This window comes from Xenopus laevis, chromosome 8L (genome assembly GCF_017654675.1).
Source record: "Xenopus laevis strain J_2021 chromosome 8L, Xenopus_laevis_v10.1, whole genome shotgun sequence".
NCBI lineage: Eukaryota > Metazoa > Chordata > Amphibia > Anura > Pipidae > Xenopus > Xenopus laevis.
The window spans coordinates 131,959,295-132,094,806 of NC_054385.1; the positions used below are offsets into that span (position 1 = coordinate 131,959,295).

General features: G+C 45.0%; 7 protein-coding genes and 1 long non-coding RNA gene across 13 annotated transcripts; 3 read left to right on the forward strand and 5 right to left on the reverse strand.

The window, feature by feature from the left end:
• The first annotated feature begins 7,996 nt into the window (after nucleotides 1-7,996).
• Nucleotides 7,997-26,271, forward strand: adamts4.L (ADAM metallopeptidase with thrombospondin type 1 motif 4 L homeolog). Its single transcript, XM_018231697.2, has 9 exons — nucleotides 7,997-9,057; nucleotides 19,768-20,106; nucleotides 20,261-20,393; nucleotides 20,505-20,672; nucleotides 20,753-21,039; nucleotides 21,385-21,571; nucleotides 21,828-22,003; nucleotides 22,174-22,349; nucleotides 22,774-26,271. The coding sequence occupies exons 1-9, from the start codon at nucleotides 8,413-8,415 to the stop codon at nucleotides 23,210-23,212; spliced, it is 2,550 nt and encodes an 849-aa protein (XP_018087186.1). The 5' UTR covers nucleotides 7,997-8,412; the 3' UTR covers nucleotides 23,213-26,271.
• A 3,503-nt stretch (nucleotides 26,272-29,774) lies between these two features.
• On the reverse strand, nucleotides 29,775-35,707 carry dnz1.L (DNZDHHC/NEW1 zinc finger protein 11 L homeolog). Its single transcript, XM_018231709.2, has 9 exons — nucleotides 35,472-35,707; nucleotides 33,422-33,510; nucleotides 33,104-33,177; nucleotides 32,425-32,537; nucleotides 31,889-31,950; nucleotides 31,688-31,802; nucleotides 31,440-31,512; nucleotides 31,242-31,371; nucleotides 29,775-30,576 (listed from the first exon to the last, which is right to left on the reverse strand). Exons 1-9 carry the CDS (start codon nucleotides 35,588-35,590, stop codon nucleotides 30,488-30,490), a joined length of 864 nt encoding a protein of 287 aa, XP_018087198.1. The 5' UTR covers nucleotides 35,591-35,707; the 3' UTR covers nucleotides 29,775-30,487.
• ppox.L (protoporphyrinogen oxidase L homeolog) lies at nucleotides 35,515-50,221 on the forward strand. Of its 2 annotated transcripts, none has more exons than XM_018228992.2 (13): nucleotides 35,515-35,536; nucleotides 37,460-37,563; nucleotides 37,639-37,773; nucleotides 37,847-37,962; nucleotides 38,060-38,192; nucleotides 40,033-40,177; nucleotides 41,903-42,093; nucleotides 43,616-43,676; nucleotides 44,722-44,840; nucleotides 46,503-46,616; nucleotides 46,896-47,045; nucleotides 48,656-48,698; nucleotides 48,925-50,221. In XM_018228992.2, exons 2-13 carry the CDS (start codon nucleotides 37,477-37,479, stop codon nucleotides 49,053-49,055), a joined length of 1,425 nt encoding a protein of 474 aa, XP_018084481.1. In that variant the 5' UTR covers nucleotides 35,515-35,536; nucleotides 37,460-37,476; the 3' UTR covers nucleotides 49,056-50,221. The 2 variants fall into 2 exon arrangements, with proteins under 2 accessions (XP_018084481.1, XP_018084480.1); XM_018228991.2 differs by lacking the exon at nucleotides 35,515-35,536 and adding an exon at nucleotides 36,089-36,266.
• On the reverse strand, nucleotides 49,617-65,202 carry b4galt3.L (beta-1,4-galactosyltransferase 3 L homeolog). Its single transcript, NM_001085950.1, is given in 7 exon segments — nucleotides 49,617-51,225; nucleotides 51,438-51,542; nucleotides 53,634-53,756; nucleotides 54,477-54,667; nucleotides 54,765-55,000; nucleotides 55,433-55,694; nucleotides 65,117-65,202. Coding segments are annotated over 6 exon segments (1,500 nt in total). The 5' UTR covers nucleotides 55,689-55,694; nucleotides 65,117-65,202; the 3' UTR covers nucleotides 49,617-50,636.
• A 4,120-nt stretch (nucleotides 65,203-69,322) lies between these two features.
• LOC108699609 (ubiquitin carboxyl-terminal hydrolase 21) lies at nucleotides 69,323-94,692 on the reverse strand. 3 transcript variants are annotated; one of them, XM_041573745.1, is made up of 14 exons: nucleotides 94,546-94,685; nucleotides 90,657-90,717; nucleotides 86,992-87,787; nucleotides 80,876-80,935; nucleotides 79,767-79,890; nucleotides 78,954-79,065; nucleotides 77,900-78,037; nucleotides 77,338-77,402; nucleotides 75,686-75,789; nucleotides 75,429-75,515; nucleotides 74,893-74,971; nucleotides 72,198-72,305; nucleotides 70,621-70,735; nucleotides 69,323-70,300 (listed from the first exon to the last, which is right to left on the reverse strand). In XM_041573745.1, exons 2-14 carry the CDS (start codon nucleotides 90,659-90,661, stop codon nucleotides 70,213-70,215), a joined length of 1,881 nt encoding a protein of 626 aa, XP_041429679.1. In that variant the 5' UTR covers nucleotides 90,662-90,717; nucleotides 94,546-94,685; the 3' UTR covers nucleotides 69,323-70,212. The 3 variants fall into 3 exon arrangements, with proteins under 3 accessions (XP_041429679.1, XP_041429680.1, XP_018087189.1); XM_041573746.1 differs by having other exon boundaries at nucleotides 90,657-90,694; nucleotides 94,546-94,678; XM_018231700.2 differs by lacking the exon at nucleotides 90,657-90,717 and having other exon boundaries at nucleotides 94,546-94,692.
• A 1,024-nt stretch (nucleotides 94,693-95,716) lies between these two features.
• Nucleotides 95,717-101,391, reverse strand: LOC108699617 (ubiquitin-fold modifier-conjugating enzyme 1). Its single transcript, XM_018231711.2, has 6 exons — nucleotides 101,209-101,391; nucleotides 98,655-98,722; nucleotides 98,485-98,548; nucleotides 97,188-97,264; nucleotides 96,460-96,550; nucleotides 95,717-96,026 (listed from the first exon to the last, which is right to left on the reverse strand). Exons 1-6 carry the CDS (start codon nucleotides 101,329-101,331, stop codon nucleotides 95,955-95,957), a joined length of 495 nt encoding a protein of 164 aa, XP_018087200.1. The 5' UTR covers nucleotides 101,332-101,391; the 3' UTR covers nucleotides 95,717-95,954.
• A 3,045-nt stretch (nucleotides 101,392-104,436) lies between these two features.
• On the reverse strand, nucleotides 104,437-107,294 carry LOC108699620. Of its 2 annotated transcripts, XR_005963611.1 has the most exons (4): nucleotides 107,207-107,294; nucleotides 105,705-105,785; nucleotides 105,360-105,495; nucleotides 104,437-104,616 (listed from the first exon to the last, which is right to left on the reverse strand). It is a non-coding gene; the product is annotated as an uncharacterized LOC108699620 (long non-coding RNA). The 2 variants fall into 2 exon arrangements; XR_001932829.2 differs by lacking the exon at nucleotides 107,207-107,294 and having other exon boundaries at nucleotides 105,705-105,797.
• An 18,038-nt stretch (nucleotides 107,295-125,332) lies between these two features.
• On the forward strand, nucleotides 125,333-134,178 carry gnrhr.L (gonadotropin releasing hormone receptor L homeolog). Of its 2 annotated transcripts, XM_041571886.1 has the most exons (4): nucleotides 125,333-125,551; nucleotides 127,948-129,584; nucleotides 130,774-130,978; nucleotides 133,618-134,178. In XM_041571886.1, the coding sequence occupies exons 2-4, from the start codon at nucleotides 129,027-129,029 to the stop codon at nucleotides 134,109-134,111; spliced, it is 1,257 nt and encodes a 418-aa protein (XP_041427820.1). In that variant the 5' UTR covers nucleotides 125,333-125,551; nucleotides 127,948-129,026; the 3' UTR covers nucleotides 134,112-134,178.
• The last annotated feature ends 1,334 nt before the right edge of the window (nucleotides 134,179-135,512 follow it).

Here is a 135,512-nt window from a genome sequence, read left to right on the forward strand (position 1 = left end):
CAGTATGAGGGTATAGCTTATTGTGTGCCCAGAACATTCCTTCTCTGTATATTTGTATTTATACATATGGGAGGAGGGAGGTGCCATATTGATTCCCTTAGACAGTACAGTATGAGGGTATAGCTTATTGTGTGCCCAGAACATTCCTTCTCTGTATATTTGTATTTATACATATGGGAGGAGGAGGTGCCATATTGATTCCCTTAGACAGTAATGAAGGTACAGTTTAGTAAATCCATACAAATGCTGCAGCAAGGACTGACCATGAGACCATTTGATGCTGAGCAGGAAAACTTGGCAATTACTCAACACACAGCTTTGTACTGATGATGCTGGGAAGGTCCAAGGATTCCGGTTAACCTACAGGAACATTTTAAAGCACCAAATTCTATTTTCCTCTTTTTTCAGACACTAACTCTATTAATAGGATCCCCCCATTAAGCGACATAAGTGGTACAGTCATATGGAAATTGCAACTTCCGTTGAGTTGGCAAACTGGCAGTTAGACAGGGGGAATTGCTAAACTGCCCCTGAACAATGAATGGACAGTTATGAGCCATGGTATGTGCCAGTGGGACAAACAACTAAACTCTTTATTCCCAAAAACAAGGGCAAGAGACACAATTGTATAAAATGCAGCCACAAATACCATAGTCTGACTATTCAACTCACCCCTCATCCTAATCAGCCATAGCAACTAATAGATCATCCCCTGAGACTGGGGGCAAGGAGATTTCACCAGCAGCATAGGGTCCTCATATTTATATTTATATGTAACTGATAGCAGGGGGACACCCCAATGTTTCTATATATCTGTAACCTTGTTATGAGCTAAGGGGGCCCAGTCTGAAGGTCAGTTAGGGGGAGATTTGGGGTGAGTGTTTATTTGTGCCCTGGGTACCCCTGGAACTATAGCAGGGTGACACCCCAATGTTTCTATATATCTGTAACCTTGTTATGAGCTAAGGGGGCCCAGTCTGAAGGTCAGTTAGGGGGAGATTTGGGGTGAGTGTTTATTTGTACCCTGGGTACCCCTGGAACTATAGCAGGGTGACTGTTACCCCAATGTTTTTATATATCTGTAACCTTGTTATGAGCTAAGGGGGCCCAGTCTGAAGGTCAGTTAGGTGGAGATTTGGGGTGAGTGTTTATTTGTGCCCTGGGTACCCCTGGAACTATAGCAGGGTGACTGTTACCCCAATGTTTCTATATATCTGTAACCTTGTTATGAGCTAAGGGGGCCCAGTCTGAAGGTCAGTTAGGAGGAGATTTGGGGTGAGTGTTTATTTGTACCCTGGGTACCCCTGGAACTATAGCAGGGTGACACCCCAATGTTTCTATATATCTGTAACCTTGTTATGAGCTAAGGGGGCCCAGTCTGAAGGTCAGTTAGGGGGAGATTTAGAGTCACTATCAGTCTGTTTTTTGGTTGCCAGGTTCAATAGTTGTAGCCTCCTAGTAACATTTAGGGGTCATATGCTATAGTTAGGGGTACAAATGGGGGGAGTACAAAGGGGTACACTAGTTCTGCTCAGCAAGTACAGCTCTGTACAAACAGTGTAGCTGCAGAGCACCATGTCTCTTTAATGTTCTTGCTGTGTGTTTATTGTCTGGGCCCAGTGCAGTTTTATGCCGTATTTATGTGTCCAGCAGAATGCGGTTTCATCCCAAATTGCAGCGTGGCAGCTGTGACACACCCAGTTATATCTGGGGTACATTTCCCAGCCAGCTCACACTCACATGGACACATCCAGGAAAGCTCAGTAGATGGAAGATTGTCCAGAACTGTAATCTGCCTGAAAAGAAACCGGAGACTGGTGCTTATTGTCAGGGTGGGATCATCTGGCTTCTCCCACCTTACAGAACGCTCTCATTATACACTAGACTTTCATCTCTTTGGGACAGATTCTCACATTATGTTACTAGTTTGAGAAAACCATTTTACTCCCAAATGTAAGCTTTTAGTGCTAGAGTGTAAGCTCCTGGGTGCAGGGTCTCCCATTATACCAGTAGAGTGTAAGCTCCTTGGAACAGGGTCTCCCATTATACCAGTAGAAGGTAAGCTCCTTGAGACAGGGTCTCCCATTATAGCAGTAGACTGTAAGCTCATTGGGACAGGGTATTCCATTATACCAGTAGAGTGTAAGCTCCTTATGACAGGTTCTCTCATTATACCACTAGAGTGTAAGCTCCTTGGGACAGGGTCTCCCATTATACCACTAGAGTGTAAGCTCCTTGGGACAGGGTCTCCCATTATACCAGTAGAAGGTAAGCTCCTCGAGACAAGACATCCCATTATACGGGTAGACTGTAAGCTCCTTGGGACAGGGTCTCCCATTATACCAGTAGAATGTAAGTTCCTTATGACAGGGTCTCCCATTATACCACTAGAGTGTAAGCTCCGTGAGACAGGGTCTCCCATTATACCACTAGAGAGTAAGCTCCTTGGGACAGGGTCTCCCATTATACCAGTAGAATGTAAGTTCCTTATGACAGGGTCTCCCATTATACGAACTAGAGAGTAAGCTCCTTGGGACAGGGTCTCCCATTATACCACTAGAGTGTAAGTTCCTTGGGACAGGGTCTCCCATTATACCAGTAGAAGGTAAGCTCCTTGAGACAAGATATCCCATTTTACCAGTAGAGTGTAAGCTCCTTGGGACAGGGTCTGCCATTATGCCAGTAGAAGGTAAGCTCCTTGAGATAGGGTATCCCATTATACCAGTAGAGTGTAAGTTCCTGTGGGCAGGGTCTCCCATTATACCAGTAGAGTGTAAGCTCCTTCGAACAGGGTCTCCCATTATACCAGTAGAAGGTAAGCTCCTTGAGACAGGGTCTCCCATTATAGCAGTAGACTGTAAGCTCATTGGGACAGGGTATTCCATTATACCAGTAGAGTTTAAGCTCCTTATGACAGGTTCTCTCATTATACCACTAGAGTGTAAGCTCCTTGGGACAGGGTCTCCCATTATACCACTAGAGTGTAAGCTCCTTGGGACAGGGTCTCCCATTATACCACTAGAGTGTAAGCTCCTTGGGACAGGGTCTCCCATTATACCAGTAGAAGGTAAGCTCCTCGAGACAAGACATCCCATTATACGGGTAGACTGTAAGCTCCTTGGGACAGGGTCTCCCATTATACCAGTAGAATGTAAGTTCCTTATGACAGGGTCTCCCATTATACCACTAGAGAGTAAGCTCCTTGGGACAGGGTCTCCCATTATACCAGTAGAATGTAAGTTCCTTATGACAGGGTCTCCCATTATACGAACTAGAGAGTAAGCTCCTTGGGACAGGGTCTCCCATTATACCACTAGAGTGTAAGTTCCTTGGGACAGGGTCTCCCATTATACCAGTAGAAGGTAAGCTCCTTGAGACAAGATATCCCATTTTACCAGTAGAGTGTAAGCTCCTTGGGACAGGGTCTGCCATTATGCCAGTAGAAGGTAAGCTCCTTGAGATAGGGTATCCCATTATACCAGTAGAGTGTAAGTTCCTGTGGGCAGGGTCTCCCATTATACCAGTAGAGTGTAAGCTCCTTCGAACAGGGTCTCCCATTATACCAGTAGAAGGTAAGCTCCTTGAGACAGGGTCTCCCATTATAGCAGTAGACTGTAAGCTCATTGGGACAGGGTATTCCATTATACCAGTAGAGTTTAAGCTCCTTATGACAGGTTCTCTCATTATACCACTAGAGTGTAAGCTCCTTGGGACAGGGTCTCCCATTATACCACTAGAGTGTAAGCTCCTTGGGACAGGGTCTCCCATTATACCACTAGAGTGTAAGCTCCTTGGGACAGGGTCTCCCATTATACCAGTAGAAGGTAAGCTCCTCGAGACAAGACATCCCATTATACGGGTAGACTGTAAGCTCCTTGGGACAGGGTCTCCCATTATACCAGTAGAATGTAAGTTCCTTATGACAGGGTCTCCCATTATACCACTAGAGAGTAAGCTCCTTGGGACAGGGTCTCCCATTATACCAGTAGAATGTAAGTTCCTTATGACAGGGTCTCCCATTATACGAACTAGAGAGTAAGCTCCTTGGGACAGGGTCTCCCATTATACCACTAGAGTGTAAGTTCCTTGGGACAGGGTCTCCCATTATACCAGTAGAAGGTAAGCTCCTTGAGACAAGATATCCCATTTTACCAGTAGAGTGTAAGCTCCTTGGGACAGGGTCTGCCATTATGCCAGTAGAAGGTAAGCTCCTTGAGATAGGGTATCCCATTATACCAGTAGAGTGTAAGTTCCTGTGGGCAGGGTCTCCCATTATACCAGTAGAGTGTAAGCTCCTTCGAACAGGGTCTCCCATTATACCAGTAGAAGGTAAGCTCCTTGAGACAGGGTCTCCCATTATAGCAGTAGACTGTAAGCTCATTGGGACAGGGTATTCCATTATACCAGTAGAGTTTAAGCTCCTTATGACAGGTTCTCTCATTATACCACTAGAGTGTAAGCTCCTTGGGACAGGGTCTCCCATTATACCACTAGAGTGTAAGCTCCTTGGGACAGGGTCTCCCATTATACCAGTAGAAGGTAAGCTCCTCGAGACAAGACATCCCATTATACGGGTAGACTGTAAGCTCCTTGGGACAGGGTCTCCCATTATACCAGTAGAATGTAAGTTCCTTATGACAGGGTCTCCCATTATACCACTAGAGAGTAAGCTCCTTGGGACAGGGTCTCCCATTATACCAGTAGAATGTAAGTTCCTTATGACAGGGTCTCCCATTATACGAACTAGAGAGTAAGCTCCTTGGGACAGGGTCTCCCATTATACCACTAGAGTGTAAGTTCCTTGGGACAGGGTCTCCCATTATACCAGTAGAAGGTAAGCTCCTTGAGACAAGATATCCCATTTTACCAGTAGAGTGTAAGCTCCTTGGGACAGGGTCTGCCATTATGCCAGTAGAAGGTAAGCTCCTTGAGATAGGGTATCCCATTATACCAGTAGAGTGTAAGTTCCTGTGGGCAGGGAATCTCCCATTATACCACTAGAGTGTAAGCTCCTTCATGCAGGGACTCCTATTATACCACTAGAGTGTAAGATCCTTGGGATAGGTTCTCCCATTAAACCAGTAAAGTATAACCTCCTTGGGGCAGAGACTCCTATATACCACTAGAGTGTAAGCTTCTTGAGACAGGATCTCCCATAATGCCAGTAGACTGTAAGCTCCTGGGCACAGGGTCTCCCATCACATCACGGCCGGGAGCTGGAGTGTATGTTTCCTGCATTAAAGAGACAGTACAGCAATTCTGGCTGCCTATAGACTCTCTGCAGCACTTCCTCAGTCTCATGGAACCATTTCATCACCTTGTCCAAACATCTGTTTTTCTGTCATTCCTACAGGAATTCCCAGCCAGATGTTTGTATCCCAAGAAGCCCGAGGGGCACGGGGCACAGGCTTGCTGGGAGTATGCAGCCTGCACTGGTTTCAATTAAGGGAATAATATAATTAGATTTAAATCACAAGATAACGAGGCAAAAACTAACAATGAAACAGCAATGACTTGAAGTATCTGGGAGACAAGACATTCAAACTCCACATATAGGATCAGATCTCCAGCCTTTACCTAAATCACTGATGGGTTCATACTGGTGTCAGTCCATTTGGGACCTCAAGTCCCAGCATCCTTTGCTAGCCCTGCTGGTTATTATAATACAGAACAGCTGATCCTCTGACATCCAGTCCTTATCTCATCCATCTTCCCAAATATAAAAAAGCCATTTCATTTGCAATTTCTTTTTACTACCTGACTCCATTCTAGTGAAATTGTTTCCGTATGAGAACCATGAACCCAAACCTACCCTGTCCTACAAAATGTGATGCTGATTCCTCTTCTTTTATTGTTAGATTTACAAGGCGGCCGGTACAAGAATGGAGACACGGCAAAACTAGCCTTAACGACCAGTTACTTGCCCTGGACTAACATCTACTGACACAATTTCTGGTCCAATTATGTACATGACTTTACAGTAATCATGCCCTGCTTTATGGCAGCTGAGATTCTAGCTATCTGTATAACAGAACATTCTGTCCCAGTGGCTGCACAGATCCTATCTGATCCCCATTGTAAACAGCAGTCCTGTCCTGCTTTATGGCAGCTGAGATTCTAGCTATCTGTATAACATTCTATCCCAGTGGCTGCACAGATCCTATCTGATCCCCATTGTAAGCAGCAGTCCTGTCCTGCTTTATGGCAGCTGAGATTCTAGCTATCTGTATAACAGAACATTCTGTCCCAGTGGTTGCACAGATCCTATCTGATCCCCATTGTAAGCAGCAGTCCTGTCCTGCTTTATGGCAGCTGAGATTCTAGCTATCTGTATAACAGAACATTCTGTCCCAGTGGCTGCACAGATCCTATCTGATCCCCATTGTAAGCAACAGTCCTGTCCTGCTTTATGGCAGCTGAGATTCTAGCTATCTGTATAACAGAACATTCTGTCCCAGTGGCTGCACAGATCCTATCTGATCCCCATTGTAAGCAGCAGTCCTGTCCTGCTTTATGGCAGCTGAGATTCTAGCTATCTGTATAACAGAACATTCTGTCCCAGTGGCTGCACAGATCCTATCTGATCCCCATTGTAAGCAGCAGTCCTGTCCTGCTTTATGGCAGCTGAGATTCTAGCTATCTGTATAACAGAACATTCTGTCCCAGTGGCTGCACAGATCCTATCTGATCCCCATTGTAAGCAGCAGTCCTGTCCTGCTTTATGGCAGCTGAGATTCTAGCTATCTGTATAACAGAACATTCTGTCCCAGTGGCTGCACAGATCCTATCTGATCCCCATTGTAAGCAACAGTCCTGTCCTGCTTTATGACAGCTGAGATTCTAGCTATCTGTATAACAGAACATTCTGTCCCAGTGGCTGCACAGATCCTATCTGATCCCCATTGTAAGCAGCAGTCCTGTCCTGCTTTATGGCAGCTGAGATTCTAGCTATCTGTATAACAGAACATTCTGTCCCAGTGGCTGCACAGATCCTATCTGATCCCCATTGTAAGCAGCATTCCTGCCCTGCTTTATGGCAGCTGAGATTCTAGCTATCTGTATAACAGAACATTCTGTCCCAGTGGCTGCACAGATCCTATCTGATCCCCATTGTAAGCAGCAGTCCTGTCCTGCTTTATGGCAGCTGAGATTCTAGCTATCTGTATAACAGAACATTCTGTCCCAGTGGCTGCACAGATCCTATCTGATCCCCATTGTAAGCAGCAGTCCTGTCCTGCTTTATGGCAGCTGAGATTCTAGCTATCTGTATAACAGAACATTGTGTCCCAGTGGCTGCACAGATCCTGTCTGATCCCCATTGTAAGCAGCAGTCTGGCAGTGAAAGAGTTAATGAAGACTGACTCTATTTAATCATAAAATACTGATTAGAGGTGGAAAGAAAATATAAAACGTATCTGAAAACAGAAAATGTGGATGAATCTTGAGTTTAGTTCATTTTGCTCAGTACAAACGTGGCTTTAGAGGAATACACCCCAAAAAAACCCTCCGTTTGCCTGCTGAGAGTAGATGCCTAATAAAACAAAAGAACGGGGGGGGGGGGCAGTCGAATAAATCTTCAAGAAATCTGGGAAAATGAACCAGGGAGCAATGCACGGACATTGAAAGCGCTGTGTCAGATTTGGCTCCGAGCCTCCGCTCTAATATCCCAGGAAAAATGCCAATTAACCCCAGAAACCCTGGGAGTGCAGCTAAATGTGACTTTTTTAATACATAGCTGGAAAATGGGTAATTAACCTGAAAATAATGTGTGGGTGACCGTTTCACTGATTTCCCCCCTTACTGGCTGGAATATTTTATTTATTTACTTTTTGTAGAGGGAGGGGTGGGAGAGGATGTTTATCATAATTTATGTAGGAAAGAAAAGCAAAAAAAAACCCTGATGTTTCATGTGAAGGAGCTGAGTGATTACAGGAAAAATGAGGAGAGATTCCAGCCAATAGGAGCTGAGCTGGGGCAGCTGTTAAATAGGAGAGTGGGCTGAGGGATCAGTCAGTTTGGAGCAGAAGAGGAGAAGGGAGACACTGGGAGAAGTGCACAGCAGAACGAAGCTGAAAGACAAATTATTTTCCAAGGAATCTTTCAAACTTCAAGAAACTGGAAACATAAAATTAGACGAGGTCTGGACAATTCTGAGAATCTTTCCTTTGCTCTGGTTACTATTCAGTCCCGGGAATCACAGAGACCAAAACTCAGGGAAAAGAAAGAAAAACGTTTTGCCTTTAAACCTTCCAGTTTCTTGGATTTCAGTAGGTGGAGATTTTTCTACTTTAACTTTTTGTTATTATTTCATAAGTTCTCCCCTGAGCTCTGATCCTTTTTTTTATTCTTTAAAAGACCCATTTCTGTTTTGTTTTTTTTAATTTAATTTGGGAATTGGACTTTTTTGGAACCATGACTTTCTCCATGAAGCCGGTGCCTCCTGTGAAGGTGTCGTGGATGTTTGTTTTTGCTGTTGCCTCGGTACACGTGGTAGTTGCTCTCGGAGACAGTTCTCAAGCCGGCTACAAGGAGGAAATTGTGTTTCCGGAAAGACTCAACTCGAGCTTCCGTCAGGAGCAACTACTCTGGCCAGGGAATGAGGTGCCCTCTGAGAACCACCTGGTTTTCCAATTCCGGGCATTTGGAGAAGAATTGATTTTGAATATGGAGAGGGACCCCAGTTTTCTCTCCGAAGACCTGACAGTGCAATACTTGGGCAAAAACAGACAATCCGATGCCAATGGCCTTTCCGAAAACGGCAGCTATTTCACAGGATCTGTCAATTCCGACCCAGAATCTATCGCCGCTATCAACTACAATGAAGCCTCTCTAGTGGGAGTTCTACAGTATCGGGGTGCTGAATTTCACATCCAACCCTTGGAAGGTGGAGGACTCAACAGCGTTGAAGGAATTGGGGCACATGTCATCCGCAAGAAAGTTCCAAATAGGTCCAAAGGGCCCATGTGCAATGTAGGACCTCAAGCTGCGACAACAGTTTCCAATCTTGAACCCAAAGATAACACTGTAAAGGCCAGAGCTGCCTCAACTAGATCCAAGGTAGGACTACACCTGTTTCTAGGGGTGCTAATATGGATGGATTGTCCAGAGCTTTGCATAAATTAGGGCCACTCAAAGCAGCAGTAGGCATAAAGAGTTGGGGAAAGAAGATGCCATATGGCAAGATGGAGACAGTAGGAAAGATAATGACAGTTGGGCAAGATGGTGACAGTAAGGAAAGATGGAGAAAGTAGGGCAAGATGGAGACAGTTGGGCAAGATTGTGACAGTGGGGCAATATGGAGACAATTGGGCTAGATGGAGACAGTAGGACAAGATAATGACAGTAGGGCAAGATGAAGACAGTAAGGCAAGATGGAGATAGTAGGACAAGATGGAGACAGTAGGACAAGATGGAGATAGTAGGACAAAATGGAGACAGTAAGAGACAGTAATACAAGATGGAGACAGTAGGACGAGATGGAGACAGTAGGACTAGATAATGACAGTAGGGCAAGATAGAGACAGTAGAACAAGATGGAGACAGAAGGGCAAGATGGGAAGAGTATTGCAAGAGGGTGACAGTGGGGCAAGGAGGAGACAGTAGGGCAAGATGGAGACAGTAGAACAAGATGTAGACAGTAGGGCAAGATGGAGACAGTAGGACAAGATGGAGACAGTAGGACAAGATGGAGACAGTAGGACAAGATGCAGACAGTAGGGCAAGATGGGAAGAGTAGGGCAAGATTGTGACAGTGGGGCAAGATGGAGACAGTAGGACAAGATTGTGACAGTAGGACAAGATGGAGACAGTAGGACAAGATGTTGACAGTAGGGCAAGATGGAGACAGTAGGACAAGATGGGAAGAGTAGGGCAAGATGGTGACAGTGGGGCAATATGGAGACAGTAGGGCAAGATGGTGACAATGGGGCAATATGGAGACAGTAGGGCAAGATGGTGACAGTGGGGCAATATGGAGACAGTAGGGCAAGATGGTGACAGTGGGGCAATATGGAGACAGTAAGGCAAGATGGTGACAGTGGGGCAATATGGAGACCGTAGGGCAAGATGGTGACAGTGGGGCAATATGGAGACAGTAAGGCCAGATGGTGACAGTATGGCAAGATAATGACAGTTGGGCAAGATGGAGACAGTAGAACAAGATGGAGACAGTAAGGCAAGATGGAGACAGTAGAACAATATGGAGACAGTAGAACAAGATGGAGACAGTAGGGCAAGATGGAGACAGTAGGTCAAGATGGAGACAGTAGGACAAGATGGAGACAGTAGAACAATATGGAGACAGTAGAACAAGATGGAGACAGTAGGGCAAGATGGAGACAGTAGGGCAAGATGGAGACAGTAGGGCAAGATGGAGACAGTAGGGCAAGATGGAGACAGTAGGGCAAGATGGAGATAGTAGGGCAAGATAGAGACAGTAAATCAGTTTTGCCCACACTTAAGTCCTTCATTCACCCCAGTCTCCTGTAACAACCAAACATGGGGCTGTGGTGTAACATGAAAGGGTTAGAGCAAGGGGCTACTGGTTACTTGTATAGACAGAAATTGGGTAAATTCTGTCTGTACAATATCCCGGGATGGGGTTTCCCAGGTAAGATCAAAAAGCAACATCCCCCCAGAGCCTCTGAGAAAACTGTAATGGTTCCCTTGTTGTGTTTGGATAAGTTTCTTAATTAGCCGTCTCTGGTTCCCTTCCTGCACCAGACACAAGACTCTCATTACTCCTATAGTTTCAAAGTGTCTCATTGACCTCTCCAGCAGATACAAGGCAACAGCAGCCTGTGTATATGTCTAATCTACACCAGACCCCCTGGGGGTCTCCTATATTTTTACCCTGTGTCTTAGCAGTAGCTGTGATTTTATATATATATATATTTATAGGAGCTGCCATAATGTTTCCCATAGCCAGTACAGGATAAGAGTATCGTGTGCCCAGAGCATTGTACATATGAAGGAGGGAGGTGCCATATTGATTCCCTTAGACAGTACAGTATGAGGGTATAGTTTATTGTGTGCCCAGAACATTCCTTCTCTGTATATTTGTATTTATACATATGGGAGGAAGAGCTGCCATATTGATTCCCTTAGACAGTACAGTATGAGGGTATAGCTTATTGTGTGCCCAGAACATTCCTTCTCTGTATATTTGTATTTATACATATGGGAGGAGGAGGTGCCATATTGATTCCCTTAGACAGTACAGTATGAGGGTATAGCTTATTGTGTGCCCAGAACATTCCTTCTCTGTATATTTGTATTTATACATATGGGAGGAGGAGGTGCCATATTGATTCCCTTAGACAGTACAGTATGAGGGTATAGCTTATTGTGTGCCCAGAACATTCCTTCTCTGTATATTTGTATTTATACATATGGGAGGAGGTGCCATATTGATTCCCTTAGACAGTACAGTATGAGGGTATAGCTAATTGTGTGCCCAGAACATTCCTTCTCTGTATATTTGTATTTATACATATGGGAGGAGGAGGTGCCATATTGATTCCCTTAGACAGTACAGTATGAGGGTATAGCTTGTGTGCCCAGAACATTCCTTCTCTGTATATTTGTATTTATACATATGGGAGGAGGAGGTGCCATATTGATTCCCTTAGACAGTACAGTATGAGGGTATAGCTTATTGTGTGCCCAGAACATTCCTTCTCTGTATATTTGTATTTATACATATGGGAGGAGGGAGGAGCCATATTGATTCCCTTAGACAGTACAGTATGAGGGTATAGCTTATTGTGTGCCCAGAACACTCCTTCTCTGTATATTTGTATTTATACATATGGGAGGAGGGAGGTGCCATATTGATTCCCTTAGACAGTACAGTATGAGGGTATAGCTTATTGTGTGCCCAGAACACTCCTTCTCTGTATATTTGTATTTATACATATGGGAGGAGGAGGTGCCATATTGATTCCCTTAGACAGTACAGTATGAGGTATAGCTTAATGTGTGCCCAGAACATTCCTTCTCTGTATATTTGTATTTATACATATGGGAGGAGGAGGTGCCATATTGATTACCTTAGACAGTACAGTATGAGGGTATAGCTTATTGTGTGCCCAGAACATTCCTTCTCTGTATATTTGTATTTATACATATGGGAGGAGGTGCCATATTGATTCCCTTAGACAGTACAGTATGAGGGTATAGCTTATTGTGTGCCCAGAACATTCCTTCTCTGTATATTTGTATATAATACATATAAGTACAACATGTTGTCAATGAGAGAACATTACAGGTCATGCAGTAAGTAGGATTCTCTAATTGCCTGGGGGGAAATATTTAGGCTCTCAGATGGGCCTTTGTTGATGTAGTGAAGGAAAGGGTAATATATATATAAATGAACTGTAACTCTCACATGTTCTTCCTTTGTATAAACACAGAGATAACTAGATCCAGTCACCAGGTAGGACTATGGGTGTGTGTTTCCCTCAGTAAAAACATCCCAAGAGATGGAGAACATTAAGTGGGTCCCTTTCCTCGTGGGTGACCCCAAACCACTTCTCCCTGGGGAAGCCCAGAACTGCTCTTAGTGACTATCGCTGATAGAGAGTGTGATAACTCCTCACTATCCTTATTAATGGGCTCACTGCACAACATAATTCTCCAACACTAAGGCCTCACTTTACTGCAGGCCCTCTCCCTGTTGCCCCAGGTAGACTCCAAAGAGGAAGAAATATGGGTTTCACCCCCTTTATAGATGAAGGAACTAGGGAATACCCATAATGCACCTGGGTTAGGGAGAAGAACTTCCATATACAGGACATAACCCGACTATAGGACTTCCTGTACAAGTGTCACGTCCTCGTTCTGTTTCTTGTAGTTGTACAATGAGTCCATAGAAGGATTGAGAGTCAGTGCCAGGGATCGAGCAGGGGCACAAGATGCCATTACAGGGCACTGCCAGGATGTACATTCTTTTTATAGATAATTATCGTTCATAATTAGACAAGGTGGGGGGAGCTGAGAGCTTTGGACTATCAATGGGACCCTTGTGTAGCGCTGGGCACACCGGAAACATCTGAAGTTGCTTCACCCTTGAGAGAACCTCTTAGTGTCGGATCCATTTACCTGCCCTGGCAGTTTAACTCATTCCTTTTCATTGGCTACACAAGGCGGCCATATTTATCTGCTCAGCCAGTGCTTTGTCTATAGTTTCGTTTTGCCTTCACTCGTTCAGTTGTACCATGTAACAAATACAATGGAATGATGGGCAAGTGGTGGAGACAGTTATCAGTCCGTTGGGTTGATTTGGAGACTACAGATCCCATAATGCAGCAGGTGGAGAGGTCATGTGATGCAGACATGTGGGGCCCATAGCTGTAGGGATGGGGCTGTTGTGGATATTAGAGGGAAATTGGAGCAAAATAATCCTGTAATGGGCACCACCTTGTCTGAACACGTTCCCTGCATTCCACACAGGAGATGTCTCACAGATCCACAGCCATAAAGTGAAGTGTAGGAATAAAGACTGGGGTGGGACTGATGGGCAATTCCCCCGAGTCTCAGAACCAAAGAGACAGGACCCATCTCTGGGGGCTTCTTAGTGGTCTCCTTGGCTGCTGACTGGCCCTTGTACCATCAGACATCAGAGTGTTTATCTGATATCTTTATAAGCAACATGGTACTTCCCAAATGTACAGGTTTAGTTCCCCTTTATAATAATGTGTCTGTGCTGCAAGGAACATGCTCTGGGCTTGTACGTGAGTTGTGGCAATGAATGGGTTTGCCAATATCGGGGGGCTAGAGTGTAGAGTTACAGTAATAAATGGGTTTGCCAATATCGGGGGGCTAGAGTGTAGAGTTACAGTAATGAATGGGTTTGCCAATATCGGGGGGCTAGAGTGTAAAGTTACAGTAATAAATGGGCTTGCCAATATTGGGGGGCTGGTACATGAGTTGTAACAATCAATGGATTTGCCAATATCTGGCGGGTTGAGTGTAGAGTTACAGTAATAATGGGATTTGCAAATATTGGGGGGCTAGAGTGTAAAGTTACAGTAATAAATGGATTTGCCAATATCTGGGGGGTTGAGTGTAGAGTTACAGTAATAAATGCATTTGCCAATATCGGGGGGCTAGAGTGTAGTTACAGTAAGGAATGGGTTTGCCAATATCGGGGGGCTAGAGTGTAGACTTACAGTAATAAATGGGTTTGCCAATATCGGGGGGCTAGAGTGTAGTTACAGTAAGGAATGGGTTTGCCAATATCGGGGGGCTAGAGTGTAGAGTTACAGTAATGAATGGGTTTGCCAATATCGGGGGGGCTAGAGTGTAGAGTTACAGTAATGAATGGGTTTGCCAATATCGGGGGGCTAGAGTGTAGAGTTACAGTAATGAATGGGTTTGCCAGTATCGGGGGGCTAGAGTGTAGAGTTACAGTAATTAATGGATTTGCCAGTATCGGGGGGCTGGAGCACAGAGTTGCTGGTGACCCACTCGAGGGCAGGAAGGAATCTTTATGTCTCCCAGTTCCTCTGCCTCCCACTGTCTGTCTGTCTGTCTGTCTGTCTGTCTGTTTGTCTGTCTGTTTGTCTGTTTGTCTGTTTGTCTGGACTGGTCTGTGGGCGCTGGATGGAAAACTGACATCCCTTCTGGTCTCCCGGAGACTTGCCTGGGCCAGTGCCACGGAGTTCAGGGGGTTAATTTGGCTAATGACTTTACCACAAGCAGCTCCCTAATCAAACTCCTTCCTTTTTCCACCTCGTCTCAGATACACACGGAAATATGGAAAATATTCATTCATCTCAGCCGCTCTTTCCCAGTAAGTCCCTCTCTGTGAGGCTTTAGCCCGGGACCACTACTAGCCGGGGGCATTGTGGGTAATGAACAAGACCAGTGCAGGATTATGTGTCACATAGTAATTATGTCCCAATATACATAGAACAGAATATACATTGCTGCAGGACCTTATAAATAAATACATACACCAATTCAACTCACAGAAATAGATAACATAACAAATAAAATAAAAGGAACAATAAGAAACCAAAATCCAAACAAAACCTCACTTAGAGGATTTACAGATTTAAGTGAAGAGAACTATTAACTAACAGCAACTAACGGAACAACGATTTGTAATTAGCGGTTGGTCGAATAAATTCGCCAGGCATGGATTCGCTTTCGTGCCTCGCCGCCGGCGAATGTTTTAGCGAAACTGTGTCAAAAATTCACCGGCGAAAAATTTGTTGCGGGAAAAAAAAATTGTAACACGTCAAAATTATTCAGACACCCACTGACCTCAATGCGTTTCGCGAATTTTCGCCATTTTGCAAATTATTCGGCCAAACGGGACAGATTCGCCCATCGCTATTTGTAATATCTCTAAGATTTCGATTTTGTGACAAGGATCAATTTGTTCGAAAAAAAGGAGACCAATTATTTAGAAATCTGCGCATTAAATGGGGGTTAGTTGTTAAAGGGGAACTATTGAGAAAACGAAAATTTAATATAAGCTTCATCATATTGAAATAAGAAATTTTCTAAATACAATCAATTAAATATTCTGTATTGTTTCTGAAATAATCCAGTTTATGTTCACTATTCCTCTCTCAGCATCTGTTTCTCTTCATTCTCTCTTCATGCAGCAGTTGGGTGTCAGATATTCACTGACAGTTAGATCCAATATATCTTATAGGGGGGCTCCTTTTGCCTAGAAGATGTATTAGAGGTCACTCTATTAAACTCACCAGACATCATGTCTCTCTACATGCAGGATTTTGTTAGATTTTGTTTGTATTGGAATCAGTTATTTGAGTGAGCTCTAATTCATCTGCTAGGAAAGGAGCCCCCCTATAAGATATATTGGATCTAACTGTCAGTGAATATCTGACACCCAACTGCTGCATGAAGAGAGAATGAAGAGAAACAGATGCTGAGAGAGGAATAGTGAACATAAACTTGATTATTTCAGAAACAATGCAGAATTTTTGATTGTATTTAGAAAGTTTCTTATTTCAGTATGATGAAGCTGATATTAAATTTTCATTTTCGCGATAGTTCCCCTTTAAGTGCAGGATTCGTACTATAAATGGTGGGCCTCAGAGCTGACAGCTTCCCACAGCAAACAATTTAACATTTACTGGAAACACACAGCGGATTGGTTGCTATGGGTTACTAGACCTTCTTACATTCATATCCATCTATCTCTAATCCTGGGAGTAGATTGCACATTGCTCCCTCTAACCTAATGTCCCCAGCGAGATCCTCACTTTATGGCTGTCACACAAACTGCCCAGGCCAAGGAGATTCCGTCTCCGTTTTCACACACGTTATAAATAACGTGGGGTCGTTCCCACGCACTGGACTTGGGAAAGCTCCGTAGGGGGTGTGTGTAGCCTTGGCAGGTAGAACTCACACAAGAATCCGTAAGACTTGTGCCAGGCTCATGGTGCCAGCGTGTGGGTTGGCAGAATCACTTGGCAGGAGGAAGAGGAGGAGCAGTAAAGCAAGTGGGCCAGAAGATCGCTCAGGAGGTCCAAATGTGAGGCTCCAGCTTTGTCTCTCCTTCCACACGATAACTGAATGAATGTGGGTCTTTGTGTCCCTCTTGACTTGGGATGGAGCACAATGATCAATAGGGGAAGGCTTTCCAGGTCGCTCAAGCATAAAATCCTGGTGCTGACGGACAATGGACAGGACAGGGATACTTTAGGAAATGAAAGAGGAAATCAGAGCTGATACAGTCTCCTCCCCTGTTTCAGCATTAACTTCTAGTATCTTATAGAATGGCTAATTCTAAGCAACCTTTCAATTGCTCTTCATTATTTATTTGTAATAGTTGATTTAAAAGTATCTGCCTTCTTCTTCTGACTCTTTCCAGCTGTATAATGGGGGTCACTGACCCCATCTAAAAGCAAATGCTCTGTAAGGCTACACATGTATTGTTATTGCATCACATCAATGCACGGTCGCTAGGGTAATTTGGACCCTAGCAACCAGATGGCTGAAACTGGAGAGCGGCTGAATAAAAAGCTAAATAATGCAAAAACCAGAGATGATAAAAAATGAAAACCAATTGTCTCAGAATATCCCTCTCTACATCATACTAACAGTTCATTTAAAGGTATACAACCCCTTTAAAGGGCAAGTTCAATGTACGATTCACCGTTTGCTAAGTTGTTCAGCAGCAGCTCTGGCTGTCATTTGTCGGTGATAAGTGACACTTATACATTGAAATAAATCTAGCCGAGCCATCAGTCAGAGTGGAAGACCCCTAGTTTGAAAACCACTTTCCAAGGACAATAAATAAAATATGCCCTTGGTTATTTGCAGCTTTGCTGACGTCCATGCAAACATTTCATGAGTCAGAACCTCTCTAAACATCCCGTCGCTCTATATTTGCTGAGTAATGACGCGCCTCTTTATCAGGGTTGCCAGTTTGGGGGGTTACCAGCCAAATTGGGCTACTAATGTAAAGCCCAGGCGGGATTTGAAAGTACAAACTAGCCATGGTACAGATTTGGGCTACTGGATTTGGGCTACTTTTTGGGGCTGTTTTATACCTTGGAAACCAGCCAAAGTTTTTCTTGCCCTAATGTGCCCAGCCTGCGTCTCATAATGCATGTTGGGTAATGTCGTTTTTGTATAACAATTTGCCAACTGCCAAGTTGAATGTAAGACTACAATACCCAGCATGCAATGGGACTGACTAGTGTTGAAGTCGGGAGTTACCAGATTTTGGCTTCTGTACCCCAGTCTCCCGTCACGCTCAATTTCCTCAATTTCAGACAATTTTGGGGCAAATAATCTACTGGCCACCAAAATGTCTAGAGGTTGAGCTGTTTTACCAATATCTATTGAAATTGTATCTGTATTAGGGACTTGTGGGGCCCCCTTCTGTAGTTACGCCCCCTGGTGACGGGCAAATCAATTTGCTTCGTGGAAAAATTTGCAAAAATTAAAAAAAGGCTGTAATTTCACATATATGTATTTATTTTTTGGACTTTCTTTTTCACTGCACATTTTGTGTTATTTTTGGGCTACTTTTGAAGTGCCTCTTGGTCAGTTTTGGGCTGGTTTTGTCGCCGACTTTGGCTGGTTTTGACATTTAGACCTGGTAACCTTGCGCTTTATTCAAACAGTCGCCTTGTACGGCTCACCCCGACACTCACACTCTAATGTGAGGTCCGTCCCAATGACCGTCCCCCGTCCCACCTACATGTTATTGGCTGACGGTGCCGTGTTTATGCAGTAAGTCTGGATGTCCCATTATTGGAGCGTTTGCGCAAGGCCTCGAGTCAACAACAAACAGACGAAGATGAGACTCCATCCAAAAAGCTGTCACCATAAAGCTCTGGGATTCACTGATACAAGGGGTCTGGGAAGGGAGGGGGGCAGATCTGCTATTTACGTTCACGTGTATCCGGAGTGAGTAACACTAATAAACGCCAACGTCGAGGCGCCGCGTCATCTCGTGTCGATGATGTTAAAAATCACTGCACTCCCCACCCCCTAATTCTTAGGATTAAGAAACCTCGTCAGGGTCATAAATCACCCGGACAGAATTGCAAAACTTTGTTCTACTCTCTGTCTTTCCATAAAAACTCGCTCCGCTTCCAAGAACTTTCCGGTGACTGTCTCTGATGCAACACGCCACCTGCGCTGACCCCATTACAAAAGTCAGCCCTAAAAATGTCTTGTGAATATTATTTTATTATATGAGATGACTTTGTTACATTCTTCCAAAGTGCTACAACATCTCATTTATTTACGGTTAAAGACTTCCCTTCATGTAAGCGGCCATCAATGTTCTAGTCCAGCCCACTGCTTGTGTCAGACTTGCTGCCCCGACCCATAAGTTTCCATCAGATGTTCTAGTTCCACCCACTGCTGGATTTATAAACTCCCTGCTCCTCCTTCTTAAAGAGTTTGAGTCCCACCTAAATAGTGTCAGACTGAGTCTCTTAAGGTCCATCAGAGAACCTGGTATGAAGGGCCCACTCTAGAACAGTCACTAGGTGTAATAAAGACCTATGGTTCAAATGAAAAAAGCATGATGGGAATTGTTCTTGGCAGGGGCCCACCAGGAGAAGTTCTGGTACTCTGATAGCTCAGTCCAACACAGGTTACAGACTCCCTGACCCTCATTCTTGTAAGCTGCCCGTACAATTCCTACACCCTTTTAGCTTCCATCAGTGTTCTAGTCCAGCCCACTGATTGGGTGAAAGCAGGTTAATTAGGGCAATGGGGCAACTGTAAATCTCTATAAAGCTGTTGATGAACTGTAAACCTCAATGTGTTGTTCCCCCAACACTCACACACAGGCAATGACAATTGGGGGGTGTTGGAACAACTGTTGAAGAACTAAATCTTAGGCATCTCCAGAAGATGGCCCTGTTATTTTGTTGCTTTGACTGGGTCTGGGGATTGACTGGTTGGGACTGACTAGTGGGTGCCTGGTGGAGCCTAATTCAGGAGCGTAGGGAGCCCTGGGCATAATCAGGACAGTAATATGGCTTTGAGGGGCCTCTTCCCAAGGAGAAGGCACAAACCAAGGGCTTTATCTTGAAATACAATTAAGGACAAGCTGGTTGTCATGTGGTTTTGAAGTTACCTCAACCAGGTCTAAACAATGACATCCCCACATTGGCGAGAGATGAGGCAGCACAGAGATGTTTATTGAGGCAAAGAGCATTGCTTTTATGTTCAGGGATGTGTGCTGCCGATGATTGATTGTAGGAAAAAAGTGATTTTCCCTGATGTTTTACCTAAGCCTCTTCCTTTCTTCTCCACCAGAGATTCGCATCTGTCCCTCGCTATGTGGAGACGCTGGTTGTAGCAGATGAGACCATGGCAGACTTCCACGGCGCCGACCTCAAGCGATATCTGCTCACCGTCATGGCAGCCTCAGCCAAATTCTTCCGCCACCCTAGCCTGAAGAATCCGGTTAATGTGGTGGTGACTCGGCTTGTTGTGATTGGAAAGGCGGACAAGTCCCAGAAGTATGGCGGCCTTAAGATGACCACCAATGCTGCTGAGATGCTGAGAAACTTCTGCGAGTGGCAGAAAGGACTGAACAAGCCAAATGACTCTGATTCTGAGCATTTTGATACGGCGATACTCTTCACCAGGCAGGTTAGTAGCTCAGCTTGAGTCCTGGTCAGTGAAGCTCCAGTTAAGCTGAGGATCACAAAACCTTAGGTGAAGTGCTTTCCATGGGTGGAACTGGCACTGTGGTGAAGGTCGGTCTACTTTCTTTTAACAACTTGACACCTTGTTCTATCTACAGAACCTTTGTGGTGTATCCACGTGTGACACTCTGGGCATGGCTGATGTTGGCACTGTGTGCGACCCTTCCCGAAGCTGTTCCATAGTTGAAGACGATGGTTTGCAGTCGGCTTTTACAGCTGCGCACGAGCTCGGTAAGGATAATATAAATGGTCAGAAAAGAAAGGGAACTGGTTAAAAGTGCTCAGACTTTGTCACGTGACTCCACGGATGATTCCATTGTTCTACTTTTGGTCTCCTTTTAGGCCACGTCTTTAACATGCTCCATGATAATTCCAAGCCCTGTGTGGAACTGAACCGCCCCAGCAACATGAAGCACATGATGGCTCCGGTGATGTCCTTTGTTGACCCAGAAGAACTGTGGTCTCCCTGCAGTGCCAAGTTCATTACAGACTTCTTAGATAATGGAAATGGTAAGTGTCGTGGAGTAACAGTGCTGAAGTCCTGTAGCTTCAAAGGAGAAGCAGCCTAACCCCTATTTCTCTCTGTCCAGGTCACTGCCTTTTGGATAAGCCTCGTACTCCTCTCCGATTACCAGTGCCTTTCCCGGGCAACGACTATGACGCTGATCGCCAGTGCCAACTGACTTTTGGCCCAGACTCTCGTCATTGCCCAAACCTCCACATACCTTGCTCTTCTCTCTGGTGCACGGGCAAAATCGATGGGCACTTCATGTGCCAAACCAAACACTTCCCCTGGGCTGATGGCACCAGCTGTGGTGTGGGCAAGACCTGCATGAGTGGCCGATGCATCAGCAAAGTGGAGATGAAAGCCTTCAACGTAAGCACATTTTGGCTTTTCCCCTCTGGAAACAATTTCATTTAAGGGTCTTCTACATTGTGTTGCCTTCATCGTTTTGTTTAAGGGACCGGTAGGCCTAAAATCGAGTAACCATTCATCGTTGGCCAAAATATGCAGGTTTTTTTTATAAAATATTCCGTTGGTGGCCGGATGCCAAGACATGAGATTCCTCCAAGAGAGAGGAATGTGTCGGAAGAAAATTTCCATTGTGAATTTCTTTCCAGAGAAAGTGGTTGATGCTTGAGCCAGAATATCCCCTCAGCTGTTGTGTTCCTGCTTTTGTCAGGGGGCAGTCAGGTAATTCTTCCCCGTATTTCTTTGCAGACACCGGTTAATGGTGGTTGGGGTCCCTGGGGATCATATGGAGAATGTTCGAGGACGTGCGGAGGTGGTGTGCAGTTCTCCCACCGTGAATGCAACAAACCAGTTCCACGCAATGGTGGAAAGTACTGTGAGGGCAAAAGGACCCAGTATCGCTCCTGTAACACCCAGATATGCGCTGTGGGCAATGGTGAGTTGAAAGTTAATCTAGTTCTGGTTGGAATGGGTAAATGATTCTTCTGGTTCTGGGATGAGCCAAGTTCAGCTGCTCTGAACAAGAAGAGTAAGGGCTCCACCTACTGGTTGGCATAGATAAGATAGTGGCTCTCATATGGTGCTGCAGGTAAAAGATAACCTTAGCATTATGGCAGCTTCCATTATGTATTACCATTGCCGGTCAATTGTCCAAGAAATAAAACACCCCAAATTTTATTGTCCAATTGCAGCTCTGACCTACAGAGAACAGCAGTGTGCTGCATTCAACCACAGGACAGATATGTTCAAGACCTTCCCATCGCCTATAGACTGGGTGCCAAGATATAACGGCATTGTGGAGAAGGACCGATGTAAACTTTTCTGCCAGTCTCGTCCTCTGGGATTCTACTATATGTTGGAGCCAAGGGTAAGTGACACAGGACACAACTTGATTTTTCAAGCAACATTCCCTAAGTAAAGAAAAAAAAAAATAGATCCAATAGTAATATCAGTCTACAAGTCTTTCTTAGGGTAAGTCCTAATTGTGTTCTTTGACTAAAGTCTAAGCATCTTCCTGACCATCTTCTCTTCATCCAGGTGGCAGACGGGACACCATGCTCCCCTGACTCAACCTCCGTGTGTGTTCAAGGGCGATGTGTCCATGCAGGGTGTGACCGAATAATTGGGTCCAAGAAGAAATTTGACAAGTGCATGGTGTGCGGAGGGAACGGATCTACCTGTACCAAGACCTACGGATCCTTCACAAAGCCCAGGTAACCATCTCCAAGATAACTCTAATTCCGATGGAATCTTCCCCCCAGCCCCTTGGAACCTGATGGCTCCAGTAGTGACATAGATGTTCAGATCCTACTTGACCCCAAGACGAATTGTCCCTTTTCCTGCTGAAGCTTACCCATATTCAGCACAAACTTTTAATACAAATATACTACTTAGTAGTTCTGGTGCCCAACAATATACTATTTGGCCTGGTGCCCTGCCTCTTTTCCCCTCACCCGCACTCAATTCACACACCACCACCGGTAGTTTCCCCTGCCATTCTCTACTCTCTTCAGCTCAATGTGACCCCCCCCCACCACAGTTGAGGTTATGGTCATGGTACATAGAGGGGAAGAAGGGAAATAAGAATTTTTTTTAAGGATGAACATTATAAAACATCTCTTTGTTTCCTGTTGACAGATACGGCTACAACAATGTGGTTACAATTCCAGCTGGTGCCACCAATATTCTGATACGTCAAAACAGTGGTTCATCTTCCACCACCGATGGAGTCTACCTGGCACTGAAGAGGCAAGATGGCTCCTATGCCCTTAACGGCAATTACATCTTGGTGCCCTCAGAACTGGACATCAGTGTCGGGGGAGGTGCATCCGTCAAGTACAGCGGAGCTACAAAGGCAGTGGAGACCATTGTTGCCCGTGGTCCTCTGAAAGAGCCGTTGACCCTTCAAGCTTTAGTGGTCAATGACCAGCGAGTGCCGCGCCTCAAATACACATTTTTTGTTCCCAAGCCCACGGTTCGTTCTAGCCCACCAAAAAAGACCACAGTCTTTGAAACGTTGAAACGAAGAGCCGAGATCATGGAAATTCTTAGGAGGACAAGGAACAACCACAAATAATGAAAACAATGAGTAGACTGTCTTCATTCACCAAGGCTAAGCCACACAAGTTCTCAGTATTTTAGTGAAGGGAAAGAAATGTTTGGGAGACAATGGACCTTCAAACAGGCCTATCAGACAGCACTGTGCTAAGCTGATTAAAGGAAAGCAAGGCTGGCAGATATATTAGATGGTTTTAAGAAAGGGTTGGTGAATTTTTAGCAAGTGAGAAAAAACAAGGTTACTGCGTTCTCTTAAAGGATCACCACTATTTTGGGTACCAACGGGATAGTTGACTCCAGGTCCACCATGCACAAACGACAAACCTTTGTAACCAAAGACAAAGAAGATAATGAAAGACACTTTGGTTGGTGGAACATAAACTATAAGCAGGGATATTCTTTGGCATAACCTAGAAGAAGTTCCATGGATGAGAACTAGACATATTTGTCGTTGCTGAGTCGAAGAAAAAAAAAGCCGCAGATGTTGGCAGGTCCACCGCTCGTGGCTTCTCTCCAGACTTCTTTCCACATTAACTCTTGTTCTGTTCCCTCAGCATTTTACTTCTGCTGGGCAATTCATGTCAAGAGCACTATAGGGGGGTGCATATTAGAAGGTCTTGTCCAGTAGGATGTAGAGCTTCTTCTACCACTATGGGATGGGGGGGAGGTCTTCTTCAGTAGGACACTGAGCTTTTTCTACCACTATGGGATGGGAGAAGGTCTTCTCCAGTAGGATGCTGAGTTTATTCTACCACCACTTTATTCTACCACTATGGGATGGGGAGAAGGTCTTCTCCAATAGAATGCTGAGCTTCTTCTACCAGATGGGACTATGTCAGTGTCTCTCAGTTACGACTCCAAGAAGCTGCACCCCCAGCAGCAAGCTACGTTGGACACATCTCCTTGGACTGAAAGTAGGGTCTGGAAACCCTAACTTATTAATACGCCTTATTTAATATAAACATACAGTACAAAGACATAGAACAATGAACTCAACGGGGAACAGCCTGAAATGGCTGGCAGATGTCCTCCTTGGCACCTCATATTTCTGCACATGGTGTTAGCCAAAGAGGAATGTTAGCTTGGTTATTATAAGTATCTCCCACGCAAAACAGAAATTAATTTGGGCTTTCAGAGGTTAGAATTAATGGATCTGCTGGCCCCATTACAGGGTCTACAGCAATGTTAAACCAGACCAGAACTGGCTGTGTGTGTTCCTGGGGCTCTGCCCAAGAACAAGTTGCTGCTGTGATATAATAGGGACTCGTTAGAGCCGTCGCCTCGTTATGAGGAAACAAAGGTGCTATCATGACGATCCCTAGAGGTCTAAGCCATGGTCTCGTTGAAGAGATACCACAGATAGTCCTGTTACAGGAATGCCCTGGAGGTGGCACTGACTCACTACTGGCTGCAATACGGCCTACGGGGTAAATATCATAACAGGCACAAAGTTAGTTGCAACAAAGTAACAGCTTTCACTGATCTGTTTCAAATCAAGAACACTGGCACCCGTTATTACTTTACCTCCGTTTCCAAATACGGCAACGACACAACCCCACGAAATAACCCACAGTGTTGACCCCCTTATCATTGTGTACAACCTCCCATTCCTTTTATTATTTGCGGTTGCCTATTTATTAACTATTTATGAATGCGTAGATTGGTTGGACATGTCTCAAGGCGGCAAAACCGCTCGGTGTGGGATGATGTCATAACGTGGTTCTTGCGCAATGATGTCACAAAAATAATTGCGCATCATTCAAACTAATAGACGAGGTGCTGTTACTCCTGCTCTCCACTAGGGGTGCAGCTATTGGTTTGCAGGGCTCTTGTCTTCCACCAATTACAATGCTACTCTATAAGGTACACTATGTACTGGGATTGTACCCCATGGTAAGACGTTGGGTATGGAGAACAGGTGGTGCAGTAGCATCGTGCCCCAGATCATGTCATTATGGGATGTATCATATGAATAATGCACAGAATGCAGGGGCTGGACATAAAACCAGGCCCTTCAGATGTTGCCCTTTTTTACTATAATGTAAATGCTGGGGGCCATGTTACCCTAATACCGGCCCTTGTGGGGCGCAGGACCTGGTAGCCACCCCAGAGGCCCCCAGCCTTGATACAGACACCCCCAGAATATGCAGAGGTCACAAATAAATCCCTGTGTTGGTTTTGATGCTAGTTTTGTTTTAATAATTATTTTTTGTATTGTAAAGAAGCAACATGCACAAGATTATTTAAATATATTTATATGGAACGACTCCCGTGTTTGTATTTCTTCTGTCATGGGCCCGCCCTGTCTGAGCCGTCCAATCAGCTCCTGGGGTACTGGCAAATATGTGGGATAAGAGGGTGCATTGGCCCATTCACAAGATATTGGAGAAAAACTCGGGGTACAGAGGGAAACAGCCCAAATACTGGGTACATGAGGGATGATGCCAATACTCGGGGTACAGAGGGAACCAGCCCAAATACTGGGTACATGAGGGATGATGCCAATACTCGGGGTACAGAGGGAAACAGCCCAAATACCGGGTACATGAGGGATGATGCCAATACTCGGGGTACAGAGGGAAACAGCCCAAATACTGGGTACATGAGGGATGATGCCAATACTCGGGGTACAGAGGGAAACAGCCCAAATACTGGGTACATGAGGGATGATGCCAATACTCGGGGTGAGTCAGTAAATAAAGTACAGGGGTGCATACAAAAAAGGTAAAGGGGCTGCAGTGGTACGGAGGGGACTAAATTTGGGGTTCAGGTGCAGCAAGGCAATATGTCAGGTACAGGTGAAGGAATGTATTTATACATTGGGGGGGGGGAGAATCAGATCCATAGTGTTATCTCTGTGCTGAACACAAGCCCCCAATGCCCCAGTCACACACACAGTTAATTGGGGCGAGAGCCTTCCCTGTGCCTCGGGGGGGGGGGAGTACAACACGCTCTGTACTGAGATAAATCTGTTCCTTTACAGCCGTTCCAGCGATATTGATGTAAATGTGTTGGGAGAGTCTCGCCAAAAAGCTTCATGAAAAATAGACCCCATTTTATTATCCAAATTGAACAGAAGTTCAGCTGGAACTGACACGTGGCACAGCCTTCAGTACAGCCGTGGAACTGCCTCCCAGCAGAGGTGGCCACAGAGACTGTGAGCAGCAGAGAGTCTTCTACAGAATCTTCCCCTTTAATGAGCTTCTAGCACTAGAGTGTAAGCTTTTTGGACAGGGTCTCCCATTATACCACTAGAGTGTAAGCTTTTTGGACAGGGTCTCCCATTATACCATTAGAGTGTAAGCTATTTGGAACAGGGACTCTCATTATGCCACTAGTGTAAGTTCAATGGGACAGTGTCTCCCATTATACCACTAGAGTGTAAGCTCCTTGGGAAAGGGTCTTCCATCACATCACTAGAGTATAAGTTCCATGGGGCAGGGTCTCCCATTATACCACTTGAGTGTAAGCCCCTTGGGAAAGGTTCTCCCATTATACCACTAGAATGTAAGCTCCTTGGGAAAGGGTCTCCCATCACATCACTAGAGTGTAAGTTCCATGGGCAGGGTCTCCCATTATACCACTTGAGTGTAAGCCCCTTGGGAAAGGTTCTCCCATTATACCACTAGAATGTAAGCTCCTTGGGAAAGGGTCTCCCATCACATCACTAGAGTGTAAGTTCCATGGGCAGGGTCTCCCATTATACCATTAGAGTGTAAGCTATTTGGAACAGGGACTCTCATTATGCCACTAGTGTAAGTTCAATGGGACAGTGTCTCCCATTATACCACTAGAGTGTAAGCTCCTTGGGGCAGGCTCTCCCATTATACTACTAGACTATAAGCTCCTTGGGAAAGGGTCTTCCATTATACCACTAGAATGTAAGCTCCTTGGGACAGAGTCTCCCATTATACCTCTAGAGTGGAAGCTCCTTGGGACAGAGTCTCCCATTATACCTCTAGAGTGTAAGCTCCTTGGGAAAGGGTCCCCATTATACCACTAGAGTGTAAGCTCCTTGGGAAAGGGTCCCCATTATGGCAGTACTAAAGGATAAGTGACTCCTAAAAAGAAACAATAAGCAGTCACACAATAACTAAGCAGCGCAACAGTCGTCTCCATGTTTATTTACCAATATCCAGGAATTGTACATTACTTTGTAGAGTTAAAAACCAAATGAAAGGCAATAAATATTGAGTTGCTGGGCCAGCATGCAGGGAGTGATGTGCAGCAGCAGCTGGGTGTCCGCTCCCTATTTATCCCTATTTATGGATCTGCATAGGAAAAGTGAAGAAAGAGATATGAGCTGTAAGTCCCGGGCAGGGAAGGGTTACCTGTAGCCCCGCCTCCCACTGGGAATGTATTTAATAAGCACAGGGGTTAATGAAGTCTTCAGCTTAATAAGGGGAAGAGGAAAGGGCTCGTGTCTCGACTGATAGGGGGGTTTGTAACGTGGCTCCTCTCTATTTCTCTCTCTCTGTCTCTCTATTTCTCTCTCTCTGATTCTCTGTCTCTTTCTCTCTCTATACTTCTCTCTCTGTGTGTAACAGATTAAAGGCAGAGACTGGAAGAGAACTCGAGTCCAATGAGCCAAGAGCAATAGTCAGGAGAGCAATGCTGCCCCCTGCTGCTCACGACTAGTATCAGCCCCTATTGTCTGAATCCTAAATATCCTTCTAGTGTCTAGAGCCTCCCATAGACACAAAGATCTCCCGACCTGCCACTAACCTTTCAGATCAAATAAAGTAGTAAAAAAAATTCTTTTAACCTGTCCCATCGACTAAACGACCGATCTCCACCGAACGAAAAATGTCGGGACTCTCCACACACGGTCCGAAAATCATATGAATCCTCGATTCGTACAATCGGATCTTTGTGTCTATGGCCAGTTTAACTGGGGAGCCTCGCTGTTACTGGGGTACTAGTGTGTCACTAGCTGGAATCACAATAAAGCTGGACTGCTAAACTCATGACTAATGAATGGAGGCATGGGACACCTGCCTGGATATGTACTGGTTAAAGGGGGTGTTCACCTTTAAATTAACTGTTAGTATGATGTAGAGAGGGATATTCTGAGACAATTTGCAATTGGTTTTCATTTTTTATTATTTGTGGTTTTTGGCTTTTTATTCAGCAGCTCTCCAGTTTATAATTTCAGCTATCTGGTTACTATGGTCCAAATTGCCCTAGCAACCATGCATTGATTTGAATAAGAGACTGGAATATGAATAGGAGAGGCCTGAATAGAAAGAGGAGTAATAAACGGTAACAATAACAACACATTTGTAGCCTTACAGAGTATTTGTAAAGCTGGAAAGAGTCCGAAGAAAAAGGCAAATCATAAAAAAAAAAAAAACTATAAAAAATAATGAAGACCAATTGAAAAGTTGCTTAGAATGAGCCATTCTGAAACATAACAAAGGTGAACCACCCTTGTAAAGGGAATATAAATAGGAAGCACCAATCCATATGGGAAGTCATTGGTTGCCATAGGATACGTTAATACATTGCCACAAAGGCAGATCAATTAAAGGAACCTCCCAATAATTAATATTTTGTATATAAAGAATTTTATTTCACTCAATCCACAGCCCCACGTGCCCCATATAAGGGTGAGGCTGGGAATAACTGCACCCAAGACGTTTAATACTTTAAGGGCACAAATGCTGATTGGAAGTGGAACAAAGTGGGCAACTGGGGTAGTACATACAGGGAGCCAGACCCCTGCTTAGACCTTTGGGTTAAAGGTCAGTAATGGAAGCCCAGACCTCTGCTGGTGGAACTGGGGTAATGCAGCTACGGCCACTCATTCAAGGGGTTGTTCACCTTTAAATTAACTGTTAGTATGCTGTAGAGAGTGATATTCTGAGACAATTTGTAATTGGTTTTCATTTTTTATTATTTGTGGTTTTTGACTTATTTAGCTTTTTATTCAGCAGCTCTCCAGTTCAGCAATCTTGTTGCTAGGGTCCACATTACCCTAGCAACCATACATTGATTAGAATAAGAGACTGGAATATGAATAGGAGAGGCCTGAATAGAAAGAGGAGTAATAAAATGTAGCAATAACACTAAGGGGCAGATTCATCGAAGGTCGAATTTCTAATTCATGCAATTTTTTTTTTACTCTAATAAATTAGAATATACTCAAAATTCGAAATGGGAGGTTATTTAAGAAAAAATTCGAACGTATAAAACTCGAACAAATATCACTGACTTGAAAACTCGAATCGAATGCGACTAAACTCGGCTTGAATTAAAAGCTTCAAATGGGTCGCCGGACCTCTGCCATTGACTTCTACATGATCTCGGCAAATCGAATTCAATTCGTTAAGGTTAAGGTTTGATACATCTCGAAATTCAAATTTGAATTCTGATTATTCCCAATTCAAATTTGTGAGATTTGACCAAAAATACTATGTGAAAATTCGAATTTACTATTCGACCATTAATAAATTTGCCCCAACATGTGTAGCTTTACAGAATATCTATTTTTAGATGGGGTCAGTGACCCCCATTTGAAAGCTGGAGAGAGTTAGAAGAAGAAAGTAAATAATTCAAAAACTATAAAAAAAAAAAAAAATAATATATAATTTATCATAATAAATAATAAAAACCAATTGAAAAGTTGCTGAGAAATGTCCATTCTATAATATACTGAAGACTAAGAGTTAACTGAAAGGTGATCCCCCCCTTTATACAGGAGACTGTCAGGCCCTACAGTTCCCAAAGATTTATTCCTCGTTTTCCCTCATTTATTCCTGGTGGAAAATATCAGGACACGAGAAACGCTCACAACGACCAGTAACAATATCCACCAGGGACAGATCATGTAAAGGACAAGTTTACCAGAACAAAGCTCTCTGGCGCATAAAAACAAACTGCAAAAATACACAAAAAAACAAAAACGACAACGGGACTCGGCACGAATAAGGTGACCTCTCGGGATCTCTCAGCCAATCAGCAGACAGCAAAATGCTGGAGGAGGCGGGATTTTGACAATGACTGTAACGGCGTCCGGGAGATGCGCTGGTAGTGGTTGGACAGAGAAGGCGGAGTCAGATCCTGTCCGTCCTGCAGAAGGACCGCCCTCCCTTACAAAAAGACTCAGTACATTATAAATAAGCAGTAGTCTGTGCAGAGAAGGATCCAGTGTAAAAGGCTGGGAATATCCCCGTGATCATAGTAACTCACCAACACTCAAGGGTTAAACCAGGGACACGCAGAACTAACACAGGACTCGGGGTGCAACGCAGGAGGGCCCCCTCGTGTTTAGAGTCTAGAGCTTCGGCCATGGTCACACATCGTAGTCAGGTAGGTGGCTGTAAGCCGGGCCCCCAGCAGCAGGGGCGCAGTTACACGGGAACATCCAGCAGATCATGTGACCTGAGGAAGGAAGAGTGTTTTAGGGGAACCCCAGTAGTGAGACCCTATCACTGAGCCCATAGGGTTGCCACCTGGCCGGTATTTTATCGGTCTGGCCAGTAAAAATTATGGTTGATCTCAATGTTATTAATAGGGAATAAAGATAAATATATAGGAAGGTCAGTGATCCCAATGTTATTAATAGGGAATAAAGATAAATATATAGGAAGGTCAGTGATCCCAATGTTATTAATAGGGAATAAAGAAATATATAGGAAGGTCAGTGATCCCAATGTTATTAATAGGGAATAAAGATAAATATATAGGAAGGTCAGTGATCCCAATGTTATTAATAGGGAATAAAGATAAATATATAGGAAGGTCAGTGATCCCAATGTTATTAATAGGGAATAAAGATAAATATATAGGAAGGCCAGTGATCCCAATGTTATTAATAGGGAATAAAGAGAAATATATAGGAAGGTCTGTGATCCCAATGTTATTAATAGGGAATAAAGATAAATATATAGGAAGGTCAGTGATCCCAATGTTATTAATAGGGAATAAAGATAAATATATAGGTGGCAACCCTACCCCCCACCCAACACACACAACATACTAGAGCCCCAGCATGAGGAAGGGGGGGGTGCTAAATAAATGAATGGGGTACTAGGGGGTTCACTCACCTCTGCCGAATACCTCCCTGAGCAGCGCCATCTTGGGCTTGCGAGTGTGCGCGACCTCCCGGCGGGATTCCTTCAGCAATCGCTTCCTTAACTGCTCAATGGGCGTTTCGTCATTGATGATGGAGACAATCTGAGGAGGCAAAGGAGGGGTTAAAATGAAATTGTCTCCCAGGTACATTTAGTAGAGAGTGAACTCACCTGATCGTAGAATATAACTGTAACAAAGAGCCCGAACAGAAGCGACTCCACCAGCAGTAGGATATAGTGAGCTCTGCAGGGGAGGGACAACAAAACCCTGTGTCAATAGCTCCGCCCAGCTGACAAACAAAACGGGAGGGGTGGGGTCTGTGCCAAATCGGCATGTGACCCAGTTTATCCCACCAGACTGGCCTGAACCACAGGTAAAGTTATAAAAGTCATAATTAGGGCCCCCGGGGCTTTCTTACATCTGCACGTTGCTGTGGGCGGGGAGTCCTTTGTCTGGATCATCCACAGAGAATTTCTTGGGGGGCCAAAACCAGGAGGTGACTACAAGAACCATGGCGTAAAGGCTGGTGAGAGCTGCAATAAACAATGGGGAGTTATCAAGCTCAGGGTTAACTTCCCCTTTAAACAGCGCACTTGCATGTGATTAGTGAGCGACTCACCAGTGTAAAAGAGGAACTGGATGAAGTATTTCTGGTTCATTTCCCCCACGCAGTTGTTTATCCTGTGGCAGAACAGGGGGGTAATAAAGTAATAAAGGTTAGATATCAGGGTAAATAAAGAGTCTATAGCAGAGGGGCCGGGGGTAATAAAGTAATAAAGGTTAGATATCAGGGGAAATAAAGAGTCTCCAGCAGAGGGGCCAGGGGTAATAAAGTAATAAAGGTTAGATATCAGGGGAAATAAAGAGTCTCCAGCACAGGGGCCGGGGGTAATAAAGTAATAAAGGTTAGATATCAGGGGAAATAAAGAGTCTATAACACAGGGGCCGGGGGTAATAAAGTAATAAAGGTTAGATATCAGGGGAAATAAAGAGTCTATAACACAGGGGCCGGGGGTAATAAAGTAATAAAGGTTAGATATCAGGGGAAATAAAGAGTCTCCAGCAGAGGGGCCAGGGGGTAATAAAGTAATAAAGGTTAGATATCAGGGGAAATAAAGAGTCTCCAGCACAGGGGCTGGGGGGGTAAGTAAGTACCAGGGGCAATGGTGGTCCATACGTCTGATGCACCGGTGGCAGATACGACAGTGATGGGCTCTTGGGGGGCGGTACGTTTCACATCGATTACACACCGTCCAATCCTCGTTGCCCTGCTCCAAAACAAACACTGATTGGTGGACAGTTTGCCTATACAAGTGCCAAATATATCTATATATAGTTCTTGGATGCGGGAGTGCACATCAGGAGCCTATAGACAAAAGGCTCCTGATGTGCACTCACGCATCCAAGAACTGCATATACAATTCAGAATGGACCAACACTCCAGTAGTTTAATCAAACAGATTTATTGACACATCACTCGTGTATTTCAACTTTTGGCCCTTCGTTGGGGCCTTTACCAAGGCCCCAAATCCTTGATAAAGGCCCCGACGAGGGCCGAAACGTTGAAATACACGAGTGATGTGTCAATAAATCTGTTTGATTAAACTACTGGAGTCCAGCGAAAGCACTCACGGCATTGACTCCTCAAATATACAGTATATCAAAGGGTTTTTATTAGTGCATGGTGCATCAACGCGTTTGACTCACATGGAGCCTTGTCAGTGCTTTCGCTGGACTGATATTTACGAATTTGATTAGCACCCGGCCCTTAAATATATGAATGGTGAGTGCTGATTTACTAGAAGTGGAAAACTCCCTACGGGGAGGGCCATACCATGTCGTTCTTGCGGGGGGTGCCGGAGCGTAGGTCGGAGAAGTCTATGGCGGTTTCTGGTAGGGGCACGGTGCCTGTAAAACACAAGGTACTGACGTTAGATGTGCAAGGTTGCCCGGCTGGAACAGGATTTAAAGAGACACTGCCCTTTCTTTAGAAAATGTGAAGCAGAGTCAGGGGTTAGTGGACCCCACAGGAAGTGCCCCTATAGGGGACAGGGTGCCCCACGCACTACCACTTCCCTTTGGGCAAACTCAGCCATCAGGGGGTGTTACGTTGGGTTCAGAGCTCACTAGCAGCACATGACAAGGTTGTTACCTGGGTCAGAGAAGAGCGCCCTCGTGTGGCAGAGCAGCAGCATAAACACCACCAGGTTGAAACCAACAGCGTGAAGTGGACACCAGATGCTGAATGAAGGGGGACAAGGAAGCAAAGAGTTACAGTTATACATTAACTAGAGGCTTCATCTGCCTGACACCCTCCTTTATACCCACCTTCAACTCTATCCCTCCCCCCATTAACTGCCCCAACTCTATCCCACCCCCCATTAACTGCCCCAACTCTATCCCTCCCCATAACTGCCCCAACTCTATCCCTCCCCCCATTAACTGCCCCAACTCTATCCCTCCCCCCATTAACTGCCCGACTCTATCCCTCCCCCCATTAACTGCCCCAACTGTATCCCTCCCCCCATTAACTGCCCCAACTGTATCCCTCCCCCCATTAACTGCCCCAACTCTATCCCTCCCCATAACTGCCCCAACTCTATCCCTCCGCATAACTGCCCCGACTCTATCCCTCCCCCCATTAACTGCCCCAACTCTATCCCTCCCCCCATTAACTGCCCCAACTCTATCCCTCCCCATAACTGCCCCAACTCTATCCCTCCCCATAACTGCCCCAACTCTATCCCTCCCCCCCATTAACTGCCCCGACTCTATCCCTCCCCCCATTAACTGCCCCGACTCTATCCCTCCCCCCATTAACTGCCCCAACTCTATCCCACCCCCCATTAACTGCCCCAACTCTATCCCTCCCCCCATTAACTGCCCCAACTCTATCCCTCCCCATAACTGCCCCAACTCTATCCCTCCCCATAACTGCCCCAACTCTATCCCTCCCCCCATTAACTGCCCCAACTCTATCCCTCCCCATAACTGCCCCAACTCTATCCCTCCCCATAACTGCCCCAACTCTATCCCTCCCCCCATTAACTGCCCGACTCTATCCCTCCCCCCATTAACTGCCCCAACTGTATCCCTCCCCATAACTGCCCCAACTCTATCCCTCCCCCCATTAACTGCCCGACTCTATCCCTCCCCCCATTAACTGCCCCAACTCTATCCCTCCCCATAACTGCCCCAACTCTATCCCTCCCCCCATTAACTGCCCCAACTGTATCCCTCCCCCCATTAACTGCCCCAACTCTATCCCTCCCCATAACTGCCCCAACTCTATCCCTCCCCATAACTGCCCCAACTCTATCCCTCCCCCCATTAACTGCCCCAACTCTATCCCTCCCCCCATAACTGCCCCAACTCTATCCCTCCCCCCATTAACTGCCCCAACTGTATCCCTCCCCCATTAACTGCCCCAACTCTATCCCTCCCCATAACTGCCCCAACTCTATCCCTCCCCATAACTGCCCCAACTCTATCCCTCCCCCCATTAACTGCCCCAACTCTATCCCTCCCCCCATAACTGCCCCAACTCTATCCCTCCCCATAACTGCCCTCTGCCCCTTCAAATTCCCCTTTTCCACTTCAGCCCCCAGTCTCCCCCCAAACACCGACAGTATTTCCTGCTCCGTCTCCTCATTATTCCCCAGTTTGTCGGCCAGTAGGTCAGTCAGAGGCTCATTGGGCCCAGGAAGCCCCGTATCCCCCAGGATGTGTCTGTCCCATTGAATAAAAACAAACGTGTGGAGGTCACAGGGTCCTGTATGTGTCACACACAATGTGCAGCCAATAGAGAAGGCCGGCGCCATAACCAGCTCGTACTCCTCCAGCACATTAACCCTCCCTGAGCCGCAGCTCACCCAGGCAAGTAACAGAGTAAAAGTAAACAAGAACCACAAGTCTCAATTCCTTTACTGTACATCCCCTTAAATACCCTTCCAGACCAGCACTCCGCCCCAACTCGCCCCTCTTTCTCCCTCCATTGCTCTAGGCCAGACTACAGCTCTAAACAGGCTTCATTCCTCCTTATCAACACTGAGCAGACTTGCCCATGAGCAGTTTCCTACAGCAACCAATCAGTGAGCAGCTTGTTAAAGCCAGTCGCAAGTAGAACAATGAATGCAGCAATCTGATTGGTTGCCATGGGTTACTGGCCAGTGTTGATAAAAGACCCCAGTAGTGTCTCTCACCTCTCATAGTAGTTATGCATCAGGACGTGTCGGATAATGACATAGTCGGCGTATCCGAGGCTCAGGTAGGTGAGCAGCACACACAGCACCCCGCACGGATCCCTCACACAGACCGCCATGGCCAGCACGGCTACTTCCGGGTTCTACAACACAAACACACCCGCCCAGGCACCAATCAGCAGCGCCGCCGCCGCGCATACTGTCAAACTACGTCACTTCCTCTTCGACACGGGCTCGCTGTCCGGAAGCCATAGCCTTCTTCCGCTTTAAGCTGTTGCTATGGAAATGGCTCGATTTAAACCCTTTGTCTCTTGTACTGTGGGACTCTGAGGATCCAGGGCTGGGACAGGGGGAGCTCAGTTGCTCATAGTGATGGAGGAAGGTGTCACTCACAGGGACAGGAGTTTTCTACTGACCCCGAAATGTCTGACAGACAAAGGGAGACACAGTAGCAACTATTGCTTCATAAAATAGCATTGTCCTGACACAAAGTCATGTAACTTTCTGTTCTAGCGTAACGTGTTTATTTATTTTAATAAATACATTAATGTTGTTACTTTATGTTGTTACTTTGCCTTTAAGGGGCGGGGCGGCCTTTAACCTTGTTCTGTCAGCTCTGCAGCGAGCCACTTCCGCCTTTGCCTGTCACTCTTCCTCTGTCAGCTCTGGGATTGGCTGTGGTCTGCGAGACCCCGCCTCCTCTTTGCTGTACGTTCCCTTGCCATGTGAGTGGGAGGGAGATTCATCCGTGGGTGCCTGAGAGAGAGAGAGAGAGAACTGCTTTCTCCCTACTGGGTAAGGCTCAACAGTTTATATCGTGTTTCCTAAAGTTCTACCAATGTTCTACATCCCTGCTGCTCATTCCTGGATTTATGCTCAGTGGCCCTTTAATACTTTGTGGCCCATTAGACTGTGAGTTTTACAGGTTCCTCCTCCCTCTTCAGTCTCTTAATATAAATAATAATTGGTAAAATGTATTTGTATATATATTAATGCAGGCTGTGTTTATAGTCCAGATGTGGCCCTCCGAGGGATTTATATACGGCCCTCCTAGGGATTTCTGTACGGCCCTCCGAGGGATTTCTGTACGGCCCTCCTAGGGTTTTATGTACGGCCCTCCTAGGGTTTTATGTACGGCCCTCCAAGGGAATTTATATACGGCCCTCCAAGGGAATTTATATACGGCCCTCCAAGGGATTTATGTACGGCCCTCCAAGGGATTTCTGTACGGCCCTCCTAGGGATTTCTGTACGGCCCTCCTAGGGATTTCTGTACGGCCCTCCTAGGGATTTATGTACGGCCCTCCAAGGGATTTCTGTACGGCCCTCCAAGGGTTTTATGTACGGCCCTCCAAGGGAATTTATATACGGCCCTCCAAGGGATTTATGTACGGCCCTCCAAGGGATTTCTGTACGGCCCTCCTAGGGATTTATGTACGGCCCTCCAAGGGATTTCTGTACGGCCCTCCAAGGGAATTTATATACGGCCCTCCAAGGGATTTATGTACGGCCCTCCAAGGGATTTCTGTACGGCCCTCCTAGGGATTTATGTACGGCCCTCCAAGGGATTTCTGTACGGCCCTCCAAGGGTTTTATGTACGGCCCTCCAAGGGAATTTATATACGGCCCTCAAAGGGATTTATGTACGGCCCTCCAAGGGAATTTATATACGGCCCTTCAAGGGATTTCTGTACGGCCCTCCTAGGGATTTATGTATGGCCCTCCAAGGGATTTCTGTACGGCCCTCCAATGGATTATATATGGCCCTCAAACTGCCCATGGGGTGTTGTTTCCCTTTGGACATGTCTTCCATGAGATAAAGGGCCCACAGCACGGCAGTGGTTGGACAGCACAGTATTAAGGTTGAAATTAATAAAATTATTTGTGCAACAGCAGGAGGGCCATGTTAGGATATTGTCACATTTAAAGGAATTATTCCTTGATCTGGGGGCCCGGCTAAAGTCTGAAATGGTTCCATGTTGCCTCTAGGGGCTGCCAGTGTGACGATGCAGAGGACGGTGGTGGTCGCAGGAGGGGGGATCAGTGGACTAACGGCTTGTTATCATCTGGCCAAAGATGCCCGTGTGTCCAAGGTAAGGAATATCCTAATGATTTGCCTATGAGGGAATACGTGGAATTGGAGGGCCCCATGCTTGTTATCTTCACAGGTGATATTGCTGGAGGGGAGCAGCAGGCTTGGGGGGTGGATGCACTCCACTCGGACTGAAGATGGCGCTGTCTTTGAACATGGGCCCAGAGGGATCCGTCCCGGAGGAGTGGTGGGGAGGAATACTCTGTGCATGGTAAGTGGGCAGCCCCTGGGGTGGGGGGTCGGGAGATAAGGGTATTTAAAGAGATATACAATTCTTATTGCAGGTATCAGAGCTCGGCTTACAACAAGAGATCCTTCCGGTCCCCCGAAGTCACCCTGCGGCCAAGGATCGATACCTCTACGTCAACAAGTCTCTGCACAAACTCCCATCCAGTGTAGGGTGAGTGCGGCCTCACTTGGGGACACTGATGTAAAGGGACAATATATTGAGGAAAAGATTAAAGGATTTCTTTTCACCTTTTTCACTTTTCCCATAGTGGGGTGTTGCGGACCATCCCCCCCTTTACCAGGCCGTTATTCCTCTGCGGCCTCCGGGATCTGGCTGCGCCGAGAGGCTCTAAGGAGGACGAGAGTATCTACGACTTTGTCGCCAGGCGTTTTGGGAAAGAGGTAAGCTATTAATGGGTTTCTATGGAAACGACTTGTTACAGGTCCCTCCCAGTAACCCATCATGCTGTTGTTCTGTATCGCATGGTACAACTGAATTAGTGAAGGCAAAACATACTGATATATAAGGAACATGTGTAACTGCTTCTGGGTTCTTTGGGGGGATAAAAACAAAAATGTAGGTTTCAGCTGTAGAAAGTGATAGAGAAGCAACTCCCAACCCACAGGCTTGAGCCAGTCCTTATCTGCTGCCATCCAGAGGTGGGTGTGCCGGCTGATTCTGTGATGGGTGCGGGGTCAAGACTTGTCTGGGAGAGGGCGGAGCAACCTTTATGTTTCATAGGAGGCAGCAGTTCTACTTCCGTCATGTGACCGGACCTTTAATTGCTGGACATTTAATTCCTCATTGTCGATCATTCTTACGACTTTCTGATTATAGGGGAACTATCTTGAAAATGAAAATTTAATATAAGCTTCATCACACTGAAATAAGAAACTTTCTAAACACAATCAATTAAATATTCTGCACTGTTTCTGAAATAATCAAGTTTATCTTCACTATCCCTCTCTCAGCATCTGTTTCTCTTCATTCTCTCTTCATGCAGCAGTTGGGTGTCAGATATTCACTGACAGTTAGATCCAATATATCTTATAGGGGGGCTCCTTTCCTAGCAGATGTATTAGAGCTCACTCAAATAACTGATTCCAGTACAAACAAAATGTAACAAAATAACTGCCTTTTGCACAAATCCTGCATGTAGAGAGACATGATGTCTGGTGAGTTTAATAGAGTGACCTCTAATACATCTTCTAGGCAAAAGGAGCCCCCCTATAAGATATATTGGATCTAACTGTCAGTGAATATCTGACACCCAACTGCTGCATGAAGAGAGAATGAAGAGAAACAGATGTTGAGAGAGGAATAGTGAAGATAAACTTGATTATTTCAAAAACATTACAGAATATTTAATTGTGTTTAGAAAGTTTCTTATTTCAGTATGATGAAGCTTATTTTATATTTTCATTTTCGCAATAGTTCCCCTTTAAAGTAGAAACGCTCTGGTTGTTTTGTGCAATATTAATTAGATTTCCTTTACTTAGAGTATTGGGGATCCCTCCCGGTTCCCACCCCAAGCTGTGGCTGAACTACACCTTATAGGCATTAGCTCTCTGTGGGATGCTGGGAGCTGTAGTTTAAAGGATTAGTTAACCTTTAAGACAAGTGAATGTAAAACTGATGAGAAAACTATTCTAAGCACTTTTCTCATTTACATTCATTATTTATTTTCTTTTTATTCCAAGATATTAAGGGATACATGTACTGTTAATATGAATGAATTTTGTTACAACAGCGCCACCTGCTGGTCAGTTTCCCACCAGTCTGACCAGCAAGTAGTCAAGGAAGTTGTCAGGAGAAAGAAAGAGGCTGATGTTCTTCTGCTTAGGAAAGATGTGAGAAAGATTTCTAATTTTATTCCTAAGCAGAAGAACATCAGCCTCTTTCTTTCTCCTGACAACTTCCTTGACTACTTGCTGGTCAGACTGGTGGGAAACTGACCAGCAGGTGGCGCTGTTGTAACACAATTCATTCCTATTAACCGCACATGTATCCCTTAATATCTTGGAATAAAAACAAAATAAATAATGAATGTAAATGACAAAAGTGCTTAGAATAGTCCCCTCATCCGTTTTAGATTCACGTATTTTAAAGGTTTACTGATCCTTCAATAAGAGACAAAAGGTTGCACACTTTGATACCCCTGTCCTCTTATAAGGGAACTTGCCCTGATTCCTTAGCACCAGTGCTCCCAGTTTGGCTCCCAGTCTCCCCCTCTCTCCTCAGCTGGCAGACATTGTCATCGACAGCTTGTGCCGCGGAGTGTTTGCCGGAGACTGCCGAAGCCTCAGCGTGCGCTCCTGTTTCCCCTTCCTTTATGAAGCAGAAGTCAAGAGGAGATCAGTCATTCTGGGGATGGCAACAGCCGGGGGTAAGGAACATGTGACATTTGCCCCCCTAGCTGTTTCATAGGCGCCGTGCTTTATAATGCCTGGCAGTACAGTGTCTCCCTAAATGTGTATATTCTATATACAGTGCTTTATAAAGTGAAAAAAGTACCCCCTATATATGGATATTTTAAGTTACTGAGGAGTTCCATGATTATGCTTTTATACAGGACATGGAACTCCGAGGTGACCTCTAATATCCTCATATTTTGCAACAGGGGAAACTTTATTATAATACATAAGTCGTGACAAAAATGACATCACTAAGCTCCAATTTTAACTGATGACATCACTAAGCTCCAATTATAACTGATGACATCACTAAACTCCGATTATATAGTGAATAAAGTAGCCCCTCTTGTAAAATATAAGGATATTATAAGTTACCGAGGAGTTTCATGACCATATAAAAGTACGAGGCCGAAGGCCGAGTTATACAGGTCATGGAACTCCGAGGTAACTTCTAATATCCTCATATTTTACAACTGGGGGTACTTTATTATAATACACAAGTTTCAGTGAGTCATGTGACAGAAATGACATCACTACTCACTGTTTATAACTGATGACATCAGAACTCGCCGTTTATAAGGAAATAATTTACAGGATATTCATGGCTCTTGTGTATTATCAGCTATTACACTACTAGTAGATCATTTATTCTAGATTCTCAGTTAGTAAGTGAATGCAGTGCCCCCACAGCACTAAATGCAGAGCTCTAGTTCTTTGTACGCTATGCCCCTAGGCTGTTCTCTTTCCTATGGTCAGACATGAACCTCTCCCTGGGCAAGTGAATCCAATACCACCCAGTACCTCCTAGATATAAAGCTCTGAAGGCATTGCTGCCTTGCAGCTGAAGGTCCTCAAGTTTGATTCCAGCCAGGGCATTAAAGTCTGCAAAGAGTGTGTGTGTTCTTCCCATGTCTGTATGAGCTTCCTTTGGGTTTATTCCCACAAAACATAAATTCTAGGGATGCACCAAATCCACTATTTTGGATTCGGTCGAACCCAGAATCCTTCGCTAAAGATTCGGCCAAATACCAAACCGAATCCTAATTTGCATATGCACATTTGGGGTGAAAAGGGGAAAACATTTTTTACTTCCTTGTTTTGTGACAAAGTCATTTGCATATGCAAATTTGGATTTGGTTCGGCCTGTCAGAAGGATTCGGCTAAATCCTGCTGAAAAAGGTTGAATCCTGGCCAAATCCTGAACCGAATCCTGGGTTTGGTGTATCCCTAATAAAGTCATTCTATTTTTTGGTCCTAGTGTGTGTGTATGATTAGAGGCCTTAGATTGTAAGCTTCCCTGGGGCAGGGACTGAAGGGAAAGTTGTATAATCTCAGTAAAGCTTTGTAAAAGATGTCTGCAGAAATTTCGAGCTGCAGGTAAGGTCTGCATTCTCTACTCAAGCCACAAGAGGGAGCTATTGAACCATCAGGCACGTGTAGTTTTATTTTCCAAATTATGATGCTATATGAAGTAGTATGACAGCTCCCTCTCATATTATCATTACTATATTAACACTAGCATGCTGATAGCGAAGGCTTGCTGTGTAGAATATACAGTACCAGTGTGACTTGCTGGTCATGTATAGGAAATGCAGGCAAGCTCAGGTGCTATAGTGTTAATCTCTCATAGGGATTTAGTTATCAGAGGTATCTCAACTCTCTCGCTCTCTCTCTGTATTTCTTTTGCCTTTTATCAGAGAAAGGCCCCCCTGTGGACTCTGAACTGATCCGAAGATCCAAACAGGAGCGCTGGAGTCAGTGGTCCCTGCAGGGTGGGATGCAGACCCTCTCCGAAGCACTGGAGGACTTCCTGAGGAATAGAGGGGTTGAAATTCACAAGGACACGCCCATACGGCAGTTGGAAAGGACGGCAGGCAATGGATGGAAGGTACTCATGGGAAAGGGGCAGAGAGCAGGGGAAATCCATTATTTACATCTCATCTAAGACACTTTCACGCAAGTGGTGATACTGAGACAAAAATTTTTTATATTCAATTTTGAAATCTGACATGGCGTTGGACATATTGTCAGTTTCCCAGCTGCCCCCAGTCATGTGACTTGTGCTCTGATTAACTTCAGTCACTCTTTACTGCTGTACTGCAAGTTGGAGTGATATCACCCCCTCCCTTTCCCCCCCCAGCAGCCTAACAACAGAACAATGGGAAGGTAACCAGATAACAGCTCCCTAACACAAGATAACAGCTGCCTGGTAGATCTAAGAACAGCACTCAATAGTAAAATCCAGGTCCCACTGAGACACATTCAGTTACATTGAGTAGGAGAAACAACAGGCTGCCAGAAAGCAGTTTCATCCTAAAGTGCTGGCTCTTTCTGAAAGCACATGACCAGGCAAAATGACCTGAGATGCACCTACACACCAATATTACAACTAAATACACTTGCTGGTTCAGGAATGGCATTTTATATTGTACAGTGAATTATTTGCAGTGTAATTTAGAAATAAAAACTACATCATAAACATCATGACAGAATCCCTTTCAATAAAGACATACTTAAAAAAAAAAGTGGGGTGAAAGGAGACTGAAAGAAACAATGATGAGTGGAGGACTGAAATATCGTTAAAAATATAGTTTTTCTTCTCTGTTTTTGTCATTTTAACAACATATTCACAAAAGTTTCTGTAAACTGTTGTATCTTTCACCAGAATGTGAAAAGTGGCAGTTGCATCGGCATTTTGGTGGATTTCTGTTTGTGAATATTTACACCAGTTTTAACACCACTTTTTACACCAAAAAAAAAGCTTTCTCCACTTCCTCCTATGCCTTATTTTTGCATTTCTCGCCTTTCTACTCTGCCTCTGTTGATCCTGGAACAATGTAGACATCCTCCTTTTGCTAGGGTCAGCGACCTCGCAGAACTAGAAAATAGATTATGAATTGTATCTTTATGATAAACCCATCCCCTGCCTATATTCTAACCTGTCATGCTGCTTTCTTCCTGGTTGCTGGGTCAAGTGACTCCCTCAGCAACCACATTTAGAAACAATTGTTCATTCCAGTTTCTGTATTCCCAGGACTTTACCTTTTTAGCCTAAAGCTGCCCATAGATGTTGAGATTTTTAAAATTCGTACGAATTGACCATCAACTAAAAAGACCAATTTGCCAGGAAAACAAAGGGGAGCTGCCTGCTTGGCCCTGCAGACATAGATACATTGCACTGGGACCGACAAAGATTTTTTGACCTGGCCGATCAATTTCCTGACAGATGTCGGCCAAAAAATCGTAAGATGTACGATCGTTCGAATCCCACTAACCGCACGATAATTTCGAAGGATTGGTCGGACTTCCCTAAAATCGGTCGTTCAGCAAGAAGAATTGTCGCGTCTATGGGGAGCTTTACAGTGAGCAAGAATATTTAACTGTTTTTTAATTATTATTGTTTTCATTAGATCAAGCTTCCAGACGGCAGCATCTCCGCTGATTATATATTCAGTGCTCTTCCTGCAAAAGGTAATTGTAAATAAAGAGATGACCTTCCTATATATTTATCTTTATTCCCTATTAATAACATTGGGATCACTGACTCCTTTATTCCCTATTAATAACATTGAGATCACTGACCTCCTATATATTTTTATCTTTATTCCTATTAATAACATTGGGAATCACTGACCTTCCTATTATATATTTATCTTTATTCCTATTAATAACATTGAGATCACTGACCTTCCTATATATTTATCGTTATTCCCTATTAATAACATTGAGATCACTGACCTTCCTATATATTTATCGTTATTCCCTATTAATAACATTGAGCTCACTGACCTTCCTATATATTTGTTATTCCCTATTAATAACATTGGGATCACTGACCTTCCTATATTATTATCTTTATTCCTATTAATAACATTGGGATCACTGGACCTTCCTATATATTTATCTTTATTCCCTATTAATAACTATTGGGATCACTGACCTTCCTATATATTTATCTTTATTCCCTATTAATAACATTGGGATCACTGACCTTCCTATATATTTATCTTTATTCCCTATTAATAACATTGGGATCACTGACCTTCCTATATATTTATCTTTATTCCCTATTAATAACATTGGGATCACTGACCTCCTATATATTTATCTTTATTCCCTATTAATAACATTGGGATCACTGACCTTCCTATATATTTTATCTTTATTCCCCTATTAATAACATTGGGATCACTGACCTTCCTATATATTTATCTTTATTTCCTATAATAACATTGGGATCACTGACCTTCCTATATATTTATCTTTATTCCCTATTAATAACATTGGGATCAACCGTCATTTTTACCAGCCAGGTGGCAACCCTACCTATGGCCAATCAGCTGTTCATACCCCCCAACAAACACTAAAGCCCCATGTACAGTCTCCTTCTTGCCCGACTATCCCCCAGTATCTGCATCTGTACAGCCCCTCCCCATTTGTCCAAAAGAATAATAAATGAGTAATAGGAATAAACCCCCTGCTGATGTCTAACTGTAATTTTGGTTATTATTCCCAGATCTGAGCTCCCTGCTCCCCCAAGACTTGGAACCTTTAGTAAAAGAGCTGCAGCAGATGAGTTCAGCCACTGTGGCTGTAGTGAATCTACAATATGAGGGGGACGTTCTTCCCATTTCGGTAAGTGGCCTGTGCTCTGTTTCTCTGCAAAATCCCCCAACTTCCTCATTGTTTCCTGCTCAGACGTTACGTTTGATTGTGCGTGGGACAGACTTTGTACTATTCAGGAAGTGTCATGTGTATCTATGTATATGTATTATATATGTATTATATATGTATTATATATGTATTATATATATATATATATATATATATGTATTATATATATATATATATATATATATATATATATATATATATACACCAGTTCCAAAGGTGCACTCCGTTTACTTAGTGAAGACCTGGGTGCCGGCCGTAGAAAAACAGATATTTGCACAAAGAGCGACACTCACGGGATCATTTTGGATGCAAACAAACTGTGTTTATTTTGTGCAAACACAAAACATGTTTTTTTTAAATTTAATTTACAAACTTGTAAATTAAATATAAAAATGTGTAAATTAAATTTGTAAATTCAATTTAAAAAAACAAACAAACCTTATTTTTGTTTGCACAAGACCTGTTGAGTGCTGTACTTCACTGCACTGTTAATTATTTGTTAGCAGCACCCAGGCAGATATTTGTGTGTGTGTGATTGCCAGCAGTTTGTAGCAATGCGCATGAATATTATAAGGCCTTGTGTAGAATTACAACTGCTCTATGTCACTCGCTGGGGGCTGCTTGGAGTTTGCAAGCTTATAGATTATTTATGGACCCTGATAACGGTTCCCGAGGGAACGCAAAGATACAGTGATTTTACAGCCGTGTCATAAAGCTGATATTGAGCAGCATGAGACAAGGAGTGAGCAAAGGACACATGTAGCATTATAGCTCCTCACTACTTGGCAGCACCAATCAAAAGCCAGTTCCTTCCCAACAGGCATAAAACATTCAACAGTTGCCCCCGTGTGTAACATAGTCTGACTCCTACAGCTGCCTCTGGCCATAGAAACAGCAGAAGGGGAGTGCTAAAGAGAGAAGAGAGCAAAGGTTATACTAGGAGAAATAGGAGAAAAGGTAATGGGAGTGGACGCATAAATATAAGTGTAAATAAAGGGTAAATCACTATAGCCCTGATACTTTGTGTATATCTGGAAGCACTGCCATAAAGCAAGACTGGGCTGTTGTTCTTTCCATGAAGAAAGCAAAGAGGGTTAAAACAAGGAAATAGACTTCCCCAGGGGATCAGGAGTTGTTAGAGGTTCAACATAATGGACACGTATCCTTATTCAGCCCCTGTGTGATTACGTTACTGTGTATTTTACTGCTTAAGGTGGCCATAGACTCAAAGATTCGCTCGTTTGGTGATGTCGTCAAACGAGCGGATCTTTCCCCGATATGCCACTAACGGCATGGCTATATTGGGGGTAATTCGAACGTTCGGCCGTATGGACGATCGAATTACGATACGCCAAGGGTCTCCGACGGGCCGGTCGGGTAAAAATCCAACCTTCCCGATCGATATCATGGCCAGATATCGATCGGGAAGACCCGTAGGAAGCCCCCATACACGGGCAGATAAGCTGTCAAATTGGTCGAAACGACTGATATCGGCAGCTTTATCTGCCCGTGTATGGCCACCTTAACACTGTACAAGAGCACCACTGTACCCCTGACTTGTGCACATATTGCTCCTAATGGGAACTTGTTTTTGGGTCCTGTTAACTGTCTCCTGTTCCCCAGGGCTTTGGGCACCTGATACCATCATCGGAGGACAGAGCTCTGCTGGGGATAGTGTATGATTCCATTGCCTTCCCACAGCACAACAAGCGCGGCTCCAGCTCCACCCGACTTACGGTAACCACCTGAGTGGTCTTATTGGTGTGTTATTTCATGCAGCAACATGGCAGCTCCCACGCAGTAGCTGACAACTGTACTGTCAGTATACAGCTCCCTCCCATATCTATAAGGTATACAGAGAAGGCATGTTCTGGGCACACAAAAACAGGAATTATATCCCAGGGTAAAAATGTAGCATACAGATCCACTGGGGGATGTTTCCTTTCCCTTTAATACTGTATATTTTACTTTTGTGGCTTGATGTTGATCTGACTGCTTTCCCTTTCCTCCCACAAGGTGATGTTGGGGGGCGCGTGGTTCCAAAGCAGCATAGGAGACCCCGACACCGTTTCTTCCGAGAAGGTTCTAGAGCTGGCAACGACTGCGGCGGCTGAGCAGCTGGGAGTGCGAGAGAAGCCAAGTCGGAGTATAGTGAACATTAATAAGGTGACAAATCCATCCCACCCCCTTCACTAGCCTTCAGGACCCCTTCACTAGCCTTCAGGACCCCTTCACTAGCCTTCAGGACCAACGCACTGGTTGACTCTGGGTCCTAGCTCCATAGTTTTAATCGATTCAGTGCACAGAATATAAACAAATATGGGGACATGTTCTTTTCAGCTGTAATAATAATAATAATAACAGCACTGATGTAAAGTGTTATTATCTTTTCCTGCCCACAATCCCACCGATTTTGGACCAAAGTGACTAAAAGCCTGGAAACAACTAATTAACAATGTGATCTCGTTGTTTAAATGAACATATGAAAATAGGGGATCTCACATCAAATTCGATAATGTCTGTGGGGCCCCTGGTGTGATTGTGATTAGGCAACGAGAGAGTGGAAAGACCAGATGAGATACCGAGTTATTTAAAATAGGGCACAGCTACTCCCAATACAAAACACCCCAATAGCATCTCCCACTACCGGAAAAAAACAAACAGGTGACTCGATACTCTTAAAAATAAGAGGTATAAACAGAGTCGGGTAATTTGCTTACTTGTACATGTGACCTAGGAACTACATTTTCTCCTTCGATAATTGTTTAGAGTTTTGTCTAATTTTGTTTTCTTTTGTTATTAAAGAGGTGGTTCACCTTTAGGGTCAAGGCACACAAGCTGATTCGGGGAGATAAGTCGCCCGGGGACAAATCTCCTCCTCTTTGGGGCGACTATTCTCCCGAACTGCCTCCCTGCCGGCTAGAATTTAAATCGCTGGCAAGATGGCACTCGAAGTGCTTAGTTTTCCGAAGTCACCCACAGTTTCCTAGTGAGGCAACTTCGGGCGACTTCGGAAAACGAATCACTTTGAACTGCCTTCCCGCCGGCTAAAATGTAAATTGCCGGCGGGGAGGCAGTTCGGGGAGATTAGTCGCCCCAAAGAGGAGGAGATTTGTCCCCGGGCGACATATCTCCCTGAATCTGCCTGTGTGTCCTGACCCTCAAGTTAACTTTTAGTATGTTATAGAATGTTTAATTCTAAGCAACTTTTCAATAGGCCTTCATCTTTTCTTTTTTTTTTATAGTTTTTGAATGATTTACCAACTTCTTTATCTTTCATCATCTAAAAAACAAATGCTCTGTAAGGCTACAAATGTATTGTTATTGCTGCTTTTTATTCTTGATCTTTCTATTCAGGCCTCTCCTATTCATATTCCAGTCTCTTATTCAAATTAATGCATGGTTGCTAGGGGAATTTGGACCCTAGCAACCAGATGGCTGAAATTACAAACTGGAGAGCTGCTGGATAAAAAGCTAAATAACCCAAAACCCATAAATAATAAAAAATGAAAACCAATTGCAATTTGTCTCAGAATATCCCTCTCTACATCATACTAACAGTTAATTTAAAGGCGAACAACCCCTTTAATGTAATTTTGTTTGTTTTGAAAATAAATAAAAATCCACCTTTAAAAATGAAAGTATTACCATCTTGCCCCACTGTTCCAGCCGATACCCTGACTTTTCCTACCCCACTGAGTTCAGGGCCCTATGATAGTGAGTATGTTACCATAGTGATACCAGGTGTAAGTCTTACTCATCTGATCCCATTTCAGGACTGCATCCCTCAATACACCCTGGGACACTGGAGTCGCACAGGTAAGTGCTACTTATGTTCCGCTCGGCTCTTTGTAAACATTCACTGCTAGTTACGAACAATAGTTAGTATAGATATGGGTATATAGAATTTATTTAAAAGTAGGGAGGGGTGTGTGTATGGGCCTGGGTTTTCATTTGGAGGGGTTGAACTTGATGGACTTTGTCTTTTTTCAACCCAATTTAACTATGTAACTGCTGGTTCTGACTGTCTCCCTTCTGCCTGCAGGAAACCTCTCCACCTATATCCGCCAGGTTAACTTGCCTCTGAGCCTGGTCGGCGCCTCATACCACGGAGTCTCTGTAAATGACTGTATCTATAACGCTAAGCAAGCTGTGCACAACCTTTTGGGGCATTAGAATCTCCAGACCCCGTTGCTAACACCATGGAATGACTCAATTGGGGTGCAAGATGAAAGCATTGCGAGGGGCACAATTCAAGGGCTAAGAGAACACGGATATACATTTGCACTGGCATTTCAGGTACTCGTATCCAAGCCTTCTCAGAACCGTATTCACACTGGATTTAATCTGTATTTATACCATGTGACGTGTTTTCCAAGTGCCAATTAAAACTGGCAGCAAAAGAAAAGCCTGTTGTACCCAGCAGGGGGAATGACCGCTCGTTTGCTTGTCATACAACCTACAGTGACCGATTAAATCCCAGAAACAGTCATTGGCCAACCCATCGGATCAGATCAGAAACCTCTAAACAAAATTGTATGTTTAAAAAAAAAAAAAAGCATTTTTACTTTTTATTTACTTTAATCTGAATGAAATCACTTCAAGCACAGTTCATGGTGAATGACACTGAGAAGGGTCAGTGCGTAGTCATATATACATACACACACATATATATATATATAGATTTCTGTCAAATAAATTACCCATAAAACCTGTTAAATAAAGATCAGAGGCAGATTTGTGGTTGGACATAATTTAAGTGAATACATCATGGCCCCTTCCCCCTCCAGAGGGTCCAGCCGAGTTCTACTCACAAGGGCCGCCCTGAAGGGGTCCGGATTAAAACACTTTTTTTTTCTTCTAAATTCCGGTAAATAAATACTGGCGCACTCGTACGCGTCGAAACGTTTCCTGCAAGAACAACACCAAAATGTTTGGTGTGGGACAGACTATTATTTCCCCTGGGTGGGGGGGAGGGAATAATCGTTCTGCAATAGTGGTCAGTGCACAGCACTGAACGTTAACTTACCCTTTAAAAAATATAACCATAATTTCTATGCACAACCTTGTCTTCTCCAGACAGTTGGCTGCTGTCTGTACAGGCTTTTGTGAGGCAGTGCTGCACTTTACCAAGAAACAGAGTGTGAAGGACAAGGCAGCGGAGCTTATGAATGGTCAGTTCTAAATTCACAGTGGATCCTGTACCCCCCATTCCCACCCCCACCCCATCACTGAGGCACCTGTTATTTAGGGAACAGCACAGTTGTGACATTGGTTTGGGTAAAGGGAGGTTCCTTCCATTCCCAGTACAGCTTCTCATTAAAATCTTCTACATTAGTTCATACTTTTTGCATTATTGTTGCCTTGGAGATCCCCAACTGTCAGCCGTCGGCCATTGTTGGACCCCCAGCAGCTAAGGGCTTTATATTGGAGATTCCTTATGTTTAAGGTCATATCCTTCATAAATTTCCTGGGGTCTCGCACATAAGCAGTCTCTGTGGGGAATCAATATCTGGGAGAAGGTCATGAAACCTGTTCATTCCCCCGGAAATACAAATCCAAGAGGCTGTCGGAATCTGCTCGGCCATATCCAACAGCAACGAGTCCATAACAAAAATATAATCCCCCAAATCTCCAGAACACATTCAGGTCTCACTGCTGCAACAAAACAAAAGACAGCACACGCAGGTAGAAGCATTGGACTCCCGCCCAGCAGTAACCAATCAGAAGCATTACGAGGGGCCCCATGCGCTTCCTTTAGAGGGGAGCTCTGCTAAGATGTGGCAAAGACCTTCCTACGTCCTGAGGTTTCTCTCTCTCTGCTCCAAACAGTTCCACTTGCCTCTCCAGCTTGCTGCTGCGCTGAACCCTACTCTTCTTCTTTACCCGGTGGGCTTGCACTTCTTTTACCCGGTTCCCATTATTATCTTTCATACTCCGGATCACACTTATCTGCTTGTCCTCCCCTTGAGCGCTATGTGGGGCACTTGCCATGGGCAGGGACAATTTTTCAGCTAATGTCGACTCTGGGGCCACAACGGGGCCCTTATTTCTCCTTTCTGCAGAGAGTTCCGCCTCATTTATATCTGAGTCATTAGTTGGATGATCAGCCGGGTTTCTTATTTGTCCGTCAGCTGGCGTGTTCTTCGTCGTGTTGATGTAGTGACTGATCGCTGGAGGGGTTGGACCCCGATTTCTGAGGGCTTTCTTTGCCCTAGGGTCCACCCCTATATCCACGGTCACATTGGTGTAGAGAGGTTCTAGCTCTCTGGCCAGCAGCTTGTAGTTCAGCGAGTTCATGCCGTCCACTTTCCACATCCTTTGGGTCCTGATAAGAAGGTCAAACCTGCAGGAGACAAAATATTGTTATGGGCCCCTGGCACCCCCTTGATGGGCCTCATGCACAAAGGACCCCCATTGAGGAGGTACAGGAACCAGGAGCAGAGTTTTGGTGTGAGCAGGGGGGGGGCAGAAGAAATGACCAATCTCCCTGGTAGAGTGGGGGACACAAAAGGCCTCAGCCTACAGATTTAGGTTTTTGGTGAAGCCGTTTCTCACCTGTGTGGATTCTCCTCGTTGCCCTGGTCTCCCTTGTGCTTGACCATCTTATAGTGCCCCACAGAGACAGACGGACGGGTGATTTTCATACCGCCCAGACGGACCCTAAAGCACAGGGAAAGGGAGGAGTCACAACGAGGTATGGGTAGTGGTTGGACAGATTCTCTGCAGTGGCCTCTACTAAATGAGATGGAACATACCACTGAGGCTCTACAGGGGGTCGATTCTACCAATTACCTCTAATGATGTGCAATACCACAGATCCACAATGCAGCCCTCTACCCAGAATGCAATTTTCTGCCTAGTTTATTCCATATTCCTAGAATTCTCTCCCTGTTACCGAGGCCCCATTGCACTGCTCCACCCATCGTAGATATTGTTGGCACAAAGGTCACTAGTGCCCAGCCCTGCAAGATTAGGAATTCGGGTATAGAACAGGGAACATAATGTCCCTCATACTTTGCCCTCCTTGTTACAAGGGGCCCTGCCTGTCCTACTGAGACTTAAACTCACTGCCTTCCTTTGTACACCCATCCATTATTCCTAAAATCTGAAGTACAGACACCCACAATACCCCTCTCTCCTCAGGCACAGACCCACAATGCCCCTCTCTCCTCAGGCACAGACCCACAATGCTCCTCTCTCCTCGGCACAGACCCAAAATACCCCTCTCTCCTCAGGCACAGACCCACAATGCCCCTCTCTCCTCAGGCACAGACCCACAATGCCCCTCTCTCCTCAGGCACAGACCCACAATGCCCCTCTCTCCTCAGGCACAGACCCACAATACCCCTCTCTCCTCAGGCACAGACCCACAATGCCCCTCTCTCCTCAGGCACAGACCCACAATGCCCCTCTCTCCTCAGGCACAGACCCACAATACCCCTCTCTCCTCAGGCACAGACCCACAATACCCCTCTCTCCTCAGGCACAGACCCACAATACCCCTCTCTCCTCAGGCACAGACCCACAATGCCCCTCTCTCCTCAGGCACAGACCCACAATGCCCCTCTCTCCTCAATCACAGACCCACAATGCCCCTCTCTCCTCAGGCACAGACCCACAATGCCCCTCTCTCCTCAGGCACAGACCCACAATGCCCCTCTCTCCTCAGGCACAGACCCACAATGCTCCTCTCTCCTCGGCACAGACCCAAAATACCCCTCTCTCCTCAGGCACAGACCCAAAATGCCCCTCTCTCCTCAGGCACAGACCCAAAATGCCCCTCTCTCCTCAGGCACAGACCCACAATGCCCCTCTCTCCTCAATCACAGACCCACAATGCCCCTCTCTCCTCAATCACAGACCCACAATGCCCCTCTCTCCTCAGGCACAGACCCACAATGCCCCTCTCTCCTCAATCACAGACCCACAATGCCCCTCTCTCCTCAATCACAGACCCACAATGCCCCTCTCTCCTCAGGCACAGACCCACAATGCCCCTCTCTCCTCAATCACAGACCCACAATGCCCCTCTCTCCTCAGGCACAGACCCACAATGCCCCTCTCTCCTCAGGCACAGACCCACAATGCCCCTCTCTCCTCAGGCACAGACCCACAATGCCCCTCTCTCCTCAATCACAGACCCACAATGCCCCTCTCTCCTCAGGCACAGACCCACAATTCCCCTCTCTCCTCAGGCACAGACCCACAATGCCCCTCTCTCCTCAGGCACAGACCCACAATGTCCTGCTCCCTTCGGCACTGACAGTTCTCAGGGCATTCGTGGCAGCACAGGGAGTTTCAGATAGACAATAGCTGCTCACCTTGCTCTCCTGTTTCACTCCATTCACCTACCTGCTGCTGCCGCCATCTGATATGACACGAAAAACAAAAGAAAAGAGCAGCAAGAGGAAGAAAAAGGAAACTCAATGGAGAAATGAGATCCAAGCAGATGAGAGGGGGAGTCATGCAGCATGGGGAGAAAAAAACAAGAGATGAGAAGGGCCGGTGGCTCAGCACCCCACAACGTGTCAGGTCTCAGACACAAAATCATTGGTGGGGGTCATAGGGCAGTCCAAATTCTGAAGATCTGGGGATGTGACTTATAACAAATGGGAAAGAAAACTGGGAGGGAGACAAAGGGTGAAGGATGGGAAGGGGCAACGTGAGAGGAATGAGAAAAGACCAGTATGAAACATAATGGGAAAGGACTAAATGGTTAAAAAGAAAGGGGATATGATCCACTGCACTTACCTGGTGGCAATATCATCATCTTCACCTCCCCATCCCCAATACTCATTAGGAAATCCATTCATCTTCATATACTGGTCTGGGGTTAGGGCAGAGACTCCCCCAAAATACATAGGGTATGGCAGGCTAAGGGGGAACAAATGAAAATGTGATGGAACATTTGAGAGGCCAGGTTGCCTGTTGGTAGGATGCTAGAAGTACAATAATAAACATATCTGTTGGAGAAGAAGGGAAAGCCACTGGGGAGGAGGAGCAGAGAACCACCAGTGAGGTAAGTAAGGAGGGAAGAAGGGAGATCCATTGGAGAAGAGAAGCAGAGAACCACCAGAGAGGTAAGTAAGGAGGGAAGAAGGGAGAGCCATTGGAGAAGAGAAGCAGAGAGAACCAGAGAGGTAAGTAAGGAGGGAAGAAGGGAGAGCCATTGGAGAGGTTGAGAAGCAGAGAGAACCAGAGAGGTGGGTAAGGAGGGGAGAAGGGAGAGCCATTGGAGAGGTTGAGAAGCAGAGAACCACCAGAGAGGTGGGTAAGGAGGGAAGAAGGGAGAGCCATTGGAGAGTTTGAGAAGCAGAGAGGTGGGTAAGGAGGGAAGAAGGGAGAGCCATTGGAGAGGTTGAGAAGCAGAGAGAACCAGAGAGGTGGGTAAGGAGGGAAGAAGGGAGAGCCATTGGAGAGGTTGAGAAGCAGAGAGAACCAGAGAGGTGGGTAAGGAGGGAAGAAGGGAGAGCCATTGGAGAAGAGAAGCAGAGAACCACCAGAGAGGTAAGTAAGGAGGGAAGAAGGGAGAGCCATTGGAGAGGTTGAGAAGCAGAGGGCATCAGAAAGGGAGAAGCAACACTAGCCCCTCACCTGTAGCTGAATTTGTTCATGGCTACAGAGGCGTGTTTGGGGCTCCAGGGGTCACACACATACAAGTTGAAGTCATTCTCAGGTATCAGATCTACATCATGGAGAAACAGACAGTCCCAGTCCTCATCCCGCAGAGCTTCCTTCACCCCAACATTCAGCAGCTTGGCCCGGTTGAACGTGGAGTTACCCGCCTGAGGGACAGAGACGTATGACAAGAGAATCAACTGCTGCTCTGTGTGACCCCGCAAAATGGCACCCCATCAACCCCCTACCCCCACTGTCACTTACCTGATGGATGATGTAGATCCTGTAGTGGAGCTGCTGGCGCTGCAGGAAGGGGTGCAGGTAATAGAGCAGGTGCCTCAGGTGAGTCTCTCTGTTCCGGTGAGGAATGATGATGGCCGTGTTGTGCCGGGCCTCACAGTTTGGGGGCTTGTACTCCCCACCTTTGAACACGAGGGGGTTCTTGTTGTGAATCTCTCTCAGGGTGGGGATTTGGCTGAAGGTGACGGAAATGGGGCCCACTAAGAGACAGGAGATTGGGTCAGGGGAAGGAAGCCATCTTTGTGTTTCCTCTCAGTGGTCTAACTACTAGCACATAGCCCTTAATATGGGTCTGACCCCCACACCCCTCCTGTCTCCAATGTCTCCAAGTAATACCAGTCCCAGCATGCACCCCACTCTCCCTATACCAGTCCCAGCGTGCACCCCACTCTCCCTATACTAGTCCCAATGAGTACCCCACTCTGCCTATACCAATCCTAGCATGCACCCCATTCTCACTACACCAGTCCCAGTGAGCACCCCACTCCCAAAAATGCTTACACCCCACTTTCGCTACACCAGTCCCAGTGTGCACCGCACTCTCCCTATACTAGTCCCAGTGAGCACCCACTCTCTATACTAATCCAAGCATGAACCCCACAAATTTGGAAGTGGACCATCTCAAGACTTACCCAAATAAGGGGATCTCTGTGGGCATCTAGGAAGTAGGGTGTCCTCTTCAGTACTAGGGGGCACCATGGAGTTGACCAGGGAGAGGTTGCTGTAGACATCATGGGTGCGGGTATAGTCAAAACTGGGCTCAGAGGAGCGTCCGAAGATAAAGGCCAGGCTGCGGAGGCCACCAAAGGAGAAGTAGACCATGAAGGCAAACTGGAAGCCAATGAGCATTGCCAGAGTGCAGGGACGCTCTAACACACGCCTCATCATTGGGACCTTGGGGTGCAACAAAAAGTGAGGGGACATGAAACCAAAAGCTCCCCTGGCATAGAATTGGCTCCTAGAGACAGAAACATATGGGGGTTGTAAATCCAATCCCTCATTCTCCTGCTGTTGTCAAACTAAAACTCCCAGTATTTTCTGCAACAGTGCAGCAAACCACAAGTTGTGTCCACTTTTATCAACTACCAATAAAAGCTTCTTTCTACAGTGTGTTCTCTGGGACAGAATGTTCTGTTATACAGATAGCTAGAATCTCAGCTGCCATAAAGCAGGACAGGACTGCTGCTTACAATGGGGATCAGATAGGATCTGTGCAGCCACTGGGACAGAATGTTCTGTTATACAGATAGCTAGAATCTCAGCTGCCATAAAGCAGGACAGGACTGCTGCTTACAATGGGGATCAGATAGGATCTGTGCAGCCACTGGGACAGAATGTTCTGTTATACAGATAGCTAGAATCTCAGCTGCCATAAAGCAGGACAGGACTGCTGCTTACAATGGGGATCAGATAGGATCTGTGCAGCCACTGGGACAGAATGTTCTGTTATACAGATAGCTAGAATCTCAGCTGCCATAAAGCAGGACAGGACTGCTGCTTACAATGGGGGTCAGATAGGATCTGTGCAGCCACTGGGACAGAATGTTCTGTTATACAGATAGCTAGAATCTCAGCTGCCATAAAGCAGGACAGGACTGCTGCTTACAATGGGGGTCAGATAGGATCTGTGCAGCCACTGGGACAGAATGTTCTGTTATACAGATAGCTAGAATCTCAGCTGCCATAAAGCAGGACAGGACTGCTGCTTACAATGGGGATCAGATAGGATCTGTGCAGCCAGTGGGACAGAATGTTCTGTTATACAGATAGCTAGAATCTCAGCTGCCATAAAGCAGGACAGGACACACACATGAGGGCGCATGTAGTAGTGGAAGGCTGTGTTATGACAGTGCAGGCGGACGAGACAAGAGCAATGATACATTCCATTCCCAGTAAAATTACAATAATTACCACTTTCCTCGTGACCTCACACTTTATGATTAAAAGGATAATAATGTTGATACAAATGGAAAATAAGCATTACTTACAGGTTACAGCAGCAGGGCAAGTAGTGCTTAATTAATGCTTTACACAATAGTCACCATCTTTGGACCCTTTCTATGGAAATCCCCGAGTGTCATGTGACCCTGATTATTTAGAGAAACCAAAACCTTCTCTCTGACCTGATGTGGAACCCTGGGCCCCATTTTACTGTAAGTGTCTCTCCATCAGCCAATTTAACCCACAGTCAATATTGGCAACGGGAAACTATAGATCCTATTGGAATTCATACACACCCCTCAATCCTTGTGCTACTGCCCCTTTAAGTGCTCGCTGAGACTCACTGCATTTATATTCATGTGAGTGACAGTTTTCCTTTAAATACAGTCAGTAAGTGAGAGCTGCAGTGTGAGAGATCAAAGTGTCCTCCTTATGGCACCAAAAATGGACTCATGGAGGGGTTACACTGTCATAAGCAGCAGCTTTATCTACAGCCAAGGTTCAAGTGCAGCTCCTGGTCTGAACTAAATCCTTCTCCTCTAGGACCTTGGAACCACTTCAGAGATATTGAGAGAGGAGGGACCTGTATCCTGGTTACCTTCTCCCTCTTCTATTGGTACATTCCAGAGGTCACACTAGTCTCACAGTAATGTCTGTCCTGTACGATATCCACCCCTCCCCCACCTGCACACAAACTACCTACCCACATACCTACTGTACCTACTGTACTGGGACTGTGTATCCCTCCCCTCTCCCACCTGTACACAAACTACCTACCCACATACCTACTGTACCTACTGTACTGGGACTGTGTATCCCTCCCCTCTCCCACCTGCACACAAGCTACCTACCCACATACCTACTGTACCTACTGTACTGGGACTGTGTATCCCTCCCCTCTCCCACCTGCACACAAACTACCTACCCACATACCTACTGTACCTACTGTACTGGGACTGTGTATCCCTCCCCTCTCCCACCTGTACACAAACTACCTACCCACATACCTACTGTACCTACTGTACCGGGACTGTGTATCCCTCCCCTCTCCCACCTGTACACAAACTACCTACCCACATACCTACTGTACCTACTGTACTGGGACTGTGTATCCCTCCCCTCCCCCACCTGTACACAAACTACCTACCCACATACCTACTGTACCTACTGTACTGGGACTGTGTATCCCTCCCCTCTCCCACCTGTACACAAACTACCTACCCACATACCTACTGTACCTACTGTACTGGGACTGTGTATCCCTCCCCTCTCCCACCTGTACACAAACTACCTACCCACATACCTACTATACCTACTGTACTGGGACTGTGTATCCCTCCCCTCTCCCACCTGCACACAAACTACCTACCCACATACCTACTGTACCTACTGTACTGGGACTGTGTATCCCTCCCCTCTCCCACCTGTAGAGAAACTACCTACCCACATACCTACTGTACCTACTGTACTGGGACTGTGTATCCCTCCCCTCTCCCACCTGTACACAAACTACCTACCCACATACCTACTGTACCTACTGTACTGGGACTGTGTATCCCTCCCCTCTCCCACCTGTACACAAACTACCTACCCACATACCTACTGTACCTACTGTACTGGGACTGTGTATCCCTCCCCTCTCCCACCTGCACACAAACTACCTACCCACATACCTACTGTACCTACTGTACTGGGACTGTGTATCCCTCCCCTCTCCCACCTGTACACAAACTACCTACCCACATACCTACTATACCTACTGTACTGGGACTGTGTATCCCTCCCCTCTCCCACCTGTACACAAACTACCTACCCACATACCTACTGTACCTACTGTACTGGGACTGTGTATCCCTCCCCTCTCCCACCTGTACACAAACTACCTACCCACATACCTACTATACCTACTGTACTGGGACTGTGTATCCCTCCCCTCTCCCACCTGCACACAAACTACCTACCCACATACCTACTGTACCTACTGTACTGGGACTGTGTATCCCTCCCCTCTCCCACCTGCACACAAACTACCTACCCACATACCTACTGTACCTACTGTACTGGGACTGTGTATCCCTCCCCTCTCCCACCTGTACACAAACTACCTACCCACATACCTACTGTACCTACTGTACTGGGACTGTGTATCCCTCCCCTCTCCCACCTGCACACAAACTACCTACCCACATACCTACTGTACCTACTGTACTGGGACTGTGTATCCCACCCCTCTCCCACCTGCACACAAACTACCTACCCACATACCTACTGTACCTACTGTACTGGGACTGTGTATCCCACCCCTCTCCCACCTGCACACAAACTACCTACCCACATACCTACTGTACCTACTGTACTGGGACTGTGTATCCCACCCCTCTCCCACCTGCACACAAACTACCTACCCACATACCTACTGTACCTACTGTACTGGGACTGTGTATCCCACCCCTCTCCCACCTGCACACAAACTACCTACCCACATACCTACTGTACCTACTGTACTGGGACTATGTATCCCTCCCCTCTCCCACCTGCACACAAACTACCTACCCACATACCCAGGTAATCCTGGGCCACGTCCTTGTGCTACTCTAGGGGTATATATATATATATATATATATATATATATATATATATATATATATATATATATATAGACAAATACAAGAGTCCTCTGCACTCAACCCATTATCAATATATTTAAGACAGAGACATTTTGTGCTACTGCTACTGAAAAATGCCTTACCCTTTGAACAACACAGGGATTGTTTGTCCATATATTGCAATATATTTAAGCTGAACAACTACGTCAAAATCATCCCATATCTGGCCAGTCCTACGCTTAATTTTCATCTGATTAAGTTGCAGGTAAAACGTATTCGTCCCTTTTATAAAATGTATAATGAAGCAATAGAATTCTTAATGAATCAGATGAAAATTAAGCGTAGGAATGGCCAGATATGGGATGACTTTGACGTAGTTGTTCAGCTTAAATATATTGCAATATATGGACAAACAATCCCTGTGTTGTTTAAAGGGTAAGGCATTTTTCATTAGCAGTAGCACAAAATGTCTCTGTCTTAAATATATTGATAATGGGTTGAGTGCAGAGGATTCTTGTATTTGTCTATATGTATTTTGTGGTCACACCCTCATTGCACCCCCGCCTAATGGTTTTAAAAACTAGTGGTGAGCACAACTTTCCCTTGTTTGTTATATATATATATATATACTGTATATAAAAGGACCCAGTAGAACTACATGTTTCCGGCAGAAAGTCACACAGTAGGAATGAGTTAGTTTGGCCCAGCAGATTACAGGCGGCGCTTGTTTATATATTTATATTTTATACAAATAACTAGGGGAGAGGTTGCAGGTGACTGGGACAATAATGTAACAATTGAGACACAGGAACGTACAGGTATAATTAGGGGCCAAGGGCCATTGTCTTGTGAAGCCCCAGTGTTATTATTAGTCACTGGCGACCAACTAAACAAATGTCTCTTATTAACCCGTTCCATACCAAAGGCCAACTCTTATCTGTGACCTCGCGTGTGTCCATAGTTACACCCCATTCAGCAAGTAGTAGTGTAACCCTCTTGTTATAGTAAGTAAAGGTGGCCATACTATGCCACTAACGGCTACATCGGCCCAATGGCTGAACGATCGGATTACGACGAGCGCAAGGGGCTCAGACGGGTCGGTTGGGAGAAAAAATCTTCCTGATCGATATCGTGTCCAGATATTGATTGGACAGACTCGTCGGAATCCTCCATACACAGGCAGATTAGCTGACTAATTGGTCTAAACGACTGATATCTGCAGCTTTATCTGCCTGTGTATTTACATCTCTTTGTACCCAGTGATCCCCGACCCCTTGTGCCTTGTGTTGTCCCTACTTTCCCTCTGCTCCTCCATTCAATCTCAATGTCCTCAGGAACCATCTGCTGTCACAGAGTCTTTCATATTCACATGTCCCAAACAAGTCCATCCACTTCAACCTGAATCTCTGGGCTCAACCAAATTCCTTTGAGGGAACAGGTTATTCAGTGGTGGGGGAGGAAAGGAGATCTCACCATCAGCATAGGAAGGGGTTCTTTACTGTAAGGACAGTCAGGTTATGGGATTCCCTACCAAGAGAGGGGGAATGAGTGATTCATTGGTGGGGAGGAAAGGAGATCTCACCATCAGCATAGGAAGGGGTTCTTTACTGTAAGGGCAGTCAGGTTATGGGATTCCCTACCAAGAGAGGGGGAATGAGTGATTCATTGGTGGGGAGGAAAGGAGATCTCACCATCAGCATAGGAAGGGGTTCTTTACTGTAAGGACAGTCAGGTTATGGGATTCCCTACCAAGAGAGGGGAATGAGTGATTCATTGGTGGGGAGGAAAGGAGATCTCACCATCAGCATAGGAAGGGGTTCTTTACTGTAAGGACAGTCAGGTTATGGGATTCCCTACCAAGAGTGGGGAATGAGTGATTCATTGGTGGGGAGGAAAGGAGATCTCACCATCAGCATAGGAAGGGGTTCTTTACTGTAAGGACAGTCAGGTTATGGGATTCCTTACCAAGAGAGGGGGAATGAGTGATTCATTGGTGGGGAGGAAAGGAGATCTCACCATCAGCATAGGAAGGGGTTCTTTACTGTAAGGACAGTCAGGTTATGGGATTTCCTACCAAGAGAGGGGGAATGAGTGATTCATTGGTGGGGAGGAAAGGAGATCTCACCATCAGCATAGGAAGGGGTTCTTTACTGTAAGGGCAGTCAGGTTATGGGATTCCCTACCAAGAGAGGGGAATGAGTGATTCATTGGTAGGGAGGAAAGGAGATCTCACCATCAGCATAGGAAGGGGTTCTTTACTGTAAGGACAGTCAGGTTATGGGATTCCCTACCAAGAGTGGGGAATGAGTGATTCATTGGTGGGGAGGAAAGGAGATCTCACCATCAGCATAGGAAGGGGTTCTTTACTGTAAGGGCAGTCAGGTTATGGGATTCCTTACCAAGAGAGGGGGAATGAGTGATTCATTGGTGGGGAGGAAAGGAGATCTCACCATCAGCATAGGAAGGGGTTCTTTACTGTAAGGACAGTCAGGTTATGGGATTCCTTACCAAGAGAGGGGGAATGAGTGATTCATTGGTGGGGAGGAAAGGAGATCTCACCATCAGCATAGGAAGGGGTTCTTTACTGTAAGGGCAGTCAGGTTATGGGATTCCCTACCAAGAGAGGGGGAATGAGTGATTCATTGGTGGGGAGGAAAGGAGATCTCACCATCAGCATAGGAAGGGGTTCTTTACTGTAAGGGCAGTCAGGTTATGGGATTCCCTAACCAAGAGAGGGGGAATGAGTGATTCATTGGTGGGGAGGAAAGGAGATCTCACCATCAGCATAGGAAGGGGTTCTTTACTGTATGGACAGTCAGGTTATGGGATTCCCTACCAAGAGAGGGGGAATGAGTGATTCATTGGTGGGGAGGAAAGGAGATCTCACCATCAGCATAGGAAGGGGTTCTTTACTGTAAGGACAGTCAGGTTATGGGATTCCCTACCAAGAGAGGGGGAATGAGTGATTCATTGGTGTGGAGGAAAGGAGATCTCACCATCAGCATAGGAAGGGGTTCTTTACTGTAAGGGCAGTCAGGTTATGGGATTCCCTACCAAGAGAGGGGGAATGAGTGATTCATTGGTGGGGAGGAAAGGAGATCTCACCATCAGCATAGGAAGGGGTTCTTTACTGTAAGGACAGTCAGGTTATGGGATTCCCTACCAAGAGAGGGGGAATGAGTGATTCATTGGTGGGGAGGAAAGGAGATCTCACCATCAGCATAGGAAGGGGTTCTTTATTGTAAGGACAGTCAGGTTATGGGATTCCCTACCAAGAGAGGGGGAATGAGTGATTCATTGGTGGGGAGGAAAGGAGATCTCACCATCAGCATAGGAAGGGGTTCTTTACTGTAAGGACAGTCAGGTTATGGGATTCCCTACCAAGAGAGGGGGAATGAGTGATTCATTGGTGGGGAGGAAAGGAGATCTCACCATCAGCATAGGAAGGGGTTCTTTACTGTAAGGACAGTCAGGTTATGGGATTCCCTACCAAGAGAGGGGGAATGAGTGATTCATTGGTGGGGAGGAAAGGAGATCTCACCATCAGCATAGGAAGGGGTTCTTTACTGTAAGGGCAGTCAGGTTATGGGATTCCCTACCAAGAGAGGGGGAATGAGTGATTCATTGGTGGGGAGGAAAGGAGATCTCACCATCAGCATAGGAAGGGGTTCTTTACTGTAAGGGCAGTCAGGTTATGGGATTCCCTACCAAGAGAGGGGGAATGAGTGATTCATTGGTGGGGAGGAAAGGAGATCTCACATCAGCATAGGAAGGGGTTCTTTACTGTAAGGGCAGTCGGGGATTCTCTACAAAAAGAGGGGGAATTAAGGATCTGTTAAACTACAGGTCTCAGGAAAGCGCCTGCAGTACAACATACCCCCAGCTAAAACATGTGTTTCCCAAAATCCCTGTAGCAGTTTAGAGAACTACAACTCCCAGCAACCTTTGATACAGCTGAGATCCCTTGGTCTGTAGGAAACACTAAAGGTAGCGGCACACGGGAAGATCAGTTGCCTGAGATTTTTATTTTATTTGAAATTCGACCCTTGATAAATCTGCCCCTAAATGCCTCAAACCTTTTAGGAATTAACCACTGATCCAGGGGGTACCTGCCAACCTGACCAATCAGATTTCAGCATTCCATAGAGTACAGTCAAACACAACAAAACTCAGCAGGGGGCTGGTAAAGTCATCGCAGGCCTGACCAATGAGATCGCACCGTTCCAGAGTATCACAGGAGGGCTCAGCAGAGCAACGTTACAAAGGGGAAATCCTACACACAGGGAATTCCAGGAGAGCGGAGTTTGGATAGAAGTAGTGATGGGCAAATTTCTACCGGTGAAAAATTTCAGAATTTCTAGTGAAATTTGCGAAACAAAAAGTTTCACAAAGTTGTTCACTGGCTGCGAAACGCGGAAATTCTCCGCAGATTCGCGGCTGGCAAATGAATTCGCCCATCACTAGATACAAGACGAACCAGCAATGCTGATTGGTTCCTTAGGCAATAAGGCACAGGCCCGCCTACCTATCTGACCAATGACATTGCAGAATCATAAGGCTCATGTCTCCTGTTGGTTTCTATGGGGGTTCATCCGAGGCCGCAGGTACAGGGAGTTTTTGGACCTATAGTATAAGGTACTTTCCATACAAGTCTATGGACAAGGGAAAGGTTTTGGGGCAATACAGGTGCACCCCAATGCACAGCAGCATGGCAGCTCCGTTACATGAATACATTCAAGGTTAGTGTGCACAGGACATTCCAACGGGGCGACTGGTTTAGGGTTGTCTAGTTTCACAATTATCAGATATTTTAATTCCAGCTGCTGGGAGTTGTAGTTCATCAATAGTGCAAGGGGTGTTTCAGCTTTAAGTGAACTTTTAGTATGTTATACAATGGCTAATTCTAAGCAACTTTTCTATTGGTCTTCATTTTTTATAGTTTTTTTTAATGATTTCCCTTTTTTTTCTTCTGACTCTTTCCAGCTTTCCAATGTGGGGTCACTGACCCCATATAAAAAATCAAATGCTCTGTAAGGCTACACATGTATTGTTATTGCTACTTTTTTTTTTACTCCTCTTTCTATTTAGTTCCTCTGCTATTCATATTCCAGTCTCTTCTTCAAATCAATGCATGGTTGCTAGGGTAATTGGGACCCTAGCAACCAGACGGCTGAAATTGCAAACTGGAGAGCTGCTGAATAAAAAGCTAAATAAGTCAAAAACCACAAATAATAACAAATAGTCTCAGAATATCCCTCTCTACATCAAACAGTTAATTTAAAGGTGAACACCCCCTTTAACGTTAGACCCTAGTGACCCAAAACACAGCTGTCTCCAACTTCATCTTCAGACTGTAAGCTCTGTTGCCCAGCGCTGTCTGTTTCATCACGTCCCCTGTATTATCATTGGTCAGCGCTGAGGAATACAGTAGGCTGGTGCAATACATATAAATAAGGGGGTCACTGCTGTACATTATAATAATGGGGGGTCTAATTCGTATGACATCAGTCAGTCCCATGTAGTCCAGGTGAGCAGGCCCTGTTCCTGGGAGCTAGCAATCTAAAGGAGGAATCCCATCCTCAGCTCCAAGCATCCTTCACTCAGGTGTCACTGTTAAAGCTGGACACGGAGCTGACAGTCTATTTAAAGAGCCAGTGGAGAGTAGAAAGGGATAAGTGACAGTTGGAATCTCTACACCTGCCCCCCCCCATTCATTCCCATCCCCCAGGCCAATCCCCAGACACCTGTGTATAAAGACAATGTACTTACCCTTTATGTGGTGCTGGGGTCGGGGCTGATGGGATAATATAGTCCCTGGAGATGGGGCAGATCCTGCGCTCAGCTCTCATCTGTCATGGCCTCACTCTCTCTCCTCCCTTCCCTGTGATGCTGCTTTCATGCTTCAAACTCCACCCCCTCCCCTTAGCTCCACCCCCTCCCCTTAGCTCCACCTTCCCTCCCTCCCACTCACAGATCCTGTTCGCCAGGCCTGGGGCTATTTATTTGGTGGGAGTGGGGGGAGGGCAACCTGTCTGGGAGTTGTGGCTCAGGAATACCTCAGCCTATTGCCTCTATTAATGTACTTGTTACACTCAATAGGCCAGTTGTTGGTCAGATTTGAATAGACCTGCTGCAGGGGGGTTACCTGAGCTGCTTTGTTACATGGAATATTCTATATTGTCCTGCCTGATGCTGCTGCTAAACTGTAACTCCCAGCAAGTTTTGTTATAAAGTTGCAGGGAGTTGTGGTCCAACAACAGCTGCATATATATAGTGATATCGTGTATGTACAGGCCTGGGGATACAGCTGGTGCTGAAGGTACAATAGGGGCTCATGGATCACATTGGTATAAACTAGCCCTTAACTGACAGTTTTCGTGCAGTAAAGTGTCAGCTGGTTTATTAGTGGCTGCTGATGAGAATAGTGACAGTTATCAGAGGGGATGCTGGGAAATGTAGTTCAGCAATGGTTATTATTATAGTGAGACAATGACAGTTATCAGAGGGGATGCTGGGAGATGTAGTTCAGCAGTGGTTATTATTATAGTGAGACATTGACAGTTATTAGAGGGGATGCTGGGAATTGTAGTTCAGCAGTGGTTATTATAGTGAGACATTGACAGTTATTAGAGGGGATGCTGGGAGATGTAGTTCAGCAGTGGTTGTTATTATAGTGAGACAATGACAGTTATTAGAGGGGATGCTGGGAGATGTAGTTCAGCAGTGGTTATTATAGTGAGACATTGACAGTTGTCAGAGGGGATGCTGGGAGATGTAGTACAGCAGTGGTTATTATTATAGTGGGACAATGATAGTTATTAGAGGGGATGCTGTAGTTATTAGAGGGGATGCTGGGAGATGTAGTTCAGCAGTGGTTGTTATAGTGAGACAATGAGGGGATGCTGGGAGATGTAGTTCAGCAGTGGTTATTATTATAGTGAGACAATGACAGTTATCAGAGGGGATGCTGGGAGATGTAGTTCAGTTATTATTATAGTGAGACAATGAGGGGATTTTGGGAGATGTAGTTCAGTTGTTATTATTATAGTGAGACAATGAGGGGATGCTGGGAGATGTAGTTCAGCAGTGTTTATTATTATAGTGAGACAATGACAGTTATCAGAGGGGATGCTGGGAGATGTAGTTCAGCAGTGGTTATTACAGTGAGACAATGACAGTTATCAGAGGGGATGCTGGGAGATGTAGTTCAGTTATTATTATAGTGAGACAATGAGGGGATGCTGGGAGATGTAGTTCAGCAGTGGTTATTATTATAGTGAGACAATGACAGTTATCAGAGGGGATGCTGGGAGATGTAGTTCAGTTATTATAATAGTGAGACAATGAGGGGATTTTGGGAGATGTAGTTCAGTTGTTATTATTATAGTGAGACAATGAGGGGATGCTGGGAGATGTAGTTCAGCAGTGTTTATTATTATAGTGAGACAATGACAGTTATCAGAGGGGGTGCTGGGAGATGTAGTTCAGCAGTGGTTATTACAGTGAGACAATGACAGTTATCAGAGGGGATGCTGGGAGATGTAGTTCAGTTATTATTATAGTGAGACAATGAGGGGATGCTGGGAGATGTAGTTCAGCAGTGTTTATTATTATAGTGAGACAATGACAGTTATCAGAGGGGATGCTGGGAGATGTAGTTCAGCAGTGGTTATTATAGTGAGACAATGACAGTGATCAGAGGGGATGCTGGGAGATGTAGTTCAGCAGTGGATATTATTACAGTGAGACAATGACAGTTATTAGAGGGGATGCTGGGAGATGTAGTTCAGCAGTGGTTATTATTACAGTGAGACAATGACAGTTATCAGAGGGGATGCTGGGAGATGTAGTTCAGTTATTATTATAGTGAGACAATGAGGGGATGCTGGGAAATGTAGTTCAGTTATTATTATAGGGAGACAATGATGAATAGTTTAATATAAGGCTTTAGGATCGCGAGTTGTGACTCCCTGGCCCCAGGCGCAGTTATTTACAAACAAGTCAATTATTATAATAACAGGTAAAGCCCCGCCCCGGTACTTGCAGAGGGCGGGGCTAGAGTTAACTCATTGTCTGACTGTAGGTAAATGAGATATAAATGAGTTTATCCAATGACAATTCAGATTTTTACTGCTGGGTACATTGTCATTGTGACCCCACAAATAATCCTCCAGGGAAACATTTAATTCTTTCTGTCCAGGGGTCACTGTGAGATTTGTGTCCTGTGTTACCCCCACTGCACCTCCCTCTCATGCCCCTCCTGCTGATGTAGCCCCCCTATATACACCTCCTGGGGCCCCCCTATATACATCTCCTTGGTAAGATCCTTGGGACAGGGTCTCCCATTATATAACTAGAGTGTAAGCTCCTTGGGACAGGGTCTCCCATTATACCACTAGAGTGTAAGCTCCTTAGGACAGGGTCTCCCATTATACCACTAGAGTGTAAGCTCCTTGGGACAGGGTCTCCCATAATACTACTGATACCACTAGAGTGTAAGCTCCTTTGGCCACAGCTAATTTATCATTTGTAAAAAGACAGAAGCTGTACATTGCTACCCAGGTGTGCTGCACCAGTATATATGCTGCATGTTGGGTCACTAAGCTTACACTCATTGCCCAGCTCCCTGCTAGAGACTGATGTTCTTCAGGCACAGGAGGAGGAGGAGCCAGATGCTGGAGCCCAGCCAGACTGTACTGCTTTATATAAACTGTCACTCACCCACGGATTATACTTAACTGCCTCGTATTCTACATCATTACTGCACATAAACTGCCTCATAACTCTCACTGTGTATTTATTATACTGCTCTACTGCTCCAGCACAGCCAGCAGCATAGGTATTCCCTGTACTAAGCACAATTCAGCAGGAACAGTCCCTAAGTTTGCTCATAGTCTGTACAGAGAGATCCCATAAAACTATGGTAGCATAGGTATTCCCAGTACTAAGCACAATTCAGCAGGAACAGTCCCCTAAATTTGCTCATAGTCTGTACAGAGAGATCCCATAAAACTATGGCAGCATAGGTATTCCTCTGTACTAAGCACAATTCAGCAGGAACAGTCCCTAAGTTTGCTCATAGTCTGTACAGAGAGATCCCATAAAACTATGGTAGCATAGGTATTCCCAGTACTAAGCACAATTCAGCAGGAACAGTCCCCTAAATTTGCTCATAGTCTGAACAGAGAGATCCCATAAAACTATGACAGCATAGGTATTCCTCTGTACTAAGCACAATTCAGCAGGAACAGTCCCTAAGTTTGCTCATAGTCTGTACAGAGAGATCCCATAAAACTGGCAGCATAGGTATTCCTCTGTACTAAGCACAATTCAGCAGGAACAGTCCCCTAAGTTTGCTCATAGTCTGTACAGAGAGATCACAAAACTATGGCAGCATAGATATTCCCTGTACTAAGCACAATTCAGCAGGAACAGTCCCCTAAGTTTGCTCATAGTCTGTACAGAGAGATCCCATAAAACTATGGTAGCATAGGTATTCCCCTGTACTAAGCACAATTCAGCAGGAACAGTCCCTAAGTTTGCTCATAGTCTGTACAGAGAGATCCCATAAAACTATGGCAGCATAGGTATTCCCTGTACTAAGCACAATTCAGCAGGAACAGTCCCCTAAATTTGCTCATAGTCTGAACAGAGAGATCCCATAAAACTATGGCACATAGGTATTCCCTGTAATAAGCACAATTCAGCAGGAACAGCACCTAAGTTTGCTCATAGACTGAACAGAGAGATCCCATAAAACTATGGCAGCATAGGTATTCCTCTGTACTAAGCACAATTCAGCAGGAACAGTCCCCTAAGTTTGCTCATAGTCTGTACAGAGAGATAACATAGAACTATGTATCACAGGTATAATAAACCCAAAAGCAACTGAAAAAAACAAAAAACAATGTGTTTTGTAGGGGTGAATGATGCCTTTAAGAACCCTTAAAGGGAACAAAAAAAACTACAAACAACTTGTTTTTGTAGTAAATTTACTGTTAAAAGTTAATATATATATAGAATTCCATTATCAGGTATTTACAAATGTGACAAGTCGATGCGCTAACACCTTATGTACAAAAAAACGTTACAAAATAAAAGTCAAGTCCAGACGATTCAGGTAAAACGTTAAATAAGAAGCAGCGTCGTTTCCTCGGGGGAGGGACTTCAATGTAAAAAGCCCACGCGGGGCTGAGGGTTAGGGAACGTTGATGTGTTCCTCTCTCATTGGTCTCCCCGGGCCCCGATTATGATTACAACCTCATCCTGATTCCGCCCAACGTGATTGTGGTCAGATCAGTCACAGATTTGTTTGTTTGGTCAAAAATCAGGATGTGGCCCCAGGGCCAAACCAATATCATGAAGTCCCAGGGCCAATGTTTGGGCACCTGTAGGGCAGTCGCCAACCTACATCTTCACCTCATTTCTTTACCTTGAGTCCCTGGATATTGCTGGACTACAACTCTCATCATTCTTCAATATATATATATAACAAGGCATGCTGGGAGTTGTAGTCCACGGACATTTCCTGATTGGGAACGACTGCTTCAGCGCTTCTTTATAAGTCAGGTGAGTGTAGGTAACCCCGCCCCTCGCTGCAGGGTAACTGGGGGGGGGGGTATTGGACTTGCAGTTGGTCACAGACAGAGTTCACATTGACCGCGGGATATAACAAAAGCAGCGATTGGACGATGGAGTCTGGAATGCCTGGTCACATGAGCAGGGTACAGTCAGTTGCAGTTTATTGCTTAAGTTTCAGTTTTGAGCCCCCTCAAACCCACTGCAGCTGGGATGCAGGGATATAAAGGGCGGAGCTTTGCATCTGAAGCACCGCCTCTCCTGCCTAAGCTCCTCCTGATGAAACGTTACGGTTTCCAACAGGCGTCGTCAAGTTCGTAGAAGAGAACGTAACCTTCGTTAGACTGGACCTGACTCTCGTTGATGGGAGACACCCTGCGGGGGGAGGGAACACGTTTAAAGAGGAAGTACATCATTTCATAAATGAACACGTTTAAAGGGGAAGTACATCATTTCATACATGAACACGTTTAAAGGGGAAGTACATCATTTCCTACATGAACATGATATATATATTATATTAATATATATATATATATATATATATATATATATATATATATATATATACACACACACACAAACATACACATATATATATATATATATATAGAGGCCAGGTATTTCAGGTGATGGGTGAGGAAGTAGGAGGAGTCACAGGAGTATCAGGAAATGTTCCTCCCACCAAAACTCACCGGGAGTCGTTGTATGAGTACCAGCTGGACTGGGACTTGCAGTAGGAGGTGTAGTGGCCGTAATGAACGCTGCCCGAGTGGTTGCACAATGCGTAGAGGTTGTACACGGGATTCCCTGCAAGCACATCAGCGCAATCAATGACGTCACACAAGATAATCCAGCAGTTACACTATGGGAGGGTTAGTTCCCCTTTAAGTTGATGGCCCCTGTTTATGTCTGGACCCAGTACCTATCTATCATCTATCTATTCATCTATCTATTCATCTATCTATTCATCTATCTATTCATCTATCTATTCATCTATCTATTCATCTCTCTCTCTGTCTCTCTCTCTGTCTCTCTCTCTGTCTCTCTCTGTCTCTCTCTGTCTCTCTCTCTATCTATCTATCTATCTATCTATCTATAGGAGCTGAAGATTTAACCCAAGTGGCCCCTACACACTAGGGATGCACTGAATCCACTATTTTGGATTTGGCCGAACCCCCAAATCCTCTGCGAAAGATTCAGCCGAACATCGAACCGAATCCTAATTGGGGGTGGGAAGGGGAAAACATTTTTTACTTCCTTGTTTTGTGACAAAAAGTCATGCAATATCCATCCCGCCCCCAATTTGCATATGCAAATTAGGATTCGGTTCAACTGGGCAGAAGGATTTGGCCGAATCCTGCTGAAAATGGCTGAATCCTGGCCAAATGCCGAATCCTGTATTCAGTGCATCCCTACTACACACTTGGGTCATCATGTGACTCACTCCAGTGTCTCATGGGGAGGAGAGCAGCCCTTGCATCCAATAGTCATTATAGTCCCAAACTCTGTGTCACCAGCCCCCCAGCATTTGGACCCTAGCAACCAGACTGCTGAAATCACAAACTGGAGAGCTGCTGAATAAAAAGCTAAATAACTCAAAAACCACAAATAATAAAAAAATAAAAAACAATTGCAAATTGTCTCAGAATATCCCTCTCTACATCATTAGTTTAAAGGTGAACAGTCCTTTAAGGAATGTGGCACTGGGAATAGTAAATAATATCGTTAATCATGCTCTGATCGGAGTGCTAGCTCTGCAGTGATGTAAGGCCCAAATCATCACTATACTTCCTCCAACACTGTCTCCCATTACGACACTAGAGTGTAAGCTCCTTGGGGCAGGGTCTCCCATCATAGCACTAGAGTGTAAGCTCCTTGGAAAGGGTTTCACATTATACCACTAAAGTGTAAGCTCCTTGGGACAGGGTCTCCCATTATACCACTAGAGTGTAAGCTCCTTGGGATAGGGTCTCCCATTATAGCACTAGAGTGTAAGCTCCTTGGAAAGGGTTTCACATTATACCACTAGAGTGTAAGCTCCTTGGGACAGGGTCTCCCATTATACCACTAGAGTGTAAGCTCCTAAGGACAGGGTCTCCCATTATACCATTAGAGTGTAAGCTTCTTGGGACAGGGTCTCCCATTATACCACTAGCGTGTAAGCTCCTTGGGACAGGGTCTACCATTATACTACACCCCAACACCAGAGGGGACCTATAATGGGGCCCAGAGGGAGGGGCATTATAGTCAGGGGGTGGGGCAAACTCACCAGACTTCTCACTGGAAAACTCCTTCAGGTTGAGCCGATGCAGAGGGAAGTCCACGGAGACGGAACATTTCTTTATAGAGAAGCGGGTGGTGGAGAATCTGTTGAGATCTGGATGTGACGGAGTTAAGGGACTGTGTCATCTGATACCAACGGATCCTGCCAGATACTCCTCCTGCCAACCCAGAATGCACCTCATATGTACCACCCCTCCCCCTCTGATTCACAAGGCCATTTGATTCCCCTGTACTAAGCACAATTCAGCAGGAACAGCCCCTAACTTTGCTCATAGTCTGTTCAGAGAGATCCCATAAAACTATAGCAGCATAGGTATTCCCTGTACTAAGCACAATTCAGCAGGAACAGTCCCTAAGTTTGCTCATAGTCTGTACAGAGAGATCCCATAAAACTATGGCAGCATAGGTATTCCCTGTACTAAGCACAATTCAGCAGGAACAGTCCCTAAGTTTGCTCATAGTCTATACAGAGAGATCACATAAAACTATGGCAGCATAGGTATTCCCTGTACTAAGCACAATTCAGCAGGAACAGTCCCTAAGTTTGCTCATAGTCTGTACAGAGAGATCCCATAAAACTATGGCAGCATAGGTATTCCCTGTACTAAGCACAATTCAGCAGGAACAGTCCCTAAGTTTGCTCATAGTCTGTACAGAGAGATCCCATAAAACTATGGCAGTATAGGTATTCCCTGTACTAAGCACAATTCAGCAGGAACAGCCCCTAAGTTTGCTCATAGTCTATACAGAGAGATCCCATACAACTATAGCAGCATAGGTATTCCCTGTACTAAGCACAATTCAGCAGGAACAGTCCCCTAAGTTTGCTCATAGTCTGTACAGAGAGATCCCATAAAACTATGGCAGCATAGGTATTCCCTGTACTAAGCACAATTCAGCAGGAACAGCCCCTAAGTTTGCTCATAGTCTGTACAGAGAGATCCCATAAAACTATGGCAGCATAGGTATTCCCTGTACTAAGCACAATTCAGCAGGAACAGCCCCCAAGTTTGCTCATAGTCTGTACAGAGAGATCCCATAAAACTATGGCAGCATAGGTATTCCCCTGTACTAAGCACAATTCAGCAGGAACAGTCCCTAAGTTTGCTCATAGTCTGTACAGAGATCCCATAAAACTATGGCAGCATAGGTATTCCCTGTACTAAGCACAATTCAGCAGGAACAGTCCCTAAGTTTGCTCAGTCTGTACAGAGAGATCTCATAAAACTATGGCAGCATAGGTAATCCCCTGTACTAAGCACAATTCAGCAGGAACAGTCCCACAGGGAAGAATCTGAGAATGAAGCAGGTTGCTGTGAGTATATTCAGCAGGAATGACAAATATAAATGACAGTTACAACATCTTTTGGATCATGTGCCGGTGTTGCCTGACAGATTTAACACATTTATTATAATGAGCAGGACCCGCCCCTTGTTATGTCCAAGATGACAAGTCATTATGCTGATTGACTTCATTCGCTGCCATTAACGAGCCGGGTACATTGCGACCGAGATGAAGACATAATTATATCAGCCTCGTACATATAAATATCCGTGTAATGATCGCTAATTTGGCGCATAATGAGCAGTGGGCGGGGCTTACAGGGTGAAAGGGCGTGGGGTGGCTTTACAGTCAGTGTGATTCAGTGGGTGCCATTAGCAGACAATTGCCAATTAGGCTCATTTTCCTCATTGGGCAGCAGTTAGTGACATCACTTGCTGCACTGCTGTGCATGACTTTCCAGCATATGGCCAATGAGTCAGGTGGATGAGCAGTGAATGTGACATCAGGAATGAGGTGCAATGCAAGTGCCCCTATACTGGTATCACTCACTTATATTTATATGTCATATCCCGTGAGTGATACTCGCCCCATAGCAACACCGCCATATGCTTCCCATCATGCACCAGCACTAGGAAAAGGACTTAAAGGGGTGGATCGTTTATACGTTAACTTTAAATATGTTATAGAATGGCCAATTCTAAGCAACTTTTCAATTGGTCTTCATGATTTATTTTTTTATAGTTTCTGAATTATTTGCCTTCTTCTTCTTCTGACTCTTTCCAGCTTTCAATTGGGGGTCACTGACCCCATCTAAAAAACAAATGTTCTGTAAAGCTAAAAATATATTGTTATTGTTACTTTTTATTCCTCCTCTTTCTATTCAGGCCTCTCCTATCCACATTCCAGTCTCTTATTCAAATCAATGCATGGTTGCTAGGGTAATTTGGACCCTAGCAACCAGATGGCTGAAATTACAAACTGGAGAGCTGCTGAATAAAAAGCTAAATAAGTCAAAAACCACAAATAATAAAAAATGAAGACCAATTGAAAATTGTCTCAGAACATCAATCTCTACATCATATTAACAGTTAATTTAAAGGTGGACAACCCCTTTAATCTGGCCATACAGAGTCAGTTTACTGCACTGCTGTGAATCTCAGCACCAGAGGAAATGGAGCAACGCCTAGCACGTGTGGCTAGAAGAGGATGCTGGGGGTTGTATTTCTTGCTCAGTAGATTTTTAAAGCTTGTTATGAAATGAAAAGAGTTGCTGTGTAGTTCACAAGCCCCCCCACAATTAGGGATGGGCAAATGTGAAAAGCCTGTAACCATCTGTGTTGGGGGCACAAGGTATTGGGCTCTGATAAAGTATCACTTTGGGGTGCAATAAGGATACGCAGGACAAGGATTCGGGGGAAGCGCTGGATTGTGAGCTTCTTGGTGCTCCTCGTCCTCTGTCGGCAACGATCACAGACCTACAAGAAGGAAATGAGGAGATTAGTATGAGATAAGTATGGCAGCTCCCACCCATTGACCAGCTACATTTAGGGTCAGGGCTCACAGGCAGATTCAGGGAGATTAGTCGCCCGGCAATAAAACTCTTCTTCGTCGGGGCGACTAATCTCCCCGAACTACCTTCCCGCCAGCTAAAATGTAAATCGCCGGCGGGATAGCACTCATATCGATTCGTTTTCTGAAGTCGCCCCAAGTTTCCTCGTGAGGCAGGAGAGGCAGTACGGGCAGATTATTCGCCCCAAAGAAGAGATTTATCCCCGGGCGACTAATCTCCCCAATTCTGCCTGTGTGCCCTGACCCTTACTGGAGTGAGAGGCCACATCCCCACGGCCATTACATTGTGATGAGATCAAGTCAATGAAGAGGCACAAAGGAAGAAGTAAAGAGGGAAGGTAAGTGAGCGGGTGGGGTACTTACCGGGGCATTCTCAGAGTTAAGCTCCTCCTCCTTTGTGTAGAGATTGAAGCAATCGAGCAGCGACACCCTGCCGCCCGCAAACCCTTTCTGAGCAGAGAGACGAGAAACAGGCTAAGCATTATGGCAGCTCCCACACATGCAGAGTAGATATACATATTTATAGGGATTCTATAAATATTATTATAAGCAGCCAGGCCCAGGACACAAGACTCGGGGCTCCCCCTGGTGGCAATGAAAGTAATGGCAGAGGTAAGTACCTTTGGGATGGGAAGAGACAAGTCACAGAAGACTTCAAACGTGGGGGAGCGATAGCCACAAGACTGGCACTTAAGGCAACTCTTCAACTGGCCAACGAACAGATCTGTAGGAATGAAGAAATCGGGTGAGAACTATTCATAGAGGGGTGTAAAGTCTTTCATAGGCATACCCCCCCCCAACTCCCATTTCCCAAAATTGACTACAAAAGTGGTCATAGTGCTGTTATCTCCTGTGCCATTAAACGGGTGGTTCACCTTTAAATTACCTTTTAGTATGTTATAGAATGGTCAGTTATAATTAACTTTTCATTTGGTCTTCAATATTTATTTTTTGTAGTTTTCTAATTATTTGCTTTTTTCTTCTGACTCTTTCCAGCTTTCAAAAGGGGGTCACTGACCCCCATCAAAAACAAATGCTCTGTAAGGCTACATATGAATTGTTATTGCTACTTTTCATTCCTTTTTTATATTCAGGCCTCTCCTATTCATATTCCAGTCTCGTATTCACATCAATGCACGGTTGCTAGGGGAATTTGGACCCTACCAACCAGATTGCTGAAACTGCCAATTGGAGTGCTGCTAAATAAAAAGCTGAATAACTCAAAAAATACAAATATAACAAAGATATAAAAAAAACCAATTGCAAATAGTCTCAGAATATCACTCTACATCATACTAAGTTATTTCAAAGGTGAACAGCCCCTTTAAAGGTTCAGACTGCAGGGAGACTGGAGTCACTTACCCAGAAGCCTGGCCATGAGAAAGAGAGCAGCCCGGGAGCAGGACGTTCAGAGAATGAGAACATTGGGGGAGACTGGATTCACTTACCCAGAAGCCTGGCCATGGGAAAGAGAGCAGCCCGGGAGCAGGACGTTCAGAGAATGAGAACATTGGGGGAGACTGGATTCACTTACCCAGAAGCCTGGCCATGGGAAAGAGAGCAGCCCGGGAGCAGGACATTCAGAGAATGAGAACATTGGGGGAGACTGGATTCACTTACCCAGAAGCCTGGCCATGGGAAAGAGAGCAGCCCGGGAGCAGGACATTCAGAGAATGAGAACATTGGGGGAGACTGGATTCACTTACCCAGAAGCCTGGCCATGGGAAAGAGAGCAGCCCGGGAGCAGGACGTTCAGAGAATGAGAACATTGGGGGAGACTGGATTCACTTACCCAGAAGCCTGGCCATGGGAAAGAGAGCAGCCCGGGAGCAGGACGTTCAGAGAATGAGAACATTGGGGGAGACTGGATTCACTTACCCAGAAGCCTGGCCATGGGAAAGAGAGCAGCCCGGGAGCAGGACATTCAGAGAATGAGAACATTGGGGGAGACTGGATTCACTTACCCAGAAGCCTGGCCATGGGAAAGAGAGCAGCCCGGGAGCAGGACATTCAGAGAATGAGAACATTGGGGGAGACTGGATTCACTTACCCAGAAGCCTGGCCATGGGAAAGAGAGCAGCCCGGGAGCAGGACGTTCAGAGAATGAGAACATTGGGGGAGACTGGATTCACTTACCCAGAAGCCTGGCCATGGGAAAGAGAGCAGCCCGGGAGCAGGACGTTCAGAGAATGAGAACATTGGTTGAGACTGGATTCACTCACACAGAGGAGGCAACTCCCTTAAGGGGACAGGACATCAAATAAATACTCACCCACTATTTTGCTGTCTTCTCTCTCCAGGTAACGTTTCCACATCTGATTGGCTCGTTCATCATCACTACGTGAAAAGTAGGAGCAGGTTACAGAGCACAGGCCGGTGTCTGAAAATTTAATTTCCGACACACCAACCCCCCCCCCCCCCCAGATTCCAGGGTCCTGCCCTACCCTTTAAGCAATATTCGGTTTCCCCATTATTCTGTCCTGGCTTTGGGCTGTTTTCCTCCTTCTGGTCACTTAAAGGGGTGGGATAGATAAGGGGCGGGACTTTGTATCACGGTCCAAAGTGCATAGGTGCCCAAACTCTGGTGATGCCCCAGTCTGATCTGAACTTTGCCTTGAGGTAGTTAGTGTACAATAATAGCATAGGGAGTGGGCTGCAGCTGTAGCACCATCTAGTGGTCAGATGAATAACTGCTGTTACAATGGCACAATCACAATGGCAGTTTTAGGATTGTGTATCAAGGATATTGAGTCACCCACAAAGCAAACATGGGGGCCAAGCAGCAAGTGAGCCCCTTCCCTGGCACATGCTCTGCACTTAAATAAAATCAGTACCTGAGAGAATCCTGATGTTCCAGGGCTGCGGGGCGCTTGGCGTCAGACAGAATGCTGGGAGTTTTCCTGCCCTTCCGATTGATTTCCACGTGAATCCGATCCATAAAAAATTTAAGGAATTCCTGAGCATCTTGTTGGCTGCAGGAAAAGACAGTACGTGACATTATGCTGGTGATTTGCTTTACCCCCAGCAAACATTCTACTGGATCATCCAGCTGCTGCATGTCATTATCAGTACAGCAGCCCAATTAGGGGAATCCCCACAGCCCAAGGATTGTTCCCCATCCACTGACACTGCTGAACGATTGCAGTAAAATTTCTAAACACTTCAACCGGAGTAAATGAGATTGAAAAGTCTGAGCCACAAATAGCGGCAGCTTAGTGATTGCGGGTGGTAGTGGCTCCCACTAAGCTCTGCCTCCAGTTAAAGGAACAATTCAGTGTAAAAATAAAAACTGGGTAAATAGATAGGCTGTGCAAATTAACAAATGTATCTAATATAGTTATTTAGGCAAAAATGTAATGTATAAAGGCTGGAGTGACTGGGTGTGTAACATAATAGCCAGATCACTACTTCCTGCTTTTCAGCTCTCTAACTCTGAGTTAGTCGGCGACTATAAGGGGGGCCACATTGGACATTTCTGTTCAGTGAGTTTGTAATTGATTCTCAGCATTCAGCTCAGATTCAAAAGCAACAGTTATTTCCCATGTGGCTCTCCCTCAAGTCACTGATTGGTTACTGCCTGGTAACCAATCAGTGGAAAGCAAGAGCGCTGAAAAGCAGGAAGTAGTGTTGTGACTATTATGTTACACATTCAGTTACTCCAGCCTTTATATATTACATTTTAGCCTAACTAACTATATTAGATAGATTTTTTATTTTGCACAGCCTCTTTATTTACCCAGTCTTTATTTTTACACTGAACTGTTCCTTTAAGACGGAGGGATTAGGAGAAGAAAGTGAGCAGAAGCTTATACAGGGAGATTATGGAAGCAGAACTCTCTCCCTCGGGGGGTGCTTATATAACCTCCAGTCCTGGAATCTGTGACAAACCTGTAGCCGATGAAAGACGGCACATATTTCTGGAAGACTGACTTTAACCGCGCCGGGTTTGCGGCATCTGGGGGATCCGGGCTCCACAAAGAAGCAATGACATCAGCGAAGGCTGAAAGAGATAAATGTTACAGCCATGCACACTATAGTGATAATGAGAGAAACCTAACATTAGAATATAAAGGGGGTTATGTAATAAAAGGCACTAAGTTTACCCAGGAGCAGTCACCCATAGCAACCAATTAGCAGGTAGCATTTACTGGTCACCTGTTTAAAATAGGGATGCACTGAATCCTATCCTATTCGAATCCCAACGAATACTATTTTGGATTCGGCCGAATCCCTGAATCCTTTTGGAAAGATTTGGTTGAATACCGAACCCATTCCGAATTTGCGTATGCTTCTTTGTTTTGTGACAAAAACTCACGAGATCTCCCTCCCCGTCCCTAGTTTGCATATGCCAATTAGGTTTCGGATTCGATTCGACCGAATCCGAATGCTGCTGAAAAAGGCAGAATCCCGAACCAAATCCGGTGCATCCCTAGTTTAAAAGCAAACATCGAATTGGTTGCTATGGGTTACTGCACCGGGCAAACTTTGTGCCTTTTATTAAATTTGGGGGAAAGTTTATGTTCCCTTACAGCCCCCCTTCAATTCCTGTATTGTATTAGCCCCATGTGTGCTAAATATGAGCAATATATGGCTAACTATAGGCACTTCCTGTTAGTTACTCTGCAGAACAGGAAGTAAGGCATGCAAGAATTCATCAGCTAATGCAATCACAATGAGTAACACAGCAAAGTGCCAACCTACCTTCTGTGAGCTCCTGCTGGGCCTTGCAGCTGCCCGGCTGTTCTTGTCGGTACTCCAGACGCAGAATGTAGTCCCGTAGAGGCTTGGTACTGCTCAGACACTGCAGCACGGCGTTCATGAAACACTAAGAGACAGGCAGATTTAGAAAACATGCTGTGGGGCTATGGTCAGTTTTGGTCCAGCTGCACTTGTTAAAGCGGAAGTGTGCCTACAAACTACCCTAATCACTATGGGTTTAGTTACCCTTTAGTTCTATCCCTTAATATAGGTTCCACATAAAATCACCACATACAATGGGTGCAGCTTTGAACACATCTCTCATTGAAGCCCTTAAAGGGGTAGTTCACCTTTAAATTACAGGATGAGTATGTAAATGAATGTAAATTAGAACAGCCCCCTCATCAATTTTACATTCACTTAATTTAAAGGTTTACTTATCCTTTAAATGATGTAGAGAGGGATATTCTCAGACAATTTGCAAATGGTGTTCATTTTTTATGATTTGTGGTTGTTGAGTCATTTAGCTTTTTATTCAGCGGCTCTCCATAATGTAATTTCAGCCGTCTGGTTGCTAGCGTCCAAATTACCCTAGAAACCATGCACTGAAGAGACTAGAATATGAATAGGAGAGGCCTGAATAGAAAGATGAGTAATAAAAAGTACCTATAACAATACATTTTTAGCCTTACAGAGCATTTGTGTTTTAGATGGGGTCAGTGACCCCCATTTGAAAGCTGGAATGAGTCAGAAGAAAAAGGCAAATAATTCAAAAACTATTCAAAAAGACCGGTTGAAAAGTTACTTAGAATTGGTCATTCTATGTCTATGACATACTAAAACATTAAGGTGAACCACTCCTTAAAAACACTCTATGGGTGATGATTTCTCACTGATTCTGAACTTGGGACTAGGACCTAGGACAGGGACTTGGCACTGGAGAGGAGGATTTCCCGCAATTAAATCAAATACTTGGGTGAAAAGTCTGGCCAACATCTTACAGGGGGTGGAATGTATTCAAGGGGAAATTCTGTACCAAATCTATTTCATTCCCCCCCCCCCGTAATTCAGGAGAATGGGAACATCCCGTGTGCACCCTAAATAAATCTTACCGTATTCCCTAAGTTCCGGAGGCCAACGTGACCGGAGCCGAGGGCAGGAATGCGAGGAGACTGTGGTGAGACAGAGAGAAGAATATCAGAGAGATCACACAGCACAAACCACACTCTCTATAATACCTGCGCTTGTTTATTCCCTCCCATGTTTCCACATCGTCCTGCAGGTAGGTGCTTGGCCCCCCACGGGGATGGTGAAGCCGGGACAATACCTGTCGGGGCACCAGGGAATCACCCAATTGGCATGGGAATAGGTCAGCTCCCTTCTTATGTCTTAATTCCAGCCCCAATATATATATATAATACACAAAAGCCATGAATATCCTGTAAATCATATCCTTATAAACAGTGAGTAGTGACGTCATTTCCTGTCACATGACTCACAAACTTGTGTATTATAATAAATAAAGTACCCCTTGTTGGAAAATATGAGGATATTAGAAGTCACCTTCGGCCTGGTGCTTTTATAGGACAATGAAACAAATGTGTAGCTTTCTAGTTATACCCACATACCCGGCAACTGTCACTTACCCCTGCTGTAAGCTAATGCCTCTGAGGGATACGATCTGAAGGCTGCAGACACAATGGCAGTTTATGTAAGGCTGAAGGTGCATCCTGAGCCAGTGTAATACATAATATAATAAACATGGCACCACTATATGAAAGGAATCAGACCGCAGGCAAGTGATCTATAACATCTGTCCCTACTACAACTAGGGATGCACCAAATCCACTACTTTGGATTCGGCCGAACCCCTGAATACTTTGCGAACGATTCGGCCGAATACCGAATCCTAATTTACATATGCAAATTAGGGGTGGGAAGGGGGAAACTTTTTTTTTTTACTTCAATATTTTGTGATAAAAAGTCATGCGATTTCCCTCCCTGCCCCAAATTTGCTTATGCAAATTAGGATTTGGTTCGGCTGGGCAGAAGGATTCGGCTGAATCTGAATCCTGCTGAAAAAGGCCGAATCCTGAACCAAATCCTGGATTCAGTGCATCTTTAACTACAACTACCAGCATCCAATGGTAACCCAACCCTCTAGAGGCTGAATAAGTTGCTGCACATTTCCATTCCAAATATAATTAATTATCCAGTTAACATCCTCTTTACATTTCCACCAGCAAGCACAAGATACGATTGTAAGCTCTGCAGGTCAGGCACATGAACAGATGTCAGAGTAGGGAGTGCATCGGTTACCCCGCTCACCATGAGCAGTAGCCCCATCATAGCCGTGTGCAGCACAGACTCCGAGATATCTGCCCCGTTGCCCTGCGCTTCTTTCTTGTCGGTCAGGGTGCGCTGCAGTTCCTCGGGCAGTTCCACCAGTCGGGCCCCCTGTAACCCAGGCATGGCACCCCTCTGCAACAGGAGACAACCCCACTTCTCTGGATTCCTCGGAGCAGTGAGCAGGATTAAGGCAATCTCCTCCTAAGACATTGGGCTGCCTCCTCACCTGATTAGACTCTACGTGGTACTATTCTAGGTGGCTCATCATGGTGGATCATCCCCGGGGATTAATTAGCAGCACTGCTTTTCTCCCAAGGAGATCAGAGAAGGGGGAGAGAGAGCAAAGGAGCCTGGGACAGACACACAAACAGGGGATTCTGGGAGATAATCTGCTCCGACCTTCAGGGTGTATAGAGAATGAGGGCAAGTGAAGGCCGTAGAGCAAACACAGGTATGGAAAGTGTTTATATTTCAGACAATGCAGCTTTGACTATAGACATACGACTCTCACCCCAAAACACACAAGCGGCCACAAGGAGGCTGGAAAGGTAGCCCCACCAGTGACTTAAATGTGACCATTTATCCTGGGGGTCACTCACAGTGAAAATTAGAATTTAATATAAGCTTCCTCATACTGAAATAAGAAACTTTCTAAATACAATCAATTAAATATTCTGCATTGTTTCTGAAATAATCAAGTTTATCTTCACGATCCCTCTCTCAGCATCTGTTTCTCTTCATTCATGTAATTACTACATGACAGCACAGAAACCAGTGCAATTAGCATCAGAATTGAATAATCACAAACCTGTAGCATCAGCTTATATTACAGCCAGGGAAGCTCATTTTCTGCTGGATAATTAGTGACGAGCCCTAAGCTTAGCTTCTCAACAGCCAATCAGAGCCCACTGAGCATGTGAGTGTCACAGACACTTTCCAAGATGGTGACCCCCTGTGACAAGTCTGAAGTCCTGGATCATTGCTGCTATTGACAAGCTCAAACTTTAGCCTCGTGCAATAAGTTCTCTATATAAAATAGGACATGTTTAGCCGCATTCATTTTTAGGGTTTAGTTTAAATCATTTTTATCTTCACTATTCATGTCTCAACATCTGTTTCTCTTCATTCTGTCTTCATGCAGCAGTTGGGTGTCAGATATTCACTGACAGTTACATCCAATATATCTTATAGGGGGGCTCCTTTTGCCTAGAAGATGTATTAGAGGTCACTCTATTAAACTCACCAGACATCATGTCTCTCTACATGCAGGATTTGTGCAAAAGGCAGTTATTTTGTTAGATTTTGTTTGTACTGGAATCAGTTATTTGAGTGAGTTCTAATACATCTGCTAGGAAAGGAGCCCCCCTATAAGATATATTGGATCTAACTGTCAGTGAATATCTGACACCCAACTGCTGCATGAAGAGAGAATGAAGAGAAACAGATGCTGAGAGAGGGATAGTGAAGATAAAACTGATTAAAACTAAACCCTAAAAAAATGCACGAGGCTAAAGTTTGAGCTTGTCAATAGCAGCAATGATCCAGGACTTCAAACTTGTCACAGGGGGTCACCATCTTGGAAAGTGTCTGTGACACTCACATGCTCAGTGGGCTCTGATTGGCTGTTGAGAAGCTAAGCTTAGGGCTCGTCACTAATTATCCAGCAGAAAATGAGCTTCCCTGGCTGTAATATAAGCTAATGCTACAGGTTTGCTGATTATTAAATTCTGATGCTAATTGCACTGGTTTCTGTGCTGCCATGTAGTAATTATGTGTATTAATTACTAATCAGCCTTATATTGTGACATTTCTATTCTATGTACTGTATATTGTGAGTGGGTCCCTAAGCTCAGTAAGTGACAGCAGCACAGAGCATGTGCAGTGAATCAGCAGAAAAGAAGATGGGGAGCTACTGGGGCATCTTTGGAGACACAGATCTTTACTGCTAAAGGGCTGTGGTTGCCTTGGGCTGGTACAGAAGCCCAAAATATAATGTATAACATTTCTAGCTACTTTAGTTAGGTTTCGTTTCCTTTAAGAAACAATATTTAATTGATTGTATTTAGAAAGCTTATTTCAGTATGGTGAAGCTTATATTACATTTTCATTTTAAACAATATTTTTTCTTTAAAAATCATTTTATGGTAGAGCCTAGTGCTGCCATGTTTTCACTGCTCCCATGCATCCCTTGTACTAGTGCACAATATATACAGAGCCACACACACACACACTCATTTATGTGCAGTTGGGGAGTTTAACCCATTCATTGTATCACCAATGTATCAACGTTTCGAGTGGGGTACCACCTACCTTGGTTCGTCAAGATACAGTATTAAGGGGTGGTTCGCTTTTAAATTAACTTTTAATATGTCATACAATGGCCAGTTCTAGGCAACTTTTCAATTTGTCTTCTTTATTTATAGTTTTTGAATTATTTGTCTTCTTCTGACGCTTTCCAGCTTTCAAATGGGACTGACCCCTTATAAAAACAAATACTTTGTAAAGCTACAATATTACTTTTTATACGTCATCTTTCTATTTAGGCCTCTCCTATTCATATTCCAGTCTCTTATTCATATCAAAGCATGGTTACTAGGGGAATTTGGACTCTAGCAACCAGATTGCCGAGGTTGCAAACTGGAGAGCTGCTAAATAAAAAGCTAAATAACTCAAAAACCACAAATAATAAAAAATGAAGACCAATTGCAAATTGTCTCAGAATATCCCTCTCTACGTCTTACTAACAGTTAATTTAAAGGTGAACAACCCCTTTAAGTATACAAAGACCTATAAAGTCCCAATCCCTATCCTATAGTCCTTCATTATCCAATTAGTCCTTAGTGTGATGTAAGAATCCAAAGAGAGGCTTGGGAAGCATCCAATCTCTTATCACTAATAACTAACTGACTTACCTATTGGATGCTTTCTGTGCCTCTTTTTGGATTCTTACATCACACGAAGGACTAATTTTGATAATGAAGGACTATGGGATAGGCTATGGGAATTGTGACATTATAAGTGTGTGTATACTTAAAGGGGTTGTTCACCTTTAATTTAACGGTTATGATGTAGAGAGGGTTATTCTGAGACAATTTGCAATTGGTTTATATTTTTTATTATTTGTGGTTTTTGAGTTATTTAGCTTTTTATTCAGCAGCTCTCCAGTTTGCAATTTCAGTCATTGGATTGCTAGGGTCCAAATTCCCCTAGCAACAATGCATTGATTTGAATAAGAGACTGGAATATGAATAGGAGAGGCCTGAATAGAAAGATAAGTAATAAAAAGCAATAACAGTACATGTGTAGCTTTACAGATCATTTGTTTTTAGATTGGGTCAGTGACCCCTTTTTAAAAGCTAGAAAGTCAGAAGAAAAAGGTAAATAACTAAAAAAAACTATAGAAAGTAAACAATGAAGACCAATTGAAAAGTTGCTTAGAATTGGCCATTCTATAACATTCTAAAAGTTAACTTAAAGGAGAAGGAAAGGTTAAAACTAAGTAAGCCTTAACAGAAAGGTCCATCTAAATATACCAGTAAACCCCCAAAGTAATGTTGCTCTGAGTCCCCTGTCAAAAGAAACACTACATTTCTTACCTTCTATTGTGTACACATGGGCTTCTGTATCAGACTTCCTGCCATCAGCTTAACCTCATTGCCCTGGGCAAGAGCATGCTCAGTTTGCTCCTCTTCCACCCCCCTCCCTTCTCTACTGTAATCTGAGCCCAGAGCAGGGAGAGACTCAGGCAGGAAGTGATGTCACACCACATTAATACTGCAGCTCCTATCCTAAACAAACAGAGAATTTCTAGAGCTGTTTACTCAGGTATGGTAAAGCATTCTACAGAATAAATATAGCATTCTAGCTTGCACTATTGCAGCTAATCTATTGGCAATAAAATGCCTCCATAGCTTTCCTTCTCCTTTAAAGGGATTCTGTCATGATTTTTATGGTGCCGTTTTAATTTCTAAATGACACTGTTTATACTGCAAATAATTCACTGTACAATATAAAATGTCATTCCTGAACCAGCAAGTGTATTTAGTTGTAATATTGGTGTGTAGGTGCATCTCAGGTCATTTTGCCTGGTCATGTGATTTCAGAAAGAGCCAGCACTTTAGGATGGAACTGCTTTCTGGCAGCCTGTTGTTTCTCCTACTCAATGTAACTGAATGTGTCTCAGTGGGACCTGGATTTTACTAGTGTTGTTCTTAGATCTACCAGGCAGCTGTTATCTTGTGTTAGGGAGCTGCTATCTGGTTATCTTCCCATTGTTCTGTTAGGCTGCTGGGGGGAAAGGGAGGGGGTGATATCACTCCAACTTGCAGTACAGCAGTAAAGACATAAGTATATAAAGGAAGAAAAAGTTAACCCTTGAAATTGCAATTTCAAGGGTTTACTTTAACTTTCTCTTCCTTTATATACTTATCTCTTTAACCCTGCACACCATGTACTGGTTTTCTCAATTTGACGGGTGGTGCTCCCTTATTTTGTTTGTGATTACAGCAGTAAAGAGAGACTGAAGCTTATCAGAGCACAAGTCACGTGACTGGGGGCAGCTGGAAAACTGACAATATGTCTAGCCCCATGTCTGTTTGTTCTTTTGAAAAACGGATTTCAGTGGAGAATTCTGCTGGAGCAGCACCATTATCTGATGCAACATGTTTTCCCATGACAGTATCCCTTTAAATGTGAACCAGCCCTTTAACGGGAGTACGGTGGATCAACGGCACCCATGGTTGGGCAGTATTCAGAGCTTTCAGCAAAAGCTCAGTGATTTTAATCACATGGGGGTGCCATTTCATGGTTCATTCCAAGGCAGCAGTGCTGTAAATGTGAATGAACAGATAAAGCAGAGGCCACAATTAGTGGTACTTACAGGAGACGTGACAGACAGGGGACGATCTTGAGCCTTGAGACTATTGCACACGGGACCTTCACTGGCAGATTTATTGCAAGACCTCCCCAGTTGGTGGCGTCCATTCTCCTCTTGCTGCTCAATGGCAGATGCTTTGGTGGAACCACCAAGCCGGGAAGAGCGTGAAGAAGAAGAAGAAGAGGAGGAATCAAGTTTCTGTTGCGAGTCCAAAACGGGCAGAACGTGGAGTCTCTTGAGTGAGCTGCTTCTCTTGAGCAGGGACGTGTCCAGCAATGGCCGCCTGGTGGAAGAGGCGCTGCGTTCCCTCAATTGCACCCGTGCCAAGTGTTTAGCCACCTCCTCTGTCTTCTCCCGAGTGCCACTCAGATCCCCGTGACTCACAGACTTGGACCGAGACAAACTGCCGGCTCTGCTCTCTTCTGATTGGCTCGTTGCTTTGGCGCCTTGGGCAGAGTTCATTACTTTGAGCATGTGGTCGCCCTTCAGCGGTCCTCGTTTGTTGGAAGAAGAGCGGGAAGACTCTGCCCACTGGGAACTGCGACCCCGATCCGACTTCCCCTTCTCATCAACTGTGGGTCTCGGGGGCAACGGGCGCATCTTGGGTGCGGATGAAACTCCGTTGCTGTAGACGGTAGTAGCGTAGGCGGAGCTCTGGCGTTCCGTGCTCACAGTTCGGTGGGAGATTAAAGCTTTTCCGGCGCCTTTTGACTGTGAGCTGACCGACGAGAGATCTCTGCCCCGGACTAGTCTGGACTCACATACCTGAGGCATCGTAGCTCTTAGATTGAGGGTGATCCTGGGAGAAAAGATTATAAGAGAAGCTCAAGCAAATAGAAGTGCAAGACATTTTCCATAATCCTCTCTCAAAACAAATGGAGAAAATATACATTACGGGTATAGGATCTATTTTCCAGAAACCTGAATCCAGAATCTACCTACCCACATACCTACTGTACTGGGACTGTGTATCCCTCCCCTCTCCCACCTGCACACAAACTACCTACCCACATACCTACTGTACCTACTGTACTGGGACTGTGTATCCCTCCCCTCTCCCACCTGCACACAAACTACCTACCCACATACCTACTGTACCTACTGTACTGGGACTGTGTATCCCTCCCCTCTCCCACCTGCACACAAACTACCTACCCACATACCTACTGTACCTACTGTACTGGGACTGTGTATCCCTCCCCTCTCCCACCTGTACACAAACTACCTACCCACATACCTACTGTACCTACTGTACTGGGACTGTGTATCCCTCCCCTCTCCCACCTGCACACAAACTACCTACCCACATACCTACTGTACCTACTGTACTGGGACTGTGTATCCCTCCCCTCCCCCACCTGCACACAAACTACCTACCCACATACCTACTGTACCTACTGTACTGGGACTGTGTATCCCTCCCCTCTCCCACCTGCACACAAACTACCTACCAACATACCTACTGTACCTACTGTACTGGGACTGTGTATCCCTCCCTTCTCCCACCTGCACACAAACTACCTACCCACATACCTACTGTACCTACTGTACTGGGACTGTGTATCCCTCCCCTCCCCCACACAAACTACCTACCCACATACCTACTGTACCTACTGTACTGGGACTGTGTATCCCTCCCCTCTCCCACCTGCACACAAACTACCTACCCACATACCTACTGTACCTACTGTACTGGGACTGTGTATCCCTCCCTCTCCCACCTGCACACAAACTACCTACCAACATACCTACTGTACCTACTGTACTGGGACTGTGTATCCCTCCCTTCTCCCACCTGCACACAAACTACCTACCCACATACCTACTGTACCTACTGTACTGGGACTGTGTATCCCTCCCCTCCCCCACACAAACTACCTACCCACATACCTACTGTACCTACTGTACTGGGACTGTGTATCCCTCCCCTCTCCCACCTGCACACAAACTACCTACCCACATACCTACTGTACCTACTGTACTGGACTGTGTATCCCTCCCCTCTCCCACCTGCACACAAACTACCTACCCACATACCTACTGTACCTACTGTACTGGGACTGTGTATCCCTCCCCTCTCCCACCTGCACACAAACTACCTACCCACATACCTACTGTACCTACTGTACTGGGACTGTGTATCCCTCCCCTCTCCCACCTGCACACAAACTACCTACCCACATACCTACTGTACCTACTGTACTGGGACTGTGTATCCCTCCCCTCTCCCACCTGTACACAAACTACCTACCCACATACCTACTGTACCTACTGTACTGGGACTGTGTATCCCTCCCCTCTCCCACCTGCACACAAACTACCTACCCACATACCTACTGTACCTACTGTACTGGGACTGTGTATCCCTCCCCTCCCCCACCTGCACACAAACTACCTACCCACATACCTACTGTACCTACTGTACTGGGACTGTGTATCCCTCCCCTCTCCCACCTGCACACAAACTACCTACCAACATACCTACTGTACCTACTGTACTGGGACTGTGTATCCCTCCCTTCTCCCACCTGCACACAAACTACCTACCCACATACCTACTGTACCTACTGTACTGGGACTGTGTATCCCTCCCCTCCCCCACACAAACTACCTACCCACATACCTACTGTACCTACTGTACTGGGACTGTGTATCCCTCCCCTCTCCCACCTGCACACAAACTACCTACCCACATACCTACTGTACCTACTGTACTGGGACTGTGTATCCCTCCCCTCTCCCACCTGCACACAAACTACCTACCAACATACCTACTGTACCTACTGTACTGGGACTGTGTATCCCTCCCTTCTCCCACCTGCACACAAACTACCTACCCACATACCTACTGTACCTACTGTACTGGGACTGTGTATCCCTCCCCTCCCCCACACAAACTACCTACCCACATACCTACTGTACCTACTGTACTGGGACTGTGTATCCCTCCCCTCTCCCACCTGCACACAAACTACCTACCCACATACCTACTGTACCTACTGTACTGGGACTGCGTATCCCTCCTCTCCCCCACCTGCACACAAACTACCTACCCACATACCTACTGTACCGGGACTGTGTATCCCTCCCCTCTCCCACCTGCACACAAACTACTTACCCACATACCTACTGTACCTACTGTACTGGGACTGTGTATCCCTTCCCTCTCCCACCTGCACACAAACTACTTACCCACATACCTACTGTACCTACTGTACTGGGACTGTGTATCCCTCCCCTCTCCCACCTGTACAGAAACTACCTACCCACATACCTACTGTACCTACTGTACTGGGACTGTGTATCCCTCCCCTCTCCCACCAGTACACAAACTACCTACCCACATACCTACTGTACCTACTGTACTGGGACTGTGTATCCCTCCCCTCTCCCACCTGCACACAAACTACCTACCCACATACCTACTGTACCTACTGTACTGGGACTGTGTATCCCTCCCCTCTCCCACCTGCACACAAACTACCTACCCACATACCTACTGTACCTACTGTACTGGGACTGTGTATCCCACCCCTCTCCCACCTGCACACAAACTACCTACCCACATACCTACTGTACCTACTGTACTGGGAGGCAGATTCTATTTTGTATCATTAGACAAAAGTACGCAGTGAATGTAAATGGAGAAGGAGGGAGACATGCGGTACCTCATTGTCCAAGCGCAGGCGCCTCACATTAATTCATCCTGGGAGGGAGGAGAGGCAGTCGCTGAGTAAGGGGCAGGTAAATACACACAATTAGTAACAGAACCAGCCTATAGGGACACTGCACCTTTTTGTTATTTGTCTGTTGGATTAACCCTGCATGTCCCCATGGGGAAGATCAGCTCAGCTACAGCCAAATATTTGTGTTCACTGAATAAAAGCCTGGCACTAACGGCCCAAATCTGTTCAAGCAACTACCTGCCAATTCACCTGCTGCTGTTGAACCAGTAATCCCCGCGCCTGGGAAGCAGCCGAGTGAGGGAGGGGTAAATGGGGGGGGAGATATTACAAGAGTGATGCATCAGGGCACATCCTCTATGCATGCCACACACACAACCCGAGTTCTATGTTGTCCCACCCTGTGTGTATGAGGGAAGGTATGTATATAATAAGTCCAGTGTATGAGGGAAGGTATGTATATAATAAGTCCAGTGTATGAGGCAGGTATGTATATAATAAGTCCAGTGTATGAGGGAAGGTATGTATATAATAAGTCCAGTGTATGAGGGAAGGTATGTATATAATAAGTCCAGTGTATGAGGCAGGTATGTATATAATAAGTCCAGTGTATGAGGGAAGGTATGTATATAATAAGTCCACTGTATGAGGGCAGGTATGTATATAATAAGTCTAGTGTATGAGTGCAGGTATGTATATAATAAGTCCAGTGTGAGGGCAGGTATGTATATAATAAGTCCAGTGTGTGAGGGCAGGTATGTATATAATAAGTCCAGTGTGTGAGGCAGGTATGTATATAATAAGTCCAGTGTATGAGGGCAGGTATGTATCTAATAAGTCCAGTGTATGAGGGCAGGTATGTATATAATAAGTCCAGTGTATGAGGGCAGGTATGTATATAATAAGTCCAGTGTATGAGGCAGGTATGTATATAATAAGTCCAGTGTATGAGGCAGGTATGTATATAATAAGTCCAGTGTATGAGGCAGGTATGTATATAATAAGTCCAGTGTATGAGGCAGGTATGTATATAATAAGTCCAGTGTATGAGGCAGGTATGTATTTAAAAGTCCAGTGTATGAGGCAGGTATGTATATAATAAGTCCAGTGTATGAGGCAGGTATGTATATAATAAGTCCAGTGTATGAGGCAGGTATGTATATAATAAGTCCAGTGTATGAGGCAGGTATGTATATAATAAGTCCAGTGTATGAGGCAGGTATGTATATAATAAGTCCAGTGTATGAGGCAGGTATGTATATAATAAGTCCAGTGTATGAGGCAGGTATGTATATAATAAGTCCAGTGTATGAGGCAGGTATGTATATAATAAGTCCAGTGTGTGAGGCAGGTATGTATATAATAAGTCCAGTGTGTGAGGCAGGTATGTATATAATAAGTCCAGTGTGTGAGGCAGGTATGTATATAATAAGTCCAGTGTATGAGGCAGGTATGTATATAATAAGTCCAGTGTGTGAGGCAGGTATGTATATAATAAGTCCAGTGTGTGAGGCAGGTATGTATATAATAAGTCCAGTGTATGAGGCAGGTATGTATATAATAAGTCCAGTGTATGAGGGCAGGTATGTATATAATAAGTCCAGTGTATGAGGCAGGTATGTATATAATAAGTCCAGTGTGTGAGGCAGGTATGTATATAATAAGTCCAGTGTATGAGGCAGGTATGTATATAATAAGTCCAGTGTATGAGGCAGGTATGTATATAATAAGTCCAGTGTATGAGGCAGGTATGTATATAATAAGTCCAGTGTGTGAGGCAGGTATGTATATAATAAGTCCAGTGTGTGAGGCAGGTATGTATATAATAAGTCCAGTGTGTGAGGCAGGTATGTATATAATAAGTCCAGTGTGTGAGGCAGGTATGTATATAATAAGTCCAGTGTATGAGGCAGGTATGTATATAATAAGTCCAGTGTGTGAGGCAGGTATGTATATAATAAGTCCAGTGTGTGAGGCAGGTATGTATATAATAAGTCCAGTGTATGAGGCAGGTATGTATATAATAAGTCCAGTGTATGAGGCAGGTATGTATATAATAAGTCCAGTGTGTGAGGCAGGTATGTATATAATAAGTCCAGTGTATGAGGCAGGTATGTATATAATAAGTCCAGTGTATGAGGCAGGTATGTATATAATAAGTCCAGTGTATGAGGCAGGTATGTATATAATAAGTCCAGTGTATGAGGCAGGTATGTATATAATAAGTCCAGTGTATGAGGCAGGTATGTATATAATAAGTCCAGTGTATGAGGCAGGTATGTATATAATAAGTCCAGTGTATGAGGCAGATATGTATATAATAAGTCCAGTGTATGAGGCAGGTATGTATATAAATAAGTCCAGTGTGTGAGGCAGGTATGTATATAAATAAGTCCAGTGTATGAGGCAGGTATGTATATAATAAGTCCAGTGTATGAGGCAGGTATGTATATAATAAGTCCAGTGTGTGAGGCAGGTATGTATATAATAAGTCCAGTGTGTGAGGCAGGTATGTATATAATAAGTCCAGTGTGTGAGGCAGGTATGTATATAATAAGTCCCAGTGTATGAGGCAGGTATGTATATAATAAGTCAGTGTGTGAGGCAGGTATGTATATAATAAGTCCAGTGTGTGAGGCAGGTATGTATATAATAAGTCCAGTGTATGAGGCAGGTATGTAATATAATAAGTCCAGTGTAAATGAGGGCAGGTATGTATATAATAAGTCCAGTGTATGAGGCAGGTATGTATATAATAAGTCCAGTGTGGTGAGGCAGGTATGTATATAATAAGTCCAGTGTATGAGGCAGGTATGTATATAATAAGTCCAGTGTATGAGGCAGGTATGTAATATAATAAGTCCAGTGTATGAGGCAGGTATGTATATAATAAGTCCAGTGTGTGAGGCAGGTATGTATATAATAAGTCCAGTGTGTGAGGCAGGTATGTATATAATAAGTCCAGTGTGTGAGGCAGGTATGTATATAATAAGTCCAGTGTGTGAGGCAGGTATGTATATAATAAGTCCAGTGTATGAGGCAGGTATGTATATAATAAGTCCAGTGTGTGAGGCAGGTATGTATATAATAAGTCCAGTGTGTGAGGCAGGTATGTATATAATAAGTCCAGTGTATGAGGCAGGTATGTATATAATAAGTCCAGTGTATGAGGCAGGTAATGTATATAATAAGTCCAGTGTATGAGGCAGGTATGTATATAATAAGTCCAGTGTATGAGGCAGGTATGTATATAATAAGTCCAGTGTATGAGGCAGGTATGTATATAATAAGTCCAGTGTATGAGGCAGGTATGTATATAATAAGTCCAGTGTATGAGGCAGGGTATGTATATAATAAGTCCAGTGTATGAGGCAGGTATGTATATAATAAGTCCAGTGTATGAGGCAGGTATGTATATAATAAGTCCAGTGTATGAGGCAGGTATGTATATAATAAGTCCAGTGTATGAGGCAGGTATGTATATAATAAGTCCAGTGTATGAGGCAGGTATGTATATAATAAGTCCAGTGTATGAGGCAGGTATGTATATAATAAGTCCAGTGTATGAGGCAGGTATGTATATAATAAGTCCAGTGTATGAGGCAGGTATGTATATAATAAGTCCAGTGTGTGAGGCAGGTATGTATATAATAAGTCCAGTGTATGAGGCAGGTATGAGTGTAGTTACACAGTACAGACAGTGTGTGGGATCCCCCCAGTTCAGTTCAGGGGACAGTTCCCATATGACCCCTACTGACATGGTTGTGGCCGCAGAGAAGTCCTCTAGGTGAGTTCGGGCCCAGTAACCCACACCGCATCCCCCGGGTCCCCTAAGCAGCGCCCCACAAGCCCATAGAACATAGGTGCTCATTACCTGCATGTTCTGCCCCAGGTTGTGTCTCACGGCCTACCCCTCCCTGGCTTCATAGCAACCGCAGCAACCACCGCCATCTTGCCTGCGCTTTCCTCTCGTGCGCATGCGCCTCTCGCAGCCCTTGCACGCCCACTATTTACACGTGTTGCCATGGGGAACTATGTACACAAGATTCGCCGTGTGAGATCACCGCCTTGGAGCCGCCATCTTTATTCTGGGCACGTTGCACGTTTGAGGGAAATTGGAGCAGATATCAAGTAATACATTGGATAGGGTGACGTTCCATTCCTTTCGACAACAGCCAGCTATAGCACCGCCCACTGCTACCATTGCCTACAGACAGGCATTGCATAACCAGTGGACTGTTCCATTGTGGCCAACACCACAGGGGAGCCAAGCCTATACTGTTGGGATGCTGCACTGAGGATTGGGCTGTACCAAAGCTAAAAAGGCACCCAGAAATAGGGCTGCTGGCCCTTTAAACACACAGAACAGAGAGCTACTCAATAAATTCCTTCCCTTTAACAGCTTTAATCTTTGCATCACGTGATAGAGCTCAGCACACACACACTGATATAATTATTCATTCCATTTATACAGCACTTACAGTTCTTAAAGGGGGGGGGTTCACCTTTAAGTTTCATTTTAGCATTTTATAGAATGGCCAATTCTAAGCAACTTTTCAATTGGTCTTCTTTATTTGCCTTCTGACTTTCAAAAGGGGGTCGCTGACCCCCACCTAAAAAACAAATGCTCTGTAAGGCTACAAATCTATTGTTATTGTTACTTTTTATTGCTCATCTTTCTATTCAGGCCTCTCCTATTCATATTCCTGTCTCTTATTCACATCAATGCTTGGTTGCTAGGATAATCTGGACCCTAGCAATCAAATTGCTAAAACTGAAAACCAGAGAGCTGCTGAATAAAAAGCTAAATAACTCTATTTGCAGATTGTCTCAGAATATGTCTCTAGATCATACTAAATGTTAATTTAAAGCTGAACAACCCCTTTAAAGGGGAAATTCACCCAAAATAATTAATTATGCAAAAATTGTATTTGGTTTGGTTTTTCCCTTTAAGAGCTCTGCTCACCCTGTTTACTGTGCTAAAAGGCTCCATAGAAGTGAGTGCCGATTGGTTGGGCACAGAGAAAGAACCATCAGAGGTCAGATCAGCATTAAAATACTGTTTATTATGCAGCGTATTTATGGCGTGAATTATATAAAAGTTATATCGGCTCCCCAGAGGTTGGAATATTGTGCCGGGGGGATGACATCGCTGTTACCGCATTCTGATAAATAAAACTTTATGATATGGAATGGAGCGGACACGGTATCCAGCAGAGAGGTAGGCACAGGGGATCCGTCTGGATCAGTTCATGTTAAATCTGTCCCGCGGGGGTTCTAGGTTTACTTGGATTTATGTTCCACCAGCCCCTTGCTGATCAGATCCGGGATCTCCACCACCAGCCACGGGCCCAACTGTCAGACACGCAGGAGAGAAAACACAAGAGTGAGTGCAGCAATGAGTGTATATCTAGAACCCCTACCGTAAAGCAAGACAGAACTGCTGTGGCTACCAAATTCCTATGTTTTTCACGACATCAGATGATGTAATTTTACACACTGTGAAAGTAGAAGCTGTCTGGCTGTTTAGATTCCCTGCACTGCTGGCTCTGACTCCTGAAACAAAACAGACCTTGAGAAATGACTTGCGTTGCTTCGAGAGTCAGAACCAGGAAGGTGATTTTTGGGAGGAGTTCCCCTTTAAATGTAATTGTATATAAGAGCTAAGTGTGTGGGTAATTGGTGGGTAATCCTGGTGTCATTCTGTCTGGGCTTTAACTAACGGATTTAAAAGAGACCCGTGCGCTTGTCTCTATGTCACAGTCTCCCTTCAGGGGCCCCTACTTACCCCCAAAGCCATGACATGCGACAGCCCAAACTTCGGAACGTTTCTTGCCCATAAGGGTTTAAAGTGCTCAGTCAGGCAGATCTTTCCTCCCCTACAAATGGATAGAAGTCAGAATGTGCAGTGAGTAGCAGCATGATAATACATAGGACCCTACTGGGGTAATAGAACCTGTCTGCACCTTATTTGTGTCCATAAACATCTAATAACCGACTATTGTGCCAACCGTCTTACATCTAAACCTATCCCAGAATAAGCACTCCCATGTACTAAGCACAATTCAGCAGGAACAGCCCCTAAGTTTGCTCATAGTCTGTACAGAGAGATCCCATAAAACTATGGCAGCATAGGTATTCCCCTGTACTAAGCACAATTCAGCAGGAACAGCCCCTAAGTTTGCTCATAGTCTGTACAGAGAGATCCCATAAAACTATGACAGCATAGGTATTCCCTGTACTAAGCACAATTCAGCAGGAACAGCCCCTAAGTTTGCTCATAGTCTGTACAGAGAGATCCCATAAAACTATGGCAGCATAGGTATTCCTCTGTACTAAGCACAATTCAGCAGGAACAGCCCCTAAGTTTGCTCATAGTCTGTAAACATGAATGGACACTCAGCACAGGCAAATACAAAAGGCAGAGACCAACATCACAGAGAGTTGCAGTTCAATTTAATGTCTTGTGCGCTCAGCTTATAATGAGAAATGAACCCAATGCCCCCACATCCTTACCTGTACATTTTGGCTGTTTTCCCATCCAGTTCGGGAATGGCGATTTCAGGAGCAGTGGAGGGGTAGGTAATGGGGATCTGTGGGAGGAACATGTGATCAGTATGTGAAGTGGTTCAGTTCTGATTCTGTTACTCACATTGTATTGTTTAAAGCAGATTAATAGGAATAAAGGGTAAGTGTTCTTGGATAATACATGGATCCCACACCATTAACCTGTAAAGTAAGAAAATAAAGCCCCACAGTAATTAAAACAGAACATATTTCTTATTCTATGAACCTGCTCCTGGGCTGCTCACTTACCCATGGCCAAGAAGAAACGTCCCTTGAGTGTATCCAGTCTTCTCCAATGGGAAAGAGAACAGCCCAGGAGCAGGAAGTACAGAGAATCAGAGCTCTGTACCTGGGTAAGTACTGGGGGAGATTGGATTCACTTACCCAGGGGGAGGTTCCTGTCTGACCATGGGAAAGAGAACAGCCCAGGAGCAGGAAGTACAGAGAATCAGAGCTCTGTACCTGGGTAAGTACTGGGGAGATTGGATTCACTTACCCAGGGGGAGGTTCCTGTCTGACCATGGGAAAGAGAACAGCCCAGGAGCAGGAAGTACAGAGAATCAGAGCTCTGTACCTGGGTAAGTACTGGGGGAGATTGGATTCACTTACCCAGGGGGAGGTTTCTGTCTGACCATGGGAAAGAGAGCAGCCCAGGAGCAGGGAGTAGAGAGAATCAGAGCTCTGTACCTGGGTAAGTACTGGGGGAGATTGGATTCACTTACCCAGGGGGAGGTTCCTGTCTGACCATGGGAAAGAGAACAGACCAGGAGCAGGAAGTACAGAGAATCAGAGCTCTGTACCTGGGTAAGTACTGGGGGAGATTGGATTCACTTACCCAGGGGGAGGTTCCTGTCTGACCATGGGAAAGAGAACAGCCCAGGAGCAGGAAGTATAGAGAATCAGAGCTCTGTACCTGGGTAAGTACTGGGGGAGATTGGATTCACTTACCCAGGGGGAGGTTCCTGTCTGACCATGGGAAAGAGAACAGCCCAGGAGCAGGAAGTACAAAGAATCAGAGCTCTGTACCTGGGTAAGTACTGGGGGAGATTGGATTACCCAAGAGGAGATTTCTATTGGGGCCAATACAAATAGGCCTAGAGTTCATCCAAGGACATAATATAATTATAATTATAGTCCATAGTGCCCGGGGCCCAGATAACAGGCAATAATGTCAGATAACAAAGACACCAGAACTGTAGGAGACAACCTGTGGATCCCATACACATACACTGACCCAATGACTTACATCAAATTCCACATCAAACTCATATTTCAGCAGATCATGGATATACCAGCACTTCCCGAACCACCTGCACACGGAATGAACATATAAAGAACATGTTAGTCACATGCTCTAACCATAGAACACAGGAATAAAACAGTCTTAGTGGTTGGAAATGCAGGTCCGGTACATACCTGGTACCTTCTTTGTTGGACTCCAGTCGGAACCAGTCGTTGTCAGCATTCTTGTTGTTCTCTACATACTGGGGGGGGGGGAGAGAAACGGGTCATTAGAATATGACTAAAGGCCCCTGGGCTGCAGGGCTGACACCCCCCTTGGTGACTCATGGCTCCAGAGAATTTACCACACATGGGGTCAGAGCCGCACCATAGGGCCACTCGCGAGGGTCGGAACCACACGCTAATGCCACGAAGGGGGTCAGAGACGCACACTAGGTCCACAAACGGGGTCAGAGCAGAACGCTAGGGCCACGAAGGGCCGTGCGCTAGGGCCATGAAGGGGGTCAGAGCCGCACAGTTGGGCCACAAATAGGGGTCGGAGCTACACACTTAGGGTTGCCATCTGGCCGGTATTTTACCGCCCTGGCCAGTAAAAATGATGGTTGATCCCAATGTTATTAATAGGGAATAAAGATAAATATATAGGAAGGTCAGTGATCCCAATGTTATTAATAGGGAATAAAGATAAATATATAGGAAGGTCAGTGATCCCAATGTTATTAATAGGGAATAAAGATAAATATATAGGAAGGCCAGTGATCCCAATGTTATTAAAGGAAAACTATACCCCCAAAATGAATACTTAAGCAACAGATAGTTTATATCAAATTGAATGACATATTAAACAATCTTACCAAACTGTAATATATATTTACATAAATATTACCCTTTTACATCTCTTGCCTTGAACCACCATTTGTGTGACTCTATCTGTGCTGCCTCAGAGATCACCTGACCAGAAATACTACAACACTAACTGTAACAGGAAGAAGTGAGGAAGCAAAAGGCAGATCTCTGTCTGTTAATTGGCTCATGTGACTTTACATGTGGTTTGTATGTGTGCACAGTGAATCGTACGATCTCAGGGGGTGGCCCTTATTTTTTAAAATGGCAATTTTCTATTTATGATTACCCAATGGCACATACTACTAAAAAAGTATATTATTATGATAATGGTTCATTTACATGAAGCAGGGTTTTACACATGAGCTGTTTTACTCTATCTTTTAATAGAGACCTACATTGTTTGGGGGGTATAGTTTTCCTTTAATAGGGAATAAAGATAAATATATAGGAAGGTCAGTGATCTCAATGTTATTAATAGGGAATAAAGATAAATATATAGGAAGGTCAGTGATCCCAATGTTATTAATAGGGAATAAAGATAAATATATAGGAAGGCCAGTGATCCCAATGTTATTAATAGGGAATAAAGATAAATATATAGGAAGGCCAGTGATCTCAATGTTATTAATAGGGAATAAAGATAAATATATAGGAAGGTCAGTGATCCCAATGTTATTAAAAGGGAATAAAGATAAATATATAGGAAGGTCAGTGATCCCAATGTTATTAATAGGGAATAAAGATAAATATATAGGAAGGTCAGTGATCCCAATGTTATTAATAGGGAATAAAGATAAATATATAGGAAGGTCAGTGATCCCAATGTTATTAAAAGGGAATAAAGATAAATATATAGGAAGGTCAGTGATCCCAATGTTATTAATAGGGAATAAAGATAAATATATAGGAAGGTCAGTGATCCCAATGTTATTAATAGTGAATAAAGACAAATATATAGATAGGCCGGTATTTTTTTCTAGAAAAGGTGGAAACCCTATACACACTAGAAGGGCCACAAATGTGGGTCAGAGCTACACACTAGGGCCACAAATAATACCTCCCAACATTTTGGAAATAAAAAGAGGGACAAAAACTGATTTTTTTTGACCATGCCCATTTCTGTAGCCACACCCCATAATTACCATGTTCATTTTACTAAATTTGGCAGGTTATGAAAGTTTGAACATATTTCTGTGGGTTTTGTTTTCCAGTTATCACAGTTTTGCTAATGAATGTGAATTGCCCTTTAAGTCTAACTTCTACCAAGGGACCTGTTATCTTATATTGTTACAATTACTTATTTGCTTATCTCGAAATTGATACAAAAGTATCTTATCTGCTGCCGTGGCTGTTCTGGGTTCTCTGCCAAAAGCCAATTAAGTTAGAAACTTTGTTTCTTTTTCTGGCTGTTCAGTGCAGAGAAAAAAGCGACTTTCCAGTACAAACCAGGGACTGAGCTGTCATAAGAGGGACTGTCCCTCTAAAAAGTTGGGACAGTTGGGAGGAGGGGTAGGAGCTGCACATTAGGGCCACACACGGGGGTCGGAGCCTCACTGTAGGGTCGCTGAGAGTGTTGTACGTATAAGGGGGGCACAAGGGAAACTCAGACAGAATTGAGTGCATAGTAAGAAGACTAGGAGATTCCAATCCAGGCCCCCCAGGTATTTACACAGACAGTAACACGTAACAGGTGGTGTCAAGGGGACACAATTCCGTGTTAGACCCGCCCGTTCCACTCACTCTAGGAACCTTCCGAACCTACCAACACCACCCCCTTCGGGTAACAGGAACTGTATCTCTGCCCCACAGAGTGCATCCAGACGGAACCAAAGTAACGGGTCCGTAGTCCCCGGGGGGAGGAATATAATCAGACCCCCAGTACCTTTATAAGGGCCTGATATTCCTCCTTCAGCCGCTGCACCCACAGCTCTTTGTCCCGCGGGCTCGCCAAGGTTTTCAGCAGCGGAATCTCCGATACCACCCGGCGAGTCGCCTCATCCACCATATTGGAGCAGGAGTAGGGGATCCCGGAAGCGGCTGTGCGTATGATTCACCCGTGTCAGCCTCGGGACGCCATATTTATTGTGGGCAAAACGACAGCATCCCCCTCATAAGAATGTGATTGAGAGCAGAGTTAGCTGATGATATACTCAGGGAAGTCTAAATGTTTAATAGCTCTTCCCCCCACACTTCTCAGTTCTGCAGGTCCTTACTAATAACGGGCAACACTTTGTAGCCTAATTGTGTGACTTGTACTGATGGAAAAACCCCACACCCAGCAGCCCATGAAAGCAGTGCAGTCTGCAGCATGAATTGAGGGAACTGTGAGGGGCAGTTAGATGGGGGTGCTGTGCTTTGGCATAAACAAAGGGTCTGATGCTCTGGCCAATTTCTTATTCTCCGACAAAGTGTCTCTGACATAATATTTGGCACATGAAACAACATTTTAACAAGATTTGTTTTTCTGAATTTGTCTTTAGGTACCTTAGATTGTAAGCTCACTGGGACAGGGACTGATGGGAATGTGATAGAGACCTTAGATTGTAAACTCACTGGGACAGGGACTGATGGGAATGTGATAGGGACCTTAGATTGTAAGCTCACTGGGACAGGCACTGAAGGGAATGTGATATGGACCTTAGATTGTCAGCTCAATGGGACAGGGACTTATGGGAATGTGATAGGGACCTTAGATTGTAAGCTCACTGGGGCAGGTACTTATGGGAATGTGATAGGGACCTTAGATTGTAAGCTCACTGGGACAGGTACTTATGGGAATGTGATAGGGACCTTAGATTGTCAGCTCAATGGGACAGGCACTGATGGGAATGTGATAGGGACCTTAGATTGTAAGCTCAATGGGATAGGCACTGATGGGAATCTGATAGGGACCTTAGATTGTAAGCTCACTGGGACAGGGACGGATCGGAATGTTAGTGACCCAAGATTGTAAGCTCTCTGGGGCAGGGACTGATGGGAATGTGATAGGGACATTCGATTGTAAGCTCACTGGGGCAGGGAGTGATGTGATAGGGACCTTAGATTGTAAGCCTATTGGTTGCTATAATGGAGTTGCAGGGAGTTGAGTCCTACAAGGTGCAGCAGAGGTTCTGTCGGTTCAATGTGTCCCAGTCCAGGTTGTGAATAGTTCAGAAGTGTCGGCAGCTGGAAGAAGTCTGGACTTTGTTTAAATGTGACTTTCATGTTATTCAAGGTGAACGTCAGGCAGCGGATTCTCAGTGTGGGCCACGGCCTGAAAAATTAAAGGAGACTAATTTTGTTGCCAGTTTGTCGTGTGCAAAAAGTGCCTGTTTGGCTGAAATAAAGGGGTGATTAGGGGTGACCCCCCCCCCTCGGTAGCAGGTGTGAGAGATGCAGATTAAATGGAAAACTTTTCTCAATGGGGCAAATTCACTAAAGTGCAAAGCTGCTAATGCTCGCCAGTGTGACGTCTTTTCTTTACTACGCCGATTTACTAACAGGTGCTGGCGTAAATTCGCTAGTGAAGTAGACCTACTAAATAGCTACTTTGCACGCCAGGCGAAGTTGCGCTATGGTGAAGGGACGTCACTTCGCTAATTCACTAACTTGCGCATTTTACTGAACGTTAACTCTTGCGCCAGACTTGCCTTAGACACCTCAGACCAGGCGAAGTGCAATAGAGTAGATAGGAATTGCTTCAAAAAAGTTGACATTTTTTCTAAGTCCCAAAAAACACTGGCGTCTTTTCCTATTTTAAGGGTTATAGGCTGAAAAAGATTGTAAATTTTTTTGGGGGTACCCTCCTTCCCCCCCTACATTTCCTAACATATGGCACCTAATCTATACAGTGGGCACATGTATAGGGCAATGTAACACCTCTATTTTATTTTATGAAGCTTTCCCAGGCTTGTGTAGTGTAATGCATTCGCTGCTACATATACGGCCATTGTACTTTAACTTGGCGCTGTATGCAAATTAGGCATCGCTAACGGAATTAACGCTGGCGCAACTTCGCTACCTTTCGCCTCCCTGAGTGCAACTTCAGATTTTAGTGAATTAGCGGCGCCCTGGCGAAGTGTGGCGAAGCCAACGCTGGTGCAACTTCGGAGGTAAGTAAATTTGCCCCAATGTGTAGTGAGAATAGTAGTGTTTGTAACGGGAACTGCTGAGCAGAGGGTGCTGAAGTTCTTCAGTAAACAAGGGGTTAAAGGCAAGGCAGTAACTCTTTGTTGCCCTGCAGTAGTGCTTTCTACTGGGAGACACCGGAGAGTCACGTGAGAGGGCTGAACTCATTGAGTATAGCTACTAGTACTAGTATTCTGGATTTCTACATTGGATATCCGATTGCCACAGGGGATGAACTCGGAATTTGATGTTTCATGTTATTATTAGTTGATTCCACAGTTTGAAGACTCTTTTTGAAAAACTATACACACACACGTGTATATATATATATATATACATATCTTGACCCATATATCATGTGACGGACACCCCTCTACTCCTCGCACGCGTAGCCTCCGTGTAATCTTTATTGTGCCTACAGGTGTAATATGTGCAATTAAGTCTGTTTCATATTCACTTCAATATATATGGTTCTATGGGGGAAAATTAAATTTTTTTTGCTCATTCAATACCCTCCATTAACTCTTGCAGGTGTATATATGATGTATATATGCAATGTGTTGCTTTTATGTTGATGGTCATGAATCTAGGATATATATACGTCTTTGAGACGGTGTCCCTTTAAGAGCCATTCTCCCCCTTTCCTTGAATTTAAATATGATTTGCATCTTGTTTCTCATTGGTCAGCACTTCCTGGGAGGAAACATTAGCCCGTGACTAAGTGCCCTGGGGGCATGAAACGCGTAGGGCCAATGGAGATACTGATGAATTTACAATAAACTTGATCTATGATTTAAATTATTTTTGGTGGCCCTTGTAGAGTTTTTCTGGAGGCCCCTTTGGACCTCTGTTTGCCAGCCTACGGGAGCCTGAGAGAGAGAGAAAGACCCATGTGTCTGGGCATAGGGCAGAATGGGGAGAATAAAGTTTGTTCCTATGGTGTAAATCTCATTAGTTTCCTCTTCTATCTTCCCCCATTCATGGATCAGAACCAGACAAAGTGTTGGGAAAGACAGAGGTTTATTTATTGATGAAATCAGGAAGGAGGCGGGGTCTGTGTGATTTGAGGCGGGGTTTCCAGGAACGACTCATTTATGCCTTCTTGTCTGTGAACTGGGAGAATAATTCTTGGAAATGGCCCTGGAGTGGTTCCATTTGAGTCTTGACTTGTGCAAAGATTTCTCTGTGTGGAGAGAGAGAGTCGAGAGTATAAGTCACTGGCACTGTAAGCTCCACCCTCCTACTGTACTGCCAGTATGGCACCTCCCACTCATATGTATAAATACAAATATACAGAGAAGGAATGTTCTGGGCACACAGTAAGCTATACCCTCATACTGTACTGTCTAAGGGAATCAATATGGCACCTCCTCCTCCCATATGTATAAATACAAATATACAGAGAAGGAATGTTCTGGGCACACAATAAGCTATACCCTCATACTGTACTGTCTAAGGGAATCAATATGGCACCTCCTCCTCCCATATGTATAAATACAAATATACAGAGAAGGAATGTTCTGGGCACACAATAAGCTATACCCTCATACTGTACTGTCTAAGGGAATCAATATGGCACCTCCTCCTCCCATATGTATAAATCCAAATATACAGAGAAGGAATGTTCTGGGCACACAGTAAGCTATACCCTCATACTGTACTGTCTAAGGGAATCAATATGGCACCTCCTCCCATATGTATAAATACAAATATACAGAGAAGGAATGTTCTGGGCACACAATAAGCTATACCCTCATACTGTACTGTCTAAGGGAATCAATATGGCACCTCCCTCCTCCCATATGTATAAATACAAATATACAGAGAAGGAATGTTCTGGGCACACAATAAGCTATACCCTCATACTGTACTGTCTAAGGGAATCAATATGGCACCTCTTACATATGTATATATAAATATACTTACTCTGTCTGGGCCTTCACCTCTCCATTCTGGATTTTGGCGATCCATTCCTGTGTCTGGGTTTTCAAAGTATCGGCCCAGGATGAGAAAATCTTGGTGAATTCATCCAGATTGGGCACTTCTCTCTTCACGACTCCCGCTGCAGAATAAAAAGAAGTTACAATGAGTTTTTTCCCCCAGATCTTCCTGATACAGAATCATTAGTGAGATTTATTTGTTTATATTCCCTTCACACTGTCTCGCCTTATTATACCATAGGTTTAGCCCCTTCCTGGACCAGAAAAAAATCTTTGTTTGGGGGGACACTAACCCCTAATGGCACCCCTATATGCAGAAAAGAGCCCTTACCTTCCATGCCACTGATAGCAATGACCAGAACAACCAAAGCCAGGACTTTCATGTTTGTGGGAATAGAATCAGCTCAGGGACCTGTAGGGATACACAGAAAACCTGGGGGTTAGTGAGTTTTTATTTGGGGGGAGGGAGAGCCCCATGAAATATAGACATACACTCAGAAGTCAGGACAGAGGGTGACCGGATTCAAGCAGGGACTCGAGCCCTAACAATGAAGCAGGAGTCCAGGTGTTCTAATCAGCTGGCTCCACTGTTTCATGAGTCAGAACCGGCAGTGCAGAGAACAGAAACAGGAGTTGCTTTTCAATAGCAATGACATTTACAAATAACTTTGAAAAGGAAAGGAATGGAAATGATTCAGCCTCAGCCCCACTGCCATTACAGCGATGTGGATAAATAGCTGCCCCTCATTCTGTGCTGCCTGTGCTCTCAAGTTTGGGTCATTACATATTATTCATAGAGGAATAAACTATTTGCCATCTGTCAACCTTACTATTACATAGTAACATAGTAACATAGTAACATAGTAAGTAAGTAAGGTTGAAAAAAGACATGTCCATGTTCAACCTTTTTTTTTTTTTTTTTATTAACTACCTAACTGCCAGTTGATCCAGAGGAAGGCAAAAAAAACCCATCTGAAGTCTCTCCAATTTCCCTTAGAGGGGGAAAAATTCCTTCCTGACTCCAAAATGGCAATCGGACCAGTCCCTGGATCAACTTGGACTATATATATTCCCATATATATATATATATATATATATATATATATATAGAATATAGATATAGATATAGATATAGATATAGATATAGATATATAGATATTTTATTATTCTTATTATTTATTACATAACATGTGCTGCCTGTGCTCTCAGTTTTGAGTAATTAAATATTATTATTCATAGGGGAATAAACTCGTAAATTAGGACATGGGAGGCCAAATACATCTTCATCTGCCTTTCTATTCCCCTAGTATTTTATATTTATATATATATATATATAGAAATACTTTGGGTGTCCGCACTCGATCTCCAGTAGAGCAGAGGTGCACGATCAATGTTCATAATATACAGTAGTAATGGATCAGCACACTCATTGTAGAAGTGAATAAAGTGTTTTTTATTGGTGACACAGCATTGTTATCCGACGTCTCGGTCTCACTTTGAGAAAGGTCCCCAGGTGGGACCGAGACGTCGGATAACAATGCTGTGTTACCAATAAAAACACTTTATTCACTTCTACAATGAGTGTGCTGATCCATTACTACTGTATATATATATAGATAGATAGATAGATAGATAGATATATATATATATATATTTTCACCTGCACCCCCATTTTCATGACAAAGCCTCTATATTCTTTTGTGTAAGCCTCAGCAGAAAAAGACATCATAATTCGGTTAAATCATATCCCTAACCCAGTGGGAAAAGAATGAATAACCCTTCATGCTATTACAAGCAGTATGGCAGCAGTACAAGTACAAGCAATGCTCTTACCTGTGAGAATTCAGCAGGAGCTGTGTGATGAGGATTCCTGGGACACCCAGTCTATATATTGGGAACGAATCAGTAACTGCGCCTTCTCTGCTCTCCCATTGGTTCCCTCTCTCCTGACAAAGTGTTGATGACCTGGCTGGGATTAAAGGTCTCTGTCCATGGACCCTTTATCTGCTTGGGGCATATTTTTTTTTTCTGCTGATGTCCTGTCTAACCTTGATATTATGTTTGTTTTCTGGCACAAATCTCTTCTATATGTTCTATAGCACCAAGGGGGTGCACATAACCCCTCAGTGACTTCTAATATCCTTATCATTTACAGTAGGGGGTACATTATCCCTTATAATACATGAGTGATACTCAGAGTTCCCTGTATAACTCAGCCTGCAGCCTTGTGCCTTTATATGGTCACAGAACAACCCCTCAGTGACTTCTAATATCCTTATCATTTACAGTAGGGGGTACATTATCCCTTATAATACATGAGTGATACTCAGAGTTCCCTGTATAACTCAGCCTGCAGCCTTGTGCCTTTATATGGTCACAGAACAACCCCTCAGTGACTTCTAATATCCTTATCATTTACAGTAGGGGGTACATTATCCCTTATAATACATGAGTGATACTCAGAGTTCCCTGTATAACTCAGCCTGCAGCCTTGTGTCTTTATATGGTCACAGAACAACCCCTCAGTGACTTCTAATATCCTTATCATTTACAGTAGGGGGTACATTATCCCTTATAATACATGAGTGATACTCAGAGTTCCCTGTATAACTCAGCCTGCAGCCTTGTGCCTTTATATGGTCACAGAACAACCCCTCAGTGACTTCTAATATCCTTATCATTTACAGTAGGGGGTACATTATCCCTTATAATACATGAGTGATACTCAGAGTTCCCTGTATAACTCAGCCTGCAGCCTTGTGTCTTTATATGGTCACAGAACAACCCCTCAGTGACTTCTTATATCCTTATCATTTACAGTAGGGGGTACATTATCCCTTATAATACATGAGTGATACTCAGAGTTCCCTGTATAACTCAGCCTGCAGCCTTGTGCCTTTATATGGTCACAGAACAACCCCTCAGTGACTTCTAATATCCTTATCATTTACAGTAGGGGGTACATTATTCCTTATAATACACGAGTATCCTGAGCTGTATGTATGAAGGGCCCTTGGGGGACATTGGTGGATAGAAGCACAAACAACTCCCAGAATCCCTTTGACAAGCAGACTGACCACGTTGCAGGGACCCCCCTTTTTCCTACCAATGAACCAATGACCGTTTATTAAGAAATCAGTGAAAACAAACCCAGAATAGAAGAAATCACTGTGCCACGTACAGGGACCATTTGATAAGGGCTGATAAATAACAGGGCGCTGAGCTGAGAGGGACACACACAGGCTCTTCTCTCCTTCCCACAAATATCCAACTTGCCCTTTATCAGAGCATCAGCTGATCAGAGTCCATTGCACCCACATATCAGCGAGATAACGGGATGGACTCAGGTCCGAGCAACGTCACTCCCTTCCAACTGTGCAGGAACAAAGGTTGTGGGACACAGGGCCCCAATGAGATGTCTATCTCCTGCAGTACACTGACATGGGGGTTATTGTTTTGTGCTCATTATATGGGCAGTCACAGGGGAAGAGGTTTTGACTTAAACGGGTTGTTCACCTTTAAATTAACTGTTAGTATGATATAGTGAGGGATATTCTGAGACAATTTGCAATTGGTTTTCATTTTTTATTATTTGTGGTTTTTGATTTATTTAGCTTTTTATTCAGCAGCTCCCCACTTTGCAACTTCAGCCATCTGGTTGCTAGGGTCCTATATCCCCTAGCAACCATGCACTGATTTGAATAAGAGACTGGAATGGACTCTGGACATTCCTATTACACGAGAGACCGTGGCCCTAAACTGGCACAAGACTTTGTTGAAGACAAGTAAATATGTGGGAGAGTTTTGGGGGATACTTTACGGTGTCGCTGCTATTGCTCCATTGCTGTTTCTGCACTAAAAGCAGTTTTTTCACACAAATCTAATCAGCGAGTGACTGGTTGGGGCCGGATGGTTTATTTGCTGACGGACCCCGAGTTCCCACAATATTGTGTCTGTGTCAGAGGTGAGTCTGGAGTTATTCCGGCCCTGCACCGTCCAATCAGCATTAATCATTCACCTGAGCCTCTCACCTGAAACTTCACTCCTGCACCTCAGAGGGGCCCGTAAACATAATTCTAATCCCCCAGCTCAGGTAAGAGTGCAGCCCCCCCCCCCCCTATATTTATATTTATACAACCACCAGCCGGGGGCAAAGACCTTGTTTGGTCAATTTGTTCATCGCTGTCTGTTTTCCTGTCCTTGTGCCCCCATGCTGGGGAATTAAGGATACAATGGGGGTCAGAAAGCTAAAGATGGAATTATGCTTATTTATATATATATTCATTTTCAGCACATTTCTGTTGGGGCCGTTTTGCAGTAGTCCTGTCTTTTTATAAAGAACTTCAACTGGGGGTGCCACCTGACCCCTAAAAACTTAGCAACCTTCCACTCCAGACTGGACTACACTCACCCCAAATCTCCCCCTAACTGACCTTCAGACTGGGCCCCCTTAGCTCATAACAAGGTTACAGATATATAGAAACATTGGGGTGTCACCCTGCTATAGTTCCAGGGGTACCCAGGGTACAAATAAACACTCACCCCAAATCTCCCCCTAACTGACCTTCAGACTGGGCCCCCTTAGCTCATAACAAGGTTACAGATATATAGAAACATTGGGGTGTCACCCTGCTATAGTTCCAGGGGTACCCAGGGTACAAATAAACACTCACCCCAAATCTCCCCCTAACTGACCTTCAGACTGGGTCCCCTTAGCTCATAACAAGGTTACAGATATATAGAAACATTGGGGTAACAGTCACCCTGCTATAGTTCCAGGGGTACCCAGGGTACAAATAAACACTCACCCCAAATCTCCCCCTAACTGACCTTCAGACTGGGCCCCCTTAGCTCATAACAAGGTTACAGATATATAGAAACATTGGGGTGTCACCCTGCTATAGTTCCAGGGGTACCCAGGGTACAAATAAGCACTCACCCCAAATCTCCCCCTAACTGGCCTTCAGACTGGGCCCCCTTAGCTCATAACAAGGTTACAGATATATAGAAACATTGGGGTGTCACCCTGCTATAGTTCCAGGGGTACCCAGGGTACAAATAAACACTCACCCCAAATCTCCCCCTAACTGACCTTCAGACTGGGCCCCTTAGCTCATAACAAGGTTACAGATATATAGAAACATTGGGGTGTCACCCTGCTATAGTTCCAGGGGTACCCAGGGTACAAATAAGCACTTACCCCAAATCTCCCCCTAACTGACCTTCAGACTGGGCCCCCTTAGCTCATAACAAGGTTACAGATATATAGAAACATTGGGGTGTCACCCTGCTATAGTTCCAGGGGTACACAAGACTATATGGTACAGCCCTGGGAGGCTCCTATAACTAATTGCATGTCAGTATCACACTAGAAAGGGGTGATTCTTACCCCTAAATTGCCCTGAGGAGGTCGCACCACTAGAATGGAAATTGGGCTCTTAAAGTTACAGGAGCAGTTTTTTGCGGCCCCTGGTAACTTGGGGGTCAGTGACACTTGAGGTTTTCACCTTGTCTCTTCCCTGACCCTCGGGTGCCTGTGCATAATCTGTCTGTGAGTTGTAGTTCAGCAGTTGGAACACAAATATTATTGTTCCTGGCCAGGTTGTAGGTTCTGGCTCAGACTCACCTGTGACGCTGCTGCTGTTGCTCAAACTCAGACCCAAAACACAAAGTTCCACGTGAGTCAACAGAGAGGCAGTTGATATAATGGGAGAGAACAGACAGGAGGCGTAACTTATGTACAAAGTGCAGGGGATTGGGGGGCACTGTGATCGGGGGGCACAGAAAACAATAACAACATTTCTGGCAGGTGAGAGCAACTGGGCCAGGGGCAGAAGAGTTCACAACAGACCCAGAAATACACAGATTTGACCTCAAGGTGAGCTGCCAGCAATGGGATTTGTTGTGGCTCTGCTTAAAAAGCACCCGAAAAGGGTTAAATTGCCTGCGTACATCTCCGTTTGAATCAGCACCCAAGTGGCTCCTTTGTGTCCTTTTGTGTAGGGACACTGACCCTGATTAGATTCTTTGTTGCTGGGGACACTGACTTTGATTAGTATCTGAGTTGACCATTTAAAGGGGTTGTTAACCTTTAAATTAACTGTTAGTATGATGTAGAGCAGGGTGTTCTGAGACAATTTGCCATTGGTTTTCTTTTTTATATTATTTGTGGTCTTAGAGTTATTTTAGTCTTAAGTTTGCAGTTTCAGCAATCTGGTTGTTAAGGTCCAAATTCCCCTAGCAACCATGCATTGATGTGAATAAGAGACTGGAATATGAATAGGAGAGGTCTGAATAGAAAGATGAGGAATAAAAAGAAGCAATAACAATACACTTGCAGCCTTACAGAGCATTTGTTTTTTATATTTGAAAACTGGAAAGAGACAGAAGAAGAAGAAGGCAAATCATTAAAAATAAATAAATAAAGAAGACCAATTAACCAGTTGCTTAGTATTGGCCATTCTATAACATACTAAAAATCAATATTGTTCATTTAATTTTAATATTCAGGCTTGAGAACAGCAAGTTTTATAAGAGTTTGCAACTCTCTGTTCTTATCTTCCCTGGCAGTGGAAGGGTATAATTGGGGGTACACTGGGGTGCAAGACATGGGTGTGGTCTAATTCCTATTGATTTCTATGAGTGGGAGCTGCCATACTGCCATACCAACTTTAAGCCCCGACTCACTGAGGGCACTGCCCATATTCCCATGTACAAGAGCAGCAATTGCAATTCCTGAGGTGTGTAAAAGCTGTTAGTATCCCTTTAATACCCCCCACCCGTATACTCAGTGTTTACTCCATCACAGTGTCGCCCTCGGGTGCCCCAGACATGAGGTGAAGTCGGATCATCAGGTCCCTGAGTGGCAGAAAGTCAATATTTACTGAAATCAAAGTTCGGGTGAGGCAAATATTTATCAACATTGGGCAAGTTCATAACAGAGATACCGACCCTCAGTTAAGGTGCATGTTCCCTTTAACCCCGGCCGTCCTGCTGGCCATATATATATATATATATATATATATATATATATATATATATATATATATATATATATATATATATATATATATATATATATGTATGCAATATACTGTATAGTCAGCAAGATATATGGGTTATTAGACTGCTAGCTGGTTGCTATGGCCCACTTACCCCAGCAACAAGACTGGTCGGTTGGAATGACTGTCTGAATATAAAGGCAACACAATGGAACTTTTATATCAGTGTCTGTGTGTCAGCACCTATTGGGTTAAATCTATTCTTGTTGAAAGTCTATTTGTTCAGACAAAAAACCCTAACGATGGAAATAATTGCCTGACACCCCCCCTCACTGGCCGGACACAGAACAATCAATGGCTTCAAAGTGTCTCCTGTTATTTATTATTATTAAAGGGGAACTTATCCCTAATGAAAGAACTTGTCATTCTAATCAACTGTCCAATATCCATTCATTCCTCATTCTCACTGGGTTTATAGTTCTGTGTAACTGTCATTGTGTCTGTCCCTTTCTCTTCTCTGCACTGCTGCCTCTGACTCCTGATACAACTTCCCAATATCCATTCATTCCTCATTCTCACTGGGTTTATAGTTCTGTGTAACTGTCATTGTGTCTGTCCCTTTCTCTGCACTGCTGCTTCTGACTCCTGATACAACTTCCCAATATCCATTCATTCCTCATTCTCACTGGGTTTATAGTTCTGTGTAACTGTCATTGTGTCTGTCCCTTTCTCTGCACTGCTGCCTCTGACTCCTGATACAACTTCCCAATATCCATTCATTCCTCATTCTCACTGGGTTTATAGTTCTGTGTAACTGTCATTGTGTCTGTCCCTTTCTCTTCTCTGCACTGCTGCCTCTGACTCCTGATACAACTTCCCAATATCCATTCATTCCTCATTCTCACTGGGTTTATAGTTCTGTGTAACTGTCATTGTGTCTGTCCCTTTCTCTGCACTGCTGCTTCTGACTCCTGATACAACTTCCCAATATCCATTCATTCCTCATTCTCACTGGGTTTATAGTTCTGTGTAACTGTCATTGTGTCTGTCCCTTTCTCTGCACTGCTGCTTCTGACTCCTGATACAACTTCCCAATATCCATTCATTCCTCATTCTCACTGGGTTTATAGTTCTGTGTAACTGTCATTGTGTCTGTCCCTTTCTCTTCTCTGCACTGCTGCTTCTGACTCCTGATACAACTTCCCAATATCCATTCATTCCTCATTCTCACTGGGTTTATAGTTCTGTGTAACTGTCATTGTGTCTGTCCCTTTCTCTGCACTGCTGCTTCTGACTCCTGATACAACTTCCCAATATCCATTCATTCCTCATTCTCACTGGGTTTATAGTTCTGTGTAACTGTCATTGTGTCTGTCCCTTTCTCTGCACTGCTGCTTCTGACTCCTGATACAACTTCCCAATATCCATTCATTCCTCATTCTCACTGGGTTTATAGTTCTGTGTAACTGTCATTGTGTCTGTCCCTTTCTCTTCTCTGCACTGCTGCTTCTGACTCCTGATACAACTTCCCAATATCCATTCATTCCTCATTCTCACTGGGTTTATAGTTCTGTGTAACTGTCATTGTGTCTGTCCCTTCCTCTGCACTGCTGCCTCTGACTCCTGATACAACAATATCCATTCATTCCTTCCTCTCTCTACATGTTCATGCTGCAATGGGTTTGGCCACTAGGTGGCAGTTATTGTCCCATAGATTCCCATTCGTGAGCTGTATATATCCATGCCAGCAGCATTATAGGGGTGGCGCAGTACAAAGGGCAGCAATCATCAATTGCCATTAATTGGTTACAGCTCCAGTAATTAATTATTTGCAGGGGCGGCTTGTCCTTGTCAAAAAATGGTTAAACCAGACGGACATGAGTCTTTTTGGTGCCATGATTCAGACTGGACAAGAGTGGGTTAAAAGCTCAGACAAGGGCCCCGACCTCTGAACATGAGGGTGAGGTCTTTGCAGTGGAAATTCTCTAGTTATTTATATATCGTTATTTATTTATAGTTATTTATTTATATACAGTGTATAGAGTCTCCCACAGTGTCAGCAGTCAGTACAGCACCCGGGGTCAAGATTGTCTGGTATTGGGTAACAGCACTGAGTCTCCCATAATCCAATGCAATGTAACCCCTTCACTGCCAGAGAGTGGGGCTATTGGCCTATTACTGACCATCCGTCTTGCACCCTGAATCCCCTCCCCTCTCCCACCTGCACACAAACTACCTACCCACATACCTACTGTACCTACTGTACTGGGACTGTGTATCCCTCCCCTCTCCCACCTGCACACAAACTACCTACCCACATACCTACTGTACCTACTGTACTGGGACTGTGTATCCCTCCCCTCTCCCACCTGCACACAAACTACCTACCCACATACCTACTGTACCTACTGTACTGGGACTGTGTATCCCTCCCCTCTCCCACCTGTACACAAACTACCTACCCACATACCTACTGTACCTACTGTACTGGGACTGTGTATCCCTCCCCTCTCCCACCTGCACACAAACTACCTACCCACATACCTACTGTACCTACTGTACTGGGACTGTGTATCCCTCCCCTCTCCCACCTGCACACAACTACCTACCCACATACCTACTGTACCTACTGTACTGGGACTGTGTATCCCTCCCCTCTCCCACCTGCACACAAACTACCTACCCACATACCTACTGTACCTACTGTACTGGGACTGTGTATCCCTCCCCTCTCCCACCTGCACACAAACTACCTACCCACATACCTACTGTACCTACTGTACTGGGACTGTGTATCCCTCCCCTCTCCCACCTGTACACAAACTACCTACCCACATACCTACTGTACCTACTGTACTGGGACTGTGTATCCCTCCCCTCTCCCACCTGCACACAAACTACCTACCCACATACCTACTGTACCTACTGTACTGGGACTGTGTATCCCTCCCCTCTCCCACCTGTACACAAACTACCTACCCACATACCTACTGTACCTACTGTACTGGGACTGTGTATCCCTCCCCTCTCCCACCTGTACACAAACTACCTACCCACATACCTACTGTACCTACTGTACTGGGACTGTGTATCCCTCCCCTCTCCCACCTGTACACAAACTACCTACCCACATACCTACTGTACCTACTGTACTGGACTGTGTATCCCTCCCCTCTCCCACCTGCACACAAACTACCTACCCACATACCTACTGTACCTACTGTACTGGGACTGTGTATCCCTCCCCTCTCCCACCTGTACACAAACTACCTACCCACATACCTACTGTACCTACTGTACTGGGACTGTGTATCCCTCCCCTCTCCCACCTGCACACAAACTACCTACCCACATACCTACTGTACCTACTGTACTGGGACTGTGTATCCCTCCCCTCTCCCACCTGCACACAAACTACCTACCCACATACCTACTGTACCTACTGTACTGGGACTGTGTATCCCTCCCCTCTCCCACCTGTACACAAACTACCTACCCACATACCTACTGTACCTACTGTACTGGGACTGTGTATCCCTCCCCTCCCCCACCTGTACAGTAACTACCTACCCACATACCTACTGTACTGGGACTGTGTATCCCTCCCCTTTCCCACCTGTACAGTAACTACCTACCCACATACCTACTGTACCTACTGTACTGGGACTGTGTATCCCTCCCCTCCCCCACCTGTACAGTAACTACCTACCCACATACCTACTGTACTGGGACTGTGTATCCCTCCCTTCTCCCACCTGCACATAAACTACCTACCCACATACCTACTGTACCTACTGTACTGGGACTGTGTATCCCTCCCCTCTCCCACCTGCACACAAACTACCTACCCACATACCTACTGTACCTACTGTACTGGGACTGTGTATCCCTCCCCTCTCCCACCTGCACACAAACTACCTACCCACATACCTACTGTACCTACTGTACTGGACTGTGTATCCCACCCCTCTCCCACCTGCACACAAACTACCTACCCACATACCTACTGTACCTACTGTACTGGGACTGTGTATCCCTCCCCTCTCCCACCTGTACACAAACTACCTACCCACATACCTACTGTACCTACTGTACTGGGACTGTGTATCCCACCCCTCTCCCACCTGCACACAAACTACCTACCCACATACCTACTGTACCTACTGTACTGGGACTGTGTATCCCTCCCCTCTCCCACCTGCACACAAACTACCTACCCACATACCTACTGTACCTACTGTACTGGGACTGTGTATCCCTCCCCTCCCCCACCTGCACACAAACTACCTACCCACATACCTACTGTACCTACTGTACTGGGACTGTGTATCCCTCCCCTCTCCCACCTGCACACAAACTACCTACCCACATACCTACTGTACCTACTGTACTGGGACTGTGTATCCCTCCCCTCTCCCACCTGCACACAAACTACCTACCCACATACCTACTGTACTGGGACTGTGTATCCCTCCCCTCTCCCACCTGCACATAAACTACCTACCCACATACCTACTGTACCTACTGTACTGGGACTGTGTATCCCTCCCCTCTCCCACCTGCACACAAACTACCAACCCACATACCTACTGTACCTACTGTACTGGGACTGTGTATCCCTCCCCTCTCCCACCTGTACACAAACTACCTACCCACATACCTACTGTACCTACTGTACTGGGACTGTGTATCCCTCCCCTCTCCCACCTGCACATAAACTACCTACCCACATACCTACTGTACCTACTGTACTGGGACTGTGTATCCCTCCCCTCTCCACCTGCACACAAACTACCTACCCACATACCTACTGTACCTACTGTACTGGGACTGTGTATCCCTCCCCTCTCCCACCTGCACACAAACTACCTACCCACATACCTACTGTACTGGGACTGTGTATCCCTCCCCTCTCCCACCTGCACATAAACTACCTACCCACATACCTACTGTACCTACTGTACTGGGACTGTGTATCCCTCCCCTCTCCCACCTGCACACAAACTACCTACCCACATACCTACTGTACCTACTGTACTGGGACTGTGTATCCCTCCCCTCTCCCACCTGTACACAAAACTACCTACCCACATACCTACTGTACCTACTGTACTGGGACTGTGTATCCCTCCCTCTCCCACCTGCACACAAACTACCTACCCACATACCTACTGTACTGGGACTGTGTATCCCTCCCCTCTCCCACCTGCACATAAACTACCTACCCACATACCTACTGTACCTACTGTACTGGGACTGTGTATCCCACCCCTCTCCCACCTGCACACAAACTACCTACCCACATACTTACTGTACCTACTGTACTGGGACTGTGTATCCCTCCCCTCTCCCACCTGCACACAAACTACCTACCCACATACCTACTGTACCTACTGTACTGGGACTGTGTATCCCTCCCCTCCCCCACCTGCACACAAACTACCTACCCACATACCTACTGTACCTACTGTACTGGGACTGTGTATCCCTCCCCTCTCCCACCTGCACACAAACTACCTACCCACATACCTACTGTACCTACTGTACTGGGACTGTGTATCCCTCCCCTCTCCCACCTGCACACAAACTACCTACCCACATACCTACTGTACTGGGACTGTGTATCCCTCCCCTCTCCCACCTGCACATAAACTACCTACCCACATACCTACTGTACCTACTGTACTGGGACTGTGTATCCCTCCCCTCTCCCACCTGCACACAAACTACCAACCCACATACCTACTGTACCTACTGTACTGGGACTGTGTATCCCTCCCCTCTCCCACCTGTACACAAACTACCTACCCACATACCTACTGTACCTACTGTACTGGGACTGTGTATCCCTCCCCTCTCCCACCTGCACACAAACTACCTACCCACATACCTACTGTACCTACTGTACTGGGACTGTGTATCCCTCCCCTCTCCCACCTGCACACAAACTACCTACCCACAATACCTACTGTACTGGGACTGTGTATCCCTCCCCTCTCCCACCTGCACATAAACTACCTACCCACATACCTACTGTACCTACTGTACTGGGACTGTGTATCCCTCCCCTCTCCCACCTGCACACAAACTACCAACCCACATACCTACTGTACCTACTGTACTGGGACTGTGTATCCCTCCCCTCTCCCACCTGCACACAAACTACCTACCCACATACCTACTGTACCTACTGTACTGGGACTGTGTATCCCTCCCTCTCCCACCTGCACAAAACTACCTACCCAACCTACTGTACCTACTGTACTGGGACTGTGTATCCCTCCCCTCTCCCACCTGCACATAAACTACCTACCCACATACCTACTGTACCTACTGTACTGGGACTGTGTATCCCTCCCCTCTCCCACCTGCACACAAACTACCTACCCACATACCTACTGTACCTACTGTACTGGGACTGTGTATCCCTCCCCTCTCCCACCTGCACATAAACTACCTACCCACATACCTACTGTACCTACTGTACTGGACTGTGTATCCCTCCCCTCTCCCACCTGCACACAAACTACCTACCCACATACCTACTGTACCTACTGTACTGGGACTGTGTAATCCCTCCCCTCTCCCACCTGCACACAAAACTACCTACCCACATACCTACTGTACCTACTGTACTGGGACTGTGTATCCCTCCCCTCTCCCACCTGCACACAAACTACCTACCCACATTACCTACTGTACCTACTGTACTGGGACTGTGTATTCCCCTCCCCTCTCCCACCTGCACATAAACTACCTACCCACATACCTACTGTTCCTACTGTACTGGGACTGTGTATCCCTCCCCTCTCCCACCTGTACACAAACTTACCTACCCACCATACCTACTGTACCTACTGTACTGGGACTGTGTATCCCGCCCCCTTCCACCTGCACACAACTACCTACCACATACCTACTGTACCTATGTACTGGGACTGTGTATCCCTCCCCTCTCCCACCTGCACACAAACTACCTACCCACATACCTACTGTACCTACTGTACTGGGACTGTGTATCCCTCCCCTCTCCCACCTGCACACAAACTACCTACCCACATACCTACTGTACCTACTGTACTGGGACTGTGTATCCCTCTCCCACCTGTACACAAACTACCTACCCACATACCTACTGTACCTACTGTACTGGGACTGTGTATCCCTCCCCTTTCCCACCTGTACAGTAACTACCTACCCACATACCTACTGTACTGGGACTGTGTATCCCTCCCCTCTCCCACCTGCACACAAACTACCTACCCACATACCTACTGTACCTACTGTACTGGGACTGTGTATCCCACCCACTCCCATAATGTGCACTGTGGGTCTCCCATGTGAGTAATTCAGTGTTACAGACAGTCAGCTCTGGTGGTTCTGCAGATACAACTCCCAGCAGGCTTGTATATAATGACACACAGAAGCTGATCTCTATACGAATGAGCTGGGCATGTGAGTAACATTATTGCTGCTCTCAGGGGTAATAAATAATCCAGCGTCACTATCAGCCGACACTGGCAGTTCCCCCCGCATACATGTGGCGCTGCGGGAGGGGTGAGACTGTGGCACATTCACTCTCTCACCACTGAGCGGCCAATCAGAGGATCAATATCGGGGAGGGGAGCGCAAGGCAGTCGAGGGATCGATGGCTGAAAGGAATATGAGCCGGGGGGGGCAGGGGAGGGGGTGTCACTGAAATAGACACTGAAGCCCCCCCCCCCGTTCCACTCACTGCTGAATAAAGGGCAGAAAAAGTAGGGACTTTGGCTGTAAATCAATCCAGGGGGCAATTCCTAGTGGATATAGTGAATACTGGATCCCCCTACTCACAGTATAGTGAACCCCTTAAGGCTCCTCCCCCTGTGTAAGCCAATCCAATCTGCCCCCAAGTACTTGCCCACATACAAATCTCATTCTCTGTACTTCCTGCTCTTGGGCTGCTCTCTTTCCCATGTCAGACAGGAAACTACCCACCCCCAGGTAAGTGAATCCAATCTCAGTCTTTTCATCAAATGGGAGCTGCCATGTTGTTTATCCTCTTCAAGACCAGTTCCATGTGATTGCAGGACAGAAGTGAGACAGTGCCCTCCGGTGGCCATACTTGGAAGGACGGCTGTTAGAATACACAGAATCAAATCCACTCCTGACTTTGCTGGGGAAAAGCTCATTTTGCTGTTTATCCCTTGTAGGAAGCCCACCCAACGCCCACTAAATGGGGGCACCCGAACAGGCTTGAAACAAACACACAACGAGGTCAAAAAGGTTCAAATCCTTGTTTTTGGAGTGGAATTCAAGGTTGGTCCCTAGACAAAGGCATCGCTCTTACTGACAGACCCCTACAGACTGATTTAGTGCCCCCTATATATATACACCAGGTTAAATGCCGGCGTGTCCGAGTGCAGCTGTTCTGGAGCTCAGGCGCTGGAAGGGTTAACAGTCTGGCTGCCATATTTATAACTGACCTTCCTTTGAGAAACCGCAGCAACTGCGCATAATGGATGGCAGTATGCCCATTGTCCATGCCCAAGGTTAAACTGTAAGCTCCTGGGGGGAGAGAGGGTAGTACGGCCTGGAATCAGGCACCCAGCACAGAAGGTAGAAATACATATAGAGTTGGGACAGTATCAAAGCAGGAGGGAAAGGACTTCAAGTCCTCCACAACTATAATATCCAAACTAATGATCATGAAAGAATTAACAGTGCATGGCTGCATGGAAAGCAGTGCAGTCGTCAGGCTGGACAGACTCAGATAATGAGCCAATCAGTGCGGCTTTAAGTCTTGTCTGTTTTTATAGGGGCGAAGGGCTGACACAAGGTGAAGAGGTCCTCCAGTCCCTCCGAGCTGCATATTGATAGGAGAATTAGGAGGTTTATGGCACATTAGTTCTGCTACAGACGCTCTTCTACACGCTACATCCATTATTCATGGGATCGCTCATATCTTATTTATGTGACCTAGTGACATCACTGGTGCCACAAATACAGGGGAGCAGGATCCACGGCCGTGGGGGGGACCCCGCAAAGGGAAGAGACATGGTAGGAACCTGCTCCCCACCTAGGAGTTGCGAGCTCTTCCCGCCACATTTAAATAAATGACAGCTTACAGTTAGACATTCATCAGACCCCATACATGGGCCAATCAAATCCAACTCGATCTAGAGGTGCCAAGTCAGACACTTTTATCTGCCCATTTATTGCCACCTCAAGTGTTGCCCCATCTGCCCCACTGTTGCCTTGATCTCCAGCTGTCTCCTCCTGCCCCACTCTCTCCACTTTCACTTACTCTAATCACCCTGCCCTATTGTATGTCCTGCTCTCACCATCTTGTCCTACAGATTTTATTCTCAGCTGTATCTTATTACTTTTCTGTTTCTTTCTTCTCCCACTTCCTCAACCTTCTTCACATGACTACTTCTTGCTCTTCATTTCTCAACTTTTCCTACTGTCACTGTCGTCTACTGCTGATTAGATCTTGTAGTACTGTCTGTCTTGCTCCCATCTTGTCCTACTCTATCCATCTTGTCCTACTCTTTCCATCTTGTTCTACTATTTTCATCTTGCCCTACTGTCTCCATCTTGCCCTACACTTTCCATCTTGTCCTACATTTTCCATCTTGCACTACTCTTTCCATCTTGTCCTACTGTCTCCATCTTGTCCTACACTTTCCATCTTACCTTACTCATTCCATCTTGTCCTACTGTCTCCATCCTACTCTTTCCATTTTGTCCTACTGTCTCCATCTTGCCCTACTCTTTCCATCTTGCCCTACTCTTTCCATCTTGTCTTACACTTTCTATCGTGTTCTACTCTTTCCATATTGCCCTACTCTTTCCATCTTGTCCTACTGTCTCCATCTTGTCCAACCCTTTACATCTTGTCCTACTATTTCCGTCGTGTCCTACTATTTCCATCTTGTCCTACTGTCTCCATCTTGCTTTACACTTTCCATCTTGTCCTACACTTTCCATCTTGCCCTACTCTTTCCATCTTGCCCTACTCTTTCCATCTTGCCCTACTCATTCCATCTTGTCCTACTGTCTCCATCCTACTCTTTCCATTTTGTTCTACTGTCTCCATCTTGCCCTACTCTTTCCATCTTGCCCTACTCTTTCCATCTTGTTCTACACTTTCCATCACGCTCTACTCTTTCCATATTGCCCTACTCTTTCCATTTTGTCCTACTGTCTCCATCTTGTCCAACTCTTTACATCTTGTCCTACTATTTACATCTTGTCCTACTGTCTCCATCTTGCCTTACACTTTCCATCTTGTCCTACACTTTCCATCTTGCCCTACTCTTTCTATCTTGCCTTACTCATTCCATCTTGTCCTACTGTCTCCATCCTACTCTTTCCATCTTGCCCCACTCTTTTCATTTTGCCCTACTCTTCCCATCTTGTCCAACACTTTCCATCTTGCCCTACTCTTTCCATCTTGCCCTACTCTTTCCATCTTTCCCTACTCTTTTTATCTTGTCCTACTGTCTCCATCTTGTCCAACCCTTTACATCTTGTCGTACTATTTCCATCTTGTCCTACTCTTCCTATCTTGTCCTACTCTTTCCATCTTACCCAACTCTTTCCATCTTGTCATACACTTTCCATCTTGCCGTACTGTCTCCATCTAGTCCTACACTTTACATCTTGTCCTACACTTTCCATCTTGTCCTACTCTTTCCATCTTGCCCCACTCTTTCCATCTTGCCCTACTCTTGCCATCTTGTCCAACTCTTCCTATCTTGTCGTACTCTTTCCATCTTACCCAACTCTTTCCATCTTGTCCTACTCTTCCCATCTTTTCCTACTCTTTCCATCTTGCCCTACTGTCTCCATCTTGTCCTACTCTTTCCATCTTGCCCTACTGTCTCTGTCTTGCCCTACTCTTTCCATCTTGTCGTACTGTCTCCAGCTTATCCTACTCTTTCCATCTTGCCCAACTCTTACCATCTTGTCCTACTCTTCCCATCTTGCCTTACTCTTTACATCCTGTCTTACGCTTTCCATCTTGCCCTATTAGCTCCATCTTGTCCAAACCTTTAGATCTTGTCCTACTGTCTCCATCTTGTCCAACCCTTTACATCTTGTCCTACTATTTCCATCGTGTCCTACTATTTCCATCTTGTCCTACTGTCTCCATCTTGCTTTACACTTTCCATCTTGTCCTACACTTTCCATCTTGCCCTACTCTTTCCATCTTGCCCTACTCTTTCCATCTTGCCCTACTCATTCCATCTTGTCCTACTGTCTCCATCCTACTCTTTCCATTTTGTTCTACTGTCTCCATCTTGCCCTACTCTTTCCATCTTGCCCTACTCTTTCCATCTTGTTCTACACTTTCCATCACGCTCTACTCTTTCCATATTGCCCTACTCTTTCCATTTTGTCCTACTGTCTCCATCTTGTCCAACCCTTTACATCTTGTCCTACTATTTACATCTTGTCCTACTGTCTCCATCTTGCCTTACACTTTCCATCTTGTCCTACACTTTCCATCTTGCCCTACTCTTTCTATCTTGCCTTACTCATTCCATCTTGTCCTACTGTCTCCATCCTACTCTTTCCATCTTGCCCCACTCTTTTCATTTTGCCCTACTCTTCCCATCTTGTCCAACACTTTCCATCTTGCCCTACTCTTTCCATCTTTCCCTACTCTTTTTATCTTGTCCTACTGTCTCCATCTTGTCCAACCCTTTACATCTTGTCGTACTATTTCCATCTTGTCCTACTCTTCCTATCTTGTCCTACTCTTTCCATCTTACCCAACTCTTTCCATCTTGTCATACACTTTCCATCTTGCCGTACTGTCTCCATCTAGTCCTACACTTTACATCTTGTCCTACACTTTCCATCTTGTCCTACTCTTTCCATCTTGCCCCCACTCTTCCATCTTGCCCTACTCTTGCCATCTTGTCCAACTCTTCCTATCTTGTCGTACTCTTTCCATCTTACCCAACTCTTTCCATCTTGTCCTACTCTTCCCATCTTTTCCTACTCTTTCCATCTTGCCCTACTGTCTCCATCTTGTCCTACTCTTTCCATCTTGCCCTACTGTCTCTGTCTTGCCCTACTCTTTCCATCTTGTCGTACTGTCTCCAGCTTATCCTACTCTTTCCATCTTGCCCAACTCTTACCATCTTGTCCTACTCTTCCCATCTTGCCTTACTCTTTACATCCTGTCTTACGCTTTCCATCTTGCCCTATTAGCTCCATCTTGTCCAAACCTTTAGATCTTGTCCTACTGTTTCCATCTTGTCCTACACTTTTCATCTTGCCCTACTCTTTCCATCTTGTCCTACTGTCTCCATCTTGCCCTACTCTCCCAATCTTATCCTACTGTCTCCATCTTGCCCTACTCTTCCCATCTTTTCCTACTCTTTCCATCTTGTCCAACCCTATACATCCTGTCTTGCTCTTCGCATCTTGTCCTACTCTTCCCATCTTGCCCTACTCTTTCCATCTTGCCTTACTCATTACATCTTGCCCTACTCTTCCCATCTTGCCCTACTCTTCCCATCTTGCCCTACTCTTCCCATCTTGCCCTACTCTTCCCATCTTGTCCTACTGTCTCCATCTTGTCCTACTGTCTCCATCTTGTCCTACTCTATATTTTTATTTGTATTGTGCTCCTTGAGGGTAAAGCACTGTACAGCAGTGCAAGAGCTCAGACAGTTCTGCTCACAGCAATAATGCATAGAGATCCACAGACTGTTGGAGATTCCCAGATGAGGTGGAGTTGAGCAGGGAGTTGTGCTTTGCACAAGAACTTGCTGTTTAGAGAGGCTGGCAGTTGTGGAAATGACCGTGTGTATTAAGATACCTCCCCTCCTCCTTCCCTCCCTGGAGGGGCTACTGAGTAATATGACTGATGCTGATCCAGCCAAGGATGCCACAGAGTCACCAGGAGGGAGAGAAGAGCAGTAGGGTTCCTGGGGCCACAGCACAGAAGGGGTTAATCAGGAGGTTTATAGAGATTGGGAGTAAGAGGGGGAGATGGCTGGAGGGGTAGGACGGAGAGGTGGAGCGGTGTATCTGCAATGTATGACCTCTAACAGGGGTAGGATGCAACGCACAACTGCAAAACTCACACAGGAGAAAACAGCACCCCGTGTCCTGCCACCCTGATGTGCCACCCGGTGTAATGTGCCCCCCTGGAACTGGGAGAGACGCCACTGCAGTAAGTTACCCCTATTCCCTCTTACTCCATGTACAGCTCTCCCTGCAGCACTGAAACCCCTTTTTATATCATGTGCCCTTTGTTTTACTAGCACCCGCCCACTGCCATCACCACCCGGGCACTTACTTTAATAGGTACCGGGCAAGGTAAGTACTAAATGAATGTATGTGCCACTTCTTGTGTAACACCCTAATAGCTATATATAGATATACCCCATCTTTCCCCCTGTCACCCCCATATCATATATGTACTGTATAATATATAGATATACCCCCTCTTACTCCCCCATATTATATATGTACTGTATAATATATAGATATACCCCCTCTTTTCCCTTTCTCCCCCATATTATATATGTACTATATAATATATAGATAAACCCCCCTCTTTCCCCAAGTCACCTCCATATTATATATGTACTGGATAATATACAGATATACCCCCCTCTTTCCCCTTGCACCCCCATATACCCCCATCTTACCCCCTGTCACCCCCATATTATATATGTACTGTATAATATATAGATATTCCCCATCTATCCCTATGGCATATTTACACCCCCTGACACTATACCTGCCTGACTCTACTCCCTGTTATACACCTGTGGGGCCCAGAGGAGCAGGGAAAGCTATAAGGTGAGTTAGTGCTGGGGGGGGTGCCCATCAGATTATATATGAGTAAAGTACAGAATAAATCAGTGTCAAACTGGGAGAGGAATTTATGGACTGAGCCAAGGGCAAATGAGCTGGGGGGGGTCGGGCATTACAGACCAACTGTCACCCGTATAAAAAAAATAATAAAGACTGTCTCTGAAACAGATTTATCGCAGCAGTAGTTCCCCTTTAAAAATGAATCTATATATATATATATATATATAAATAAATGTCGTTTATACTGTGAGCGGCCATACTGTGACTCCGGCAAGAAAACCTTCATTTCTGGGATCCTAAAATACACCATTTTGGTTGATTTGTGCATTATGGAATGCCAGCTGGGAGGAAAGGGGTTAATGCACTTTATGAATAATTAATGGCATGATCTGGGGCTGGCGAGGATTTCCTAAGAGCGAATAGCAATTTCTGGTGCAGTATGGCAGCTCTGTAGATTCTACGTCGCTTTGTTCCAAGTTTGGTTCCAGCACTTTTAGAGTTAATGGGCCTCAGCTGAGCTTCCAATCTCTCCTGCTCTCCTATATAAGCCAATCAGAGGCCTCTCTGGGCAGCAATGCAGTTCTAGGACATTTAGGGGCCACACTGAGTTTGGGGCCCAGATAATCGCTGCCTCTTCCCTCGATCATGACGAGCTTCACTTACTGTGTTAATCCCGGTGGATTAACACTTTCCCACCTGTTCGATTAATGTGCTGGAACTGCTTTGAGCAGAGAAACACTATTCTGTGTAATGGGGTGTTCGAGCACAATGACAGCACTGATCTTTAACACCCCATTGAATTATTAATATTGATGCGCTGAATCCAGGATTTGGTTGGGGATTCAGCCAGGATACAGCCTTTTTCAGTAGGATTCAGATTCGGCCGAATCCTTGTGTGTGGCCGAATCGAATCCTTGCATATGTAAATTAGGTGTGGGAAGGGAAATCATGTGATTTCACGTCTCAAAACAAGGATGTAAAACATTCTTTTTCCAGTTTTTCCTTTCTCGCCTCTAATTTGCATATACAAATTAGGATTCAGATTCAGTATTCGCCCAAATCTTTCACAAGGGCTTCGGGGATTCGGCCGAATCCCAAATAGTGGATTCAGTGCATCCCTAATTATTAAGCCCCGAAAATGAGTATTGCATTACAATGTACCCAATGGAAGTGAATTAGGGGGTTAATGATAATATGAGCCCTTAGCCAGAGTGGAGTGGCCAGTGAGACCCCATAGACCCAAAGCATGATCCAATTTTCTCCCCCTTCTGCCCCAGTGCATCGGTAGTCAAATCAGGCACAAATCAGACGGAGGTGAATAAGGAAGGTCCCTAACACCTTCACACACACGGGGCAGTTTTTGTATGTTTTTGGAGCATGGGTGGAAGCCAGAGTACCTGGAGGGAACCCCCAAATTCAGTGGGAATACAAAAACTGCCCTGGTCAGGACTGAACCCAAGACCCCAGCAGTGGTAACCACTAATCCGCCTTCTTAGCATTAGTTCAAAAACAAATGAAGGGCGATTATATTTAAACGTTAACGATGCAGCCAGGAGACGTGGGTGATTGAACGTTTCAGTCATGCGTCATGCACCCCTTCAGCACCCAATCCATCACCCATCCACTTTCATGCAATGATTGGCTCTAAGTTACACCTCTAAGTTACACAAGTCTTTCATATTCCTGAGTGATTGGTGAGCATGAGGAACGAGCACAAATAATGATGTCTTTCTCTTTGCTTGGTAGGAGTCGCTCTTGGAAAGACGCCTCGTTTCCTTCCCATGATGAAGAACAAAGTCACACTAGATGACTAAGGGCCAATTATTCCAGAAGACTCAGAACTGGCTCATTAACAAGACTGGCAGCAGCTCTCCATAACAACATCATATTCCTTCCAGAGATTCAAGTTATTAGATGTTCTTCTTACCTCTGCCCTTTCTGATATAGACTCCAGAAGTCATGGTCCTACAACACAAGTTCTTGAACAGTAGAGGAGAGATGTTTAGAAGAAAGACGTACAAGCTGGAGATAAAGGTTGATGGAACTTTCTAGAGTTCATATCTGGTATATGATTACTAATAGTTCCTTAGTTTGAGGAACTACTGTTGTCTTCTGGTCATTGATTCTCTTCAATATCCATGATGGATTGCTTGGTAAAGAACTAGATGACTAGTCTGGGATTATTAACTGCTCATTAGATGAAGAAGAAGCCACTTTTCTCTTTGGGTCATTGGATCAATGTCATAGTTGATTGACAAAAACTGGGTTACTATCTGGTCTAGGACTACAAATAGTTCCTTAGTTGAAGGAGCCAGAGGGTCATTGGATCTCATGGTCAAGGGGTTGCTTGACAAGGAACTAGAGTCCTCTCTGGTCTAGGATTACTAATTGTTCCTTAGTTGAAGTAGTCACTTTCTTCAGATCTCATCAAGGGATTGCTTCATAAAGAACTGGATTCCTATCTGGTCTATGATTAGTTATTGTTCCTTAGATGAAGGAGCCACTTATGTCTGTGGTTGCTGGATCTCATCAAGGTCACAGAGTGATTGCTTAAAAAAAAGTAGATTCCTATCTGGTCTGGGATTATTGACTGCAGGTAAAGGACCTACATATCACCACTACTCATATGAGGGAAACCTTGGAATACCTAAATAAACATGGTCTCTCAAAGTCTGAAGGTGAGGCAAGATGTCCATAACCTCTTGAGTAATAATGCAAAGACAATACATGGTGTTATTAAGACCCTCCTGCTGATGTGCTGATGGTGTTAACGTGGGATTGCCCAATATACTATTTTTGCCAAAAAGGTCCTTACCAGTGACCATATGCTCACCATGAGTTATCAAGGAATAATGGACTCTCAAGACCTTTGTGCATTGAACCTTAGCTGCTTTCATTTAAAAGAGCAGGAGAAGACCTATGGACCTAATATTACGGTGCTCAATGATAAGGCGTTTATCCTCCCAACTTTCTCCACTGCTGCAAAGATACGAGTGGCCATTACTTGCGTCCTCTTCATCTTCTCAGCTTGCTTCAACATAGCTGCCCTGTGGACAATCACCTATAAATACAAGAAGAAGTCCCACATCCGAATCCTCATTATCAATTTGGTGGCCGCTGACCTCTTCATTACACTGGTTGTAATGCCCTTGGATGCTGTGTGGAACGTCACCCTTCAGTGGTATGCTGGAGACTTGGCATGCAGGGTCCTCATGTTCCTCAAGCTGGCCGCCATGTACTCATCTGCCTTTGTCACAGTGGTGATCAGCTTGGATCGCCAGGCTGCCATCTTGAATCCATTAGGAATTGGGGACGCAAAGAAGAAGAATAAAATAATGCTCTGCGTGGCTTGGTTTCTGAGCTATCTGCTGGCAATCCCACAGGTAGGTAGTCCTACAAATACACACATATATCTCTTGGACATAAAATTAATGTGTTGAAATTGATTATTGTAGACCTGACACTTCTGCTCATTGATCAGTTGCCCAACCTTGGGGTAAATTTATTGGCTCCCAAGGTGATGATTCAGAGGGTAATTGCCTGATGTTTAGATTAATAGAGTTAAAATGGATAATCAAGAGAGTCAGGGTCTGATCATTATACACTTAACAAATGACTCGAAGGTGTCCTTCAGTCTTCAACATCTACATTCTTCTAGTGCGTTTGTTCCCGGGAGGGAAAGAATAGCAGGCGCACTGATTAAGTCAGTTATCAACAGAGCTGTCACTGCCAGGGTCCGTTCATTACCTGTAGGTTACAATGAAGGAAACTTGAACTCAAATGAACCCTGAGGAGAAAGAGAAGAGTACATTAGGAGGCTGGGATTACACTTGGGGGCTGTTCCTGCTGAATTGTGCTCAGTGTAGGATAATTACTATATTCTCACAGTTTTATGATACGGTGTAAGGTGGACCTCTCTCATAGGGTTCCTTGTTCCCAGATGGATTCTTAGGTGAGAATATTGGGTCTATACAGAGCCTAAACCTTGGCATAAACTTCATGATACTTGTTTGGTGAGCTCTCCAAATGCAGATCCTTAACTTGATTTGCTACCAATTATCTGGGCCAAATCACAATTATTTGATCGTTTGGCCCCTAGGCCAATAATAAAAAGTGTCTACGGTAATTTTTCAGAAGAGGACTGTATCAACGTGGCTGTATAGTCCTCACCTGATTTTAATACTGGCCTTTTTTGGGCATATTTATCATGTCTGAACAGGAAACTCAGGGCTCCAAATTAAATTTGGTATTTGGCCAAACACATCGTTACTATTGATCGTTTTACTCGCAGATAGCATGAGTCAGAGGGAAAATTATTGCGATTTTCCCAAGTGCATCAAAGTGAGTCAAGCATGAGTCAACAACTGAAATGCTGACCTCTAGACATCAGAAACCATTTAGCGGCTCCTTGAATATACAGCCAGTTATAATGATAATAATCCTTCTCCAAGGACCCTCATCATGAGCAAATATGGACCAGGTGCCACCTGTCATACTAAAAAGAAAACTACATTACCATTTTAGAATAACAATCTCCTGGGATCTCCTGCTAATCATGGACTTCTCTTTCAGCTCTTTGTATTCCACACAGTGAGCAGATCGGAGCCGATACACTTTGTCCAATGTGCAACGGTGGGAAGCTTCCAAGCCCACTGGCAGGAGACCATCTATAACATGTTCACCTTCTTCTGCCTCTTCCTGCTGCCTCTCCTCATCATGGTGTCCTGCTATACACGCATCCTGATGGAGATATCGCACAAGATGAAGGCAACTTGCGGTGAGTGCTGTAGTCATAAAAATGCCTTTGGAGGAGGGTAACAGAACCTCATGGACCAGAAGAGATTGCAAGACAACTCTGTGTAGACCATTATTGGGGGAAGGTTAGAAAATTCCTTATCAACCGCCACTGGGGGTTTGACTAGAAAACATGAAATTTTGCACTGGGAAGGAGAATTCTTTTTTCAGACTAGTCACTAGGGATGTAGCGAACGGCGTAAAAAATGTTCGCGAACATATTCGCGAACTTGCGTCAAAAATGCGAACGGTTCGCGAACGTCGCGAACCCCATAGACTTCAATGGGAAGGCGAATTTTAAAAGCTAGAAAAGACATTTCTGGCCAGAAAAATGATTTTAAGTTGTTTAAAGGGTGCAACGACCTGGACAGTGGCATGCCAGAGGGGGATCAAGGGCAAAAATGTATCTGAAAAATACATTGTTGACACAGCGCTGCGTTTTGTGCTGTAAAGGGCAGAAATCACACTACGTCACTCAGGTGATGTTTCTGGACACGGAATGTGAAAAAGCTCACACAGCTAGGTGGCACTTGGTTAAAGACTGGGCAAACAATGCCTGCAAGGGCAACGTATACAGTAGTGGATACGGAATATATTATTGCTGCTGTAAAAGCATCACTCAGGTGATGTTTACGGACATGGAATTATTATTGTTATTTAGACAGAATGTGAAAAAGCTCACACAGCTAGGTGGCACTTGCATATCTCCCAACTGTCCCTCTTTTGACCACTCAACCCCCTGTCCCTCTTTTGTACTGGAAAGTCCCTCTTTTCTCTGAACTGAACAGCCAGAAAAAAAACAGTTTCTAACTTAATTAGCTTTTGGCAGAGAGCTCAGAACAGCTAACAGGTGCAAATAAGATACTTTGTAACAATTTTGACTCTGGTTGGTGCTGGTAGTGGTGAACTACTAGGAGGAGCAGCACACCAGTCCCACTCCCCAACACAGCTAGACTAATAGCACTGGGCTCTTACAGTAGCAAAGTAAAAAAACAAAAAAGAAAATAAAAGCAGTCCTTACAAGGACTATTGGGTTATTACAGCAGTCAGCAGATGAGATCAGAAGAGATCAGTGCCCACAGCAGCTACATACAGAGCACTGCAGTAGAAGGTAGATTACTAGCCAGCAAAGCTACCTACCCTAAAATGTCCCTCAAATCCCTGCAAGTTCTGTCCCTACAATACAGAGCAGTATCAAGTAGATTACTAGCCAGCAAACTTACTATCAACTGTCCCTCAAATCAGTAACAGCTCTCTCCCTACACTAGCTCTTCCAAGCACACACAGGCAGAATGAAAAAACGCTGCAGGGCTTCAGTTTATATATGGAAGGGGAGTGGTCCAGGGGGTGTGGGGGTGGTCCAGGAGGGAGAGCTTCCTGATTGGCTGCCATGTATCTGCTGCTCTGGGGTGAGAGGGCAAAAATAAGTGGCAGCTAAGGCGAACCCAAATTGGCGAACGTCGCGCGACGTTCGCGAACATTCGGCGGACGCGAACGGTCGATGTTCGCGCGAATTAGTTTGCGGGCGAACAGTCCGCGACATCCCTACTAGTCACTAGACGAAGTTTAGATAACTCCTGATTAACCATGAAATGGTGGGAGGCTAGAGAACATCTTATGTACCATCATTGTGGGTTTGGTTGGAGAATATCTTATGAACTTAGGGAACTCCTTATGGATCTTCATTGTGGGACAGCCAGAGATATCCCCTTTTGGACGAATTTTGGACGATTTATAGAGAACTCTTTTTAGATCATCACTGGTGAAAGGCCATCTCTTGGGTGAGGCTTAATCCCCATCATTGGATGTTTAACTAGGGAATATTTTATGAACCTTTGCTGATGGTGGGGTTGACTAGGGAACCTTATGGTAGAGTCCTGCGCTGGTCCATTTTTTGGGACACGTACCTGACTCGCAACCTGCAATCCGCAACCCGGACCCGCATTCTTACCCGCTTGGAACCGCTACACGACCCTACCCGCAAGTACCTTATCCCGGACCTGCGACCCGCTATCATCAAGAATCGGGAAGTGCCGTCATTGTAAACCGGACGTGACATCATAGCAAGTAGACGTGATCAGAATAAAGGGATTAAAACAGGAAGTGCTGTCATTGTAAACCGGAAGTGACGTCATCACAAGTTGCCATGATCAGAAAAAAAGGACTAAATATCGATATTCAGAAGACCCTCGGCCGACCCGCGACCCGCAGAACCGCGTCTTTAAACGCATCCAGAACTTCTCCCCTCAACCTGCAAGATACGGCAGTTTTTTGCGGGTAACCCGTGGGTACCCGACCCGCTGCAGGACTCTACTTTATGGACCTTCATTGGGGGGTACATTTTTTATAGATGACACTGGGGGAAGTCCAGAGCTCTTTTTATGATCCAAAACAAACAACATTCAGTGTTTGCCTCTTTAGCTCCCTCTAGTGGTGAGGCAGATCAGACTCTTGGGTCCAGGATCAGATCCCTTAGGGCCATACAGACACATTGCCCAATGTGGTCCTCAGCTTATGGGATTTCCCAGCCTGCCTGGTCAGATATGAAACGGGTGCGGGGGTGGTGTTGGCTGTGAATGATCAGGTCTATATATTAAATATGTGATCATTTATTTCCTCCAGTTTCCTCCAAAGAAATTGACCTCCGGCGCTCATCAAATAACATCCCCCGGGCTCGAATGAGAACATTGAAAATGTCCTTGGTGATAGTGCTGACCTTCATCGTGTGCTGGACTCCATATTATCTCCTAGGGATATGGTACTGGTTTTCCCCAGAGATGTTGACCGAAGAGAAAGTTCCACCGTCCCTCAGCCACATCCTCTTCCTCTTCGGCCTCCTGAACACGTGCCTGGATCCCATTATCTACGGACTCTTCACCATCCACTTCCGAAGGGAGATCAGACGAGTGTGCCGATGCGCCGCTCAAGGAAAGGACCACGACACTGCCTCTGTGGGCACTGGGTCCTTCCGTATAACCACAACCCCTGCGCCTATGAAGAGGACAGTTGGGGTTCTGGGGGGGTCTGGTAAGTTTGAGTTAGAGGTTACTGGGCATGGACTCCATTCAGGGAAATGCGACCAGTGTCAGGGAAGGATTGTGGAGAGTTTCATGTGAACGTTCAACCACAAACGACAATGCACCACAACGGCCACCATTAATGGACGCAAGATGACCAAACGCATCGGGGCTCGGATTCCTTGGAGCAACAAATTCCACTGCCAGGCAACTCTCTTTTCAACGTTCAACTGGGTGGAGTTACTATTACACCCTGGAGAAGCGACCATATTGCCTTAGAGACTCAGAAAACATATCCAAATCAATAAAATTCAGGTTGAATTTAGTCTTTTCTTCTGAACTCTGAGGGGGTTGAACACTTAAAGGGGAAGTAAAGACTAAAATAGAACAAGGCTAGAAATGCTGTATTTTGTATACTAAACATAAACATGAACTTACTGCACCACAAGCCTAATCAAACAAATGATTTATGCTTTCAAAGTTGGCCACAGGGGGTCACCATCTTGTAACTTTGTTATACATCTTTGCAAGACCAAGACTGTGCACATGCTCAGTGTGATCTGGGCTGCTTAGGGATCATCATAAATGATCAAAACAGCACAAGTCAAATAATATCTGCCAGAAGCCGATACAGCAAGACTGATTAATAATCAGAATATACAGACTGCACTGGGTCCTGTGTTGTCATGTAATCTAATGTGGATTTTATAGTTTTTGTATTGTTTAATACAAACTTTCTCCAAAATATTCCACCAAATAGAATCCCAGTTTATCTGTTTAAATCTGGCTCCATGATCTTTGTCCCTGCAGCTGGAGTTGGAAACAGTAAAGGGGATGTAAAGGCAAAAATAAAATCCAATACAAATCTCTACACAGTCGCCGACTGCTCTACAGGGAAACAAACAAAGCTGCTTGAGTTCTGCATGGCTGGGAAGTAAGGCGGGGGCTCCCCCTGCTGTTCATAAGTATGATTGTTTCCCTGCAGAGCAGTTAGGGACCGTCTGACAATTCCTATCCACAGCAGTAAATGAAGGGAGAATTTTACTGCATACAGTCAGGTTTCTTATAAAAACGGTGCATGTTTTTTAATTAAAGTATATTGGAGATAGGTTTCTTTTTCATTAAAAAAAAGTAAAAATGGATTTCATTTTTTGCCTTTACATGCCCTTTAACACAGATCTGATCAGTCACAATCAGTCCGAAACGCATGTAGGAGAACCACTGGGGCATAACCCCACCACCTGCCTAGTACAGCAACACTGAATTATCCTATAAAGGCTGCCAACCCCCAAGGTACTTTACTGGCTGCACTTTGGGAGATACTGACCCATAAACACGTCCCTATCATTAGGGCAGAGAAAAGCAGCAGAACAGGAGGTGCAGGGAGTACTGCAGAGAGACGCCTTAGAGTAAAAGAGCAGCTCCAGTATAATTATCCTGCACGTAGGCTGAGTGGGGGCAGCACTTAATGTAATGTATGTATTGGAGGAGAAGCACTTG

Bases quoted from the DNA above. Each gene is read 5' to 3' on its own strand.
- LOC108699609 (XM_041573745.1), bottom strand. The intron at 79,891-80,875 runs GTAAGATTTATT...CCTGTCTCTTAG, and splicing joins TCCGGAACTTAGGGAATACG to TGTTTCATGAACGCCGTGCT. The intron at 79,066-79,766 runs GTAGGTTGGCAC...TATCTCTTTCAG, and splicing joins CCAGCAGGAGCTCACAGAAG to CCTTCGCTGATGTCATTGCT.
- gnrhr.L (XM_041571886.1), top strand. From the start codon at position 129,027: ATGCTCACCATGAGTTATCAAGGAATAATGGACTCTCAAGACCTTTGT. The intron at 129,585-130,773 runs GTAGGTAGTCCT...CTTCTCTTTCAG, and splicing joins ATCTGCTGGCAATCCCACAG to CTCTTTGTATTCCACACAGT. The intron at 130,979-133,617 runs GTGAGTGCTGTA...TATTTCCTCCAG, and splicing joins CAAGATGAAGGCAACTTGCG to TTTCCTCCAAAGAAATTGAC.
- dnz1.L (XM_018231709.2), bottom strand. From the start codon at position 35,590: ATGGCGGTCTGTGTGAGGGATCCGTGCGGGGTGCTGTGTGTGCTGCTC. The intron at 31,951-32,424 runs GTACTTACTTAC...GTTCTGCCACAG, and splicing joins ATGGACCACCATTGCCCCTG to GATAAACAACTGCGTGGGGG. The intron at 30,577-31,241 runs GTGAGTGAACCC...TTCCTTCCTCAG, and splicing joins CAGGGAGGTATTCGGCAGAG to GTCACATGATCTGCTGGATG.
- ppox.L (XM_018228992.2), top strand. From the start codon at position 37,477: ATGCAGAGGACGGTGGTGGTCGCAGGAGGGGGGATCAGTGGACTAACG. The intron at 37,564-37,638 runs GTAAGGAATATC...TTATCTTCACAG, and splicing joins AAGATGCCCGTGTGTCCAAG to GTGATATTGCTGGAGGGGAG. The intron at 44,841-46,502 runs GTAAGTGGCCTG...CCTGTTCCCCAG, and splicing joins GGGACGTTCTTCCCATTTCG to GGCTTTGGGCACCTGATACC.
- adamts4.L (XM_018231697.2), top strand. From the start codon at position 8,413: ATGACTTTCTCCATGAAGCCGGTGCCTCCTGTGAAGGTGTCGTGGATG. The intron at 9,058-19,767 runs GTAGGACTACAC...CTTCTCCACCAG, and splicing joins CTGCCTCAACTAGATCCAAG to AGATTCGCATCTGTCCCTCG. The intron at 20,673-20,752 runs GTAAGTGTCGTG...CTCTCTGTCCAG, and splicing joins CTTCTTAGATAATGGAAATG to GTCACTGCCTTTTGGATAAG.
- LOC108699617 (XM_018231711.2), bottom strand. From the start codon at position 101,331: ATGGTGGATGAGGCGACTCGCCGGGTGGTATCGGAGATTCCGCTGCTG. The intron at 98,549-98,654 runs GTATGTACCGGA...TTCCGTGTGCAG, and splicing joins TCCAACAAAGAAGGTACCAG to GTGGTTCGGGAAGTGCTGGT. The intron at 96,027-96,459 runs GTAAGTAGGGGC...CGTGTCTGACAG, and splicing joins CGCATGTCATGGCTTTGGGG to TTGGGCCCGTGGCTGGTGGT.